The sequence below is a fragment of the Pithys albifrons genome, chromosome 5, assembly GCF_047495875.1.
Source record: "Pithys albifrons albifrons isolate INPA30051 chromosome 5, PitAlb_v1, whole genome shotgun sequence".
Lineage (NCBI taxonomy): Eukaryota > Metazoa > Chordata > Aves > Passeriformes > Thamnophilidae > Pithys > Pithys albifrons.
This window is the reverse complement of record NC_092462.1, coordinates 23,907,085-24,051,263: the sequence shown is the minus strand read 5'-3', so window position 1 is coordinate 24,051,263 and position 144,179 is coordinate 23,907,085. Positions and strand designations below refer to the sequence as shown.

The window sequence follows — 144,179 nt, the reverse complement described above, 5'->3', positions numbered from 1 at the left end:
GCTCTAAGGAGGCAAAGAGAACAGATCTTCTTTCCTTTTTTCCTCTTTAGTGCTTATACATGAGCAAATAAAATTATAGGCTGATTTTGATGTTTTCTTGTCTGCAAAACTGACCTATGAAAAGATTGAATTGATGTGCCAATATCCCCTTTTAGTTAAATTCCGAATAAATATGAACCCTAGCCCTAATTGTTTGGAGGAACTTGAGAAAGTTATAAAATGAGCAAATGTCATCTGCTGCACATAGTGTAGCTGTCCTTCAGCATGTGTTCAGGGAATTCGAGCTCCTGGTTTGTGGTTTCAAGACAAGTACCTGTTTGGTGCAATGCCTGCCTTGCAATGTATCTTACATCTTTCTGTGTTCCCATCATGTATTGGCTGCTCCTGTTGAATCTCTGGATCACACTCAGGTGGAGGAAAGGTATTACAGCCTGGGGTTAATTGCAAGTGCAGAAGGATGGTGCAGTTGGTGTGGAACTTATGATGTACACAATGTCACTCAGTGCAGCGTATCCCTGGGTCTTAGTGCAGTACCAAAAATAAATTAAACCAATTTTTCTAGTTCCCATTCTCAAGAACAACTGGAAGCTGGAAGGTTATGGGTAAATTTTAGGAATATTACACATTACGATAGTGTAACTTGGTTAGAGAGCGTACTGTTTTACAAGCTCTTATGTTACTAATTTTCACAAAAGCTTTCTAGCACATCCAAAGAGCTACTCATACCTTTTCAGGAAGAACTTTACCTGTCTTGTTTTCATCGTTGTAAAAAAAAAAAAAAAAAAAAAAAAAAAAAAAAGAAGAAGAAGACATAAAAGCTGGATAAATTGTATTTTCATAACATTTGTTTCCCTCATTTTGCATATGCCCTCTGGAGAATTTTCTGCAGTCCAGAAATAAACATACCAGCAGGGCTAAAACCAAGCAATGTGCGAGACTTACATGGCAAATGGCTTTGACACTTTTAGGCTTAGCCCATTGCTATGGCTGGTTTTCCACACAGCACCTGCTGGGCTCGGTGGTCTTTGTTTTGGGTTTGTACTACAATCATATGGGGAAGAGCCTGGAGCTGGCCCATGAAGTGCAGTGATTGCCCCAAATATTCCACCAGATGGGGAAAATGGGTGCTGCGAGAGGTGTCCTGCAGGGAGCAGTGGCCAGGCAGGCAGTGCCTCTCTGTTCCTCCGCTCCAGCTGCAGCTGAGGTAATTCATAAACCCCATTTCCTTCTTTCCACCCTCTTTACTGGTGTTTTGTTTTGTTGTGGGGTTTTTTTTTCCCTTTGAGGGATTGAAAGTGGCAAAGCTTTCACTGATACATTAGTGCTGCTTCAGGTGAGCGGTTGGCAGGCTAAAAAAAACTAAGGCAGGGGAGGCACCTGGAATGCAGGTTGTGCTCTCAGCACAAAGACAGGTAATGGAAGAATGGAGGGAAAAGATCATTACCACCTTCCAACCATCAGGCTTGGAGTGGAGGGAAAGGGCTGCTTCTCCTTTGCCTGCTCAGCTTCCTCCAGCTGAGCTTCCTTGGCATCTTCAGCAGGAGATCTTCAGCAGCCTGTGGAGGACACAACTCAGGTGGGTTTGCAGGAAGTTTATACCCTCCTACCTGCAGCTGTGGCACAGTGCTAGACCCACCCCCATCAATCATCACTGTCCAGCAAGGATAGGGAAGCAGGAAAGAGGAAATTTGGAAAACTCAAAAATTTCTACATTTTAACAGAAGTATCATTTTAAATATTGCATCTTTTTTAATCACTTCAAAAATCACAGCTCAGGAATGAACCATAAAATAAAATCCTGATCCAGAAAACAATTAGTTTCCCACATAAGCTCACTGGGACTATTACATGGGATGGGCTGATTTCAGGATAGCACTCTATGGAAATTAGAGTTTTATTCAGTCTCAAAAGGAAAGAATATAAAGATGTGGGAATGTTTTTTAAAAGTGCATCTTGTGATAAAATCTGGAAACTTTGGAGCAAGGCAATTCATTTTTCATGAGAAATTGGTCACTATTTTGGTGAGAGTAAGCTGAAATCAAGCAGAGGGCGCCGGATTTGGACAGCATGGATGAGGCTGCAGTGTGTCCTCCCTGGCCTGTGTTTCTTTCCCTGGCTGCTGTCAGCATGGCTGAGCTGACAGGTCATCTTCACTCAGGCTTTGGACAGATATTTTCATCTTTTGGAAGTTCTGGTTTTCTTATTCATCAAGATATGCAGAGGGGGAAGAGTTAAGTAAATCCTACCATCTTAGGGCAACATTTCTCTAAGCAACAAAGTTGTTTAGAAAGGAAAATGAAATAAGACCATGTTACAAATGATGCATTGAAATGCAAATAGCTGTTGACTCAAATGTTCGGGGATGAAATAAAAACTTTTACATCAGCAGGGTCAAAAAAATGTAGAAAAGAAAAGATTGGGCAGAAGCAAAGGCCATGGAAATGGTCAAAGAAGCTGTACCCTCCAAGTAAACAATCCTGGAAAACTGGTAACAACAGATCAGGAGAAGGCTGAAGTACTCCATACCGTTTTTGCTTCAGCCTTCAATGGCAACCTCTCTTCTAAAAATCTCAAGTGAATGGACAGCAGGATGGGGACTGGGGGACCACAATCCCTCCCAATGTAAGAGAAGATCAGGTTCGTGACCCATCTGAGGGACCTAAGTGCACATAAGTTTATGGGACCTGATGAGGTACATCCCAGAGTCCTGGGGAAGGTGGTGATGTAGTTGCCAAGCCACTTTCCATGATATTTGAGAAGTTACAGCAGTCAGGTGAAGTCCCAGGTGGCTGGAAAAGGGGAAGCATTGTACTCAGCTTTAAAGAAGGCAGAAAGGAGGAGCCTGGGAACTACTGGCCCACCAGCTTCATCTCTTTGCCTGGGAAGGTCATGGAACAGATCCTTCTAAAAGCTGTGCTAAGGCACATGGAGAAGAGGAAGGTGGTTTGGGACAGCCAGCACGGTTTCACCAAGGGCAAGTCTTGCCTGACCAAGCTTGTGATCTTCTATGATGATGTGACTACACCAGTGGACAAGGGAAGGGCTACAGATGTCATTTACCTGGACTTCCATAAAGCCTTCGACATGGTCCCCCACAACATGCTTCTCTCTAAACTGGAGAGAGATGGATTTGATGAGTGGACTGTGAGATGGATAAGAAATTGGCGGGACAGTGGCACTCAAAGGGTAACGGTCAATGGCTCAGAGTCTCAGTGGACATCAGTGACAAGTGGTGACCCTCAGTGGTCCGTATGGGGACCAGTGTTATTTAGTATCTTCATTTATGATATAGATGAAGGGATCAAATGCCCCACCATCAAAGCTGCAGATGACACCAAGCTGAGTGGAGCTGTTGACACTCCTTTAGGACAGGATGCCCATCCAGAGGGATCTGGACAAGCTTGAGAAGTGGGCCCTTGGGAATCTCATGAGGTTTAATAAGACCAAGTGCAAGGTGCTGCACCTGGACTGGGACAACCCTCAGTATCAGTACAGGCTGGGGAATTAACAGATCAAGAGCAGCCCTGCTGAGAAGGATCTGGGGGTGCTGGTGAATGAGAGGCTGGACATGCCCACAAGAAAGATGGAGAGGGACTTTTTACAAGAGCATATAGTAACAGATCAAGGGGAAATGGATTCAAACTAAGAGAGAGTAGATTTAGATTAGATATTATGAAGAAATTCCTTACTGTGAAGGTGGTCAGACACTGGAACAGGTTGCCCAAAGAAGCTGTGGATGCCCCCTCCCTGGAAGTGTTCAAGGTCAGGTTGTATGGGACACTAAGCAACCCAGACTACTGGAAGGTGTTTCTGCCTATGGCAGGGGAGTTGGAACTAGATGATCTTTAAGGTCCCTGACAACCCAAATCATTCTGATTATACATTTCTGTGAAAATAAGGCTTGACAACAGCCCTGTAGTAGGCATATATGAATGAGGATGATGGTAAACCAAGTTGGATTAATTAGAAATGTAGCTTTGCAGACAATTACGTTATTTCTTTGAAATGATGAATACATGCACTTAAGCTTATTTCAGTTGCCATAACAACCCGATACAAGCATCATATAATCTTTTATCACATTATCTTGGATATGATTACATTATTTTACAACTTTGGTTGCTAGGAGAACACAGTACCTTTCTGCATGCTCCAAACAATTCTCACTTTTCAGAGACATCAGCTTCTGGCAGCTGGCCTCTGAGATAGCTTATAGAATCATTAGCAAGGCAAGAAACCAAATTATACATGTAGGCATGAGTTACACTGGGAAAACTGAGAGAGGATGGCTGAGATTTTCTCCTGCCATGGGGTTTGCAGGGGGGGCTCTTTTTGGAGAACTGCAAACCGAGGAGCCAGCAGTCTGGGGGGCAGCCTTGGAGGGACCTTTATTTGAAAGGTAACTTAAGCTGATGAGCTTCTTGTGCTCTTATTTTGATGAGTTTGTACTATAGAGTACAAGTTGCATTTTATGCTATCAGATTCCTTTGATGAAAAGGCTAATAAATGTGCAGTTATACCTCTAAAGTTGTTTCTAGCATGAGAGCGTAAATCAATTCCCCAGCACTGAATGGCACATTTGCCCACAGAATAATCTGGTATACCCAGAGCACAGACAGCAGCAAAGCTGTGGGGCAGCTGCTGCCCTGTGCTGTCCAGCACCAGGCCACTGCAGAAAAGGAGTGCTTGCTATCTGAGGTGCAATGTCAGGCACTCCTTGTGGCACACACCCAGCAGAAAACAGTGGCAGGCAGGGTCTGTGGGATAACTCATGTACTGGGAGTGGGAGTGCATCACACCAAGGAGGCATTGCTCTGGCGTGTGGCCTTACAGATGGATTATGGGCCATTGTTGATGGCTTGCAATGTCAACTCTGGAGAGAGACAATACAGGGGAGAATGCGGTTTCCTGCAAATACAAAATGTTGAAGAAGGCAGTGCCAGCAGCAAGGCTGATGGGAGGAATTCCTCTGCCTGGAAAAAGGAGCAGCAATACTTCTCTGCCTCTGATATCTCTGAAGGCTTTAATGCTTTGCAGATTGTGAAGGAAAAGGCATTATGGGTCTGTGTGTGGATGGAGGTCTGAAATGAATAGGAAGATCAGAAGAACAGTGAATTATTTTTAAAATATCTTTAAAAGCCAGGAGTGTTAGAAGGAGCAGGACTTCTGTTTTCTTTTTCCTTTTAGATTTATTTATCATTACAGAACTTCTCTGGGAAGATTTTGTTCTTCAACCACACTTGATAGGAAGAAAGGGAAGAAAATTAGTTGGGGTTTTTGAGTATTTGTTTGTTTGGTTTTGGTTTTGGTTTTCCCCTCAATCTCCTTCCCTACTGTGCCTTAAATTGAGGTTGTAATTAAACTAAAAGCCCAGTTGCCCAAGAAACAAAAGAGAAATTCACAGGGCAGCCTAAATGCCAACCTCATCTTGTTTTCCTTTAGTCTTCTGCTTTGAGAGTTACAGCAACTGGGCAATACAGGCAGCAGTGCCAAGATGGGAACTTGAATAACAGCACACGTGTTAAAAGGAAAACATGGAAGCAACATGTTCGCTGGTCTTTGTGATGGCTACACCTCTCCTTGAAGGTGTGGAGGGATAGAGATTACGAGCATGAACCAGCAGGAAGAGGGATTTGAACTCCCAGACCACGGACTGCTTGACAAAGCTGCCAAACTAATGTGTCTCAGCAGTATACGACCCTCCTTCCTCTGCTATGAAATGTCAGGCTTTGGCACCTGCAGGGTACCTCACTGCTTTGAAATGACAGCGTAGCTCTCCAAAGTGTCACCAATGATCCAGTCCCCAATTAACAGCGTGGCTTTGTGAGTTTCTGACACTATTCTTAAAGCTCCTGTGGGCTGCTGCAGCCTACAAACCAGGGATCGCTTCTGCTTTGCAAGACTCAAAGGAGAGGAAAGGAAAAAGGCTGGGAGGGAAAAGCTACGGTTTCATTATTCCATGCTAGCAGGATAACAGAATACATTTCCTTTATTACTAAAATGTGTCATTTGAGAAAAGATCCTGCTGTCTGATCAAGGTCTGCATTAGTTATTTTTGCATGTGCATGCACAAATCCAGCAGCTAAGCCTACAGCACTGCTGTATATTGGAAAACAGAAAATGCTGCAGGGTGTTTCTAAAGAATAGCAATTTGGAGGTTGTGGGTGGTTTGTGGGTGTAATCAAAAAGGCTGCATACAGAGGCATCTGAATTAGGCTTCTCTTTAGGCTGCTTACAGTCTCTATCAAGATTTTTAAGAACCTCATTCTGCCACTCTTACTCTCACCTAGTAGAATTTTCCCCTGTGAGCAATTTTATTTGAGTGCCACCTGTGGTATGCAGGGCCCTGACAGAGAAGTTGAGCTCCCGTGTGGCTGAACACAAGTGGAAAAACACTGAGCTTTACTGTACCTACTGCTGCTGCCCATATTTTAGCAACTGCTGAAAGCTGAGAGCAGTTGGTGACCAAACCGTGGCGCATTGGCGACCCACTGTCTCTGTCACCCCTCCCTGTTGCTCACCATTCTGGAGGCTGCAAGACCACCATGGTCAGCACCAACGGAGTAAAAACCATGCAGTTGCTTTCTGTGCTATTGACTCGTGCCACCCCTTCCCACCATGCCAGAGCATTGACTCAATGCCCTGCTGCCTCTAAGGGCTTCCCCCCAGTCCCATCCATGGTGATCTGCCACAGCCACCACCATCTCAGTACTCTCAGCTCTTATCTTCCCGGATGATTTTTTGTTGTTCTTCTATTATGGGTGTTTTGTTTGTTGGGTTGGACAGAATGTTTTATAAAACTCCTTCCTCTCCCACCTGAGGATCTTTGTTCTTGCTTGTCTTGAGGGGACCCTGCAGAATGTGAGCTAAGTAACTTGCACCTCAGGAAGGCAGTCTGCTGCCAGGCTGCTGGCTCATGTCCTGTGGGCAGCCAGCCACTGCACAGGCAGCTGACTCCAGCCTTGCCTAATCTGGTTGATCGGTTACTGTGGAGGTAAAAAACCCTCAGTCTTCAGGCTCTCTTGAGCCAAAGTTTCTCCTGGGTTTCACCTGCAGTAATAGGATCTATTTTATAGCCTCTGCACTCTCACTATGCACCAGTGCCAGAGCAGCACAGAATCCAGCTCAACCCAAAACATTAGTTCAGGAGCACGTCTAACAAGTTCCCTTGGTCATTTATAGCCCTTATTTTGCTAATGGAAAGTTAATCATTGGTTTGAAACGGTGAAAAATGTTAAGAAAAAGAATCACAAGATCACAGGAAGAGTTCTAATGTGTTTCCTAGTATGTCCCTTTCATTTACCTCCACAGATTGCAGTTCTAAATACCTTGGGGAGAAATGTGCCTGAGCATTTCAACACCTAGCAAACATTAACTACCACAGAGAAGGCTCAAACAAGGAGGTCTAAGGGTTGCTGAGGTCTGTGGAAATAGCCACTTTCAAATTCAGCTCTTCTTTTCAGTAATTTTGTGAACAACCATCGCTGGACAAATAAAGCAACAAAAGCACTCACAATACTCAAGGATCCTCCAGACCTTGACAAATAATATTTCATTAAGCTTTTTGACATCCTTGCAAGGTAATTATGGCATTGTTATCCCTTCCTGCTTTTAGAAATGGAGAAATTAGGTATTCTCAGAGAGTAATAGTCAACTGACTTGAGATGTCCTGACGTGGTCTCTGCAGATCCTCTCACCGCCATCCAGCACTTCTGACCTGTGGAGCTCACCTGTGCCCTCTGGCTAAGAAAGCTAAAGACACTGATAGCTGAGCTGTAAAGTGAGGGGTGAGGGGGAGGAAGGAATGGGTGTGTTCAATAATGCTGGACACTTTTCTTTCCAAAATCTGCTTGTCCTGTTTAGAATTGATACTGCATTGACTGCCCATTGGAAGCAAACACAGCACCATGAACAGCAACCCCCACATGAGGAAGCTGAACAGGTAGGATATCTTATAGGTATTGTCTTTCTTACTTCCCTTATATCCTCCCCTAACATTCATTACTGTCCTTCCTGGGGCAATAGTGGATAGTGGGCTGCATGAACTTCATCAATATGTATCAACTTCAGTGACCTTCTTGGTCAAAGGAAATATGTAAACAAATCTGCAAAGGTTTGGAATGCCCTTCTTGGTGGATCGAGAATGTATTTCTCCATGAATACAAAGGAAAGTCTTTTTGCACCCTCTTTATTTTCCAAGTGATGTTTTCTAAGCAGAAATGATACACAGCTGGTTAAAAATGCATACGAAAGAAAGAAAAATAAAATTCTGGTGTTTATGCAGAACAAGCAAGTGAAGAATGTGGAAGTGCTTACATGCCTATTGGAAATTTATTTGTGATGTTAGGGTGATTTTGGGTGGTTTTCTTGAGAATATAATCTGGCCACCCATCTAGAACAAACTTGAACCCTGGCAGACGGGCTTGTTTGCCTCACAGCAATGCAGCTGTGCTCTTGAAGGAGCTGCATCCCATAGGAATATAGCAAAGCCAAGCAGGCTGGTCTTTTCCTTTCCCCAGATTTGAACCACTTGAACAATTAGGGGGAAAAACCTACAGAAAGAAGAAAATTTGCCAGAGACAGGATATGGCACACCTGGATCCACGAGTCAGTGTACATCTCATTTAGGTGGTGGTGCTCCTGCCCACAGCACCCCTGTGTGACGCTGCAACCCCTGTTTAAATTTGTATCCCTGCCCGCAGCTCCCCCTGTTACATGTCCAGTGAGATGTTTGTCAGCGAAACAGCACAGCTTTGATGGCCTTGCCAGTTGTCCCTCCCTCAAGCAACCAGTTTTCTGTCTGTGGCAACATGTGTTGTGGAAGAGTGGCTTCAGCATGGTTGCTTTTCATCTTGCTTGCTGTACTGATTTGGTATAAAGTACACTGATTTCTAGCAAACTCGAATGCTTCTAAAATTAATGAAGCAAGAGAAGAGCACTACAGGTAAATGCCAAGAAGTAACCTGCACTTCTGCCGTTTATGGTTGTATTTCACTGTATATTATGAATGCTCCCACTGAGGTACAAACTTCTCCGTGCTGTACAAGTTTTAAGACACTAATAAAAATGTGATTGAATACAATGGCTGAGAGCTAGACACCTAAACAACACTTAAGCCTGCTGAAACCAGGCACATACAAAAAAGTAATTGTCTTCTCTGTACCATTGTGTTCCTTTCTCTCTGTGAGTCACACAAGGTGGCGTGAGAGCAATCATCTTACTCTTTTGCTGGATTTCATGACAGGCTCCCAAGATGGGACTTCAAAGAAACAATTAATGGGAATCTTATCCCTGAGAGGGCTTAGTCTGCTTCTGAGCACTGCCCACTGTCACTGCTGTAGTTGATGGTGCCTGTCCCAGGGCATGAGGACGTGGTTAGGTGTGGACACACTGGACATTGCCCTTGTCCTGAGCCAGATGGAGTGGAGCCAACTGCAATTCAGAAACTGTAATAACTTGTGTCCCAGTCCTATACAGTACTTGGTTTGTTGGTCAGCTGTTTTTCAGGACCACAAGTAGCTTCCTTACATGTTCTGAGGGTTTGTGCTTTAGTGCTCTGTATACCTCGACAATGGATGTGCCTGAAGAACTTCAGTGTCTTTTCTGCAACTCATCCTCTGTTGTTCAGGCACTGCTGAAGGCAGATACCTATAATCCCACCTGCCTGTACGAAACACTGATAAACATGTTAAGTACCTGCTGGTTCATTCCTGTTGGTAGCAACACCCTCCTGCTAGGGACCAGTCTAACCAATACTGATTGCATAACATGCTCTTTCCATAAGTGACAAGTAATTTTGTCAAGGGAGCTTTTGCCTTAGACCTAAACAGTAAATCAATAGATACCTTTCTTCACTTTTAATATGAGCACAAAGTAACAATAAAGACTCCAGAAGCCATTTCTGTAAGACATGCCAAAATCTGGAAGTGGTACCAATGCATGGAACCATCTCATACAAAGTCCCTAAGGAGTAGCAGCCCACATGTGCTCTCCCTGGGCATGGCCAGCCACGAAGATACATCAGTGTGGGGAAATATCTCCTGGTTCATCACTTTCTCTCTTGGAGTTTTTCCAGCTGCTGCAGTGCTGGCTGAAGCTGCTGTTCCTCACATGCTGGGACTGCCACCCCCAACCTGCCAGTGGGGAGGATCAGGTAGGTCCTCTCAAACCCCTTTCCATCAAAAGGAACTGAGAAGAGGGATGCAGCTGGTTGTAACCAAAACATGGTGAGAGGCTGCTGCTCCAGGAGGACTGTAGGATCTGGCAGAGATCAGTGGATGAGAACAGCTGTTGTGGGAGATCCCAAACTATGAGGATGCATTAGATAAAATTCTGGTGTTTGTGGGACTATGGTTTGAAGCCAAGAAATGCACCTCACACAAGACAGCTCTTCATACTTTGCTCCAGTGTTGGCAAAACAACATCTTGGATCAAGAAGGTCTTGAGTCTAGAGAAACTTGGTTTTGACAAACCATAGCTACTATTTCATTACATCCTCCTCATCCTTACTTTCCAGAAATGTGTGTCTTTTATGGCAGAATGTCAATGTTACTGTGGAGCTGGTGCACCTACCTCTGAATTGAATTTGTTCTCATCTCATAATTGCATCCCAGAGGAGATTCCAAGTGTACTGTGGACAAACAGGAGTATAGTCACCCTTCCAGGTCTGCCGTGTGCTCTGGCAGGAAGAGGCATCCATGGGTGCGCAGTCACCCCCACAGCCCCAACTGTCTTGCTGATCCAATCACAGTTCCCAGCCCTTCTACCTGAACACTCCTAACTATATTTCTGGCCCAGGCAACAAGCCCAAGAAGGGACAGGTGCTTTAGATTAGGACTAGGTAGTTACACTACACATATATATGAGCTGCTCAAATACTGTCAGAGGTTTCCTGCAGACTTTTTGCTAATATAAGACCTTCTGACTGGATTTAGGCAGGATAAGTTGTTTGCCAGTGTGAGTGGTGGTTGTTGATTCAGGCCTCCTTGGATTTAGATGATGAGTGGAAATGTTCAGCCCTTCTAGCAGATCTGTGCCCAGGTGAAGGAGAGAACCATTAATTGCACAGCTGGTATTAATTGCTATGCTGATACAGCTACAGCTGATTATTTGAGGCTGTAAGCAAACAGTCCCATGGTACCTTCTGCTCTCAAGATGGTTCCTAGTATCCATGTGGATTGTTACAGCACCTATAGACGTGGTAGAAGATCCACCAAAGTTCAGGTAGGATAGAAGAGAAGTGAATGCCCTTACAGGTTTGCTGGATTTGCTTTGGCAAGAGGTGGTTTGGCCAGAAGGGAGGTGAGCTGCAGTGAAGCAAACTACATGGGTGCCTGCTGAGCCTCTGTAAACAGCCCAAAGGACACATCTCTTATCCTTCTCAGTTATTTTTCAGTATTGTAGCTTAAAGATGTGATCCTTCAAGTACTAAGCCTTGGGGGCCTCCATGCTGTTTGAAGGTTTTGCTCTCTTGTGAAGGCAACAGATTTGCTTTGGGGAGACAGGACTACAGCAGCATACAGGACTTGCTGGTCCCACAGCCCCAGCCATCCTCTAGCTGCAAAATAGCCTGCAAGTGCTGCCTTTGGTGTGTTTCCCTTTCCCTTCTGCTGTGCCACAGTGCAAAGCCATAACAATCAATGTGTATCTGAAGTGTTCACTTTGGCCTAATGATTTCTTAATCTTTAGCAGGCAGGGAGTAGGGGTGATGTGCTAACACTGTACCAGCAGCAGACAGCTCTGTCCTCGATACCTCAAGGTACTCTAAATTAATGCTGGTAAAGCTGGCAGCCTATGCTAATCCTCAAGTAAATGCATGAAAACTGATTAATAAAACAAAGCTTCAAGCCCCAGCAGCTCCTGCATTCAGGTCACTGACCCTATTTTAAGAAACAGGCTTTTGTGCTTGTGCATGGTTCCCATTTCCAGGATGGGAAGGCAGAAGTGACAACCCAGGGCCACACGCTGGTCTCTGGCGTGGCATGGCATGGCTTCTTCCAGGTGGTTCTTCCCTGGACAGAAAAAATTGCCATTACATATTCTTTTTTACTAAATCCTATGCTTTGTCCTATCAAATGTTTCCTGATGCTTTGTACTAATGTTCTCATTATTCAGCAGTGATAAAAGAATATATTGTGTTTCCAAGAGAGAAAAAAGTCTTATTTTCTAACTGTGTTTATCTCACTTGGGACTTTATTCTAAATGCAGTGCTATTAAGACTGCATGAATTTCAGCCAGGAGTGGTTTATGGCATGCTTAAAGTATATCTCTAATTTGTTTATACTGTTGAGTTGGGCAGGAGGTAAAGTGCATATTACTTCTGGACACAATCTGAGGGCTTAGCTGTATCTAATTCAAACGAAACTGGTGAAATATTTCAGTCCAGGAAGCAGAGGCCTCTGCCTTAAGGAACTTCTCTCAATGGGAGGGCAATGGGAGTCTTTCCACTAATGCTTTCAGGGTGTTGGATTTGAGAAGCAGAGTAGGCAATATCTTGCTGCTGCCACCATGGTCTCTTGCTCCCAGAACAGCCAGGAAATAATAAATAGCTGCAGGTTTGCTGTAGTTCAAGGCCAGCACATTTGTCCCATATCCCTTAGGAACTGCCCTCATGGTTGACCTCTTTCCTGTGGTTAAGCTGCAAGGAATTCAGAGATGCGACGAACCTCAGTACTGGGATTTGCCTTGATCCTTTGAAGAGGGATGTTGTTATTATCATGTTCTTTGCCAGGAAATGTTTGGTCAGAAGATTACAGGTTGCTGTCCCATCCCAAACTATTCAAGTCTGTAACCCATCATCATGGGCTCCCTCCATTGACCCTTTGGGACTCACTCAGAGCCAACTGGAGCTTGCAAGCAGAATTGCTGTGGGGGAACTCTCCAAGGGTTAAACACAGAAATTTGCTGGTCAGAGCTTGTATCACCTGAAGGCTGAGCCTGCTTTCCTGAAATGTTGCCTCTGCAGAGCTGCCCTACCCTTCTGAAATATTTGAAGGCACGCATTGCTCCCGAGCATGGGAATTCACAGCCATTTTCTGCAGCTTTTGCAGGGAATTTTAAGCTCCAACTTGGATTCTCTGCAAAGCCCTCTGAGTATAAATCCTTGCACCAGTGGGTAATGTTTGCTCCTGCTGCAGATCGAGGGGTGCATTTGCAGGCAGCAGAGGCACATAAAGCATTCATCTCCCATGAAGTTTATAGATGCATCCCAGGCTCTGTCATCCAAGCATATTCTTTTTTTCAGTACAAAACTTGTGACAGAAAATTGGATTTCACTGAAGTATAAGGTGCTCAAAACACTCATTGCTTCTGTCTCACTTGAAAAACAGCTCTCTCTCAGCCCCAAGGTATATTAATATCCTTCCCCTGTCACTTCCTCCAAGTTCAGCTACAATAGGAATGAAATTCAGTGGAAGTTGCAAGCACCAGATCATCTTTGTCCAGAAATGCCCCATGATGATTTGTTTCCAAGTTACATTTAATCAGTATTTTTCAGAGACCCACAGACTTGTCGTGTCCAGCCTCCCCCCCAATCCCCCCACCCTTCTCTCACTGAAGTAAAATTAAGTTAATTTCATAACTGGATGAACCTTTTGTGTTTTCTTAGTCTAGTTTTGACTGAGGAGCCTGAGTTAAAATAATGTTCTAGTCCTGAGCTTGAACAAAAGAAATTGAGAGGCCTATGGCAGTTGTGCAAGGGAGAGAGCACATCTCCATCTAATACTGCGTAGAGTTCATCCTGCACTCTCCCTAGGTGCTATGGATTTCACTCTCTGCTACTTCTCATGGGGACAAGCATGCAGGCCCTTGAGGAAGCTGTGGTGCACCTCATGTTGCTCTATTGGAAGTAAAATCTAAATTAAGCTGGTGGAGGTGTTGGGTTTCTATCTGAGGAGAGGAACATAACCAGCCAGGCTCTGTAGAAGGATTTTAGGACTTGCTAGACATTTCTTTTTTAAACCTACAAAATCTGAAAAGCAAATTAATAGGATCTTTGAGTCATTCTGTGAAACCCATAGCAAGCTGTGAAATTATGCTCAACAGCTGAACTTCTGTGTAAATTGTTTGGGCTATTTTTCCCCCCTAGAGAGGGATGAAGCAAGAGCAGGAAGCTACCAACTGTAAAGAACTAATGATGAAACAGAACCTGTGCCACAGTGGAATTCCATCCCTTTCTATCATCTTATAAAGCTGACACCTGGCACGAGGGGTACAATGAGAAGGACATATGCGTGTGTGTGCTGCATCCTCTGGGATGCCCTTGGAAACAAGGGCAGTAAGAAAAGATGCTATGTGTAAAGAAAAAATGAGTGGACCCATGAGTAGGCTGTCTGTGCTTTATGCTACTTTAGATCAAATCACCACTGTAATATTTTGGTTATTTTATTGGACCAAAATTGTGAGTGTTGTATATCACAAATCATTTTACTTATATGGCAAAACGTTTGCTGAAATGAGATAATAATGAGTCATGGTATTGACTCCTGGTGAAAGATGTCGTTGTATTCTCCTGGGAATATTGAAACACGATCACAGACTAGCCCCTGTTCCTCTGATGGTTGCTTACAGCCTCTCTGTCTCCATGCCCTTCTTCTTTGCTTTCAGAAACCCAGGATTACCTGAGGGTCACTCAGGCATTACCCAGGTAGAGCTCTCTCAACTGACAGGCCTCCCCATTTTGGCATTTTTTTCTTTTCTTCCACTTTAAATTCACTGCAGGATCAAAGAAAACTTGTGTTCTTCAGAAATACATTGTGTGGTTGTTTATGGGCAAAGCCTGATGGAAAGCCTGCACTCTTCAAAACCTCCCAAGGGGCCTGGATGCAATTGCATGGGAGATCTATATTACTCAGGCTCTGAAATATCCCTACCCCAGATCTCCACATTTTTTGAGGAAATGCAACTGTCTTCAGAAAGAAAAAAATTCTCTTTAACTGAAGAGACAAAGTAATATCTTCTGTGCTCAGGGCAAATTTCTCCTCTTGGATCAGCATGACAGATTGTATCTCGGGTTGGGAGCAGCTCAGACATATGGGGAATGGGATGGGAACCTGTTTTCCATGCAGTACACCTGTAACCCTACAATGTTGGTGTTAGCATGGCAAGCCAGTAGTCATCCCCTTGAAGTTTAAGCTGAATAAAAATTCAGCAACTCTAATGATTATTTGAAATGCTTGAACTGGAAAGATTCATCTGCTATTTCAACCTCCAAGCCCCAAAGTTCATGCATGGGATTTCTAGTACTCGTTATGTATATACTGACCAAACACAGCGAACAAAGCCAGCCATTCTGCTGTGACGAGGTCACAGCAAGCCAAGATGAAACAAGATCTGCTCCACACTTACATAAGTAAAATTCAAATTTAGTTAAAAAAAATAGCAAGGATTGGAGAATGCCGCTGTTCTTTTTCTCTCTCTTTTTTGTCCTATTATGTTCACTATTCTGCTTTCTTGTATGACATCTGTAGGAGTCCAGCTACTAACCCATGGGCACAGCAAATCTTTCCTGTCGTGATACAGACACATAGTGCTGGAGGATTCTTTAGGCCAGATGGAAATGGTTCAGTTTTACAGAAAGTCTGAGGAATAATGCTGTTCAGTTAACATACAAAGTTTTGTCCTTTGCCATCAATACCTTGGTCCCTTTCCTGTACATCATTATAGCATTTCTGTACTGTGTGCAAGGCTCGCCCTCAATTTTACACATGGAAAAAATTCTTCTAGTAAAAAATTTATTTTATTCCACTTGTATCCTTCAACTTACTCTAATAAGAAGTGTGAAAGTCATGAACATTATATACTGTGGCGTGTAAGCAGTCAGTACAAAATGCTACCCAAGTGTAGGTAATTGGGTCCAGCACACTGACAGCCATGTTGGTGGCTGCTAAGGACTCCTCTGAAGGTCCCTTCATGTCCCACGGGGACTGGAAAAGAGAGGGATTTCCCTGTTTAGTTTAATGAGAACCTGCACTTTGGGGCTTGTGCTTTCCACCTAAGTTTTACCAGAACCTGTGGCAGATTTCCCTTTACTACCTTCTGTTTCTCTGCCCCTGCTCTGCTCCTCTCCCACAGGTAGGAGAGAAAAACATACCTACATTTCAGGTACTGACAATATAGCATAAACCCACTGATCACTGCTTTGCATCACATTAAGGCTGTGCACCAGGTAGGCTAAAGGATGGTCATGTAGCTTGGTCTGCTGCCTTTCCTGCAAGAAAAATAATGTTTACTGGGATTGCAGCTGGGGGAGGGAATAAGTCTAAGCCTTACATCTAAATCGTTCAGACTTCAGCTTTAATCACTCCTCCAAGACACTGAGTAGGAAGTTAAAACAGCTGAAGCCACAATTTCAGTGGTATTCCTGAAGGTGATTAGTCTTTTGCAGTATTTTTTAAAGTGCCTAAGTATATCCTGTGATAATTCAAAAACTTTGCTGTAGTGTCCATTACAGACAAGGGAAAACACTTTTTTTCCAAAAGCCCAGCTGAGCCTTAAATCAGAGCAACCAATGTACCATGTCTACATTTTAGTGTGGGGGAAATCCCATAATTAATGTAAGAAAAGATTGTCTTGGCACCCATCTCTTCTGCTGGGAAAGTCAGCACCTGAAAGGCCCTGGAGCCACTTTTGTGCAGAGGAGATGCTGCCATACTGATGAGCTGTGACTTGTGGGGAGACAAGTCCAAGAGAGAAGTCTTCAAATCACCCTGAGTTTGAGACCAGTGTTGAGAAAAACAGAAGCAGCCTCAGGTATTTCTGCAAAAAAAGGATGAAAATGTAGTTATAGGGAAAGTGGGTGTTGGGGGAGGTGAGAGCTATGAAATGCATTTGTTTCAATCTTGTGAAGTACCACAGCATATCGAAGCACTTCAGTGAAAATCAGAAGAGATAGATTTTGACACAAATGTGTCTTCTGAATCAGCTAGATGCACATCTCTCTGCCAACATTATGCATAGGTGAACTTTGAAAAGTGCTAGCCTCATCAAAATGAAAAAACAGATCTCTTCTTCCCATCTCCAGACAAGCTAAGTTCTGAAGGAAAATATCTTGTTAGCTGCAGGAATATGAACTTGGATGAGAATATAGGGCTAGATGGACCTCTGGAGATCAGCTACTGATTTTTTTTTTTCCTGAGAGTATCTCTACAAGGAAAATGTAATTTTGTGTTACTGAAATAAAATCAATTTCTCATTTCTTCCTATTTCACACAGGCCCTAACTTTACCAGCTACTGTTGCAAAATAACTAGTGTTCATAACTGAGAATTTAAATGGAATACGAGGTGCTATAATCCATCAGCAAACTCAGCTTTTCTGGCATGCAGTGCAGGAGGCTTGACTGGAGTAGAGGCAGAACCTCTCTAACACCGCCAGGATCCATTGTGTTGTTGTAAACTAAATTATCTCAAACAAACAACGGGGGTTCTACTGGCGTCAGGCAAAACTTTCAGCTTGTTATTTTTTCTCCTCTAGTTTTCCAAATGGGTATTTTCTGGCTAGTTAGTGCCCAATGTAACTTACACCCACACTAGTCAAAATGCTATTGAGCTGCTCAAGTGGCCCAGAGAGCTGGGTTATGGTGTGGGAGAAGTGGGGGAGGTGGAGATTAAGTCATCAGAAGCTTGAACACCATCTACAGCTACTCTGGCCTGATGGAATTGCCACCAAGGTGAAAAGAAAACATGTTCTCTCTTTGCCTTTCTGAACTCTGGTGTGATGTTGGTGAGATTTTTGTCTGTTTCTCTGCACTTCCAACACTTACTTTTCACATGTTTCTGTGGAAGAATTGTAATAGAAAGAGAAAAATGAGGAAATACAGGATTTTCTTTTAAACTTAGTCCTCAGATCAATGAAAGAATATATTTGAAAATTATACTGGTAGATTTTTCAGCCTGTAAAGTACCTTATTTTGCCATAAAAAAGATGAGTAGCATTCCCTGAATACTTAAATTTGATTCAAAACTCACAAAATCATGCTCTGATGTGATGCAGAGGATGGTTTTTAAGATTATCTTCTCTGATGCTCATAAGTAGCTCATGTTTATATGAACAATCCAGCTTCCTGGCTAGCTGTTGCCCATTGGGCATGCTCTGGTCTCTAGTGCACACCCTCCCAGGCAAGCCTGTACCCTAAGTCTAAAATTTAGGAAACTTCAGGCTCTTTTGCTGAACCCAAAGAGAAGCCATGTTAATTCTCAGAACCAGTGATCCTCTGTTCCCTCAATATTGTGCCAGGAGCAATGTCCCATCGTTCCTGCCTGCTGATGCTCCTGGAAAAAAAGAAAAACATTTTTCTGTTGATTTCAGCAAGGCAAGGAGTGGGCCCTGTTTCATTCACACCCACACACTATGTTTAATTAGAAACTATTTTCCTCCAAGAGCAGGCATTTGAATTTCTCGAGATGTTGCAAAGAGCTTCAAGAAGGAGTTGGCGAGAGGTGGGAGTGTTTCAGGTAGGAGGAGGCAAATAACTGTTGGAGAAGAAAAAATAATTAGGGTCTTGGATCAAAGTAGTTTTGTAAGGATCCATAATTAAAGGCTGTTTGCGTGTTCTTCAAGCAACTGAAGAAGGGGTTTCCATCCCTTTCAGAATAAATCTGACCATGATCTGGCTAAATCTATTTTCTAACCAGAGTTAATGTGGGCAGGGTTGCCCTGCATCAGGGAATTACCACAGCCATGACGAGCAACCACCTTGCACCAAAACTCACTTTCCTTTAGATGTTCTTTTCGAGCCTCCCATGAACCTTTCCCACTGTGTGGCTTCAGTTCTGTTCCCAGGGCTAAGAGTGACTTGTGGTGTAAAGAGAAGATTTGTGTTTGACAGAGGTTGCTTGCTGGTTGCTCAACCATCAGGATTTAGGAAGGAGCCAATAACTGCTCGCCTTGTATGTGCATTTAGATGGAATTACGACAGATTACAGCCCATGTGTGACAATTTAATGGCAGTAGAAACACAGCTGAAGTCAGACATTTCACCAGAGTTGTCCTAATTCATGCCCTAAAGACATGCTTGGAAGTTTGTGTTTGTGAATACCCTCACAGCTTGCACAGTGTGCAAAACACAGAGCTGGGAACTGAAAATAATTCTCTGACCAGAGGGAGGTAATAAAACCCCCCTCCTTATTGCAGCCAACAGTACCTAATCCCTACAGAGAGGAAGGCTGCAACGGAGATGACCTTTGAGGCCAAAGCCTTTGAAAGCAGATAGTAATATTTTGCGAAGTGCAAACATGGAGTGAAGTGTCTCTGAGGATGCTCCTTTCCTTGGGATATATAAAACAGAAATTGCTTTGGCCTTCCAAAGAAACCTCTCAACCCACCATGTCCATCTCAGATGGTGGAACACAGGAGGGATCATGAGTGCTGACCAAGTGGAAGCACTGCTCTCAGTTAAAGGTGTGAGAGGGACTTGATGGGAGTTAATAACAATTTTAAGCCTTCTTACTAGACTTTCCAAAGCAGTTAAGACTGCAGGCATGTGTGCATAACCATACTGCGGAGATGAGCTGGACTGACAGCTGTTTCTGAGACCCAGTGATAGGTGTGGCAGGAGGTGCTGTTTTCCTGGTATCCTGGAGCTGTTCAGAGATGCTGTCTGATGGCAGTGGTGGGGAACTCGGGGGGATAACAATGAGAGGGAGATGTGCAGTGACTCTCCAAAGCACTTCAGTGCCCACTTCTTTATTGGATCCCGGCACAGTCCTTCCTTCTGCTGCTTAATTCGTTCTGATTACTCAATAGCTGACTAAAATTGAGTAAAAGTGTCACTACCATCAGGGAAAATTAAGATATGCTGTGCTACTTGTGTTTATTTTCCTTTCAGTTTGGAGGATAACATGGTGCTATGCCTGTACCGCAGCCCCCCTGCTTTGCTGGGGTGGTCCCTTGGCTCCGCTCAACCAAGAGAGGAGGAGGAACTGGTGGGGTGACACAAGAAGATACCCCTCTGAGCACCTCCATTCCGAGGGATGGGTGTTCAAACAAGCTGTTGTAGGCAAGGTACTGCGTGCAGCTCGTTAAGTGGAAAATTACTGTCTCAGACTGCAGGGTGGAGGCTACCTTAGAGAAGATGATGGTGTTATTTAGCCTCAGCATGCCAACTGTGACGTCTTTTGTTAGAGCAAGTGGGGAGTGGGATGTCACCAGGGATATCAAGAAGGGACTGAAGAAGTATGAATATTTCAAGGGAATGGGGCTCCCTTGAAGGCAAAGAAAATGAAATCTTTATTGGAGGGGCCGTGTAAGGGACTATGAGCCAGTGCCACCCTGCTCTGCTGTTTGCCATCTATTTAGCCCTCTTGTACTTGATATTACTGTTCCAGTTATGAAAGATTGTTAATCTGTTTCTGGATATTTTAAGAGCTGAGCAACACCTGTTAGGCTCATTGCAGTCCTGTCATTTGCTTGTAAATACTGTTCATTAGGAATTTCATGTTGAACTGTAGTTCTTCCATAATCTAACTTTTACTAAGGAAGAGTTCTGATTTTCCAAACAGGAAAACACAAATGAAATCTTTGATTTGTTGTAGGATTAACACTAACTAGAATCTTCATGTTTGTGGCACAGAAACAAAATACTGTGTTTTGAGTGAGTTCAGCATTGATCTGGACCACCCTGAATATGCTTTCTGGGTGATACGTGTTGCGTTCCCAGTCTTCCCCCTACTTCAGCTCCCCAAATTGTGCTGTCCCTGTTCAGCTTGAAAGAAAGTAGTGCATGTAGCAGGCTGGTTTAGCTGCATCCTGCAGTCTCACCTGTGCTCTCAGTTTTTGAGAGACTGGGCAGCCTCCTGGTGATAACGGGCCCACCACAGATTTCTTTATCCGAGGCGTAAGCTGGACCATAGGAAATATAATCTGCACAGGAAGCTTCACTGTGAGAGAGTACATGGATGTGCCATTCCTGGAATTGTCAGAGCCAAAGCAGCATATTTTGATTTGCCTCAACACACACAACTGAATAATTTTTGTTTCAGTCAAAAATTTGCATTTCAAAGTAATCTAATAAATTAATTGCAATTTATCAACTAATTGCAAAATTCCCTTTTGCATGGGCATTCAGATTTTTGCTCAGGTGCACTGTCATCATTGCTGATTAATTTGAGTCACTACATTCTGACGATTGCTGTTCTTCTGTATCAGTGGCTAAGTAAGGTATGTTTTACAAACAGTAGCAAACTCACTTTAGGGGACAAAACTTTTAAATGAGGAGAGGTTGTTTAGTGCTATTTTATGGCTGAAAACAGTGACCAGGGTACAAGTTAACTGGGGCCTTCTGACCTGCTCTAATGTTTTCTTCTGGCTTGATTCGGAATTGTTCTTTTCCTCCCAATGACTTATTGCACTGTATTTTTAATTGGTTTTATGTAATTACTACTTGAGAAAGGGCACTATCCCTCTATTATAGGGCTTCTGGCACAAGGGGAAGCTAAGCATGATTGCAGCTTGAATATATGATCATATTATAATAAGGTTTTTGTAATCAGGAATCCATTTTATGTAGGTGGTGTTTTTATCAAGATACAGTTAAAAATGTCCTGGTTTCAGAGAAGCTTAAAAGCAGTGTTAAGGTGATCTGCTAGAATTTTATTTTGGATAATAATAATTTCTGATATCCCACAGATCTACAGCTCTTTTCATTTTGGGGAACCAGGCAATGAAGCCTGTAGGAGCTCATATGCTGTAGTAGTGAGTTATGTGCCCTCTGCAGTGACAGGCTGTGATTAAGGGGAGTTAGATTTCCTCCTTGCACAACTGAGAGACCAGAAAAAAGCCATGCACCTCCATGGAGCAGTCTGATTGCTGGCTGTGCATCACATTCATGACTAAGTAACCACTGCTGCTGATGCTGCAGTCCCAGGGGCAACCCAAAATGAAACCCCAGCCAGCAATCAATGTAGCTAATTTTCTTTTTACTCTTTTTTTAAAAACTTTTTTTTCTTTCTTTTGTGCAATGAAAACAAATAATTGGATGCCACGGATAGCTGCTTGATCCAAGGGCTGTACTTTCTTCCTCCCAATAAAGATAACAATGATTCCTTCTCTTTTTTCTTTTTTTTTCTTTTTTTTTTTTTAATCTGTTATTGAGCTGCTCAGTGGGAAACTCTGAATCCTTCATGCAGTAGTGGGGAGTTTATTCTAGCGGAAAATTTACCATTCCTAAGGACAGCAAGTGTAACATTAAAAATCACTAAAGCAATGCTGTTTACTCAAGACAGTGAGTATAGTCAAGTTTTACCTTCTCTTGCTGATGAGCAAATTCATGCAGAGAAGATAAGGGGTCTGCCTAGGGAGTCTTCAGTGGGGAGCAAAGCTCCATGGACAATTCTTTTCCCAGAAATAATGTTGCTCTCTAAAGATATTAATAAACAGTGGGATGTTTCTCATTTTGTTGAGATTTACTTTGTTTTGTTACTGATACTTATTGTGGAAACCTTGATTTAAAAGTTTAGTGCTGTTCTAAATAGGGGAAAAAATTATGAATGCTTCTAAACTGACTCAAGATTTGGTTAAAGGCAACCTGTCAGTCTGATAAGTTATCATCAAGTGCTTCTTAAACTGATATATAGTCTTGGCTCCTCCAGTGCTTCAAGAACTGGAAAATTTGGAACCTGAAGCTGGCCTGCTGAGTTACTGAACTTGGAGGAAGATGGCAATGGAGACTGTGTTGTTTATCATCTTCTCACTTCAGGAGTTATGCAGGGGTTTTTATAACAGAAGTCAAAATTACAAGTAGGAGTTTAAAATTAGGCAAAAAATGCAAATAGATTATAAAAATGCAAAAATCAGAGATAATAACCTGAGTGTAGGTTGGACAGATTCTTCAATCAAAAAAAAAAAAAGACATTTTTAGACTGCTAAGAATTCTTCAAAATAATATTTCTGAAAAAATAATGGAAAGAACATGGATGAGTTAAGGAAGGAGGGTGGCAGTAAAGCTCACAGAAAAGGAACATTTAACAGCATTTACGATTTTATATCAGATAAGGTATAGAAGATTCATGTGAAGGAAATTACTCCTTTTATATAGTTTTTCCAGATTCAGAAAATAGAGATGAACAAAGTCCTTGCTCCATGCAAGCAGCAGAGAAGAGATGCCAGCCAACTGTCCCAGCTGAGGAACCCAGCAGTGCTGGTTCCAGACCAAAATGGAAATGAGAAAGGAACTCTGAGGCAAAGTTGTATCTGCTAATTAATTCTTTCAAATATGGCTCAAAAGTTGTTTTCCATAGGACAATATCTTAGACATGAGAATTTCAAATCTATTTTGATTTAAGAGGCCAGGAACAGTCTATTGTGAGGGTTTTGAAAATCTTCCATCTGTCAGAAGGTAGGTCTGATGAAAGAATATGAGAATAGTATTCATAAAGGATGTGGATAATTATAAGTTTAAATGGGAATAATCTTGCGTCTTGGGTGAGTGCCCTTCCAACTCGCAATTGCCAGCTCTGTGGTTTTCCTCTCCCCTTCTTGAATTTCCTATAATTTCTGTTCCAGATTTCAGCAGTGCTGCCAGTGAGAGTTTCATCAAAACCAATACATTACTGCAAAAAGGATCAGTTTTGACTTGTCACACTTTTTTTTATGAAAAAGTAGTCAGAAAATTTTCAAACCAGCTCATATCTCCAATGTCAACGTCATTCTTTCTGTAGAGGAAAAGCTTTTTGTAAGCAGTATTAAGCTTTTGTTTTATTTATTTCCTCCAAATAAGCATTTCCAGAGAGAGATCGCTTCTAATGAAAATGCTTATTCTGAGCCATCACAAGCTTTATCCTGAATTTTTGAGGCTGTCTTGATTTGGAAACATGCATTTTTTTGGCATAGCTGAACCTGGAGTTTACAGCCTCAACCACATACATGTAACTAAAAGGTAGAAGTGCTTGAGGACAAATCCCCTATATTCCTCAAGACACAGAGAAGGCAAGGAAGTAGCAACCCTGTACCCTATCCCAACTGGTATCCTAAAATACTTGTCATATGAAGGTGCTAGTTGTATTTTAGTAACAGCCTGGGAGAAATGCAAACCTGTTGTTTCAATCAGCATAAGTCTGTCAGTGGATGTTGAAGTTCTGCGTGACAAAACAGGGTTTTAGTCACATATCCTTCTTCTGCTCCATTCTCAGCAAAGAATCTGTCCTTAGGAGATGTGTTCAGTTTAGCTGCCACTGAATAGGGATTGATGAGTTTGGTTTTTTTAGAATTTGTAACGTGGAAAATGGAAATATAAAGCTTGGTAAATGTTAAGGGATATACTGAATAATGTTTAATTGCTTTGAATTATGACGTGTATCAGTCACCAGGGTATACAACCAGTTGTTCAAACTTACTTTTTACAAGGAGGCAGAAGTACAGACTGGAAGAGGAGGAGAAGAGATTAAAGAATATTTAGATAAGATGAATGTATTCCAGTCAGCAGGGCCTGATGGAATTCACCTCCGAGTACTTAAGGCCCTGTCTGAAGCAATCGCTGAGCCATTAGTGATTATCTTTAAGAACTCACAGAGGAGAGAGGAGGTCCCTGAAGACAAGAGAAGGGCAAACATGGTGTATTATATTTTAAAGAGGGGGAAAGGAGGACCCAGGGAATTACAGACCTGTCAATCTAACTTAAGTCCTTAAAAGATTCAGGAAGAAATCATTAAACAATCAATTTGCAAGTAGCCAGCTGATATGGTGATGGAATCAAATGAAAAAAAGGAAAATAAGCTTGTCAAGAACATTTGGTGTCAAATCAATCTAATTTCCATCTTTGTCACAATAGCATGTCTAGTGAACAAAGAGGAAGCAGCAAATGCACTAGCACTTGATTTTTAGTAACGCTTTTTGACATATGTGACAGACTAAAGAATATGGTATAGATAAAATTACAATGGGGTAGGTGCATAGCCTGTTGAAAAATAGCTTCACAGCAACAGCTAGTGCTGGATCACTGTCAGGGAGGATATTTTAAGAAGGTCATTTAGCAGTTTCCTTATACCCAGATCTATCAAATAGGTTTTTTTATTGACAACTGAGCAACAAGCAAACAAAGTGAGTCTGTGGATGACAAAATCAGGAGATGTTAGAAATCCTAGGAGGTCAGGATTTGAATTTGAAATTACCTTCACAGATTGGAAAAACTACTCCCAAATATTTAAAGGACATTCAGTCAGGAGGAGTCCAAGGTGCTATTCTGTGCCTGGGAAAGAGATGGAGATACTTTGGCAGTGCGGGGAGGGAGTGTGTAGAAATAACCAGGCAGCAGCATGTTTGTAGAAGACTTGAAGATTGCAGGGAATCATAAATTAAATGTTCTGAGTTACAGGAACAGGAGCATCATCTTTGAGATACAGCCCATGTTTATTTTCTTTTCTTGGCTTCACCCGTGGTGCTGCAACCAGTTGCAGGTGTTGTCTTTTTCTGCAGATGAGGAGAAGGTGGCAAAAATCCAGGGAAAGCAGACAGAACACAGGGCACAGAGAAGCACAAATTGTGAGGAAATGCAAAGGGAATTGAGTTTGTTCACTTTAGATAACAAAGGCTGACAGTAACATAGCAGCAGATGTCCAGTGTAGAGGTGGGGGCTGTGAAGGAGACAGTGAGCAATTGTTCTCTGCTTGTGGAGAGGATAAAAGCAGAAATTATCTTGATTTACCACTTAATGTCAGGGTGAGAAGAGCTGGTGCAGTCATGCAAGGATGCTCCTTGCTGATTTTTTTTCTTTTGCTTAGGACAAGTCAGACAGTGCCTGTTAGGAAGTCCTGGCTTTGTGTCAGTGTGGGGAACTCATGCTACGAGGTTTCTTCTGCAGCCGCCCATTTCTAGTCAGAGAAAAAAATATGTAAAAATGTTCTTATCTCTCAAGTTTCCATTTAAATGTTGCTTTGACTATATGCCAGAAATTGTTTGATTTGATGGTCTTGCATTGCTCACCATGAAAATGTCAACATTTATTCCTCATTACCATCCTCTGTATTGAAGATACTGCAGTATTTTAGTTCATAATAAGCCAGCTGGTCCATTACACATACTCTCTTTGTGAACATCAATTACTGCCTGCTTTAGACTCTCCTTCCTTCTCCATGGCAGCATCACTCCAAACCCTATTTCGTGGAAGATAAGAGACAAAACAGGCTTATATAAATATTAATTGAGAATGTTGTGAAAAGAGATTATCTGAGAATCTGTCTCTTGGAGAGAGCAGCAGAGCAGATTGCTGCATTAAAAACATCTTAATGCAGCTTTCCAGCAGAACAGACACCCCTAAATACTCTGAATAATCAGATTCGGACACAGGCAAAAACCCAAGGCTTTTTTGTTGTGTTGCTAGCAAGGGTGCAGCTCCTGATTGGCACAGTTGGGGTTGTGCTGACCCCCATGGAAGTCTGAGGAGTCTGCAGAACTGAGCCGAAACTGCTCCAGCAAAAGCATCTGGGACAGCCCCATGTCTCCCAGAGCCATCCTCTGCAGTTCATGGCACCCACACAGCCTGTCCCACACAAGCGCTCTCTCTGTGGTGAGGAACGTACAGGCTGTGCAAACCTCACCCCCAGCACCCAGCGGGTGCTCCCACCCCGCCAGGTCACCTCAGGCTGTGGGCAAAGCTGCACCGGTGTAAGAGAAGGTTGCTTGGGCATCTCCCTGGAATCAGCGCAGATTTGGGGCCCCAGAGCCTGCACTGAGCCATATTGCATGAACACTTACCTGCTGCCTGCTCAGGGACATGTGGCTCAACACAAAAGTCAGTGGCTGTTTTTCCCAATGCCACCACCTGTTGCAACCCAGGCAGTCCCTTCTTTAAATGATACATGGGCTACCCCATCACTGTGAAAGTCCTTGATTACCGGGTATGTTGGCAATAACCCCACAGTTACTGTCTACTGGTTTGTTAGACTGGTGAACACCCTTAGCTTTGTTTTCAGCTATTAATTAACCAACAAGTCATTAACTGTTGGTAACAATTGATTTACAGGGAATTATTGCTTAAATAGCAGGAGGTATTTAAGAAGAAAATAAATTAAAACAAAGAACTGCTGGATCCTTGGGCTCAAAAAGGACTCCTTGTAATATAAAGCATGGCTGCTACATCACTGTAATTACGGAGTGATAAACAGTGATTGGGAAGTATGTTCCTTTCCAGAGACAATGACATTATGTCTCCTGGAAAGAGTCCTTTTGTCTACACTAATTGAATGATCTGAAATGAATGATGTTATCAGAAACCTAACTGAGGCAACTAATGTTATATTTATGGGTTATCAAAAATGTTTAATCACAGCTGTGGTCTCTCTGAGATGTGTCATGGACACTGCAGCATCCAAAATTATGATTGAGGGCCAGTGTGGCACATTATCTTAATTAGAAAGGAGAATTACAAGTTCTTCCATTGGTTCTGCCTCCCTCCACACTGGTAGAACAAATGAGACCTATTAACCCAAGTGCAAGCAAACACCGTCTCCTAATGACATCTTTCCTCTCTGTGGACAGAAAGTGAATGAGTGGTTGCATAATTTTTTTCCTAGGAAATAGTGACCCAAATCAATTTACGGAGCTTGTGATATATGAAACCCCATTCACGGCTCCGCCTGTTGAGTCTGCCTGTGTTTTTGCAGTCGAGGTCAGTGTTTGGCCTGACTAAGCAGGCGTTGCTGTGCAGGTCAAGGTGCATTTGCCCTTTCCTGGCCAAGTTAAGCCGTGTTTCACTGCCCTCTCCTGGAGCAATAGGCTGCCTGCTCTGCTGTCTTTTAGACCTTTTTGGTACCCCAGCACCAACAAAAATGTATTTAGTATTGGGGATACAGGGAGAGGACTGCTGCTTTTTCAGACTTGAGGCTGTGATTTCTCTTGCTGTGAGACTCTGTGCAAGACAGATGAAGAAGAGCTGGGAACAATCACTGAAAAAACAGATGCAGTGCTTCATTTTCTGAGATTGCTTGCTTTCATTGGATATGTTTCCCTCTCACCTATATTTTGGGGTGTTGCTTTCTTGTAAATATGCTGGTAAAAGTGTGACCATCCCAGGTGGCAAGCAGTGCCCATGGTGGGACTCAGGAATAACTGCTGAAGGTGTTCTGCTTGAGGATTAGGATACTGAAGTAGACAGGAGCTAAGAAAACCATCTGACTTGCTATAGTAGGAAATGGCACATCTTTGGTCATTTTTAGAAAATAAATTGGCAAATCCCTGAGCAGAGTGCTGTTGTGCTGCTTCCTGCTAGAAGCTATGTCCTAACCTGTAGCCTTGCCTCTCTTGCTTTCATTTGCCTGGATGAATCAGTGGAAATTGTATACCTAAGCTATGGGGACACAGACTCCCACCCCCAGCTTCAAATCTTCAGTCAGAATCTCAGGCTTTGTATCCAAGGTTCATAAATGCTGCAAGAATTATTTCCTCAGTCCTGAAATTAATGCAGACATTTCTGAGCAAAACTCCCAAGATTTCTTGTGTTCAGCAGCAGCTGGTTTGATGAGTGTTTATCTGTTTTGGGTTTAGCTTTGTTATGGATATCCTGGAAAGGAAAATCCACAGTAACCTCTTGCCTTTGGCAGCTCACATGCCCTTTCATGTAATACATACAGCTACAAAAATATTTAATGTTTTGATTATCTGTAAAATAAATTATCTGTTTATAAAAGGCTGCAGAGAACAACAAAAACAGATCAGGAAGTGAGGATTGGGGATGTTTTGCATTTCTTCATCCTACAGTTCCTGAGTGGCTGGATCTCAGTATGTTCCTGTACCAGGAGGTGGCACTGATAATTGCAGGGATCTGCAGCAGACCTGAACAAAAACTGGCTGGTGAAACCTCTCAGTTGATATGAAGTATGACTACAATTGTGGAAAATCTTCAAATGGGTCTGCATCTCTGTTTTGCCTTTATTTCGCTGCCTGCAGAAGAATGGGAGACAGCCTGTCTCTAGCCAAAATTCTCAACTCAGTCTCAAAACAGCAGTGCAGGAGTTTTCTGGGTTATCATAGGATGTGTAAAAATGCTAGCAGGTGCTAGCAAGGAGAGTATCAGTAGTGTAATTCCCTAATGCATTTATACTATTTCAGAACATCATCAAACTGTTGTCCAGTTAGACATACCTAATTCACCCAAAATATGCCTGAGAAAGTTCTGGTGCTCCTGGAGGAGACAGAAGTAATATCAGCATGGGTTTTGGACTGAAAACTCTTTTGTGATAGTTGTAGAACTAGAGCAAAGAAATAGCTTAAAAGCCTTAAGGCACTGCAATGCATGACTCCTAGATGCCTGTGACAGGGTAAGTCCTTTGCATCTTGGGGTGAATGGACGGATATCAGAGTAGAGAATCCTATTCAAGGTGTTTCTTAGACTTTGGTCTATGGATGGTGGTATTCTGTAAGATATCAGAGGCCATCCTGCTTAAAAATTGCAAAATTACTTTAAAAATCTCATGCCTGCAAGCAAGGAAAGGAGTAAAATTGGAGAATTAAAATGAGAAGTGTACAATCAGATGTCAGCCTGCCTGAGTTTTGGTTCTGATGGAAAATATTACAGTAACACTGCAAAGAGGAGTTCTTGGGAAAAACAAATATTTGTTTGTTTGCTTGATTTTAATACCTGGTATCACTCATGCTTCCAGGATGTCTTCTCAGGGCTGTGAGAAAGGACAGCAGCTGCCTGCCTCTCCTGCAGATGGGCCTTTTTTCCCCTGGGTCTTTCAGGGAGCAGAGAGGGGATACAGTCTTGTCTTGAAAAACGTGAAAGGGGCTTGTGGTAACTGTTGCTTGAAGGCATTTTGGATATACTAGAAGTGTGTCACTCAAACCTCCTGTCAGCCTAAGAAATTCTAAAACCATGTTTGTGATTTCCAAATAATTTTGTAATTGCAAAGCTGTCAGCATGAAAAAGGGATGTCTTCCTCAAAGCTCATTCTAGAGCTTGCCTATCTAGTTTCTTAAGCCTGATGGAGTCATAAGCACAAGGTGTTGAATACAGCAGCTGTGCACATGCCCAGAGCTGGATCTCTCTCCTTGCACAAAACTTGCTTCCAGTTTTTGGCTCAGCTCAGGCAGAGTTAGCTGGGCCTCTCAAGCACAGCACTCTTTAGGCTTATCCTGGCATGCCTGAGGAGTGAGATGCAGCAGAAAAACAAAATAAATTGGGGGCTGTTGGAGATCTCAATATTTTTAGACAGGTGATGTGACTTATCTGGTGGGGCATAAAGCCCAGTCCCTGTCATGAGACACAGCCTATCCAACTTGAGGTGCAAACTTTCTCAGGCTGGGAAGCAAGCAGACTCTCAGTTTTCCTGTTCTAGCTTTATATGTGATATGAAGAAGCCAAAAAACTAATAAAAAACAATGACTGATTTAGTTTGTCTAGTGGTGGTTGTCTCTGATTGTATCACTAGCTCCTCTCAAAACTGTTACCATAGTAAATGAAAAACAGCTGTGAGGATTTAGGTTTTTATGGACAACAAATGCAAAATTCAGTCCAAGGAATACCCAAGAAAGAAGTGATTAGGAGATCATACTGGATTACTTCTCTGGATGGTATTTCTCTGTGCAGATGAGGACATAACCACAGGCCCTGTTCATTTGCACACCTGTTCTCTGCTCTTGTATTTGCATCTCCCAAGATCAATAGGGATTGTTTATTGAACAAATTTGCTTCCTTCTTTAACTAGGCTTTGACAAACTCAAAAGAAAGTGCTTTGCCTAACAGTCAGCCCAGTTCACTTTTTATGCTGTAGAAATCAACCTGCCATTTATTTAATGTCATCCTTTTTTTCCTCACATTTAATCAATGTTAATTGATCTCTAGTGTTCTTAGTTCAACTTAATGAAGTATTGCATGTTGGAAACAACCGTATAGCTGATGAGGTAGATATGATAATTACTTTGCTGTTTGTTTTTTTTCTGTTGTGACATAGTTAATGTGGGGGGATTTTTTTCTAATTTCAGCTTTCCTTTGGAATACAAATTCGATGGACTTGGTGCAGGGAGAACGATTCTTTTACTATGATGTTGAACAAAAATATTAGAAAAACTGCTAAAATCTATGCCAGAGCATTAGTAGCAACATTTGAAGTGAGGTTATTTTATGTTCTCTCTGGTCAAATGAGGATTTTTTAGTGACTATTACAGAATTTAGGTCAAGCTACAACAAAATAGGCTCTGAACAGAGCCTATGAGCAATTTTAAGACCCTGATTAGTTTAGGAGTTTCAGCTACTTGAGTGAGCTTTGTGTGCAGTGTTGCCTGCAGTCATGGATAATTCACTGGTCATTATATTAAACTTTTTATTTTCAATTTGAAAGGCAGAAAAGCATTTATTCACTCTCTCATTTTTTCCTATATGCTTGATGTGGCATTAAGTCCCTGTTTAAGAGTCCAAATAAAGGTTTCAAGGGTTGAGTGTGAGCAGGAAAGGTCTGCAGCAAAGACTGTGAACAGCTCCAAAAACATCTGCAAAGGTTTTCCTTGCTCCAAGCTGAGCAAAATACTTGAGCCAAGGAAAGAGGAGAGGGCTGACAAATGGATGAAGAATTGTTGAGCACTGAGTGTTTTTGAGACTGAAGGTCTGGCAGCAAATAAGGTGAACCGAAGTGTAGCTGATCTGTTTGGCTGGATTTCCAGGGCTAACAAGTCCCTCGTCCAGGAAGCAGATTGAATCCTGAGGGAGGAGTGGGGCTGACAGAATATTATTTCACTGAGGACACTTTCACAGGTGCTCCTGCCTTTTGATGATTACCCCCAAGCAGTTTTTTTCCTTCAGCTGTGTGCAAGGCTCACCCGTGTCTGTGTGCCAGAAATTTCCACTTGAAGGGCCATTTTTTTGAGGAAATATCAGAGCAGGGAGCTTCTCAATAGCCTTGAGATTAGTCTGTAGCTGTCTGGACTTTTTATCCAGTACTTCTCACCAGAAGTTAATTCTGTTTCACCCACTGGATTTTGTTCAAGATGATTTCATCCAGAACATTTAAGGTATTGACAAACAGTAAATAAATAAGAACAAAACACTATTTTAAAGCCTAGAAAAGAGAAGGCTCTGGGGTAACCTTATTGTGGCCTTTCAGGAATGAAACAGGGCCTACAGGACAGCTGGAGAGGGACTTCTTACAAGAGCATGTAGCGATAGGACAGGGGGGAACGGCTTCAAACTGAGAGGGTGGGCTTTGTTTAGATATTGGGGAAAAATTCTTTTTTCAGGGGTAGTGAGACACTGACACAGGTTGCCTAGAACAGTTGTAGGTGCCCCAACCGTGGAAGTGTTCAAGGCCAGGTTGGATGGGCCTTCAGCAACCTGGTCTAGTGGAAGGCATCCCTGCCCATGACAGGGGAGTTGGAACCAGATGGTCTTTAAAGTCCCTTCCAACTCAAACCATTCTATGAAAGAGGAAATCTTTCCCTCACCTGGTTTTATTTGAAACATCTGATGTTATTTCTGCATAAGTGGAGTGCTTAAGGAAGAAAACATTTCTTAAAGAAACATAAATGTTGCATGGTGTGAGGAGGAGCTTGCATTTGTCATCCACGCTGGAAGGAGGGCATAGATGCAAAATACTCGCCTCTCTGAATTCTTTAATTTCCTGGGAATGGAATGGAAGACAGAGAGAAATTCAGCTAGAGAGGATTTAATAGACTCCAAAAATCTTGTAGGAATGTTTTCAACCATCTTATGGTGTTCAGTTATTATGGTCTGATATTTAATTTCTGTATGCAAAAAATACCTTTCTTGGGAATGATCATTTGATTTCTATAACTTATTTCCACAAGGGCTGAGCAGGTTTGTCATATGACCAATCCAGCCACACCAAGTCAGCTTGATATTTCACCTTAAAAGACCTCAAGACTAATAGAGGTATGAGGAGGAACACCCCTTACATCTTGCTTTTCATCTGAAACCTGATTTTATATACACGAGTGACTCCTTGGAAAATTAACACTTGCTGTTAAATACATGGACGGAAGGGAGACCTTTTAAATACAGTATTCACATCTTTGTGCACATTCTTTTCCCAAGATAAAGATCTTTTGGCCTTAGGTGCAGGAAGCTTCTCCTGTCACCTCAGGAGCAAGCTTGAAGTCCACATAAATGCAAATGTGCCCAAGGAATTAAATAAAAAGTAAAAATATGCAAATGACAAGATCTTGATTCAGGACAGGATCCAGGTACCTGCACTCGGGCTTGCCTGGCATTGCTTTGCTTTGTTCTAAGACACTATCCAGGGTTTATGGATGGACCCAGGGAAACTTGAAAGGTATAGTTTTGAAGGGTTGCTGACTTTTCCTACAGTTCATTGCAGATCTTGTTAGGAAATGAAGGAGAGGAAACTGGGCAGCCTCTCTGCTCTGCTGCAAGGAAATACACAATGTGTGTGATGAAGCCACGGCAGCTGCAGGACAATGGGAACAGCCTGGGGCTATTTTCGTTAGATGTGAACAATCAGTTGAACGTGAGACCTTATCATGTTCCCTCCTTGTCTTCTCCCTGCTTTCTTCCACACTAGAAATTTTCCCAAAGAGAAACAGCTTTCCTTTTCTCTTAGCAAAGTTGATGACCGTAATAATTTTCTCTTTCATCTCAGAGTAGGTTTCTTTGGCAAGTCTTAGATGGCTTCCTCTGAGAACAGTTATTGTCTTGCTGTGGCTCAGTGACTTGCAGCTGGGTCATAGTAGGCATTGTGAATCCTAGAACAGCATTTATTGGTATTTACAAGTGGGTACGGGTCCCCTCACCTCTCCCTTGCTGGATGTGGAGGCTGAAAGCATTTGTCCCAGAGTTATCCTCAGGGCAGAAATCTGAATTTGAACAGGGCATAGCTTTCACAGATGGAAAATAAGCAAGTGTTTCCATACTATTAGACGTAATGAGAAGAAATACTTAATTAAGATGGTAATCAGTGCTCCAATAGCTGAATTCCCTGTTATCTTTATGACTCTTTTCTCAGAACAGTCCTTTTAAATGTCACTGCAATATTAGCTCCAGCTTACAAATGGAAAAATGGGGGGACATAAACACATGATTCATGGTGATAAGTGTAGAAGGAAAGAAAAAACTAATTTTGTGCTCTCTAAACAGAATTACATTCTTACTTTATGTTCAGATGTAAGTGTATAACCCTCCCGATATAGTTATGTCTAATTGATATAATTTCAATGTTTTATGTACCATTACCAGATATAGTACCCTATATTCTCATAATTCATAAATATGAAAGGAATATTAATTTGTAAATGAGCTTTTCCAACACCTTGTGATATTTCAAGTATGCACTGAAGCAGCACTTCAGGTTTGCTATTAGTTTATTTTAATACTCAGTTCTTCACTGTGTAAGTCTTTCTCCCTTTATTAAGCAGCCTATTTGTCACATAAAATCAATACTTTTTGAGCTTCTATTATCTTAGTATCACTGAGGTCACTTTGTACCACAGTTCTTGCTACTGCTTTAATTTCATTGTAATTATATGTTTATATGTTTACATTGGTAACAGTTATATCAAAATGGGATGTGTTTATAACGCCCCAGTTTAGATTAACAGCTTATGTCTACTTTACTACAAGGAAACCACTACACTGACTGTAATTCCTAGTCAATATAGGTATGATTCTTAGAATTTAAATAGGCTTTTAAGTCTTGCCTGTGCTGCTACAGGTGACATGGCTGTCCTGTAATTTGTCATCCAGCTACCGCAGAATCCATTTCCAAACAGTCAATTGTTTCATTCTAATTCCAGTTACCAAACCCAGCAAAATTTAATTGCAAGCTGGGGATTTTTCCATCTCCTCCTGCCTTTTCTTCACCTAGACTTGGTTTAATGAGCAGTGATGCTATCTCATGAAAGCAAATCTCAAAACATGTAATGACTCTGTCCGTCATCTTAACACATACATGCCTATCACAGGGGTGATGATGCTGGTGTGTGGAGCTGGGGGGAGGCATCTTCCTTTGACCCCTGAGGATCATAAACTTTCTCTTAACATCCCATCTTATCATCCCATTTGAGTGCTAACTCAGGATGATAACACCTCTTCACTACAGTGTCCAAATATGCTTCTCTGTTCCAGATTTGTGTCTACCAGTTCACCATCATTTTTCTCAAAATCAAGCTCAGCTTCATTGGGAAGAGCTTCAGCTCAAACTCAGCTCAGCACTTAGAATGAAGACCACAGATTTCTCAGAGTGGTGAAGTGGATCGTCTGCACCTTGAATAATCATTTCTGTCAGTGTTTTGGCTCTATTTCAGCTGAGGACCTAAGTGTGTTCTTGAGAATGTCTCAGGTCCACACTGCTTCTGTACCACAGGGTACCTGACCCTACTCAATACATGCCTCTTTCCCTTCTGTGGGAAGAAAACCCACGTGCACAGTATCAGGACATTTTTTTGGATGGGTTTCTCATCTAAACTACCAGGCACTTTCTGAGCGTACCATGGCACTTGGCCACAGCTCAGCTCAAATGTGCCCCCAGAGAGATATGACCAACTTCTTTCCCTCTCATTAAACCTCCCTGTTGCTTTCACAACCATCACTTGAGAGGGAGTTTTGGAGTTGTATTCTTGAGCAAAACTTCGGATCAGATGTGTTATGGCATCCTGATGTAGACCAGCGCTTTGTAGGCTCGGCAAAAACTCATTGCAAATAGATGCCTAATTCCTGTTAATTTCTATAACTTCTCAGATCCATAGTGACAGAAGGTTTAAAGAAGGTGTTTGGTCAGACCCTACCAGAGATATTTTCCCTTTGGATGTTGCTCCATTGGACCAAACTGCTAAAGATTAGGGAATAAGAGATTTCAGATAAGTAACCCACATCTAACTATTATAGCACTATGCTTGTTTTTTACTTATCTTTTTTAATCCCCTGATTCTTTTTGAATAGAATAAGATTCAGAAAAGCCTTTCAACAGTCCACATATTTCCATAACTTGGTTTCCCAGGTTTCCTAACACAAAAAGGAGCTTCAAAACCTCTTCTCTGAAACAGCTGAAACTTATTCTTGCCCCTGTGACCCTTCCCTGGAAAGATTGCTGCCCTCTGACTTTGGCTCTGAATTGCAGAGTGAAATGCTCAGACACTGGAGCCATGTTTTGACGGTACTTCTGAGTGCTTAAGAGCTCTATCATCAAGGAAAGAGGACAGCTTTCTTTTCAAATCAGCTCAGAGGGGGAGAAAAAAAAAACTAGAGGAAAGGTAAAGCTCACACAACACAGATCTTATTTTTGAGGTTGTTGGAGATGGACAATATTTTTAATGTATTTCTCACAAGTGGGTCTGAGCTCAGTAAACCTGGGATGCCTTTCTGCTGTCTCAGAGGTAGTGAATCAAAAGCAGATTGCCAGCAAGTCCTGAATATACTGGTCTCTCCATCTTACCGGATTAGGCAAGGCTGATGGGACCTCAGCTACCTGACTCAGTAATGCTGAACCTGCTTCAGGAACTCCAGCATGAGCAGATGGGTCCCTTAAAAAGCACCCAGCTCTCTCTGCTGCTCACTGCTTTCTTAAGCACTGACTACGTAAGTGTAAATGGTGCTTTAACTGGGCCAACGGGATCCTGTCCCATCTTCTAAGCAGCTTTTCTGGTTCTAACAATGGAAAAAAATCCCATTTTCAGTCCCTGTGCCTGAGATTGTAAATATGAGTCTTTTCCCCATGAAGAAGCTTGACAGGTTACCAGTGGCAGGTTGTTAATACTTATGATGTCTTCAAGTATGATACCAGATTTGTTGCCTGGCTTGGGGTTTGTCTAGATGAGTCGTTTTATTAGATAGCAGATGGTTTGGAAATTGTTTGCAGTGACAGGGCTGAGAATTGGAATTCTCTGCTCCCAGATCAAAAAGGAGTGGAGTAGGGAAAAAGGAGAGCCAAACTCCAATGTTTCCCATTCAGACTGAAAAATACATATATATGTATTGTATGTGTGTACTATGGAGAAAAGTGAGGTTCACTGTGCTGGTCATGGATCTTTCACTCTGATTGATCACAGGATGAATTTCCTTAGTACACCCTTACTGCCAATATTAGAGAAGTGAATTTATGATCTTTGTGTTCTTCATTTTGAATTGTTCTTCACTCCTCTCCTATGCCCTTCTCTGCCTTTCTCTGTCCACTTTTCACCCCTCTCTGCCCCTCTGTCTCTGCCCACCTCTCCCTCTCTCCTATGCCCTTCCTTCTCCTCTGCTCTTATTCTCTCCCTTTCTCACTTGCTTTTCTTCCTCCTCCTCTGCCTGGCTCCTCCTGTCTCATTTACCTTTCTTGTCCTCCCATCTTCTCTCCCATCCCACCCTCTCTGCCTGCCTGTCCCTGCCCTTCTTTAGCTATTTCTGACCTTCATTGCTCTTCTGCTTCACCCTTCTTTTTTTACTCTTCTTCTCTGCCCATCTTCTCCACTGTTCTCTGCCCTTATCTACCCTTCTTGCTGCCTATCTGTGTTTGCCCACCCATGTCTTCTCTGACCTTCTCTTTTTCCCTGCTCCTTTGCCCTTCTTCCTCATTCATCTTTGCCGATCTTCTCTGATGCTGTCCTGTCCACTCAGCTCTCTGACTTTCTCTGCCCTTTCATTCTTTTCTCTTCTTTGCCTTTCTTTTTCTTTGCTTGCTTTCTTTTTCACTCTTCTTTACCCATTTTTTTGACCTTCTTTACTCTTTTCTGCCATACTCACCCCTGCTCTGCTCTGCCTTTTTTTTTTTTTTACATTCTTTGAGCTTCCCTGCCATTCATTGTCCCTTTTCTGCCTCTTTTGGTCCCTGCCCAGTCATCTCTATCCCAGTCTCAGCCCTTTTCTACCCTTCTCTGTCCTTCTTCACCCTCTCTGTCCTGCTCCTTCACTGGGTTATGAAACTAACTATAGGCCCAACATCCCACTCCCTTTCCCTTCTTTTCTGCCTATCTTCTCTGCTGTTCTCTGCCTTTCTCTGCCCCTCTTCACCTCTTTCTTCCCCTTTTCAGCTGTCTGTGGCATCAGAACACCTGGATTTAGCACTGCTAAGTTATTTAGAGCTTTTCCAAGGATTAATAAATGCATTTTTTCTGTACACTTAAAGTTAACACTTGATGATAGCTGGACATCACCACAGAAACTGGGACAGGTTTTCCTATAAGTCAAAGGTTAAGTTACCATTATTTTTAAAATCATCTCACTCAGATGCATCAGTTTAGACAGGACTTGTCTAAAACCTTATTCCTTACCAAATAATCTATCATTCTATTCTAGCTCTTCCAAAAATATATTAACACAGCTCCTGCTTGCTTAAGGCAGATTCTCCATAAGGTGTTATACAAGAAAACTGTCTGGTTTTGAGTGTTTGTAGCTATGTTTGCAAATGACAGAGTTACTGACAGCACAAGCTCTCTGTGGGATGGCTGTGGACTAGAGCACAGATGACTCATTGTGTATGATGTTGTTTCACACCAAAGTGTTTGCTCTGTATACTGAACATGTGTGCGAGTCAATAGCAAAAAGTTCAAGAGCAAACACAGTTTAGATGGAAATAAATTCACAGTGACTGAAATCATTATGCTAAAGTCAGAAACAACCATTTAAACGCCTTTTTAAAGGAGAAGTTTTACTTAGGATGGTTCTTGTGTCCTCTGCTGATGTTTGAGGGTCAGGCAGTGTGAACAGACTCTTGGTATTTCCTTGCAGCAAAAGTTTTTCATTCCAGAGATGGGCAGAAGTGGTTTCGGGTCACTCTCAGATTTCCCCCATACAGCAGCAATATCCACTAATAGGGTGCTGGATTTCCCTTGGAAGCACTGTCTTTTGCCAAAACTGGTTTCCTCCCCTACATGTCTACCCAGCCACCTTTTCAGAGTTCAGCAGAGATCTGAATAGCTGGTTTTGTATTGGGAGCTATTTATTTACTTTGTTGCAAATTAACCCTCCCTTACAGCCCTTGCACATTTATAAGACATAATTAAAACCAAATTCCTTTTGATCTGGTGGTGCTGTTAATGTCCTTCTAGGAACAGCCTCAGTCTCAGACTGGCTCAGTGGTGTGGAGGTGCCCCCTTAGCTGCCTCCTGTCCCCACAGCTGAAGCAATAAGGATCTCTGAGAACCACACAACATTACCCCAATCCCTCAGGGATGCCTGATGGGGCCTGTGGGCCACATCTTTCAGTATAAAAACCCCTCTACAATGTATGTTGGAAGATTTCCAAAACAGGCAAAGGCAATTTCTCTTGCTTTAGTGTCCCTTCTGTGAGCATGTGGTAAAGTGACATAGAAGTAATGTTCTTACCCGGCTGGCAAATAACAAATTTCTTTTCTGTAGAAGTTACTTTTAAAACCGAGTTTCTCATGGGGTATGGGTATTAGTCCACAAAGACACCAGGAATCTTTACTGAGCATTGAATTGTGTCCTAAAGAACCTGTTGTAGGTTCAGACAGTGCTGTTTCACAGAGACCCCTGGGGTGAATAACCCTTAATGTATACAGAGGCTTCTGTGTGTTGTAATGTGCACAGGGAGCAGGGGAGATCCTCTAACTCGTTCCCCCAGTGTATCTAGCAGTGTCCCCTCTGTAAGGCCTGTTTCCACATCTTAGACCTGTTCTTGCAGCCTGTGTGTTTCTGGAGCCATGTAGCCAATGAAGACAGGACATCCATACCCTCAAGGAGTGTCCCCGGACATAGCTCAGCTTTGTCAGGTGCCTGGCCCCAGCTATGGCCAGGATGGGGCAGAGAGGGAGTTTCTATTTCCTTCTCCCACAGACAAGCCACAGGGCTACAGTTGCAGTACCATCCCTTTCTTTTCTGTGCTTGCAGAGGCTGAGCTGCAGCACTGGCAGTTTTACCCCAGGCAAGCCACCTCCTGGGACCAGCCTGAGGGACAAATTCAACCTTGAAAAATAGCCAGCAGGATGTCATGCAGATCAAAGGGATATTGCAGAGCTCAACTGCAAGGATCCCTTAGAGACTTTTAAAGCATTTTAGCTCACCCTTAACTTCTTAAAAATGGAGCACAGGTTCCCTCTGAAAGAAAAATAAAAGCAGAGATTGCTACATGCCTTGAAAAACACAGGCACCTGAGGAGTATTGTCTCCTGTCTGCTCAGTGACCATGTTGCTTACAGCATGTTTATTATTGCTGTTGTACCTTTAGAAAAATTACACTGCGAATCTCTGAGGCTGAAAGACTGTGTTTTGATGACATTTAAACATTTTGAATGTCATCACAAAAATTTTAAATGTGTTGTGTACATATCCAGTGTCCCACAAGGTGTGGGCAATGTGTACAGGTGTGAAAGAATCTTCTCAAGAGCAAGAGGTAGAGCAGTTATTTCAGTATTTCATGTGCCTTGGTCAATTTATTTTTAATGAGAAGGAGAGCATTCTTTTGGGGGGTTTTTCTTTTCTTTTTTTTTTTCCATTTTCTATCCTCCAGTTCAATTTATCAGTCCGTCAGTGGACATAAACACTGTAAGTTCATGAAAGTATCTGCATGTCAGTGCAGGTTTCCAAAAGTGTGCAAGCTACAGTGAGCCATCCTATTTTGCAGTTAAATTCCATGTCTCTGATGGATTTCCCCACACTGTTGCTAGGAGATGAAGGTAATGCCCAACAAAGGATATATTGACAAAAATTTTCCAGAACAGATCTGTCTTGTTATGGTAAATAGAGCCTCACATAAAATGGATATTACAGGATTTATTTCCCTAGTGGTGGCGTTGGCAAAATTGCATGTATCAAGTTAAGGTGAAATTTCCCTATCACAAATGTGGTTTTGTTGTGTTTTGTTGACATAAGGAGTTTTAGTGTGTTTAATGCCGAAAGCACTGTTGCCTTCCAGTGTGTTTTGTTGCTAGGTTAATAGGATGAACACATTCTACATCAGCGTTTTTCTCTCTTCCCTTCTCTGCTAATTCTCTCCTTCAGGAAGAAATGTGGTTTATTATAGTGGTTTCCCTGTTTTTTCATGACTCTTCTGGGAAGCATGGATTCCTTCTTTTAAAGCAGAGAAGTGTGCGTGACTCAGGCCATGCTGAGATTTGGTATAGAAGCAGCCAAATGCAATAGAAAAGCAGATCGGCCTCTTGCTTTATAACTCTAGGCACATGTACATTAAAACAAAACAAAAGACAAAGTTAAATGGAAATCTAATAAAGAGAGGAACTTCAGGAATTCTTCTCATGGAAAGATTAAATTTCTAGAGAAGACAAATTTTCTCCCTTTCAAGTGGTGACATAATGAACTCAGAGCAAAGAGGTTTGAACACCAAAAGCCAACATGGCTTAAGTCATATAAAATAAAAATCTTTGTGGAAGAATAAGTTCAGTTCTGGTGAGGCAATTATATTCACTCATCCATTGCCATCCCAGCAGTTCCTGTGCCACCATAGGAGTCTCTGGCCCTAAACACACATAACAGCTTACATCCAGAAAAATGGGAAGGCTGAAAATGAGATTGCCTCTTACCTTTCAGGATAGGAAAGGAGTTAGGAGAAAACACAGTCCCCTTCGTTTTCCTACATGCATCATAGCATAGAGAAAACAATTTGAGCTTTTTTTGAGTTAAAACTACTGTGTCCCTTACTCCACAACTGTGCAAATATTGTTCTGGTTTCATCTTGTGTGTGAATCTGCTCACTCAGGTGGGCCATCTGCACAGACCAGTGGCAGATGTGGTCCCCTCCTCTGTTCACAAATGAATGATGTGGAAGAGAATTAAGGCAGAAATTGTCACTTCTTATCATCTCACTCCTTGACTGGTCCCCTCTTGGGATGCAGGTTTACCTTCTGCCTTGCAGGGCACAGTGAAGGTGAGCGCAACAGCTGGGCAGAAATATGAAGGTGACGAAAGGTGTGACACGTTAAGCCTGGAGTCACTTGATTGCTCACAGCCATTCCCTATTTTAAGCAGGTAGAGGTAAATGCTAGTTTTGTGGTGTTGATGTGAATGCCTTTGAGTAGTACTCTTTCCACCTGAGTTCTGCATGTCTGTGTCAACTTCTGCAGCACTTGTAATCACAAGCAAAATTTGCCAGAAGTCAGAAATCTGCATTTAATTTGTCTATACACTTGCAAAGGGTTTTAACTAGACAAAGAGTGTATTGAGATGCTATCTCTACTTGTTTTGATGGGTGGGGAAGAAGGGACAACTGGGAGGGGCCTTGCAGCTCCTACTGTTACTGCACTTATCCGGATTTCTGCTGTAATATCCTGTTTTTAGGTGCTTGCAGTTTAGCCAAGCATTAACCATTTAGGATGAGACTGACTATACTGGGATGGCGCAGACCTGCATTTGTGAAATATAAATTAAAAAAAAGTGATGGTGTTTTTTTCCAGATCAAAGCCAAGCTGGGGGTGGGGTGGGGAGGTGGAGTAATATTTTATTCTATATTAAGAGATCGCTGCAATTTCTTTGCTTTGAGATTTGGCATGGTGGTAGCTGTTAGGGCATAAAGCTGTTTGCTGAACATATGGCAAACCAAGCACGTTTAGCCAAAAAAAAACCAACCAAAACCCACCACCTAACATTACACCCTTAAAGCACAAGCAGAGTACACTTTTACTCAGCAGAGACTTGGTTCGCATGACTGCATTGCTTAAGGATTTGCTCCTGCCAGATGTGTCCTGAGGGTTGCCCACAACTTGCAGCTCTCCAGAGTATGGATCTGCTCCCATGGACCTGTCCACTGAGCCTCGAGCACGGTGTAGGAAGCACCTCTCGATTATACCCAGAGATACAGCTAGAGAGTGGGTAATAGAACAGAGCTGGAAGCTCTGGCACCCTCCAAGGGAGCTAAAATAAAACTCTGTTCCCTGCTATGTAGGACTGTCTTCTCTGGGCCAGGGGCCACCTGCAATGGGATGACATAATGCAAACAAAGTGTAGCACCACAGCCAGTATATTACACTCTGCTGTTTGCACATTACACCCGGCAACATGGAGTGGGAGGTTTGGGAAACAATCTGATGGGAAAAGATGGAGAAGTGATAGCAAAGATGATCTTGCGAGGAGAGGGAATTTGAGTATATCTGAAGGCAGATGGTAAAAACCAGGAGTTCTGAGGAAGGCCAACAAGCTGCATAGTAGAAGAGGGGCCATGCCACAGGCACAGACTTACCAGGTCATAGTGAAATAATAACATAAAGAGATTAAAAAAAGGAAAACCAGAGAAGAGAGAGTTCTCCCTTCTTCTTTTACATTTATGCCAAGTGCTTATATTTATTCAGCTCAGTGTAGTTCATATCCAAGGGTCATTTATGTGGATGGCTAAAAATCAGAGTAAAGTTTTCTTCAGAGCTTTCCATCTTTAGGTTGAGCACAGGAGTCACTCTCTTTGAAAGACACACTGGCCTCTGCAATCTTTGTGAAACTGGTGACTTCTTTTTGGAAACATCAACAGAGAGGTTGTTGTAAAGCTCCCATTTTTTACTGCCTGTCGTAGAAAGGCAACTTGCAGCTGCTCCCAAAAGCCAAACTCACACCACTGCTCAGCTTCAGAGAGCTCCCAGTGTTGTGAAGGGCAGCACTCTCCATGACTTTTGAGTGTCAGACAAAAGCTGAACATGAATTTTCAAAGCACTCAAGTCTCTATTAGTTTATATAGAGTTTAGAGCATCAGATGCAATGGCTACATGTGTGAAAATGTTGGTGACCAGGGTGCATTCACAATGGAAAATTTTTGCTTATCAAAGAATTTTTCTGAAAGATGCTCACATATAGTAGTGACTCTGCATCACTGTCCTTTATCAGGTATTTACTGAACTACAACAAATTGTATTCAGCAGGCTTAAATCAGAATTCACTAAGTTGTTCACATGTGACTGAACTTTGTGGCCCTTAACTGTGAGTTAAATAAACTTTGTTCCACTGAGTGTTTTTTGAACAAACATTTTCTAGCATGCTCTCTGTAGGATGGGGACTGCCATTGCCCACATATTTAGTTAGCTCATACACTGATAAATTAAACCTTTTCACAGAAGCTGCAAATAGGAGAAAATCCTACCAGTGTGTAAAATTCCATTTCTTCTGTGATACTGCCCTTACAAGGACCAACCATGATTCTTTTCCTTCCATCCAAACTATATACCTTTCAATGCTTGAGTATAATATTCATCTGCCTTAAGTGGCTCCTGACTTTGTGAAGAACAGATGGCCTGTGATAGCAGTGGGCTGCTGCACTGAGCAGCTCAAAGCTCACTACAGAGTGATTTTGACTGTGTTAGTTTCTCCTACATCCCTAACACTGCTCTTCCAACATCTTCTTTATTAAGTGTGCCTTGGACTATATTTTCTCTTCTATTTCCTTCTCAGCTCACCTGTAAGTGTTACTAATTAAAATTGCATTTCAGATACCTCTGTTCACTGAAACCAGTTTATAGGGCTCTTTACAGAAATGGTTGGGACTGACTTCAGGTTTCCACTCTGCTCTCACAGAGTTGGTATTAAGACATTTTCTGTGATTTGTTCAGGTATGCAGACATAAAAAAAGATTGCTTAAATTGTATAAGGCGGGAAAACTCTGGAAACATAAATCATAGTATATAGTTATCTGTAAACAACTATATACCAGATCATTTCCTGTTTCAAGTAAGAGCATGTACATATTGTATGATAGTCTTTGTACAAAAGATACTGAACACTTGAAAAGCATTACAATGTCCCACAAAATAGTTTTTGGGAAAAAAACATGTCTCTATTAAGGTAACTTTGCTTTCCCTAACTCAACAGTAGGTGTTAATTACGCTGCAACAAAAATCCTTTCTGGTGTTTCTGGTTAACTATGATATGAGTCTTTTTCAAAGAAAACTTTATTTATGAGGAAGTAATTAGTGCTTAATTCTTCATTGCAATTACTTCAGTCAATTTATAAGCATATATGCAACAAGTTTGCCCTGTTTTTCAAAGTACACACTATGAAATTCTTAAAGTTCCTTTTGAAACAAATACTGGTTGTGTTAAGCCACTAAAAATTTACTTTATTGTTTCCTTTTCTGCATTCTGAATTTCTCAGAAACTGCAATTTCATAATCTTTATTTAGCATAAAAAATAAATTCTAACAGCAGGACCAGAATGAATACCCTCCAAGAGAAGGATGAAAATTTAATTAGGTAAACAGAAAGGGATGTCAAATGTAGTTCCAGAATTTCTTTGACAAGTAAGGAAAAATATTCAGAACCTTAGCAGAATATCCTGAACCCTTAGTGGGACATGATTGTGATAGCAGTGTTGTGGTCTTATTCCAAAAGGGACATTAAGATTAATTACAAATTCATGACATTTGCAATATTTATTATTATTAGACTGTATTTCTCCTTATCCTTCTAATTTTTATGCTATTTTGATCTTTCTTTTGTGTCCTAGTGATGTGGTTTTCCTTCCATACAAATGCTGTTCAACTCATAAAATATACAGGATAAAATCATGTTTGGATACTAGGGTGGCATGCAGAGCAATCTACATGCAGTGCTTTTAATTAGATTAGAGCTGTTTTGCATCTCAAATATATCTGTTTGAATTTCAGCAGGAGGTGATGTAATTTAGATACAAAGACTGTAAAGACATGTGGAACCCTTTGTGTGCAAAGATACTGCTTAAACGTAAACCACTGCTCTTTGATAGGAAGTACACAAGGTTTGATCAACAAAGGGATCTGGGGAACACCAATAGCTTTCAATGGAGATCAAGCCACTTGGATCCTCACTGAGGGAAAACATCTCTTCTTTCCTCCCCAGGACCCTGCTCAAGGGGCCAGGCTCAGGTTCCTCAAATCTGTGAGCAGCCTGGTAGAAAGACCTAAGGGAGGACCAAGTAGTTTTTTTAATTGAATTTTCCACCTCTGTTCCTCTCTTTTCTGTAATAGAAAGCAAGTTGGCTTTCCAGCACACTTCCAAGTTCAGCCCTGGACATGGCACAGATTGGGCCCTGCACAAAACCCCTGCTTGCTGCAGCTGTGTGGCAAACATTTGCTGTTTCCATAAGCATTAACCATGAGGGGGTTTTATTTCTCACTTGCCATTTCCTTGCCATGTTTTCAAGTGCAAAGACACAAGATTTGGAGAACGCACTGTTTTTAATCCTGCAAAAACTCAGAGGAGGAAGACACATCCATGAATCCATGTGTATACTTCAGTAGAGCAACACAAAGGGAGGAGCTTTTTCTTTCTCATTTGCTTTCAATTTCTTTAATTTTTCCAAATAGTTTAATTAGTCCAAGTGATTTAATTAACAATTACATTGCTTGTTTTTGCTCTGAAAGATTTGAGTGAATCAAGTCTTCCCCTTCCTTTTGCATCAAACTGACAATCTAAGGATGTCTCATTAAAACAAGAGGGAACTGATCAATCGAAGGAACATTCACAGAAAATGAAGCCTGAAATCAGAGTTTGGTCCCCAAAACTAGCTGCTGGCATTGGTTCACTGCACATTGCAAGGGCGAAGGCAACATGCAGCATAAAAAACAGAGGTGTTTTTCAGGTATTGGCAAAGAATTTGTTATAGGGGGGGTTTTACGCTTTGTTCACTTCAGCGGAAAGGCTCGGGGCACAGGTCCTGCTGCCTGCTGAGGGGCCCTGCTGTGTTCTTGCCTGGATGCTGTGCATTTTTGGAAGTTTACTGGTATATCTAGATATTACAGATTTTTGTTTGTTTGTTCTTATGAATTCTTTTTATCATCCAGACAATTTGGGATGTACTAGGAAGGCAGTTGCTGCATTGCTTTTACTTTGCTGACAGTTGTCATGATGGGTGGTGACAGCAGAGTTTCCATCCACTGTGTAGATGGGTTAATTATTTGAATGTGACACGACCTTCAGATTAGGTAATCATAGGCGGTTGTTTTTATCAGATCCGCCAAGAAAAAAATATTACTTCCTTGAAAACCAAATTAGAATTCATTATTTTTCCCAAGGAAATGGCATACTTTTTGGGTTATATTAAGCAGATGTTTTTGTGACCAAATCCTTCTTCTCTTATGTATATGAATGAAGTAGAATAAAATATAGCCTTGGCATTTCTAGAGATGCTGTGCACATGTGATGCTGTACAAGACAATGGTTCCTGGGATCCTGGAGCTTTAGATAATGTAGACACAAGCTTGTACTTCATTTGCTTTTTAATCCACTGGGCAATATTATACTAGGAAAATATTTATTCCACAAAATAACCAAAGACTTGCCTTTACACAGGAATTATTCTGTTTCATTCATATGCAATGAACATATTCCAATAGTTGCTGTCAGTGTTTTGAGGACAACAGTAACATGCAGTCTTCTTGGGCTGTGTACCTAAGCCTTCTCTCTTCTGTATTGAACTTTTTGGTGTGGGATTTTTCAAAAAAATAAGAGCTTAGACAGTGTTTCTGAACATTGAAGACCCTCAACATTGGGTTCAAACTGTGGCAGGCTTTTCTTCGGGCAGTATATTTTAATTGCTGCCAAATATTTTATTTACATCAGGAAGCAAGCTTTCCGCCACTGGAAACATGTACTGCCAAGTACAGCATTCCTAAGTAAATATGGAAGCAGAGATCATTGTTTGTGGTCCACCTATTCACCCATCTGAAAGCCAAAGGATCTAATGTCTGAAAGAAAAAGGAGTTTCAAAACACGCAAGACCACTTTTCTCCTCATTTGACTTAGGTCGTGATCAGATTCCTCGTGAAATTAATGGGCAGAGATGTTACTCCTCTGAAGCAGGACCCATTCTAGAAATTTCATTCCTCTTTTGGAAGCATGATGCAATTTAAAAACCATCTCAGGATGATTGACCTGAATAAGAGGCAATTTTCAGCATTATCCTAACTGTGATTCCACCAATTTGAGGCAAACCAGGGCTGACTACCACGAAATTCCCCCTGTCATACTTTTTGTGATAATTAGTCTGTTTTTCATGAAAGATGAACTGTGACAAAATGACTTGCAATTTTTGCATACATATGTGTGTACAGTGTAGTACATTATTAATATACATTTGATATAACATGTCTCTTAAAATGAGCACTACTTGGAACAAAGTCATATTTAATTACTTAGCTCAGTTCCTGCCCCAGGAGAAACTCTCACTAGGTTTGCCTGAGTAAAGAAAGGGGAAAGAAAAAAAAAGTTGTGGAATGTAAGGTACCTCTAGTTAAACAAGTAACAGCTTCACTGGACTTAGTCTCCTCTGAGGCTGTGTATTCTAGATTTATTTAGGCTTTGGTCTGCCTGCCTCAATTGCCCTAAACACTTCCATTTAAATACAGGAGGTTAGTATAAAGAAACCTATTGTTTATATGCAGTGTAATGATCACACCCGTCTGGATGGTGTGAGATGCATTCACTTTATTGGTTCAAATGGACCTGATCCTGTCTATAGCAGCCAAAGAGTCCTGTATTAGCATCTGGTGAAGACAAAGAGGTTTTTTAGATGGTTTCTTATTGCAGTTCTGGACCCACAAGGGAAGTGAACATTCTGTATGGTGCAGGGTAATGTCAGAACCACTCTGGCTACTACCAGCCAGTCCTAAAAGACGGAAACTGGGTTACTGCCAGATTTGCTTGCTTTTCATACTGTGATATGCACCCAGCACAGCTCAACCAGTCTAGAAGATCTGGGACATTATTTCAGTTTCTATCAGGCTCCTACAATTGCTATCTAACATAATTTGTTTATTTGAGGAGATAGAGCATTATGACTGCTATGTTGTTTATATCCTATTTGGGGACGTTGCAGAATGCCTTTAAACAAAAAGCTGTGACTTCTATTTTTTTAAAGTCTTTATGTAAAATAATCTGCTGTACGTTTATATCTTGTGCTTATTCCTATTGCTCTTGCATCCATGTACTCATTTATGTTTCTGTAAAAAGTGTTTTTCATCCTATGCTTATTTAATGTGTTTAAAAAGCAATGTTTCTATTATATATTTAATACCCATATATGCATAAGTATAATGAAGCTATTAAACCCCTTCTCCTCTGGGGGCTGTTACAGACTGCCTTTCAATAGACATTTAATACATTTTAAAGGTCCAATTAACCAGCTTTAACAGTCCTGGAACTTCAAAATGCACTTATGCCATACTTCCTATACAAAGATTTGTGAGGGTAGCTATTACTGAAATCTATGACTTTTAAAGTGTAGTTGAATGCAGTGGGAGCCAGGGAGGCTGCATTTTGATCATTACATTTTAATAGTGTCTGCTTATTTTTTTGTGGAACTCACATATTTGCAGTCCCTTCTACTATTCATCATGTACCACTGTAGCTTGAGCTTTGGCTTAACAAGCTTAAATCTGCGGTCTGTGTTTCATGACAGGATGAAGAATGATGTTCTTCTGTCTCTCCTAGGAGGAAAGCGTATCCAAGGTATTACTTGTGGTGGCAGCATGCTTACTATAGACGCTATCTTAGAAATGACTTGAGATAATTATTATCTGTGATTTATACTCATATGACTGAAAAGAAAGAAAATCAATTAGTGCTGGCCATTACATAGCCCTGAGCTAGTAATATATAGGCAACAGATCCTACCAGTTCTTCAGGGATTGCCAATTATCCAGCTTGGACCATACTAATATTATTAGTATTTGGAATACAATCCTGTTAAGAAAACTCCTTTGGGACAACTTGTCATCTCGGATTTTGGAACGGAAGGGTTGCAAGAAAAAAAGAAAAGTGAGTGAAAAAGAATGAAGCTTAACCACCATTTTAACTAAAAAATTGCCTTTGAAACTGAAAATAAACCCAGTATTTTGTACTTAAATATTAGTTTAATTTAAAGGATATTAACCTATGCATTAACACAATGATGATGCATGTCCTCTATATGTGTATTATAGCATTCTGAACCACTTGCAGTGAGGGAAGTCAGTTGGATTTGAAAATGAGTAAGAACTCAAGTGTGACTCAGGACTTGCAGTTGTAGGGATAGAAATGTTGCTAGCAGTTCCTTGAACAAGTTTTTGGAGAGTGGTATGAAACAGACAACTTCTTTAAATGAGAAACATCTCACTGCATTTAGGAGAATAAGTAGCGAAATTTCTCCTCCTTACAGAAAAGCTAGGTGATGGAACTGGAGCAGACAGAAATTCTTCTATGTAATTTAATTCAAATTGTGTCAGTCTGAAATAAGAATAGAGCAAGGCATTCCTTCCCAGAAGCGAGGAACTGCAATATGCAAAGACATGCAGTTATGGTGTGCAGCTGGGTCTCTATGTCCCCTTCAACAGCTCCAGTAGTATTCTCTTAAACCCTGATGCTCTGCTGGACCTTTGATGAGCAACAAGTCAGTTGTGCATCTAAAGAGTAGCTCCAATGTCCTGTGACAGTTGTGCAAAATCCAGGGATACATGTGTCTTCTTTGTGTCCTACCCTTCTATTTAGGACCAGGGCTATAACTACTCTTAAATTTCAGTGTCATAAAAAAAAAAATCTTGTACATACCTAATTCCAGTATCTGAACTACTGCTTTGGAGGAAAATATGGGGAAATAATGCTTGACTATTAGGTGTGATCTGTAATACACAGAATTACAGAGGACCAGAAGTTCCACTTGCCTATCCTGGTTTAGCAGTTTCTGTCTTACTCACAACATTACTCCTGACACCTCTGTTTACAGAACATTATGCCAAATATTTTTTTTTGCATTCACTGTTTGATTGCTCAGTGTAAAGAACCTTGAACAGCTGCAGAGAGAAAATAATTTTATCAGTTTTGTTTTGAAAGTTTTGGAAGAAAAAGCAGAGCGAGTTCCTGAGAACCTGCAGGAACTAAAGGCTAAAGAGCAAAGGAGCCATGGAGGAAAGCTTAGAGTTATGAACCTGTGTCTGATTCAGCTTGCAGGGATCTCAATGAAAATGATTTTACTGATTTTGCTGGGAACTGAGCCAAGTCCTTTTAAAGATAGGGTGGCATTATGCTGCTGCAAACTGGGTGATAAGACTCTGAAATTGAATATACAGAACTTTGGATGCTGGGAAAAGTCTGGACTAAAACAGGTGATGAAATCCTTTCCAAAAGAGGAAAAATATAACAGGGCAGTTGAAACATTCTTGCCATGCAAATAAAGGATGTAGGAACCTAAGGGCCAGTCTAGGTTCCATTAAACTCCACAGTGGTTTTGTCATGGCTCTTAATGGGGGAGGTGTTACAGCCATTAGAGGCCAGATTTTGCCCCTTTTCACCCAACTGAGAAAACTTCAGTGGACTTTAGATAGTGGGGAATTATGGAATGTGTGGAATGGTATTGAGTTTATTTGTTTTGTGTAAAAGCTGCTACAAAAGAAGAGTCAAGATGTGCAAGGAAGGACAAGTTGAAACAGCAATTCAGTGAAAATGTGGAGCTGCTTTTAGCATTTATGTTAAAACTTCCTTTTGAAATAGTCTCACTGATCTTACATGTGTTGTTTGAAGATAAAAATAAGACTAAGGGTGGCATTTTCAACAGGGATTTCCTTTTCAGGTCAATTGGATTTCCACACTGGCAGGTCAAGGAAAAGCTTTATAGAGAGAGCATAATCTAAATCAAAGCCCACTTACAGCCCCTAGTCCAGTGGAAGTCCTTTCCCAATGTCAACTTCTTCAGAAAAAAAACTTAAAACAGGTCACCTTTTCTACAAATTTTCTATGGCTGACTGCAGTGACACATTTAATTACTGATATTAGTCTGACCAGTAATTAAAACACACTGCTAGTTAGAGCTTAGTGCACAAGAAGCTTGATAAAAGTTATTCCGGCCATCTTGAAAGGTTCCTGATCTTGTTGGTTAAAATGATCCTGTAAATAATCAAGGAATTCCAAAGACACAGGTAAAACCACAGTTCAATTCCATGCACAAAGTTGGATTATCAGGTGACTATTCAGCTGAACATGAGGATCCTGGTGTGTTTGATGATAATGAAATATGTGGACACAACCTTGTCTTATGGTTGTTTTTGTTTAAGCAAGCACTGGGGTACCGTTGAAGACTACAGATGGAGAAAGCAGTTTATTCCAGGACCTTTCCATTACAGTTTGGAATGCTGTTTCATTGATGCCCTTGCAGACATCACAAACTCCTTTAAGCCAAATTTGAGATACCCTAGATTAAACTATTTAATTTTTTTATTTTTTTAAAGGAGAGATCAGGACTCAAGGTGCTTGGAAGATGAACTTGTACATAATAACACCCTAAGAGGTATCTCTGATCTCACTGAAATAACCAGGTCTCAGTGGGAGGGTTTTCCTGAGTTTATTTGAACTAGTGCAGCTGAGAGATGCTTTGGAGAAATCCTGTATGATGAGAACACCTTCACATTTATTTAAAACTTACGTTTTTTTTGTTTTATTGCTTGCCCTTTTAGGAGGTAATCTGAGATGGTAATCCATCAACTTGTTTCTCAGGAACACAGAACAGAGAGATTTGTCAGGCCCTGAAAGCAAGACAAGGCTGGTGGTCACATGTTTGTGATGTGATTGTCTGCTGCAGGATTCTTTGAAGGGAAGTGCAGTGGATCAATTAAAATGAGAGGTGTTCTTCAGAGAGCTCTGTGGTTCACCAGGAGGCACAGGGGGTGTTTGGGGAACTGTGCTGGTGTTGCCCCTGCTCTCCCATGGAATGTGGATAAGGAGCCGATGGGTTTCTCTTGCACTGGACATCACTTACTGCAACACTACACCTTACTGTGCAGATCTGTCCAGTAAAGCAGTAGCTGGTGATGGAAGGAAGGAACTCAGTCAATCACCAAGAATCTGTGCACAGCCTTTCCTGATTTCTTTTGAGAGGCTTCGTTAAGCCTCTGACCAATGAAAGAGCTGAAAACACAGAAGTCCTTAGTAATTACTGTGGGGCTCTGCTTGAAGCAAATCATAGGTGGGGTGTTTCATAAATGTAATAATGTTTGTTTTTATAGCTTCCTTTGGTACAATATTGAACCACTCTTCAATTTCAACCAAATCACACACGTTACTGAAGAACAAGCTCAGTTCTGCACTTCCTAGATATCTTCCTCTAGCTGTTCTTATGAGTTTACAAACTTTGTTTTACCAACAAGCATGATGAAAATAGACAGGATTTGGCCATCCCTGAATTAATGATCTGAGTCTTCCTTGTATGGCAATGTTCCAAAGAGAAGCTCCAAGGGGAAGCCCTTGAACATTGATCTGCAGTTTCTTAATATACTTTTGCACAAGTGTGCACTGAAATCCGTGGAGCAACTCTGTGAGTGAGCTCTTGAAACAGTGCACTGCAATTGTTTACTTAATATTATCTTCCCCTGTCATATAATCCTAGAATGGTTTGGGTTGGAAATGATCTCAAAGATCATCCAGCTCCAATACCCTCCCCTGCCTAGGCAGAGGCACCTTCCACTAGGCCAAGTTGCTCAGAGGCCCATCCAGCCTGGCATTGAACACTTCCAGGGCTGGGGCATCCATGACTATTCTGGGCAACCTCTTCCAGTGCCTCACCACTCTCACTGTAAAGAACTTCTTCCTAATATCGAATCTAAACCTACCCTTTTTCGGTTTAAAGCCACCCCCCTCTGTCCTATCAATCCTCGTATTGTTTTTCACTCTGCTTGCTGCAGTGGATTTCAGAGGATAACCAATTCCAGAAGATAATCCCAAAGCCATTCTATAAAACTTGAGATTCACCTTCCTGTGGAAATGTTTTCTCCTTTTATCTAAGGAATATTTAAGGGTTTAAACTTAGATGAATTGCATTTTTGAGCTTTGTTTTCTCAATCTTGTCAGTAAAAGTGTTTGCCACCGTGCTCTACTCACTGATTAAGGTGGCTATGGTCTTAACAAAGCTTCTTCCTTGTGCTATTTTGGTGTCCCTTTGGATTAATTCCCTACCTCTATATGATCAGTCAACACTATTATCCTACAGTCTCCCCTGCAGTCCTACGGAGAATAACTTTCATGAATTCATTTAGACATACAAGCCTTACACTAAATTCAGTTAAGGAATTCAGAAAAAAATTTACTCTTTGTAAAATTATTCAAATGTAGTGACTAAAAAAAATCCAGACAGAAAATATATAATATGTGTGCTCTGAGGACTTCAAAGACAGACTGTCCTGGTCTGCAGGGAGTGAATTAAGACAAATCAGTGCAAGGTGTTCTGAAAATAACAGAAAAGGACTTAAAAGGGCTGTACTAATTAAAATAAAAATCAGCTTCTAGAAAGGGTTAGTAAAATGGTTACAGCTTTTGTGCATAGGAGAATACTGAGAAATAAGAGCTTAATTTCATTTGTATTTGAAAAGAGGACTTCTAGGAACAGAGTAACACATTTGGTTTTGATTTGAGCTTCTGGTTTGGCTTGGGCTTCAGCTTAAGATTTGGCCTAGGTTTTGGTTTCAAGCATAGCTGTACTCTGGAGTTGTGCTTTCTGTGTTCTCGAGGGTCTGGACAAGAAAAACAGAACCCCTTTAAAAGTAGCCAATAAAATTAGCTTTTTTTTATTTTTGTCTTCCAGTTCCTTGTAGGCCATCCTGTTACTGGTTACATAGCAGAGACAAATCCACTTCTTCAGCAGAAAAAGGCAGGTAGTTTCAGCTGCTGGAGTGTATGAGGTCCCTGGGACCTCAGGCGTCCCTTGTCTTGCAAAAGTTGGGAGTGGTGCCACTGTATGGGCTGGAAGCTCCAGGAGAGCCTGTGTAGCCCTACTGGAGGCTTGACAGAAAGGCCAGGAGTGGCTTTCACACTGATAACGAGAGGAAAGGAAGGAAGCAGCTGTGGCAAAAGCAGCAAGATCTGAGACCACTTCACAAGAAGCTGGAGGGAGGGAAGGAAGCAAGGCTGTGGCCCCAGAGTTGTTCTGTTGCCCAGTGTTCTTCCACAGGCCCTGCCATCCTTCCTCTCTACTGCCTACAGAATACTATGGCAATGGTGACATTTGGGATTGTGACTAAAGTGGAACTGGAAAATGAGAGCCCTTCTGATTTGTGTTTACCTGGAAGTAAATCTCTTAATAGTAGCTGGAAATCCTGGTGCTCTTACTTTAGAAGCCTAAATTAGGCTTCTAAACATCACATTTAAGTGCCTAAAAAGGCTACTTTCCCATAGCCTACTGGACAATTACCAGTAGCAAAGATCAGGCTACTAATCTTGGTGGCTACAAAGGATTTAGGAGCCTAACATTAGACGTCCACTTTTGGAGCATGCTGATGTTGAATTTTAGCCCATTCCTGAGATATATACTTTAATTTTTGTGAAGTTTTTTTCCAAATGCAAGAGACTCCTCCAATGTCCTGTGTTAAGAAATAGTGTTTGCAATATATTTGCCCTAACCAATCCCAAAGCCCATCATCAAACATTACAGGAGTTCTGGCAGATTGGCAGAAGGCTGCCTGCAGACCAAGGAAATAAATGCATTTGGCAAAAAGTGATAACTGCAGTCAACTGAAGGAGGATGTTAACAGTAAAAGAGCCCTAGCTTTTTGACATCTGAAATAATTTTCCTTAGTAACTTGAGGAGGAATATCAGCCAGCTAAAGAAGTGTGAGTGCTTTCTTCATTTTTCTCTCCTGGCCAATTATTTCTCATATTTTTATGATCTCCAAGAGAATAATTTGGCTACTGAGACCTTAGATTTGTAGGTCTGCCAGGCAGTCATATGGTCAGAACCCACTCCAGCTGAGTACGTATTGCATTGCCTGTTGTATAAATGAGGAAAAACATTACTTGTTTTCAGTTGCAAGTACAAGGGGGAGAAGTGAAGTTAGAGTGTATGAAGATGCAACATGGGGGTGGGGAAACAAACAGAAGTAGTGTTTGTTATGGGAAAGTGGAAAGCATGTCAAAACTGTTGGAAACTGGGAAACAAAATGTTAAAACCCTGGCAAGAGTGAATGCAAGATAAAAAGAAGTGTTCGGCCAAGCTTTTAGCTCCATGTTGTTATGGGAGGTGAGGAAACCAGGGAGAAGTGGCTACATTAGGTTGCTTCCTCTGTTCATTACCATGACAAGTCTATATGCACACAGTACTCTTTGGTTACTGTAGGAGTTGGACACTCAGGTGTCTGCAGGTCACATTAGCAAGGTCCTGTGTGGTTGTGAGCAACAGCTGATTGCTGTATAAGGAGCAGCTGAGTTGCACAGTGGCAGTATAAGTTGCTTTATCGATATATAGGCCACATCTGTCTTACCCTTCAAAGTGAACATGATGTGTGCTTCTTGTTCCATGCCCTGCTACTTAGAATTTTCTATACTCTCTTGTTTTCATACACAATGAATGTCCCAGGCCAAAGGTTCATCAAGTTCGCAAGTAACTCAATCCTAGATCTGATGTGGTGGAAAATTCCTGTTATAGAAAATTCCTGTTGTTGCTGGTATTGCAAGTTCCCTTCTGTCACATAAACTGGGCTAATAAAGATTAACCCTATTCCATATAGTTCCCACTCTGAATGAGACCAACATACTAAGATGTATGGGAAAGCAATATGAGACTGTGAGACTGGAGTAGGATACAGGAGGTTTGCAGAAAATTGAAATACAGGACTGCTATTCACATGTCACCGTTCCTTCTCTAGAGCCTGTTTCTATGAACATTTCAACATATAGCTTTCTATGTTAGGATGTCCAGCTGAATTTTTTAGGAATAATAATTATGCACTCAAAGTATAGATTTGTTAACCTGTCATTAAAGCAAATAGTAAATAGATATGACCAAAATTTTCCAAAGTAATCAGACCTAACTCTGCTCACCAAAATAGGTGAAAGGTTTGTTCTGGATTTTTCCATTGACTTCACTGGGAGCACAGTTAAACCAGTCTAGAAAGATCTGAAGAATCTGCCCAGTAACTTTGTCTAGAGAGCAGACTTGGCCTGACTTGAGCACAGATTTGGTCTGGCTGAACACCAGAAAACATTACTTTCACTTAAATTTCTCAACAAATATTGCTATTTACTCTCCAAAACATTCATTGAAAGGATATAACTCACCAGATCTGGAGGGGATAAAATGTTTTTAAAAGTCTTTATCAAACAGATCTTTCAACAACATGTAGAAAAACTCTTTAAATTGTAAACTTGTTAAAACAGTAGTCTATTGGCTCTAGTGTTTGAAAGATTTTGTGAAAAAATCCATTTTAGAAGAGGAAATAAAATAAAAAATATGGCCCGAAGGAAGCATATTTCTAATGCAATTGCAAATGTTGTCAGCAATCTAGCCTGGTTGAAGACACATCCCAGTCATTGTTATTCTTGAAGGATTTTGTGACTCTTCCTGTTGTTTTGCAGCGGGTGACTGAGTGACTCACCCCAGGGCCTCCCAGCCAAGGAACAGAATCACAGGGCAATGAAAGTATTTCTAATGCCAGTTGCTACCAAAGGATTGAAATGCAGGAGCTCTCCCTGCCCAGAAAGGTGAGGAGTGATTGCTATAAAGAAGTAGGGAGACGGCAGAGGAGGGGCTGGCTGTGGATTGCAGTCACACGGTGCTCCTTTTGCCTGTCAGTGTCCTGCTGGAGCAGCATGAGTGTCTAGATGTTATTTCTTGAAACACACGTTCTTTCCAATGCCTTTTTCTTTCAACTACTGAGCTGATCCAGTTTTAGCTGTAAGGGGATCCATGAGTCAGGCTAAAGAGTGATTTCTAGCAACCATAAGCTATGGTGAAACTGTGTCTTCTTGTAGAGTTCTGTTGTGCAATGGAGATGACAGAAAACAGTCATACCAACTAAATGAAACAAAAATCTTAGGTTTTCTCGATGAGTACTGTCCAATGAGCAACAGCTTACATTTCTCCTAATGCAGTTGAAGCTATTTGGCAAAACTGAGCTTTCTGTCAGTACAGGAATCCCCCTGCAAATGAGAGTTTAGTGCTGTTATTACATCTACTTCAGTAAATGTGTTGATGCAGCATGTCACAGCACAGGTTTTGGCTATTTCTACCTATCTTTTGTTAACACATGGATTTGATAGACCATGCATGAGGAATTGACACCTAAAGTAGCCCTTGGCAGATTTTTCATCTCATCTTGTTACTCTGTTGAACTCCCCAGGCTCCCCACATGTGTTCTGCATTCTGCACGTGCAGGTTGAAAATGGGTCTCCATATCTGTGGGAGATGGCAGAAGTTAGATAAGTGGTGGATTAATAAATACATAAATGATACATTTTCCAAACTGGAATTCTACCTCAAGACTCCTAGGATAGCAAGAGCTCTATAGAAATGAGTCAGATCTCTGCCTGAAACCACAGTGCATTACCTCTGACTGTTACCTAAGCTGTCTTTACATGCTCCCAGTGATGGCAGTGGTCCCTGACTTCAGACAAATTATTCACACAGTAGAATCAGATGAAAACAATATTCCATAGTTTTATTGAGTGCTTACTTCCTTCATTAATGTGATTAGTGTACTCAGCCTGAACTGATAGTTGTGTGAATAGCATTGTCTCAGCCTTGACACTGTTCCTTCTTTATTTGCCCATCCCTCAAGAAACAAAAAAACTTGTCTCTAGAAGCAATTGATGTCCACCTGCTATTCCCAGCACTGAACCAAACTGGAAGTCAAGTATTGACCTCAGTGGCTGAAGTGCTGAACTTCTGAGTGTAACTTCTCTTGATTTACCAGAGCTCACTGGGATTTTGCTTTTCAGCTGAGCTACGAGGATTAACAGTCTCCTAACCCAATCCACCTGTAAAGAAAAATAAATTTCCTTAACCTGTTGGAGCATAATGTGTAGGTTGTATGTGGCCCTGTTCTTCATGAAAAGATGTAGGAAAGGAGCAAATTTTTTTTAAACTGTTCTTTGCTTAGCCATTTTCTCATGGTACCCCCAAATTTTTGCATAGGTCTTGAATATCAAGCAGCACTTTTTAATGTTAATTTGAGATGTAGTGTTGTTGCTGCAAAGATCAGTGGTGCTAGTCCCCCTGAACATAGTTTTGTAACTCCAAATATATGACAGTAATTAATAAAGTTGATTTAAAATAGTGATTGGCATAATGCATAGCGGTTTATGAGCAGCTTTTTGTTACTACAAGTGGTTTTTATTGTTAGTGAACAGCCCTAAATGCAGTACGTGGCAGTACAGAATGCCAGTAGTCCATTTTATCTGTTGTTTTGTGTGAGTTTTTCCCCTTAAAAACTTTTAGTCTTATATAAACTGGTTGGAACAAAAGTTTAGATGAGCGTAAGTGAAGATGAAAATGAATCAGTGCGTTCCTGATGACAAATGGCCCGGCATTATAACAGATTACCAAAAGCATGTATGTGTGAAATACTTTTTGTGCATTTTCCAGCTGCCTGTGGATGATCTGAAATACCCACTTTTAGCAGGTGCCCAAGAAACTTTTCTTTTCAGTTGGCTACTTACTGCCTAACTATTATATGTTGTGGAAAGCATTTATTCCCATCTGGATTGCTGAATAAATTGGAAAGTAGAAATGCAGAGAACAGGAAAATGTTTATGCTATCTGTGAAGGGGCAGATATGCAGGTTTCTAGGAAGCCGGAATACCGGGGGTATATTTTGGCACAGGGATTTTACCTACTTTTCTTGGCGACGTTGTTTCCTTATCAGAACAGACATGCATTGTATTTTGCATGTGTCAAAAAGTGCTTGCCAGCAGGACTCATTCTGATAGCGACAACAGGAAGTCTGAAATACACCACAGGAATGAAGGCTTGGGAAGCCAGACACTGAGGAGCAGCAGTAATAGCTAATCTGGATAAGGAGGTTAAGCCACAAATAGTTCAAGCCTATGAGTGCTGGAAGTTGGATTGGAGGAGATGGTAGATAGCTGCAAATAAACAAATAAAAAAGGTACAAGGAAAAATGCAAAGCAGAAAATAGTTGTCTTAAGTTTAAGAGCTGATCTGTTCAATAGAATGTCTGCTAGATGTTGTCTTGGGGCGTAATTTACTCCTAGATATGTGGATTCTGGCTTCTTATCATGAGTTCCAGAAGAAGCTGTTCATAATGAATCGTCTCTTTACCTCACTTTCTTGACAGAATAAGAGATGCAGGAAATGAGTGTGCTGGCCCAGCAGTTCTTGCATGCTCTCTATCTGCCCAACATTAAATTCCATGCAGCTGTCAGATCTCCTGTACTCTTCCTTTTTCCAGCCCCATGTTCTGCAGCTCAGAAGCTCCCAGGGTCTTCTAAGAAGTAGCCCAAGCCTCTCAGATCTCACAACAGTGACAAACAGAAACAAAACTGAGCAATGAGGGCTCTGGAGACATTTTTCAGTGACTTCTGCAATAAGTGGATGAAAACTTGGGGGTTTAATAGATGTTGGGATACTAGTATAGCCACAGTGTTGGCTGCTAGGAAGGCTATAATATTTGTATTTAAGTACAATAGGCTCTTCATAATTAGGTATTATATAATGTTGTAAGATTTTTCTGGCACTAGTGGTCTCAAAACAAAGCAGACACTGTTAAAACCTATAGCTTAGACCAACCAACACACAGTATCCCCTCAAAAGACTGATGAGAAATCTGATACATTTTTCCATGGCTTGTGCAGAGGAAACCAAGTGGAAAAGAGAAACCACAGAAACTCAGCTCTCAGCAGCCTAATGTCCAACAATATCTTGCACAGGAAAAATGACAAGTACAATTGGAAGAGAAAGCACATCTTGCTTTTCAGTTCTGAGGTCCACTGTGGTCTCACATTGCTGCCTATTTTTTAACCAGGCCCAAGCAGAATGAGATCATTGCAGTTTGCCATAATAAAGACAAGATATATGTCTGGATAGATAGCTGTTGGATTTACTCATCCTTTTGGAAAATTAAGACGTGGTTCAAACACATACTTCTGTTTTGTTTCTTCTGATACAGCCAACTGTATAATCATTCCATGCACTTTGAATAACATGAGAAGCTGAGACTGACTCACTGTTTCCCGTTTCATTAGCTCAGGACAGGATGCAGATCCTATAAACACATTCCTTGAGTCTTTCTGTGACATGAAGTTCCTTGCTCCAAGTTTGCAAACCCATGGTTTTTTTATCCCTGGAATAACTGTTTATGGTCTCTCTGTTCCAGCGCTTCTGATTGCCCATATATACGCACGGAATATGGCTTCGGAGAGCAGCACCTTTGCCTCCATAACTTTCTTCTTTGGGCTACTGTAGTTATGCTTAAGCTTCTTTCAGACTAATGAACAAAATATCTATAGATCAGTAACTCACCAAGAGAGAAAGAATGGACCTAGAGTAGTGCCCTTAGAAAGACCTTGGCTGTTTAACTAGCACATTGCAACTCCAAGTGAGAAGTTCACAAAGTCAAGGGGTAAACCACATGGTGACTAGTCAACAAAAACAGCTTTTCAAGTACATAACTCTTGAGTAACTGTGTAACTCCTGAAGCCCATGAACCAAGTCAGAAGGTGTAGAGTAAATTTGTCCCTTCCATTAAAATATGTTGTCTACTAGATTAGGATTTAAGGACTGAGCACAAAAATGAGATGGTCTTTATTGATAGCCACGATTGATGAGGTGGTGAAATAAACTGCAGCTCAGGATGGAAATACAGTTTCTGGAACAGACACATGATGCATATAAGTGCAGAGCCCTCCTTCTGTCTAGTGTTTTGCTTGCAGCAGCAATGGGAGTGTACAGGGAGAGATGGACAGGAGTGTAAGGCAGCTGCACCCTTTCAACAATGATGTGCATCTTCCAAATTCCTCATACATACAACCATCCTTCAAAATCTGGCACTCCAGTTGAGTGGCAACTACATTTCTACAAATACGGTCCTGACTTCTATCAATTGCAAATGAATAAACAGTTGAGTCAGATCCTTCAAACATGTTTTCAGTCTCTGTAGGATATCAGTAAAATTCCAGGTAAGAGTAGGAAAAACATGCTCTGCAGTAGTGGATGTTGTTACAATCTGTTGGTAATGCATATAAACAGTAATACTATTGGCCTTGAAAATATCTTTCAGGAAACTAAACCAAACCAAAACCAAAACCCCCAAACTAAATGCATTTTTGTCTTTAGTGCCTACATAAAGGTATCTAGGCACTTAGAGATTCAGTGGAATTTTTCACATTAGCAGCTGGCTCTGAATCAAATCAATGAGATTTAAGCAGTTCCATCCTTCAAAGTAAAGGTCCCTGTCTTGGGTTTTTTAAGCAATTAAATACATTTAAAAGCCTGATCTTTCATATTTTTAATATTATTTCATGCAGAGGAATTTGGACACTGGCAATTATAGTCTATGAGATGTTCCAATCGTTCCATAAAAAATTCAGAACAAAATATCTACATTTTAATATGTCCCACGGCATGAATTTTTTGAGTAACTTCTATACATAAGCATCAAAATATCTTAGTTTTATACAGCTAAATTTAAGTTCTTTGGAGTTATACTTTATATTAAAATTTTAATATATGTGATAGACTAAAACTCAAGTACTTTTAAAAACAATTTTAAAAAGAACAGAAAGTGTAACTAGACAATGTATTTCTGCACTGTTACAACTGCATTTTTTAATGCAAACTTACCCTGCTTTTGGAAATATAATTGAATGTACAGGTCATAAGTGATTTCTGATAAAATATTACCTTAAAGGTATTTGCTGAAATACAAATGGAGTGAAACAATCGAGTTTGAGATTAGCTTGCTCTTTTTCTATCATTGTGTTCTAAGAGTTAAAGTAACTATCAGTGGAAAGGATAGGAAGCATCAATGGGAAAGGCTGGAAAGTTTAGTCAGTGTGTTTGTTTCTTCACTTTAGTAAAACACCAAAGACGGTGCATTTTTCGTATCTTTTTATTTCTGCTTTTGTAAAGACTTTGACAAATTGACTCTTCACACCCATGTTGGAAATTGTCAGCAGCCCACAGCAAGGTAGCACAGCTATCCATGTATTACCTGTTTTATGCAGTGGTGCTTCAAGAATATTGAACAATATGTAAAACTTTTACATTCTCCAAATCTGAAGGGGATTATTTGAACCTCATAGGAGAACTGTGCATAAAAAGGCAATGTTTTGCTCCAAGCAATGTGAACCAAGAAAGAATATATAAATACAGCCTGAGACCAATAAAGCTGTAACTGCAAATCCACTGTGGCAGTAAATGGATTCCCTTTAATAATGAAATACCACACTGGCAAAAATAAATACATAACTCAAGCTACCCCAACTCTTACTGGACTACAAAATAATGGTGTTTTAAAACAGAGAGTCCTTTCATTCTTTAGAGGTCTCTTTTCTTCTGCAACTAGGAGGGCTAAATTCTTAACTTCAAAAAAATGTGGAAACACAGACTGTCACACAGTCACTTGTTCTGGGGCTTGAAGTGAAACTCCAGATATTCCAGCACTGGCAGCAATACCACAGTTGGCAGCAGTACCAATGACCAAATTTCTCTTTATAAAACAAAGCACACGTTGGCACTGAAGCCAAGTTTCTTGGTTTGAGGAAAGAAAGAAAAACATTTATTCAATAAAGAAAACTTATTTGCCAGTAGGGAGGAAAAGAGAAGATTTCCGTTCAGTGAACAAATAGAAGGATATTCTTTGGCTGCAAAGACCTCCGCAAGTTATTAAAATCATAAATGATTTATTTTTAAAGGGAAAAAACTGTTTCCATTGACAAGAGTTGTGAGAATCTCTTCTGCAGCTCAGGTAATCTAAGAAGCTACAGCTCAGCTTTAGCCAGAGTTTTTCTTTTAGTGAATTATTTGAACTCTTCTATTCCTATTATTTCTTACCATGCATGCTGCTGCTCCCAAAGTCTGATCTAGCAAAAGTTAGTTTCCTTTGAAGCTGATGTTACTGAGTATCTCAGAGGGACATAGTTCTCTTCATGGTTCAGAGAGGCAGTAAGTCTCCTTAGGACTCACTTGAGATAGAACCTGAGTTGCATAATGTGGTGTAAGGCAAAGACACTTATCCCTTTCTCTTTCTTTCCCTCCCAACCCCTTCCATGAGTTTGGGGAGCCTTTTCCACACTTGTACCTACAATATAGGTAGCTGCTGCAGGGCTGCAACACTCTGTGCCCTTTCTGCCTTCAGTGAGTTGCAGGTAACCACCACAGCCACCATCTTCAGCAGCAGCAACAGTATGCTGAGGAATTCTTGGGATGCTGCTACTCAGATGAACAGCACTGAGCCAAATCAATATGCTCTTAGGCATTCAGATGGTTGGATCTCAAGACCCAAGGTAGGGATCCTGTCCTCATGCCTTCATATCTCTTAGATTTGGCAGAGATTTCATGTCAGTCAAGAAAATAATTCTCTTTAGGTCCTATGTCAGCACAAAACTAGCATAAAAACAGCACTGGCACAAACTCCCTGCCATATACTCCAATCAACTTGACAACAGCGTCCTTTTGTGACCCACCACTTTCTGAGTCAAGTTTGTATTAATGTGTGATCCTTTTCAGTAATGGTGAAGGCACAGTCTTGCTAAGAAGAACTTACATTTTTGCCTCCCTCATGGATGCAAATATCTAAGCTTGTCCAAATGAAGTTCCAGAAATTCATTGTCTACCATCAGATTTCTGTTGAACACCAGCCTCTGTCACTTGCAATAGGCAGAGGATGTATCATAGTCTTAAGATGTAGCAATGTAATTTCTATAAACAAAAGTTGTGACACTTAAGTTCTCCCTCTTAATAAACCATAGAACAAGAGGAAGTGGCCTCAAGTTGCTCCAAGGGAAGCTGAGGTTAAACATTGGGGAAAATTTCTTCACAGAGAGGATTGTCAAGCACTGGAATGAATTGCCCAGGGAAGGGATTGATTCTCCATCCCTGGAGCTATTTTTAGAGGTGTAGATGTGGCACTTAGGGACACGGTTTAGTGGGGGACTTGGCAGTGTGAAGTTAGCAATTGGACTCAGTGACCTTCTTAAAGGTATTTTCCAACCTAAACAGTTACAAATCCATACATGATGCTAAGATGCTACTCTTTTCCTCATCCCATGAATAAAACTGCTCTGTGGCTGGAAGCACCATGGTGTAGCTCCTGGGAGTTCCTGCATGTGAAGCCATTCCAAAACTTCCCCTTAGAGTGAGAAACAGTCATGAAGAAAAAAAATCTTGATTACTGAAACAAGTAGAGCTGACTAATGAGTCAGGCTGTTTGTCAGTTTTTCCACTGATTTTTCCCAAGAGATCACAGCGAGGGAGAAGAGCAAATACACTGCACTGCATTCTCATTGTGGCTGAAGCTTTGCCATTAGCTGCCTTGAATCGTTAAGGCACAGAGCACAAGAGTAGTACAAGAACAGGCTTTGATAGTCTTTATCTCTAGAACTCTGCTCAGGTTTCCTCCACAGAAACTGGAGGCAGGCTGTGAGAAGGAGGGATAACAAAGTTTCCCAGATCAGTGGGTCCTGAGGAGAAGAGAGCAATTCCGTGATGGCTGATTAGACAGCTCAGGTAAGAAGCTTGCTTTGAGGACTGCATTCCCAACCCATGGTACAGCAAGTACCTATACAGAAGAATCAAATAACCTTTCCATAGTTTCAACTTCTAAAATTAAAAAAAAAAAAGGAAAAAAGGAAAAAAAAAAAGAGGGCTCATTTCCATTTAAAGGGTAAAACCCCACACCCCAGCTCTAACTCTGAGGAGCCCAGAGCCTGTCACTTCTGGGGCACCTTGCTGAAGTCATTTCCTTGCCCTATTCTGGTGGCCCCTTGCATCCTGTTGGTTGCATGATGGCAGCTCTCTCAGGGAGGCACTCTCTCTCTACCTTTAACATGAAGCAGCTGTGATTTTCACCAAGGCCACTTTACTCAACCCAAAAAAGAGCCAGATGAGGTCTCTTATTGTTTGTTTTGCTCTTCTGTTCCTCTTTTGTGTTATCCACTACTACCTGGGTTCCCTTGCTGCTCATAAATGTCCTTTTTAAAAGTATCCCAAGCTTACAGTATGAAAGCTGGTGATGTATAGCATATTCTAAAGAAAGATTGCCTCTGTTCAAAAACCCTCCTGACCTCGTGACCAAAGAAGAACAAAATAACGTATTAACAAAAACACAGTTCACTGCCAAAGAAAAGGAGTTCCTGTAAGGACTGAAACAATAAATCTCCTCTGCACTGAACTCCCAGAGGGAGTATGTTGTGTTTCCTCCTGTTCTTTATCAAAGTCCCCAAAATAAGCAGGAATGGGCAGTGACTAGGCACAGTCTCTACACACCTTTTTCCATGGAGTAATTAAGGCCTGCCCCAGAGTGAGAGCACACTCCCCGCCCAGCTGTGTAAGGGAGAGCTGGCAGCATAACCACCACTACCACCAAGCATGAAGCTCCTGGGGATTGCCTTCTTTTTCTTAGCTGTACTCTGTGTTTGCACTGTGGGAGGTAAGTTCTTTGGCTTTCTTGGATAGACTTGTCACATCTGTGGGGTGTTTTGTGAGCAAAAGCTTAGCTGCCAGTAGCTGGATTTTTTTTTTTTGTTCCACTGCAGTGATTGAAAGACTGTGTTTTGGAGGAAAAGAAGGTACTAACTGGTAGTTGAGTTATATGTGTTCTGTAAAAAACCTTCCTGCCATTGTATTTTTGTGACAGCTTTATTTCTAGGTGTCATGAAGCTCCTAATTCTGAGAGGAATTAAAAGCAGAGGTATATCTACAAAAGTTTTCAGTTTTCTTTTTCTTCTGAGAAATGAAGAATCTTTTGTAGAGATGGTTGGGGGGGAGGGGGGAAAGGGGGGTGGATTTGAAATGCCTGCAAGATTTTGCAATTACTGCTCTTGCAAATCAGATTTATCCTGATGGATTTCCCTGGCACTATGCCAGCAATAACTTTAGCCAATGCTCTCTCTCAGAACTTATCTTAGTTTTGCTTCCAAAGATATAGGGGCTTACAACATTTATCAAGTGTCAAATAATGAGGGATGCAAGCCTAGAGGTGATATTAGTTACTAAGTGTAATGCTGTTTAAACATGAATCTCAAATGCACAGATTCCATCAAACTTTTTGATGTTCACGTGGTCACTGAACTGATGTTTTTATTATTCTTTGGCTTGAAATATGGTGCTTTTAAAGTGGAATTAACTAGTAAAGCCTGCAAGGGTGAGAGAAACTGTAACAAGGGCCAAAGTCTATCATCACCTTTGTCAAAAGATACATTTGAAATAAGATCTGCCTTTTGTCTGTACCTTCATTTGCTGGCCCTCAGGGCCAAAGCTTCCACAAATGCCTATAGATTGCCTGCAAGGGACCTATGAATCAGAACTTTAAAAATTGATAATGAATAGATATCTATCTAATAGATAGGTATCTAACAGAAAATAGATAATAGATTAACTGATCTAAGCAAAGTTAATCAACTTTTGCTCAGGTTATGTGTTAAAATCTAGTTTTTTGTGGTATATCTTATGCTATTGGTTGGGTTCATTGCTGTTAGGAAAACAGATCAAAAAAGGAGATTAAAAATAAGCTTGTGCCACAGAAAGAATTGCTTTTAAAACTATGTTAAGTAAGTACAAGCCCTGAAAGTCTGTGTTGAAGTACTATTTATTCTCTGTCTGCTACTCCTAGTAAAAATAGCCTTCCTGTCATTGTTGAAGCTCTAATTTCACAATTTCTGAAAAGCAAAGTGGAGTTGCATCAAAAAGAGCATATTTAACACAACAGTCCGTGTAGCTTACCAGAAAGCAACATGCAAAGGTGGGAGGAATTCTGTCAATTTTATACAATCCTTTCTTTAAAAAGGACTTTCCCTCCTCTGCATGATATGAATGTGCCAGAACTGATGACAGTGAATAAGCAAATTTTATATATGATACATTTGTTCTGAACAATTTTTTTTCTGTAAAAGTCTATTTTTTAATGCTTTATTGCAAGGTAGATAGGGTAGTGAAATTCTGCTGGTAAATTCACATTAGAAAATAAGAATATTTGTGGGGAAATTTGGAGTATGTCTCTACCTTGTGAAAGTAAAGGTACATGATTTGGTCAAGCTTCCTTCAGGCCACCCCATGCATCAGCCTGTTAAGACAGAAGTGGTTTTATTGTCTGCTTTATGAGGGTGGACCAAAGTCTTTGTGGTCTCTAAAGTGTCTTGGTCTGTAACAGCAGGATTTTGTAATTTGAAGAGGGGAACTGATGGTAAGGAGGCTAACACCAATCTCCCTCATGTTCTCTCCTTTTTTTGAGCACTTAAGACAGCAAGACTTTTCTCCAGTTGCTTAGAAACACCTTTAGTATTTTAAAATTATGCTCAGTAAAATTTAGAGAAGGTCAAATCACTCCCTACTGTTTTAATACTCCCTCCCCCAGGTTTTGGGGTAGGTTGTCTTCAAAGCTTACAAAGGCAAGTAATCTGTGGGCTTGCAACCTTTTCATGTAACACACACAAGTTGCTTGTCTTTGTAGCTTTTGTATATCATACAGATATGAACAAGGATGTTTCTACTGTGGTTAGTAAAGAACATACCGAGTCTCCTGTGGGGCTTCCGAATTTCTTGCTTTGTCTTCAGCCTGTATTCTGGCAGTGCTTTTCTTGGCAATTTTCTAATTCTTCTTGGGACTTTGCATGCTCAAAAGCCCCCAGTGTTTTGATGAGATCTCCCCTCTGTCAACACATTACTAGAGGCTCGGTTATGTACATATGTGGAGATTGATAGCCTCCTGACAACTTGGCCCTCCTCTCAAGCCTTTTCTCAACCCTTTGCAAGTAAAATGACATGCTTAAAATAAGCATGCTCATCTCAAGGTGTTCAGTCCTCCTGGCATATTGCCCTTTATTCTTACCTGTTCCAAAACAACTCAAGTAGAAATGGTTTCTGGGTTGATTCATAGCATTTCCAGCTTCAAACAGCACTGGAATGTGTCAAAATGCACAGTCAAATTATAGTAATCAAATATGAATGGTCTTGAGTTTGCATTAAGAGGTAATTACTTTCAAAGTGTGTAAAGGTGAAGTTTGTTCTTCTGAAAGATGAGGGCAGAGGACTTGGTATGTGCTTATAATGTAAATGCTGAGAGAGAACACCTTCCTGTGCCTTGGTCTTTCAATACAGCTTGGCTGTGGCTACCCAGCATAGCAGATGTCCTCCACAAAGTGCTTGTAGCACATCACAGCATCCTTTCCACTCAGGCACCCAGGCTGGTTTCTTGCAGAAATGACAGTAGAAAAGTGTGGGTTGTGCTCCCCTTAGCACCAGTCTGGGGGCATTCAGGTTATGCACTCAAATGTAGGAGCTGGAACTACTGGCTGGTGTTGAAGACTCACAGTGGGTGGGTTTATTAACGTCCGTTTACTACTGACCCCTGTTGACAGCTAACAGTAACTTTATCCGAGTGCTCTGTCAAAGTCGATGGCATTACAAAAAAACCAGAGTGATTTTCATTTTGGAAATACGGGAGCAAATCTTGGCATTGAGAACCTGGCTCAAACGCTGGTGAAATCATTTGGACCAATTCCATTACACTGTGGATCAGCCCTAAAGCGTTTTCCAGCCCCCATCCCCATTAAGGGAGTGCTGTGGAGCATCCCAATCCTACGATACAGATAATTAATCCTGACTCCCAGCCTGGCAGCTTGAGAAAAGTTTCACTAAACCAGGGCTCATATAGTGATTACATATATTTGCAGGTGCCTGAACTCTGCTCTTCTTGATGTAAACTAAAAGAGGATAGCCTTTTCCTTTTCCATCTTCTGTGCTCACAAGCCTTCAGGTCTTTTAAAAATTCATTTTAAAAATTAAATACTAACTAAACTGTTTTTAGCAGTTAGAGTTTTTGAGCAGTCTTCCCTCACTTTGGGTTATTATTCACATATTTTCTCTGGAAGACCAGCAAGGCACAGACTGTCACAGTTGGATCATTGTCTCATCTCCGAAAATTTGAGAATAGACTTTGCATAAGGCTTTCTTGCACCTTTAACTTGCTTGAGCCCAACTTTGAATGTCTTGAGAGTTTTTATGTTGTGAAAAAAACCATGGTTTGCATATTTGCTGTTCCTAGCATTTTGCAAAACTAGCTTTGTCAAAAATCAAGCCTTTAATATATTGAATTTTCATTCCTATGCAGTCTTATTTTGTTCTCTTTTTTTTTTCCCTGCTGCCACATTCCTTTCTTTCGTTAGATCTTTTACATATAGGTCCATGGATGGCCTATATGGATTTTAAAAGTGTTTTTATTACTGGACAGAAGAAAACTGCTTGTTCTATCTCCAGACCTGAAGAGAAGTTTACTGCATTTGCTGAGGGTAAAAGCAGATGGCTTGATACCTGCTTGAATGTGATTTATAGCCAAAATAAATGGAAACTGAACGTGAAGGGCAAGTTGCCTGCAGCATTCAGCTCCAACCCTGAGAATATATAAGGACATGTCCAACAAATGGTCTCTTCTGAAAATTTACCAGACTGTTTTCTTTTTTATTTAGCTGTCTCTTTTTATCTGTAGGTAAAGCCAGAGTTCTTATTAATATTTATTCCACTGTAAATTGGGGGTAAAAAAGATCAACCACAGCTTAGTTTTGTTTGGTTTTGCAGGTTTTTTTTCCTAACTAGAAAAAATACCTTGAATTTGGGCTCAAATTGTTAATACATCTGAGTCCTATGTGAAAAATCTGAAAAAGTAGAAATTAAAAATAATCTTCAAAAAACTCTTAACCTAGGGAAAGGAATATTGTTAGCTGATACTATTCAATAGCCACAATAACTTAAAAGTCTAAAGACAGTAAAATTGCATGGAAAGCTATCCTTGTTACTTGTGGCCCTCACAAAGTGGTGGTGGAGGGGCTGTTGTTTGTTTGTATTTTTTGCTGCAACAACTCAAGGAAGACCCTTTAATGTGTTGGGTTTTTTTCAAAAGACAGACAATGTTGTACTTGTGTGTAATAGCTGTTATTTCCAAATACAAGCTGAGAATTAAAAACTTGGCTCCCTTGGAAGACAAACATCTCCTTTTGGTTTCAGTTAGCACTCTAAAAGTAGGTGTCCTGGATTTAACTGAAGGGGTCAAACCTCTGAGTTGCACTGTGCCCTGCCATGGATGTCAGCATCTTTGTTCCAGGAGTTGAGATACTGGGTAGTGGTACTTTGGCAATCATCTGGTGAAAATTGGCCCTTGGATGCTCTAACAGTGGCATCCTGTATCAGCCAGACCTACCTGCAATAGAAAAAGTGGTTTTGACACAATTTAATACAGTGCTGTCTCTACACTGTGCCTTCTGACCCTACCCATGTGAGAAAACTGTGCTGATTATCATTTGCTGATATAATGGCTTGGGATAAAATTCAGCAAGTGTGATCTGCTGGGGTATTGTAGAATTGAGGTAGGAAGCCCCCTGCTGCCACATGCACCTGTACTAGGAGTTCGTCTGGAGGGATCCAAATTAATTCAGAAAGGTTTTGGGTTTTTTTCCTCAGCAGTCAGGGTAGACATCCCCTTTCAGGCCAGACTAGTAACAGGGCAAGGATTTTCTGACTGCTTTTATGTGAAAAGTGGGTGCTTTCCTGACTTTGATACAGGTGCAAATCCTATCCTATTTACCAATAGAACATTTTTACAACAATATCTATCTATCTATCTATCTATCTATCTATCTATCTATCTATCTATCTATCTATCTATCTATCTATTTATCTAATCTATCCATCCATCTATCTAGTCTGCCTATCTATCTGTCTATATCTATCTATCTATCTATTTATTTGGCACTAACATGTTCCTCAGTGTTAGCTGCATGTTGTAGAAAGCAATGCATCTCAGGTTTCCAAAACTCCAAAGGAAGTGGCATTTATTTTTACACCATATTTGTCTGCTGTAACCTTTCTGCCTTATCACTCTAACTAAATAATGTGTTTTGCTGGGATCGGAGCACTATCCCACATAGACAGCACCTTGCTGTCTGAAGATTTCTTCAAGATAAGAAATCGTTCCAAAAAACACATTCAGTTTGTCTTAATGGTGTTATTTCTCAGTGTGGTACTTGATTTGAGGAGTGACAATGTAATCAAAACTTTAGTGTTAAATTATTTCAATCCATGGTTATAGTAATGAGGTGTTTATATTTCCTGCAGATTTCTTCTTTCATGATCTTTAGAAGGAGATCAATGTTATTTTTGGGCTTGACTGATTTGTCTGTTGCGGTAACAACTGATAAGAATGGAAAAGCTTTAGATTTTAGTTGGTCTGAGGAAAACTGTGCCATGAGATTTACAAACCTCCCTGGCTGAATGTGTTTTTCATTACACAGTAATTACTTGAGGTGATCAGAACCTCATATTTCTTTGGGTTTTATTAGTTTTTCTACTTATTCTCAACATTGCGTCTTGGGCTTTATTTGAAATACAGGGTTGATAACCTTCTAAATCTTAGTACATGGGGTGATATCTTTCCCAGTGTGAGGACAGTCTGATGTCATCTTTCTAGACAGATGAATTATTCCTCTGCATCTCAGCATGGGTTATATATTACAGCAATATAGATGATGTAAATATCAGTGTTTGCAAACTCATTCAAAGGTTGTGAAAGCAAAAATGTCACCAAACATTGTTAGGTGAAATGGCAAAAGTAGGTGAGGATTATCCTCAAGAAATGTGAGATTCAAATAATTTCTCCCCAAATTCCTGGTCTCACGTCCAGTAGAGAAAGGCAACTTTGGATGTGATACATGGCTAATGCTTCCATGGCCATTCAAAGTCCCCAAAATCCAGAACTGGGCCTTTTTCTTTTCCTAGGAATTACAGACTCTCTGAAACTCTTGCCAAGTTGTCAAACCTCATTTGCTCTTGACTCCTACAGAGGGTCAAAAAGGCGGAAATTCATGGCAAGATGAAATGTTTGGGGCCAGTGTGCAATTCCTTTGTAGTTGCCCATTCCTGCACAGGACTGTTAAAATCTCTTTCTGAAAACTATTGAATTCTTTGAATAATGGAGGTTTCTGGTCATCCTACTTACTGTATTTTGACACAAAACACATAGCTCTTGGAAACTGCAGCTGCACCAAAAGCTGGCTGGTTAGAAAACCTCTTCCAGCAGAGCAATTTTAGGTTCTTTTTAGGAAGGTTTTTTCCTTAGATGAGTAGTGCATTAATATATTTACTGTAATCAGAAGACAACAAATGTATTTAACAAACTATCTGGCTTGCAACAACTCACTGGTTTCTCACATGTAACAAAAGAAAGAACTTAATAGACACCTATGCCAAATAACCCAACTCCCAAGATGTGCTAATGACAGAAAGGGAAGCACACCTACTAGAGGCAAAAATCCTCCCAGTGCAGGACTGGTTTTTGTTTGTTTGTTTGTTTGTTTTTAGCCTGTCTAGTTCAAGTGGCTCCAGAGGATTCTATTATTTCCCTGTTGCATGTCATTCCCTGTGCTACTGGAGTCATGTGGCTGGTATGTCTTAATGCTCTTGAATTTAGATGTACTAGTACACGATTTATCTTATTGGTTTAGAGATGTTTTCTTGTAGTGCCTTCTCTGCTTCCTCCCTAATTGCTTTCACCTTGCAATTCCAAGAGTTGGCAGAAAATGCTGCTTTCCAGATGCAAAATGGAAAATGGGGATTGACCATTTATGAAAGAAAAGGTTGAAGAAGAGCAGAAAGGTTTGTGTAGGAATGGAACAGCTTATTCACAATAGTAGTTTGTCATGGGGAATAAAATTACTTTATTGCCAGTAAAAGTACAAGCAATGTCTATAACTGTTCACCAGCATGACATGACTAGTTCCCAACTCACCATGACTTCCCAGGGCACTGACTGGGACCTTGCATTTTGACAAGCCTGAGCATCCTGAATGTGGACCACTAGGAAGCTGATTATCAGCATGGAGCTGGCATGGCTATTGCAGCAGTTCCCACTGCTCTTTGATAGGTCCTCAGTGCTAACACTCTGTTTCAAGTGCTCTCCAGTAAAAATTTTGTTTTTTTAATAGGACTATTTTGTACATAATGCATGTGAGAAAAGACTTTAAGTTATGCATCTGATCTTAGTGATTGTATGAGAGTGGTGGAAATTCAAAATAATAAGATAATCAGCTTGGCAAGATACTCAAAGACAAGGAGGTCTTCATTAGCTATATGTGCCAATTAGAGAAATGAGATATTGTTAAAGTGTGCCCTTTATCCTTGCACATAAAGTAACTCCAGTGAGACTATACTCCAGAGTACAGTCAGGCTTGCAAAACCCAGTGGGGGCCTTCTGTTTGGGATAGTCTGTACCATTTAAACTTTGTTCTAGGCAGTGTGGAAAAGATGAAGAGAGTCTCAGTGGACCATTGACCATGGAATTACATTAATTATAGAAGCAATTTACAGTGTTTCCATAGAGTTTTCTGGCAGGAACTGTTTTTTGATGCTCCAGAGTCTTTCAGGGCTTTGTCAGGAACAGAGTGGCATGGGTGGTTGTGGCTGAAATGGGTGTCTGGGCTGGTCCCGGATGTTCTAAAAATAAATACATCATAGCAGAGACTGCAGTGACCCTTTCCTGAATTATACAGTTAGTCATGTTGCTGGAGATGCATTTGGATCACAAACATAAAACGGAAGAACTATAGAAGACTTTACTAACTGCTGCAGCACATTGCAAAGGAGAGCTATCATTGACTTGGGCTCAGCTTCCCCTCTGGCTGTTTTATATCTGCCCTACCCTAACATGCTCTTTCCAGGGAAACAAAAATAGGCTTGCAAATAGCATGGTAAGGAAAAAGTATTGTAAGCATTACCCAGACAAGGACATAGTTTTCTCTCCGCCTTCTGGGTGGGGGTGACCAACACTCTTACTCCTTCCTGTTGCAGGGGAAGGGGCTCTCCTTTATTCGTTTTCTTGTTCTGCTCAGCAATGCACAATATTTAAAAAGCTTTTGATTATAAAATTGCACCCATTAAAGGCATTTTCCAAATTTATTTAGCATGACTAACACAAGGAGGGGGTGGCTGTTCGTTTTTCATACTATAAAATAGCCCTTAAAAACTCCTACCTTTTATCTTACACATGGACAAACAAATATATCACCATCAACAGGAGACAATCTGGCGGCTTAAATAGCTTTAAAGGGTTTAATTAAAACCTATTAAATAGGTTTAACAGGTTTAAATAAAGAGAAGTGCAGAGCTTGGAGCCTTCATTCGAGGCAGGCTGGAGTGCTGATGAGCATGCTGAGCACTTTTATTGTTTTATGGAGTGCAAGCGATGTACTCATCCCTCTGTAGTACACAGTAATAAAGATATCCACCAAGCTTCACACAGGAGCAGAAGGAGCACTGAGAAAGCTTGTGATTAAAAGCTTTTGATAGGGAGTTTGCATTTCTTCTGAGGCAATAAAAACCCCCATCAAGATGGCTAGTTAAGTGCCCAGATTTCTGTCCACACATGCAGAGAGGCAAATCGTGCAGTGCTTGGGTTGTTTAAAATTCTCAATAACACAGGAGTAATCATTCAACCCTTCTCATTAATGTTTTGATGAGGGGAGCCCCTAACAACCTACAGCTACATTAGCTGAGGTTGGTCCTTGGCAGCTGCTTTGTCAGTGTTTCTCTGTGCAGTGGGTCCCAATGCAGGAGCTGTTTGCTGGGTCCTTTGAGCAGGATTTGTGGAAACAGTGCTATTTGCTTGAGGAATTAGTTATTCCCAGCAGCTCTCTGCTAATGCCTGGTATTGGGTCATGGTAACCACATGCCTGGGGAAGCACCAGAGATGCATTTTCTGTCTTATCCCTGTTCCCTGCTGGAGAAATTTCTCTTCTCTTCCCCACCTCAGCTCTTGCTGTAGGCTGCCTCCAGCCCACCTACTTTATGTTTGCTGTGCAGAACCCAAGTCCCACATTGACCTAGTCACTGCTGCCCATTTCCATGCCATGTAGGAGGAGCCATGTCCCTGTGTCTTTTTCCAGCTATGGGGCTTTGCATCTATGCTCTTCCTTCCCTAATGTTCATCTCTGTTGCCTGTTTGCAGGTGCTTTTGCCTTCTGTGGGGAGAGTGTTATGCCTTTCTGGCCTAGGAACTTCTCCTTCCTGCCTTTGTGTCTTCCCCTATGCTCCTGCCTCTAAGTTTTCCCCACACTGTTATAGCAGGTTGTCTCTGTCATGTGACACCAGCCTGTAAACCAGGACCAGTAGCTACAGTGAAGAAGTAGTATGTTTTTGGTTTGGTTTGTTGCTGAAGAGAGATGTGACTGAAAGGAAGGTAACAGCTTGGCAAACGGGAGGTGGTTTCCCACCTCCCTAGGTAGCAGGAATCACAGGCTTCCAGCTGGATGGTATAGGCAGCAAAGGATGTGGCCTTTCTCCCTGCCTTATGGTTTTTAGCACTGCCTGTCGTATCTGACTATATCTCACAGACTTAAACGTGAACTGGTGTAACTTTGTTCAGGGTTCATACTGTCCATCCAGTTGGCATTATAAGACATTCACAGATGAGAAAATCCTGAGGTGGAAAATGGCTTTTGCCAAGGGAGGCTGCGTTAAGAGCATTTGCAGCAGTGCAAAACCACTGTGAGACCAGGCTGGAAAAACACTTTGCAGTTCTGACTTTTGATGATAGTGAATTGGCAGTGATCCAGCATGGGACTGTTACTAGGGACACAGCTTTCCTTCCACCAAGTGCTCTCACAGCATGAATTGTGTGCAGGTCCTCTTACAAACACCTCTGAATGTCTGTGTGAGGTATGCCATGCTTTGTGTATTGCTTTAGCATACTGAAGAAATATGAAGACATAAAGGTTTTATTTTTCTTTGAATTTGCTTCAAATTCATGACGTTTGCAAATGGCTCTGTTTAATTTAACATCCTTTACTACACACTGTTATCAGCTTCAGCCATTCACGGGATTACATCAGAACCTTGATTCCCATTTAAAATCTAGTTGATATGACTGTAGAGGAAAGATTTAAAGTAGGAGTCCTTAAGGATTAAATGTGCCAGCAAAAGTATTGCTTCTATAAACTTAATTCTTCAGAACAAAATATCTGCAGGTCTGGAGGAGGGGTTTTTGTTTGGTTTTGTTCTTTTTGTTTGTTTGTTTGTTTGTTTGGGGTTTTTTTGTTTGGTTTGTTTGTTTTTTTTCTGGAGTGTTTAATTTAAAGATTTTGTATTTGTGATCTTAGATGTTTTGAATAGAAAGAAAGGAGTTGATAGTTTCAAACAATACTCTTAAAATTGCACTTAAACCTCTTCTAACAGTACATTTCAAATGAAAGGTTTTGTGACTGGAAACATCTATGCTTCCTCTAAGATTTTTTTTGCAGTGCTTGATGGTTTTCTAAAAAATTTGCATCCTATCAGTTAGTCATTTTCAGCCCACCAGTGACTAACCTGTGACCACAGGGAGGCTGGACCAGATGACCTGCTGTGGTCCCTTCCAGCCTTTCCCATTCTATGATCTCTACTCCTCACTCATAGCCATTTATCTTATTTGTGAGGATATATCCAGGAGAGCTGTAAACCAGCAAGATAACACAGTATTTATGGCAGCACAGAACTGCAGTGTGGATGCCACAGGCAGGCAGGAAATCAGGTGGATCCTTGGAGAACTGTCCAGCACTGTATTGCTACAAACCAGCCTTAAACATCAGTGGCAGCTACTTTAAAGCGTTTCTACGTGTGTCTTGGCAGAATATTACCCTGAAGCTGTGCAGGAAGGTGAGCCTGGGTTTCCTGAGCACTGTAGCACTTTGCCTTCTCTCCCTAGGCTGAAATGGCAACCAGGGCCTCCACAAAACATTACTCATGGGGAAAGTCCAAGAGCACCTAAATGCTAAACCTCACCAGGTAGAAGGCCTGTGTAGTAGGAGTAGTTCTACATCAGAAATTTAAGTTTGATCCCTAAATTAATGTATCCAGGTGCACTTCAGTTCTGTTTGAAGGGCCTGAGTAGGGTTTGAGCAGCGCCTAAGACTTGGCTTTGCTGTTGGCACAGAGAAACAGTGTGCAATGACTGGCAGATGGGAAATCACCTGGGCAAATTGTTGGGTTTTTTTTAATTTGAAGAATGTATGAGCCTTTATATAAAATGCATTACAAAATAAAAAAGAAATTTATCCCAAGGTCGAGGGTACAAGATCATGCTCTGGGAATGAAAGACGAATGAGTACTGAAAACAGAAATAAGAGAAGTCTAAGAACTACCCTGAGTCTGGGCAAAGATCAGATAGGAGAATGAAGAGATGAAGCAGCAATAAATGAAAAGGAAAGAGAAAACATAGTAGACAACAGAGCTCCAAGGTAAGAGCAAACAGGTTGTGTACATTGTCAGGCAGCAGCTATTTCTTGGGAACTCTGAGGATATTAATACCAGGTTTTCTTAACAAGGACAGCTATAACTTTCTCCAAAAGGGGCAAAATCTTCAATGAATTGTAGAGTTTTTACATGGGTGCTGCTGGAGCAGCTGTTACAGGAGGCTCTATCATGGTCTTGGGTTCTGGCAGAATTATCAGTTGCTGGAAAGAGATCATTATTTATTTCTGATGGCATGGAAAGGGAAAGCAAAAACACAACTTTGACTTCTCCTTTACTTGTATGTCATTGCAAAAGCCCAGGGTCACACAAACAACCATAATACAACACCCTGAAAGGGAGTAGGTTTAAATTAGATCTAAAGAAGAAATTCTTTACTGCGAGGGGAATGAGGCACTGTATGAGGCTGCCCAGAGAAGTTGTGGATGCCCCATCCCTGGAAGTGCTCAAGGCCAGACTGGATGGAGCTCTGAGCAAACTGTTCTAGTGGAAGATGTCAACATCAGGGAAGCTGGAACTAGATGGTCTTTAAGGTCTCTTCCAACACAAACCATTCTACACTTCTATGATAATATACAATAAACAAACATAATCTAACAACACCAACTGTAAATTCTGCTCTATAGCCTTGAAGCAGGGAATTAACATGTACAGGTTTCTTCAGGAAATTTCCTCTTTGGTAACTGCTCCTAGCTAGAGCCTATTGGGCAGTGGTCTGGTTTTGAGTAGGAATATATTACACCCTCATCAGGAAAATGGTTAAAACACCCAACTTCTGGCTGATATGCCAACAGCTTGACATAGACACCGAAAAACCTGCAGAGTTTATAGTCCAAATTTCCCTTGTCCATTGCCTTTCATCTTCAGTAGACATAATAATAAGTTTATTCCCTTGTGTTTGCTGCAGCCCCTCACCTGCTGTTGCTCTGCCTTCTATTAATCTTTCCCTCTCTAGACTAAACAAATGCAATTTTTGCAATCCTTTCTGAGCAGTTATTTTTCTCTAGACTCTTAATGATTTTATGGTTCTCCAATAATTCCCCACCTCCAGGAATCCACACCCTTCTCAACAGCCTTCTGAAACTGGAACAAGTACTTTATCTTTTTGGAAGGATTTTAATGATATGGTTTTGTTTACCTAGTGCAAGGTCAAGTGAAAAAACGTCAAACAGGCCATTTCATTTGCTATTTCTGTAATAACAGTGACTTTTCCATAAAAATAATTTCTTTTCAAAATCAGATACTGATGCGAAACTAGACAGCACTTAAATTTAGTAATTCATGTAATGAATATAATCAATATCTACTTTGAACATTCTATTAATCTTTGAAAATGTTTTTGCTTTGGCATTCAGCTTTGTATTATCTCTTTCATGTGGTACTTTAAACTGTGTGGTTTGTGCCCTTTAGTATCCTGTAGGGATAAACAGAACTACTGATATAATATCATGCAGTCATTTCTTCTTTTTTTCTGTCTTGATTATAGCAATAACAGGCACCTAATTAACACAAGGTCAGAACCCACTTATCTTAGTCTTCCCAGTGTGAAGGCAAAAATAATGAGACAGAGGTAAGGAATTATGAGACCTCCGGGCTCAGACCTTGGAGACAGAAGCCTGCATCAAAAGCTGCAGTTTGAGGACAACTGTGGCTATTGGTCAGCCCTGTCTAAATTCAAAGACTCCTTCTGAATTTAAAATAAGGAAGTAAGTTCAGTGTTTCAGTTTGGCCATTTTGAAATCTGAAGACCGGATACAAATGATTGCACTGTTGCTTTCATTTTAGAACAAATATAACCATTTAAATTCAAGCCAGAAAAGACAATAAAGGGGAATTCTGTGAACCTGGAAATAACAACCACAAAACAATAAAACCACAACAGTTACTCTCTTTTCAGTTTGGTTTTGTGGCCTTGTGTCAAATGTTCTTTGACCTTTTCTTAATTCCTTATCACTTTTCGCTCCCACGCTATCATACTATCTCTAGGCCTTTCTGCCTTCCCCTCTCATCTTTGTCCTGTCCTGTTATCTTTCTCCCAGATCTGATTTCTTCTTGACTTGTTATCTGCTTTAAGACCTGATTTTTTTTTCTTTTTGAATCTCAGCATCACCACCATTGCCCCCTTTATTCAGCCCAGTGTGGTATCTGAGTGCCTTTTAGCTCCATGCATGTTTTCCAGACACAGGGGTGCTGCATCACAGGTCACCTATGCCTTTTCAGACGGGTTTATTGCCAGCAAGAGCAGCAAATGGCACTGGTTTCTCTGTGAGGGCAATTGCTGCATAGATTTTGGCTACTCTCACATCAGAGTACATCAAGGTGCTCTCAATCAAAGGGATCATCAGATCTAAATTTGCAACAAAGCATGCAATTGTAACTTTACTTTGTTATCCATAACTTGAAGCTGCAGCGACCCTGACATGAGCAGGAGAATGAAGCTTTCTGTCTCTCTCTTTGTCTAGCAACAGTTTCTAATGGGTAAAAAAATCCTTTCTCAATAATTTTTGGTCTCTTGCTTTTATCCCCCATAGTATTCTCCTTGGTCACAATTTAACATTGCAAATACAAGCATAATAAGCCACCAGTTCTATCATTTCTTTTAATCAACCAGTGCCTCCCAAACAATCCATTCAAGCTTGTATGCATTTTTGCATGTTGTTTTCAACTTATTTTAAAAGTATACTTAATTATTCACCATTTTAAGAAAATAATTTATTCATAAAACTACTTTATTATATTCTGTTAATTGAATTTACCTTAGTTTATCTTTAACCTGTGATAAAATCAGTAAGTAATGAGTCATAACACAACTGTGCCTTAAATTCCCTTTTTTTATTTTTATTTTTGAGGAAAGCTTGGCCTATCAACATGGTTATTAAATGGAACACCTTTAGAGGATGAACAATCTAAGTTTTGCAATGGGCTTCCCAGAAAGTTGTGCTGAGTTAGGGAGCAGAATCTTGGGAAGGGTGGGCTCAGGAATGAGCTAATTGGCCAGCTAGTGCATTTAGCTGGCATTACAGACAGCGTAGCTACCAAGAGCTGTTAAAACAAACCCATATGAAATGTAGGCACTGTTGACAAAACATTCTGTTCTAGTGCTGTGGCCTTGTGGTGGGGGATTACAGGAGCTTTGTCAGCAGCACATAATGAGAATGAAGAGATGGAAAAATGCTTGCTGTTTAGGGAAACAAGATTGCCTTTAAGTCCCTTTGCATAAAATTTGTTTTCCAAGTATTTCAAGAGCATGTTATGAAGCATTATTCTAACTGGGTAACTGAATAACAGGAAAATCTGTATTATAAATGGAGTGTGCAAGAGTCTGTGCATAGTCTGACTGTATCGATGTGTTCCAGGGAGTAGAGCAGGGGCAGCAACAGGCCCATAGGGGGAACTCATTTTATTTTTTATAGGATATACCCATATTAAGCTGGGCCAGCATGTGCTGTGATGAGGCATTATGAAGTTAACAGCATACCTAGAAAAGATATCCAAGAAAGGGGCTCACTGGGAAGGGGCTGAGACCCATTAGAAACACACAAGGTGCCAAGAAGGCTGATAATACACTCCTGGAAAAGGAGTTATAAGGGCTCATCTGATTAGACCTTAATATATTCCTGCAGAGCCCCTGCAATTGTATTAAGGATTATTTTTTTCCAGGTTAGATCTATGACTGTGGCAGGCATCGGGTGGTGCTCATGAAATGTTAATCAGAGCACAGCACACTGAGCAAAGGGAACAAAACTCACTGTTCTGCCCTGTAGCCAAAAAAAAAGAGAGAATGCCAGCAGATATTACCATGAATGGAGTCACACAAGAATAGTGACATGCTGTCCTGACTCAGTTTTGTGATGTCTGTATTACAGGATGCTAATGCAGCATGACAGGATGTCATGCTTCAAACCTGAAAGAACTAGGGGATTAGTCTGTGCCATTTTCCTCTCCCATTCAGTTACAGAGTTGATCTAGTCCTCCCCAAATGTACCCACACTTGTATCACAGCAGTGTAAAATGGTTGAGAAATGCCACTGTTTCTGAGTCAATGTAGTTTTTTCACCCCCTTAATCACCCCCTAACTTCTTTTAGTAGAAAAATATGAACAGACCAGCAATAAGACTGAAAATCTTGTTTGAAGCTAACAACCTTTCAGTACAGTCAGAAGATACAGAAATTATTTTGCTTTTTGTTTGTTTGCGTTTCTTTTCTGGAAGGTTTGCTTGTTTTTTAATATTGAAGACTCACCTACTAACTTGACCTAGAATTTTTAAGACTGATATTTACTGCAGTAAAATCCCAATAGCTGTAGCACTGCCTTGAGGGCAGAGGGGAAAGTCAGTCATTACTCATCCTGGTGCTTCTCAAGCCATGTTCTCTGAATTCTCCTTTTTCTGTTACCTACAGGGATCAAGGTGATGTTGAAAACCCTTCCTGAAGTGCTTGTACTAGCCAGGGAACTGTTATCACTTCAAGGCAGGAGAATGGATGCTTACTCCTGTGACTAGTTATTTTAGTTAGTCCTTCAACCTGAGGACTCAGAGCAGACGTGGTTGTACTCAAGGAGAGGAGGAGATAGACAAAAACCTTTAGCAGCTCCATTTTCTCCCCCAAACTAGTCTTGGAGACAGCTGTTGGAAAACAGCACACTGTCCAAAGTGGGAGGCAGTAGCAGATGCTCCACACTATAGAGGTGAGGGCAAAATGAAGAGATTAAGGATACAGCTTGAAAAGATTGTTAGCAGAGTTAAATGATATGGTTGCTTCTGCTAATAAGCTTCTGAACTTGATTTTCCAGGAAGGTTCTTACTGCTCTCTGCTAATAAGACTATGTCGTGCTAAATAGATCTGGAAGGTGGCAGAAGTAATATGATTCTTTCTGTGCTTATTTCAGAAGATGGAATCCCAACCACTACTGTCAGTACAACCACCTCTGCATCAGGATCAAAAGCCGGTAAGAGTTCAAATTCACTGTTATCTGGTGTTCTGAAGCCCCTGTTGTCTTTTTAGTTTTCAGCTTTTCTGACCTCAGGGAGAAATCATGTGAATTATTTCATGTAGGGCGATTATGAAACTCTTGAAAAGAAAGGATTGATGTATCTTATATGAGACTGTTGATTTGAGCAGACTACATTTTTTGTTTCAGGTGAAAAGGTTGAAATTCTGTGAGTTCCTATATTCTCAAGGAATGGTTCGAGATTGATTATTAATAAATTACTGAAGACTGACAGTTCAAGAAGTCAGATTGAGAATAATTTGGGAAACAGTATCAGTTAAGATATATGGCAGCAGAAATTAGTTGATTTGATGGGTGTAGAATGATGGGAGAGGAATATGGACTTTGATAGTAAAGAACTACACAATATATGCCAATATTTGGCCTCAGCTGATAGGAGCAAATACATGTGCGTACACCTGCCATTTGCAGAAATGCTACCAATAACTTCTTGAAACTACTGGCATCAAGATTTACACTTTGGAGGAAAGAGTTCTAGTGCAAACATTGCATTTAGAAGTGTTTAAGTCATATGAGAAAAAATTGCATGGCATGTAATGATTTGTTCCTATTCTTTCATGTATCCCATCCATTAAAAGTGCTAGAAGAGATAGTAGGTAGGTAGAGGTAGTAGGTAGGTAGTGTTTGTAGGTATTTAAATGAGCCTCTGTATCTGACAGTAGCACTTTCTGTTTGCATTAGATCACAAAATTGAAAGCTGGACTCTTAAATTATTAATTACGGGGTTTTTTTAGTTTAGATTCCCTGGCAGTAATTTGGCCAGTCTGTTCACTTGAGCAAATGCCTGGTATCATTTGCAAGGATACCATACTTGACCTGCAGTATGGTATCCTTGCACACCAAGACACACTGATTTAAACCTTGCTATTGTCTTAGTGACATTTGAAGAACTCTGTCCCTGTATTTTCATACCAGCTGCAGCTGGGAATGGATCTCTGCTGTCTGCAGGAGCCCTTTCCCCTCGCCTTAGCCTCCAAGTCTCGCTCCTCTGGAGAACAGAACTAGGACTCACTGTGCAAAGGGCACCAAGTTCATCCTACGGAATATCACTTACCACAAAATACTATTGTCATCCACAGTCTCCTAAGCTTTGCTGCACTCCAAAGAGGAAGGCCCGCTGGGTGCAGTGCAAGAGAGTCTGTGAAAGCTGGCCAATGAAGAAGATTCCAGGTGGACAAGCAGAGGGAAGAGGGGAAAATTGCTCAAAGACTAGTAGAGTCTCTTCCCCTTTGGCTCTTTACCTGTGATCTTTAAGCTGTGTTGCCGTGTGTCACTCACAATTCTTTATGGGGTTTTTACATCCCTCCTTCTATTAAACAAGTATGCAGCCAAGTGCTGGTCAGAAGTGTGGTCCAGCAGCACAGTGAACCCATCCACCCACACCAGGCTCCTTTCCCCTCACCTCTTCCCTTGGAAGTCATGCCAGGCACCTCTGTATAGTGCCCAAGGAGCATGAGCCTCTCCTTTCAGGGGCTGGCTGGAAGGGGCAGTGGCTGGCTACCTTCCAGTAGGCAACACACAGACTGTTCACAGGCCAAACCTCCCCTGTGAAAACAACCATATGCCCTTTGAATCCTCTTCAAAAACGTGTGGGTAAGAGAGCTTTGTAAGGGCCAGACTTAAAGTGGAAATTCACTGCCTTGGAGAGAGAATGCAGCTATAGGTATGTGGTGTTTGTTTATATATGATAAAATAAATCAATAAAGATGTGAATGCCTTTCTTGCAGTAACAGAATCTGTGCATGCAACAACTTCACAAGTAACACCATCACAAACATCAGTGTTGGTAACAGCTACAACTGGAGCTACAAATGAACCCATCATAAACAGTAAGTGAAAATTTCTCTCAGTTAATTGTTGATGCTGTTCCAGTGGTCATTCAGGAAATTAAGCAGCAGTGCCCCTTGGTTTGGGAATTTGTTTTAGAGATAGTGAACTCTTTGTTGAAACCTTTCAGGAGAGTGCAGGAACTTCCTCCCAGTGAGCCTCAAGGCAGCTCCAAGCTAGGCCTTCTAACTGGATTATCCCAGGCTTCTCTTCAGTGGGATGACCCACCTGTGGGACACGGGGTGGCTTCCTCTACAGTAGAAGGAGCCCTGTCCCTGTTGACCTTCAATTTAAATTAAATATTCTTTTGTTAATTTAAAATTAGACTGTAAGCAGGGCAATAGGCTAGGTGTGTTTTGTGTATGTGCATATGAGTGTATGCAAAATGGAGGAAATAAATTGAATGTGTTTCCTTTGTTAGCATCCACGTCTTCTTTGCCTAATGCTACACAAGGTATAACACAAGATACAACAACACAACTACTGTTAAATGGGACAACTACAACAACAGGTGAAAGTTTCAGCACAATAAACAGTAAGTGATGATTTCATTGAGCCATTTCTGATTCATTCTATGCTACATTTCTGTAAAACAGTGTGAAGCAGTTGAAGGAGGTAAAAACCAGATTAGTTTGGGGTTTGCATTTGGTGGTCTGGGGAAGCAGAGTTATTCATCTTACCATATAACCTATCTTCAATGAATTTTGCCCTAGAATCTTACACAAAGAATATTGCACCTTAAATTTGCAGTGGAGGTGATCTGAAGCCATTGCAAAGGATTTTAATCTCCCTGTAAGTGGGAGAGATCTATTTAGAAAGGGCTTAGCTTTTTATTTCTTGGGATTTTTATAAGTATTTAATAAAAAATAAATTATTCCATGTGATTAGAATGGTGTCAGAATAGCTCCCCTTTGTTTTTTATTTTCATATATGTTACTAATACTACAGTTAATTATGTTCTATATTATTATGAGTCACAGTGCCACAAGCAGAGAGGTGGTACTAAATAGTGTGCATCATTCTTAGGAAATACTTTAGCTCCCCATAAATCTTCCAAATAATGTGTGTATTGGCTAGAACATCAGACTGGATTTTAGAAAAATAAAATAGAATAGAATAAAAAAGAAACCCATGTATGCAGCAAGTAGTTGGATTAATTTAAAAAAGTGTATTAACATCCAAAAGGAGGTCAATAAACTTAAGATGAAATTCAGTCTCAGTTTTTCTGTCCAGGAACTGCAGTGTAATTATTTGCTTCAGTCTTTTGATGAACCATAGCTTTGAAATACTCCATTTTTTATATTTAATTGACTAAAAAAATTCAAAATAAGTGCTCCAACTATTTACCTTGGTATACCAATGCTCTCAGAATTGATGTTTGCAGCATACTGAACTGTGACAAATTATTAGAATGTGACTTCTCTTCCCTTGGTGTACTTGCCTAAAAAGGGACTCCTGTGAAGCAGCCTGCATGCTTTCCTTGTGCAAATTTTCCTTTAAAGCCATTCCTGGTGGACCCAAGCCTGCTAAGCTGCCTGGAGAGCTATCTGCCTTTCACTCAGTGGTTTCATCTTCTACTGGTGCAGCTTTCCTACTGGTGCTTACTGTGCTTTGTGTAAGGAGTAGTCTGATTGTCAGCCCAAGATCCTTTGGTTTTTGTCTTGGCTTTTAAGTGGCAGTATCAATGAGTCACAGAATACATCCAGCCTGGCCAATGCACTAGGTGCTGAAAGGGATACCCAAGGCCACAAAGAATCTTTCAAGACTTGCATTTGTGACCTGTAGGCCTGTCAAAAGCCCAAGGCACGGCACATTGCATTATGGATAGGATTCCTAGTCCTTTCCATTTGGCAGAAGTTCTTGGCTTGTGGGTACCAGAGTAGCACAGCCACCTGGAACTAAACCTTGGTGACAGGTAGAGCTCCCGGCAGTGGAAGGGAAGCTAATGAGGAAAGGCATGCCTGCCAGTGCAGCTTAGCTCCAGACACTGCTCTGCACTGAAAAACTGGTGCTGGGGGGTACAATGGTGCTGGAGGTATGATGGGCTTGGGCAAGAAGCTTTCACCAGTGTGCTTCCTTTCCATTCTTCTTGCATTATTTTCCCACCATCTAGAGTTCAGTCTCTAGTTGCTTGTGTTATGATTTGTTTTTAGAACTCCTCATTTAAGTTAAAAATTCCCCTAAAACTAGTGATAAAGAAAATGGTTGATAAATTAACCTAAAAACAGGGCTTGCCTGCCTGCCAATAGCCTTTGTAAAATGGAAAACTGGGACAGTGTGTCCAGGACACTGGGGACTGCCCTGCACTAGAGAGGTTTGTATTTTCTTTTAATACTAAAGTAGTAATTGGAAATATGTGTATGTGAAAACCTATTTTATTGGGGGTTTAAGATATAATTCTGGTCTACATATCAAGAAAGTCAGCACAAAGGAGTGGGATGGGGCACAAGGTATTGGTTTTGGGGCAGGGCATAGCACAAGGGCTATGCAGATTCGTGACCTTGCAGAAAATCCACAGACCCTTCGGCCACCATGTGGCATCTCTCTGTTTCCTGCCCACACATTGGCACAGCAAGGTGTGCCCCTGGCTTCACTGCATCCTCCCAGCCCCTGCCAGCACCCCCATCAGCAACACAGGGCTGAGGGAGTTGTGGTCCCTGAAACAAGCACAGGCATGGCAAGACTTCTGCTCTCAAAATGGACAGGAGGTGAAAGCTGACAACCCTCTCTTTTCTTTTTTGCTAGCACTCACTTCTCCCTCTTTCTGCACTGGCTGTATGAGACTGACCCAGAAACTGGTGATGCCTTCATGACACTTCAAAATTTACTTTTACTGTACCTGATTTTAAATAAAAAGCAGGCACCTCTGATTTTTTGTAATGGAAGTCATCACTTTCTCTGCGTCAATTCCTGCTAAAAGCTTCAGCAAATGATCACATTCACACACCAAAGATGTGACAGGGCTTTCTGTCTCTGCTACAATTTCTGTGGCTGCTGTCACCTTTTATTATACATCCAGGAAAAGCCCCCAGTGCTCCATACACCGTGAAATCATGCGAAAGTCTTTGTCTTTTTTTTTTTTTTTGAAGACTCCAGTGTTCTTTTCCTCTGCAGACCATAAGTGCAATCTCTGCTTCTTAGCCCTCCTGCCTGTTTATCATATTGGAAGCCAACATTAGACTGGTGTCCTTAGCCTGTTTATTTATGAGTATGTCAAATCAAAGAGTTCACATTTAGTCACAGTGACCTTACTTGTGCAATTCAGGCCCCAAAACAAGAATTTATATGGTGTAACACCACAGAAAGTTGCATCTGCAGTCAGGATTTCATATCCTGGGCCACTTGAAGTTTTCAAAGAGAATACAAAATGAAATGCAACAAAAGTTTCTATTCCTCCTCCCTTGGATATGGACCAAACATCTTGTGCAAGGGCAGTGCTCAAGTTAAGTCGCAAGTAAGAGTGGGGTTTTGACTGTTGTGTTTCTGAGTTATCTCATGCCACTCTGCTGGATGAGGATATGTCAGGGTGCAATTAGATATTAAATATTTAAAAGTGAGGAAAGCAAAGAGTGGAGGAGATCCTTTTTCTCTCTTTATCAAACCACCAGTAAATAAAAAGGGAGGTTTACTTCAGTAACACTACCAGAATAGTTATACTAACACATATTGCTCAGTTTTCCTCAGGTTGTTACCACATACTATAGGTAAACACTGAGAATACTTGGCTGCTGAGACATTTTAGGCAGAAAGAAGTTTTAAAATGTGTCTTTTTAAATACTTGGGTATTTTACTTACCAGAAAATGTAAAGCTGCAGACAGCAGATGCCATCAGCTGTGGGTGTAAACATTAAAACTGAGATCTGCTTGGTTACCTCCCTAGCCAATTTTCATTCCTCTGAATGGGCAAAAATGTAATTGGGTTTGCCACAATTGGATTTTTCAAAACTTTCATTAATGTGTTTATTAATTCCAATGGTTTTTCAGGCTATTGATTACAAGGGCGAAGCCTATGAGTGTTTATGCTAAAAAATATGAGCTCAAGGGAGAAGCTTTAGTCTCCCATCTAATAAAGCCCTCAAGATGACATTTTAACATGGTTTGGGTGTAGTTCCTTTTTCTCTGTAAATGTTTCCTTGATTCATTTATGGGTCAAGTAATGTTTAACACACATATAGATGTCTATATTCTTTGCAGTGCACAGAGTACTTCTACTTACTTGAAGCATATTACAATGTCAAAGCTAGTTAGGTAACAGCTTGCTGTAAAGAAAATTTAAAGTACTGTTGGGAAATGCCAAAACATATGTGTGGATTATACATAGGTTAAGTAGAAAATCATGCTAAGATCAAGTGAGGATATGTGTCGAATTTCAGCTGGTTAGAGAAAATGAAGGGTTTTCAGAGCAGAAAGAGCAAGGAAATATCTGAAGCTTAGACAGCAGCTTTGCAAAGCAACTTCAGGTTCCCTGTTGTTGATTATCCCTTTGCCAAATATGTGTTAACACACTGTCATTTATCTTATCAAAATATCAGCAGGGAGAGCTTCATCACCACCAGAGAGTTCTGCTGGTGCAGCAATCATCCGTTTTGGACAGTTATTTTAAAGTCTTTACTGCTTCACCATTTTTATTCACAATCAGCTGTTGACAACAAACCCATTAACCCATGAGGCAAGTGCCTTTGCCGCAGCAGCTGCAGCAGCCGCCCTTCTGCGCTGTGCTGCTGCTGTGCAAGCCCAGGCCTCCCCCTGGCAGCAGGCAGAGCTCTGCGCTGCAGCTGGCGGAGCCGGAGCGTGATGAATGACTGCAGCGCTGTGTCGGTGGGGATGGCAGGGCTGAGTCACTGCGCGCCCGCACAGTCCCCCGCCTGCTCCCGCGCACAGCACGGGCACCGCAGGGAGGGCTTGCGCTGTCTCCTGCAGTTGGGATCAAATTAAACCCTGCATAGATATCAGTTACTGGATTTACCAGAAAGGCAGATTTCTAGCAGGCGTACTGTGCTGTCAGTGCTGTCGTTGCGTACACGAGCAGTGGCTGGATACGGATGCTCCTGTTCCCACAGGCTTTTGGTGCAGAAGCTGTCTGATCTGCCAAGTGTGTTGGTGGTAGAGCCTATGCTATGTATTAGGCGTAAGGCTTGAATGCTGCTTAAATGCTGCTTCGAAGCCACAAGGCAGCAGAGAATTGGGTTGCTAGGATTTCATCTTACACTAGTACAGTGGAATTAAGGGAACCTCACTCGCCAGGTTGCATTTTTCTCGTCAGGAAAGTGAAAACTGGCATGCAGATTTTTGCCCTGTAGCACATCTACTTCACCCCTTGACACCAGGGGCACTGAGCCTGTTCTGCAGTCTGAAGAAATAAATGCAAAAAACTTCATGCCAAGCTCTAGGTAAAAGTGTGAGTCATACCTGGTGTTACCTGAGTCACTGGAAGAATCTCACTCAAGCTGAATTGAAAAAAATAAAATGGAAATGTTGTCATTCCTTCTCTCCCAATCCACTGCCAAGGCTTAAACCACGACACCATTGCACAGTCTGTGTTCCTGAGAACAATCTGTTTCTGCAACTCCCAAACACAAGAGGAGCACCCAGGGCTGCACTGCTGCCAGGACTGATAGGATGCCTGGAATGAGTGATCCCCATGGGAAAACAGCCCTCTACAGGATTACAGGGCAACTGGCTGCCTCCCTCCTCATCTTTCCCACACACCTGATTGTTTTGCTTTGTTGTTCACAAAGCGTATTTGTGTTTGAATGTCTCTGCATGTGAAGGCTTAATGTTGTTCTGACTTACTTTTCATTCTCCCATGCAAATTTTAACTAACTTATGATAAGAGAGCCACAAAATGGTTGCTGTTACTGTTACAAGCCTGTGCATCTTAAAAGGAGCAGGATGTACTTTGAGTTTTTTGCTTTATTTAAAATTGATCTCAGATTAAAATTCAACATATAAAATTTGAGTCTGAAGCAACCACAGTAAGAATCAAAAGTGGAAAGAGTTTGCTCTTAAAGATTCATTCAAGGCTTCTACAACAAGAATGCAGGAATTAAAGTTTTCAGATCCTTGCATTATACTACACTAAAAAGGAGCTAGAAGGGCTTTTTACACTCTACTGCAAGTCAGGCTTGCATATTGAAATGGTACAATGCTGAGGTTTCTGAAGAGAGCTGACATGAAGTTACGCTTCTTGTCGCTAGAATCCCAGTGAAAGTTTTAAGCTTAAGGTTGTTTTGCATAATTTTCATGCCTCAACCTTGAAAGATACCATCCCTGGCTGCCTAGCTTCTCAGTTTCCAAAGTTATATGACTCCCCTGAGCTTTAGCTCATTCTTTCTTAGCTCGTTGATTTTTGAAGCTTCCCTTTCCAAGGTATTGCACTTAATAAGCAAAAGGGGAAGGGAAGGGCCAAGTTAAAGATGTGTAGTGGTAGAACAGGGAGCTTTGCATGTTGGAATTATTTTCCCCAAAAAAAAGGTAAACTGGTGATCAGTTTTTGAATAAAGTGTCTGATGAAGCATTCCTCAAGATTTACATGTTGCTCTGTACATGATGTTGCTTTCTGACTAAAACACATCCCAAAGTCATTTTAATTTGAGTGTTTGAAATTCATATGAAGAGACACTGAGAACAGTTTATAGCTCAGTTGTATCTCTGATTTGTATCAGAAAGGAAGTATAAGGTTACTCTTGAGCCCCCCTATGTTTTATTCAGTAGGCACTGTCTTGCTTGTTTTTATGCTGAGGTCTGAGTGTAGATGTATGAATTATCAGCAGTGCCGGAACAGCTTAAATTATTTCTTGTCATTCAGTGACCTTCAGTTCCATGGGCTCAGACAGTGCCCTGCACCATCATCTTGGACTCACCTTAGGCTGCAAATCCTGTGAGACAGATAGTCTTGGTCTTCTGTTGACTGAGTGGGAGCAGAAACAAGACACTTTAATTTTTCATACATTAATTTTCAGGGATATATTATTTCCTGGGCCCTAACAGCAATTAATTAAATAATTAACTCTGTGGTTAATTGCAATCTCTAAAACTTTATGCGGTATCACATTATGTCACAATTGTGGCTGAAGTTTGATTTATCTATTTTCCATTATCTGGTTTCAAATTAAAAAAATACAGAGGGCAGTAAGTTGAGGTTCTCTCTTCTGCTAATGTTGCGCTTGGTCTGAGACTGCCTAGCTAGTCTGAGCTCCCAAGTCAGTGCCCTGGGATGTCTTCTGGCATAGATATGAGGCTGTTTCTGTTGCTAGGATGTGCTTGAAGGGTGCCTCAACTATGTCAGTAGTAGCAGTTCCATAGGGACAGTTCATTGCTTGACAAGCAGTTAACAGAACTTGTAGTGCTAAGTCATTTCAATGACAGTGGGAGCACTTGTCTGAGGGATGGTCCAGGATCTCAGACAGTGCTTATGCAAGTGTATCTTACCTGAATATCTGTCTCATTTCCAGCTACACAAGCAAGTGGAACACAGTTACCACAAAATGAGAGTTTGGATGCTTCATCTGCTAAAGGATCATTTTATACTTCTACAGTCTTGACAGCAAGAGTCACTCCTACTTCTAGAACCTCAGGTAAGTCTTGAAAACATACACTCTCTTTTCCTACATAAATAATGCAAATAATTTTTAATCTTTTCTTCAATTATGGGCATTGTTCTTGAATGAGTGCCACATCTCCTTATTCATGCTGGGTACACTGTGTCCATGTCATCTTGCAATGAACTTGTGTCCAGTGATGGGTAAAGTAAACTAAAAATAAACAATGGAGGAACTGGACTTCACACAATCTATGAGATTCATAGTGAAGACATTTTATTACACATAGCACACAGTTTATATAGGGTTAGGACTACAGCTTATTGGCTAAAAGAGTTACACACCGCCACGCTAGAAACTTCAATTGGTTAAAACCTATCTCTCACAAGTCCCATGTTTATATTATTTCATCCTGACTGTTTTCATGCACCTGCAGAGTCTTGTGAATTTTTACTGTGTGAAATCTCAGGGAGTAAACCTCCTCCCTATCAGCCAGCAGCAGTTGAGCTCTTTGCTGCTTCTGGCTGATAACTAAGTCTCACAGGGCTTTCTATAGATCTGAATTGCTCACTTTTGATTTTACTCTAACAACAGATGGGTGAACTTCAAAACATTCAGTTGATACTCAATGTCATTATAGGAGGATATAAATTACAAGCGATAGTAGTACTTTTTATATATGCTATATGTGGTCATTGTAACATTGACTATCAGAGGAGGTCATCAAGATAAATTCTCCGTCGGCAAAGCAGAGAAGGCAAAGGAGAAAACAGCTATAATTTTTATATTTGTTAATTAATCTGGAGAGCAAGTTAATGCATATTACCAATTAAATGATGTTGTTTAAAGTACAACATGGTTACATGCAAGGTCAATAATGTATTGGTTCTTCCCAACTCCAGCCTAGTTGTATTGTTTTTCTGGGTGTGTTTTGGTATATGTAGTCACTAAGAAACATTGCGGTGAATGCAGATGCCAGGTCATACGAGTGATCATTTATTATGCTTCTAGCTGGCTTAACTTTCCTGTGGTTTGTAAACCACTTATTCAGGTTTTCTTAAGGTCCCTTGAACCTTCACTTCATTCAGTACTTACCCTTAGCCACATGTGTGTAAATCCAACAAGGATTAGAAGTATACAAAAAGACAACATAGGAAGCATTTTAAGGAAGTGGGGAATTTTTAATTTTTAACACAAGGCCACTGATTTAGAGAAGATTCTTTGCAATTATTTCAATAAGCCCATTGCCCATAATGCATATACTGTGACCTGTAGTTGCTTTACTATCCTGTTAGGCTTTGTGTCTTTTACTAGATATGTGCATGTTATGAAAATCCCACCATTGGTATACTGAAATAAAACAGTAAATTATAACACTTTTAATTAAACAGTCTCTCACACAGGTAAATTCTTCAGATTAAAATTAAATTGTAATACATATGTGACTATGGATCATGTGTATTGAACTACCTCATACATTGTTTTTGCAATTATATTTTAAAGGTAAAATTTGTCAAGAAAGTTTTACAACCCTCCTTGGGTCTGTTTGCAAAAGTCATCATCTTACTCAGCTCACTTTGCTGTAAAACCAATAAATCTTCTTGAGCTCAGGTACTACCCAAGATGCCAGAACTATAATTGCCTGGCTGAGACTGAAAGGACCTGTCTATCCAGGGGGAGTCAGCTGAAGTGCTTGGCATAGCCAGTGTTCTGAGTGCCCATAAAACTGCCATTTCAAAATCACTTCTCCCACACCAGGACTTTCACCGTATCACCTTTTCTGTCTCCTCACAGCACCAGGTCCTTGCTTCTTTCTTGCAGCTTATATATCCAAGCAATCCCCCTACTCACCCTGACTTGTTAGGTAGCTTGTCTCAAATGGTTACACCTTAGAACCACCCTTGCTCCCTTATTCTCTGTATACATTAAAGACTTTAAGAAGAAGTGTTTTGGTCTCTTCTAAACAGATTTCTTCTCTTATGTGCAATTGCTCAGGACCAAGGGAAGCCATAGGCTGCACCTAAATAACTTTAAAGCAATGCAAGTGTGGAGCCAGTTATTTCATTCTGTGCTGAGACTAGAAGTGCTGACTCTCTCACTGCCATCAGATTACTTATCTGAGGATTTTGAAATTTCACGTTCAGGAGCTTATATAGAGCCTGGACATCTTTTGTTTACCAGAGCAGAGGCTGGTATGCACAAAGGCACTGGGACTGCAGCCCATAGGCAATAGCACAGCTTGCAAGCCAAAAGTACCTGAGCCACAGCTTCTGTGTGGGAGCTCAGGGCAAGACAAATTAATGTGAAATTGATCCATAACAGAATGTTTCTATTTGGTATGATCAGCCAAAATAATTCAGCTGACTAAATATATTTAGTTTGAGACCATTTTCCATTTTTAAAGAAATGCCATTTTGGTGAAAATTTCCTTTCTTGATGCAGAAAAAGAAGAAAGCATATTTTGCAGAGAAATTTCCAATCAGCCATATCAAAAGATCAGGGTGTGGGAGGAGTGTTACAGAGTGCTGGAGAGTGACTGAAATGAGTGGGGGAGCCTAGGAAAGAACTTGGAGAAACATCAGAGAACAGTGTTGATGTATTAGAGAAGATCAAAACCAGCAGCCACAGAGGAGGAGTTGCACAGTGTTCACCCAGGCTAGAGAAGGCAGTAAGGACTGTTTTTAGCAAAGAGAGCAACCTGCATGTGTGCCATTGACACATACACTTCTCTAACTTTGGCAGTCATGTATAATATAGCTCCGACTCATTCTTCACTTACACAGAGGATTGCTTGCTAATATTTAATTTTCTCCTTTTGTTTAATTAATGAAAAATTGGAGATTTAATGGATCAGTTAGAGTCTAAATACACCTGAGAAACTGCAAGTACTGTGGCTTTTTATTCTGTGATCTAAACAACAACAAAAAAAATCCATAAAGCAGTATGAGCTTAAGTTCACTCAGCAGGGTGGTAAAATTAAATGATCTATTATAATAAACTGTCAGATGAATCAACTTGCTACATCTATTGATATCTTTATTGCACTCCTCCAATTATAAATCCTACTTGGTTCACAGTAGGCATCTCTCTAAGAAAAAATTTTATGAGTAAGACTAGGAGGGTTTGTCTCTTTCTGTACACAAACCGTGAAGGAACTCTGGATAGTGATATTAGGTAAAAATTACCCACCATATCTTCAGCTCCTTCACAAAGAGAGAGACACAAAAATAGAAGTTCCTAGGAGATGGAGAACATAGCAAAGGCTCAGTTAACACTATTCCAGATCTACAATATGGTCAGGGCAAGAAGGCTTTCTTCAAGTTTTTAATTTTGTTTTGATTTATATTGTGGTATCCCCTCTGAGTAATCAGCCAAATTTATTCGTTTGCTTTGCCAGTGAACACAGTTGCACATGGCTGCACTCCAAAAAACAGAAGTAGCACACTGCAGGGTATCTAGGCTGCTTAGGTAGCAGTTGTTGGAGAATTTAGTTACTGGTCTCCTCCATCTGTCAAGCTTCTCACCAACACTGAACTGACTCAGGCAGGTAATTTCAAATCAAACCATGGTCATGTGCCAGATTTTTTTTATCCTTGTCCTCTTTACTGCACGGTAATGAGCCCAACTCATCCAGTGTTGCACATCTCACTTTTCATGATGAATCTGGAAATCTTCACAGATTATTTATGCAGAGCATCTAACTTGGAGCCCCAAAGAACGTGGTAAGCTCTGGACAGGCAGCTAAAGCAAGTACAGTAACTATGTTAGCAAATTAACTGCTGCTTTTCCTCTGTCCTTTCTTTTGGTGAGCTTTCACCAAAAAGGGCACTGGATGGTTATTTAAAACATGCAAACTGGAAGCACCTGTTTAATCACTCCAAGAAGCGCAGCTTTTTTTGTGTGGCAGGATCAAGCAATCTCTGCACAGGAGGTGAACTGGAGCCTTGCTTGCATACTGGAGACTTGGGGAGAGAGAGAGAGAAAGGCATGAGAGCTTCCCTATTTAATTTTTCATGGTCTAGCAGAACCAGGGGGAGATATCATTGGGAAAGATGCTTGTAGTTTTATTGTGTGTAGATGTGTGCAGTTGCTAAAAAATAACAGAGGCTCAGAAAAAGAGGGCAAGGGGCTGCTGTCATGTTTGCTACCTGGAGTAATTTCTGCTGTCTGGGTTTATTGAAGTGGCAAGGTCTGGCCAGGACAACAGCATGGCTTTTGCTTGTGCCAGTGGGTACATTGTCACCCATCTCTTCCTGAACACAGAGCCTTATGTCACCTGCATTCAACTTTGACAAGCCATTAAGTCTTTGAGGTGAACTTGGATATCAGTCTTGGGCTTGATGTGCTTTTTCTATGTATGTATTTGTTTTAATTTCAGCCAACACAGTTCACCATGTTTCTAAGAGTGAAGCTAAGGAGAAATGTGTAATTATGTTACAATCTTGGGGTTGTTTCATAGGAAAGCTCTACACACTTGGAAGAGAAGTTTTGAAGTTTTACAGAGAAGTGACCTATTTGTGAGACTTGACAAGGTCTTCTGCCCTTCTCCCAGAATATGCACACACAGAGCCTTACAGTTTGCTTGTTTGACCACTCCTGTGCGATCTCATGGTATTTTTTCCATGGGACCCCACTCCTTATAGGCTGAAGGAAAGGCAATAGTCTGGTGACAAGCAGTCATGTCATATTTGGATGTTTCCTTAATCCAGATACATGTCCTGCTGTGCTCTGTACTGTGTGTTTCTCCAAACCTCCTTTGACATATGATTTATTAACTTCCTGAGAGCTTTTCCTTGGTCTTGTTGGTAATGTATAAACATTGCCTAATGAATCAGCACAGAGATCCTCTCCAAGCAGGGTGACATTGCTTTTGGCAGACAGATTGATGAGATGCCAAAAAGCTTAGGGGAAAGTCTCCTCTGCATTCTAGGAAGCCAGGGTGAGATAACTGTATACCTTCAGGATACTTAGCATTACAAATATTTAGTATGTTCAAGAAGAGCTCTTAGTGCTTACTTTTATCTACTTGGCTTTTCAACCTAAACATGCTTTTCATGAATGTTTGTGATTAAAATGCAGTTAGAGTTCTGTCACATATATCATTAGCAAAAGCAGTTATTTACACCCCAGTGGCTGAAGTGATCCATGTTTTTAATTGGGGGTAGGAAGGAACCAAAACAAGAGCAGCATTCTGGTCTTCAAAGAATACGTTCACAGAAGTAGAATAACGTGTGTTACAGCTATGGTGGTAGGAGCTATCTTTGTGCAAACCATCAGCCCATGCACAGAAAGTGCAGCGAGGGCATAAGAATAGATGGGTACTCCCTGGGGACCCTGGTTTGGAGAAGGAGCATTGAAGCCCAGGGCACTTGGGGGAGAGTCTTTAACCTGCCTAGAGTTACAGCTGCCTTTGTGATGCTCCCTCTGTCCTCCCCCAGCCTGGCAGAGCTGGGACATGCTGGTGGGTCACACCCTTCTATGGAGCTCTCAGGAGAGGATCAGATTCACTACATTCCCCACAGATTCACTGGCAGCAGTGAACTGTGAACAGACCTAGCTAGGGGGACTTTTATAGTGTCCTCTAGCCTGGAGAAAAGGTGACCAAATGCTATGATTTCGTGCTGGTTGACAGCAGCTTAACATGAGCCAGCAGAGTGCCCAGGTGGCCCAAAAGGCCAATGGCTTCCTGGCTTGTATCAAAAATAGCGTGGCCAGAAGGACCAGGAAAGTGATTGTCCCTCTGTGCTGATCACTGGTGAGGCCACGCCATGAATCCTGTGTGCAGTTTCATGCTTCTCACTACAGGAAAGACTTTGAGGTAGTGGAAGGTGTCCAGAGAAAGCATCAGAGCTGATGAGGAGTCTGGAGACTGAGGCATATGAAGAGGGGCTGAGGGACCTGTAGCTGTTCAGCCTGCAGAAAAGGAGGATCAGGGAGATATTGTTCTCTACAAGTACCTGAAAGGAGACTGTAGCAAGGTGGGGGCAGCCTTCTCTCCCAGGCAGCTAGTGACAGGACATGATGACATAGCCTCAGGCTGTGCCAGGGGAGGTTCGATTGGACATTAGGAAGAATTTCTTCATTGAAAGGTTTGTCAGGCATTGGCATGGGCTGCCCAGAGAAGTGGTGGAATCACCATCCCGGAGGTGTCCAAGAAAGGACTCGACATGGTACTTAGTGCTATGCCCTAGTTGACAAAGTGCACATTAGTCAAAGGTTGGACTCAGTGATCTTGAAGGTCTTTTCCAGCCTAAATGATTCTGTGATTTATAGTTCAAAGTAATGAGTGGCTGCTGAGGATATACAGTGCCTGAGGTATTTTTTCCCCTGGTAGCCCCAGTAGTCCAGTGTAAAATGTCTCACCAGATGGAAGAGAGTCAGTCCCTGGCAAAACACAGTTTGTCTTGTACAAGTAGACTAATGTTTTGCTGCTAGTTCACACAGGTGAACATTCTCATAGACACAGATGAGTTAGGTGCTCATCTCTCTTTGACATGAAGAGGTTCAATGCAATGTAACAAATATCACAATGGTTGTTTATGTCTAGCCTACAAATGTGAGGCCTTCCCAGCCGCCCTAATTTCCAAGCCACTACAGTCTAGACACACAAAAACAGCAGCATGCTAACAAAAAGCTGCCAAAGAATGAGAGTTGTGCAGCAAAAACTTGTGAAGTGGCTGTGGAAAGCTGACAGTGAGGGGCCAGTGAGCTTTGTGCCCAGTGTTCTGCAAGGTCAAGTTCTTCCTCATTACCAATGCCTCTTAGCCCTGCTGCCCAGCAATCTGCTAGCCAAAAGGACCAAGATAATAAATGAATATTTATTTTTGAAGGGTTTTGTGACACTTGAAGGTGTGTCTCAATTAGGAATTTGAGTTTCTTTTATTTAATTATTATTTATTTATTCAGTTAAATGCCAGCTATTTACTCCCAGGCACTTATTTGGTTTTGGCAGAATGAGTTTTTAGGAACGTATTAATTAATTCAGAATTTTCTTCTCTTGAGCAGAATAACAACCTAGCATAGACTGGGCTTTGGAGTCTGCTCCCTTCTATAAGAAATGTCTGCAGGTTTACAGCTCAGATTTTCTGGGCTTGGGAACAGTGTTAGCATGTTAGTTCTGGGACATTATTTTTGGTGGGGTTACCAAGCATGTTGCTAGAGTCTGCCAGTTTGCACGATGTGAAGACTCTGGACACCTAAGGCAGACACTAACAACCTAATCCTTCTGTTTTATTGCAGGCCTTCCCATGAGCTCTCCAACAAAATCAACGGGTAAGAATGATAGAAGAGTTTCCTCTATGCACACCGATGAAAATACTGGTGTGGTGTGGGAGAGGGACAGCCTGTGAAAAGGAAATGTTCACAGAATAAGGAAGCTCTAGGGGAAGAACTGGAAGCATAGTATAGTACAGAGAAGCAGAGGAGTGGTGTTGAGCTTGTAGCATCGAGTAACTTTGTGGTGATTTTGACAATACCATTTTGGATTAGCAGATACTGGAAAGAAAACCTGGTGGGAGCATGAAAATATTCAGGCCTGGTGTACTGAGTGATGCAAGGGGAAGCTGCTATAAATAGAGTGTTTACCCAGGAGCTTGTTCTTGTCAGTGGTTCTCATTCCTCATCCTGTAGTTAGAACCAGCAGGTCCCAAAGACAAGTTTCCTGTGCTAATGAGTCTGTATTGTCCTATTTTCCTTTCTCTGGGCTTATCAGGAAACAGCCTCTTCTGTACTGAGCCCTGCTGTTCTTGCTGCTGCCAGCAAAATCTTGTCCCTCCTGTTACCATGATGGATGTACTTCTCCAATTAATTGTTATTCTGATCCCAGATCATTCTATAACTGTAAAATACCTTCCAGATCAGAGAAATTAGATAGAATGGACTGGCTTGTGAGAATCTCTGGTGAAAGAAGTGGTGAAGGTTTTAGTTCATTAATCTTTCTTTTTAGCTGTTGTATTTCTTATTGATGGTTGCAAGTAGTTAAAATGCTAAGCTATGGATTTTTCTTTCCTGAATTACTCACACGTTGGTCAAGTGACAGATAACCAGGAAGATAACCAGTGGATAACGAGTCCTCAGTTTTTCTCCTAAGGAGATCCACAAGTCTCCTGCACAAATACAGGGATATACATTCTTGTTTTTCAGCATAATTTGTTTCTATTGACATTTTCAGTCAGTATCCAGGGTAGCTCACTGCTGTAATAATTGCCTGCTTGCCCTATATATCATGTAGTACACCGGATAAGGTAGCATAAAGGACAGTAGTATTTCCATGGGAAATCTAAAGCAGTCACATGGAATCAAGAATTCATAGGAATTATTTTAGTCACTTGATGATGGCTTAGTTTCCATCCTTACATTATCACCCCTCAGCAGATAGGCACCACAGGAAAAAGAACTTCAGCTTTAAAGAAACCAAGATAAAGGTCTTGGACAATGATTATTTCCTACACTATAGCATCAGAATGTTTCAGCTGTGGCTGTTTTGTTTAGGCACCACACAAGCACCTAGTTAAGTGATCATTTTTCCCCAGGAGGTTTCGGTCTCTTGCCAGACAAACGAAGGGAAGAGAATGGGGGGAAAAAAGACCAAAAAAAAGTCACCACAAAGACGTTTTTTAATAGTGCAACTGAGTTTAAAATCAGTGCAGAAAGGAAGAAGAAGTCCTAAGTGGCTACGACAAACAAATCTGATTTGCTACTGCAATTCTGCGGACTAGAGTTGTAAGTACTGCCTATATAGAAGCTTTTGTAAAAACAGGGACAAGTCTTTCAAACCCTTAGTAGAACAAAATCATATTCTAGACCTCAAAATGGACATGGGAAATTGGTTTTAATGACTCAATAATTTCATAACTTCCAGCCAACAATTCAAGCCCTCTTCTGTTCTTTGGGAGGGGAACTGTGCATCCCTGCAGGTGAGGATTGTCTGTTGGTACCTGAGCCGTGGATCAGAGCCTGTAACAAAACCTCAGTGGCTGCTACCATGTACTCACTTCTTCTATATGGAGCTGAAATCTCTACTAGCATCACTTCTTAAGAGACCACCTTCTGCACCTTTGTTTGAGAGCCATTTCTCATATTTAAACAGGCAATGGAAATGCTTAGCCTTGCATTACATTTGTCCAGCTGATTGGCTTCTTCAGTGGCAGGGAGCACATGTCTACTCAAGCCTCCATCCAATGTAGAATACAATCCCATGTGTTATGTAATGGGGATGTTTGCATTTTCTATTTTCTCTCAGGAAGTTCAGTGATTTTTCTTTCATAGGCTATATGCAACACGGTAATACGTATTTTGGGTTGTTGATACCTGACTGAAATTCAGATTAGCAGCTGAAGGTAGAAATGCATTCCTTTAAACCTAGCCTTAAAAAATGTCCCAGGGTCTCAAAGCAGTCATTGCTCCATCCAAATGTGGCAGAGAGAGCATGCACATCCCTCTTTAACAACTCTTGAGAAACTTAATATCTAATAATATTGCACTTCTTTGTACTTTTTTATCTACTATTAGCACTTTTTAAAAAACTTCCATTTTTTAATTAACCGTGTAATATTTTGGTCTTTCTTCTTCTGGAGACAGGTGTAATTTTCACTCTCTTTCTGGTTTTTTACTTGTTGAGAGGTGTCTTCTAATATTGAACAGTACCATAATCTCATAAAAGTGAAAAAGCTCGTAGCTCAGAACCTGTGAGTGGACAAGCAGATGATCCTAGGGAGTACTGCACCTGTGTAAAGTGCATGTTTCTTCCAGACCCCACTAGATAAATTTTTCCACCCCACTTGTCAAGTTATCCAAGTGTTATTGAGAAGAAATATAGAAGCACCAAGTGGCTCCAGAACTGGGGACACAAAAATTGTTTTGGGAGAGTAATTTATTAGGGTGAGTTGTTTGAGAGTTCTCATGATACATGTTTACCTGAAAGACAATATTTCTTGCACATCTAGCTGTTGTCAGTCGTGGAAGCAGCCCTGGAGGAGATAAGGATGGGACAGGGAGTGATGACCGCTATTCTAGTGAGTATTCCTACATTATTGTCCAGCTTTTGAGTTTTCAGTTGATCAGTTTTGCTTTCGATGAGTGATTGGAATAACAGACAAATGAAGCTGGCAGTTTTATTTCTAGCTTTACCAGATATAAGCCCTTTTACAAATCAAATTTAAATGCCTGTTATAAAATTCCTCTCAAAGAGAAACAGAGCTTAACAAGTTGACATTGCTCTCACTGTAGAGCAGCACAATTATTCCCAAGGAGTGATTCAAAGTAGTAAAATTGGAAAAAAAAAAAAGTTAGCAGAGTCATCCCCTGTGAGAGAAGACATAAGGAAACACACGAAGAAGTTGCACATATACATGTTGTACATAATATGTGAATGTATGGGTATGAATGTATTATATGAATATATTTTTCACATTGTCATGGGAGGAAGGTCTAGGAGGCAGTCTTCTGCAGAGTCCTTAAGCACTTGTTGTTTGCATGCTGTGTGTTACTTAATCTTTTATTTTAATATAATGCATCGCTGGAGCATGAGTGTAGCTGCAGATCTCCTATTTCCTACCCAGAGTATTGGCTTAGCAAAACATGTTTGATGTTTGTCCACTGTAAACTTGTCCCTGCATTCTCCCTGTAGTTCCAGAGATGCAGGCACACATCTGTATTAATATTAAATATTAACTGCTTCAGGAGACATGAGAAATGCTGTCTCTAAACATGGAGCAGCATGATGGCTGATGCTGTGGAAGGCTGTGGAATGCAGCCTCCCCCCAGCATAGGCCTTAGGCTGGCAGGAGGGAGAGCACCTGCTAAATCTGAGTGTGGCTGATCACTGCCAGAAAAAAAAGATAAATGGGGAGAAGCTGGGCTCATATATTTCCCCAGGAAAGCTTCTCTTCATTACATAATTCTCCCATTTTTTTTTCTTGGCTGGGAAACACCTGTCAGGAAATGGCAGATGGTGGGAAATAATAAAAGGAAAGAAATGTCCTCATTTTAAGAGGAGACCTTGCATTTTCTATCCCTGGGTATAAGTGCTGTGGAGACTGTTACTGAATTATGTAACTCCTTGGTGTCTTTCTGGATGTACAATGTTAAAAGCTAAATTATTGATCTGTTGCTGCATTTCAGACAAATTTTATTTTCAAAAAAGAGGAAAAAATAAAATATGAAATTTTTTTTTCTGCCACATAACTGTTTCACGAAACCTTTGGGGGGCATCAACACTAGGGGTGACTCATGAATATTTTGATCAAGTTTATGGTGGTCCCAGTGGAACAGGTGCTGCAGCCTCACTCTCCTACTGGAAAACAGTGGAAACAATTCCGCAGAGCAGCAAGAGTACCAGGGAAGGAGTAAGGGCAGGAGAAGGAAGGTGCCTAGACGCTCCCTCCACATAGCCTCCGAGCCTGGGGCTCAGTGGTTGTGGGAAGAATAAGAGGGGCAGCAGGTTACCTTGCTCCTGAGAAATTGGTTACATCTGGTGAAGTGGAACTGGAGATGCCTCTCACCTTTGTGTTTGCAAGTGCCTGTACACAGAGCCAATGCAAGCCAGAGGCAGGAGCCAAAAATATGTTCTTCCTCTTTTGCAGGTGTTATCCTGCCAATTGTCATCACCCTGGTAGTCATTACCCTCTCTGTCTTCTCACTGGTGGCTTTGTACAAAATGTGCCAGAAGAAAACTCCAGGTATTTGTTTTGCTTTCTCTGAAGGGGGGAAAATCAGTGTGCTTTTTGTTGTTAAAAATCTCTTTTAGATTACCTTAACCATAGCTGTTGTGGTAGTCTGATGAGAAAGCATTTCAAAGTGTTCTGCCTAAAGTGGGAAACTAACACTTCATTTTCAAGATCAGTAGCAAGAACAGAGTGAGCAAAAATGTCTCTGATTTTTGGAGAATGTGAATAATACTGTAAAGCTTTATGTTCAGGTTTTTGCAGCTACCAAGAACTAACAAGCACCTGTGCTAACACAATCAGTCAATCAGGTAGAAATAGACAGTGCAAACTAAGTTTGAAGATATTGTTTAACAAAAGCGCTATATTTCTTTTATCTCTCTTCTGGATACAGCCAAAGAAATAGCATTGCTTTCTTTTGGGATATATCTGATACACATACACACACATTATATGTGAATAAAATTTTCCAGTTACAGTATAGTATGCACGGAAACAAAATCCCCAAGTAAACAGTGTTTTCAGAAAGTCATTTTGACAGAGCAGCTAAGGTCAGTATCTGCTTCACTGCTATCCATTAAATACTTTAGATAATGGAGTACAGTTTCATCAAATTCCATTTGCCAAGTATTTCAGAGTTGCCCTAGTGGGCTACAGGCAAGTGTGGTTCTCCATTAAGTGAAAACCTAGATCTGAATCCAGACTTTTTTCCTTCCCTGTGAGCTGGCATGAGTTAGGAGACCTGTGCAGAGTTTCAGCTGTGAAATCACTGGGCCTTGGAAATACAAAATCACAACAGGGTGTTGAAACTGTAAACCAGGGCAAACAGTGTGTCACAACCAATTTAGCCAGTGACATGGAAAAACAGACCCAGATAAACAGAGGCAGTTGTGATCCTTGCTTAGGAAATTATTAAATATTTGGAGTCCAGACATAAAGATATGAGATGAAGAACATTTCCCCACCAGCCTGTCCTATGCACAAATGCCATGAGGCACTGTAATAGCAAATTCATTTGGAAGATAGAGGAAGATAACTGTGGTGCTTCCTGTAAGATTTGCCCAAACCTATCCAGTGTGCTTCCCCAGTGGATGGAAACCCCTGTGCTTAGTGCCATGGAGACAGAGTTGGCTCTGTGTCTCTGATGTAACCCTCTGGCCCCATCCATCTGCCCACACTTGCACATAAGCATAAAATACATTCAGTGTATGATTCATTTTGGGGAGAAACCTATTCCTCATATGTGGGGATGACAAGCTCTGCTCTCAGATGTCATGCCAGGTTAAACCCCCTGGAGTGCACAGCCTGGCAGCCTGTTCCCTCACTCCTCTCACCCTGTGTCTGTTAGCTCAGTTTTTATGTACTCAAGAACCATTGCATGCTCACTTCCTCTGTGCCAGATAGCCAAGGATTTGGGAGCTGCAGGGAAAAATGTGCTTCTGTTGTGCTCTTGGGCAAGTTGCACATCATTCTCCCTTATTTCCAGAAGCATCAGTATGAGGAGTATCAGCTCACTTTCACAGATGACTAGAAAAATAACAATTACCATTCAAGCTGGCTGATTGTGTTAATGTACTTAATGCAATACTGTAAAATTACAATTGTCTGCCAGAAACTGCAACAGATATGTCTAAATGTTTATTTAAGCGAGTTCCAGCAGTCAAAATGAAATTAACTTTGTTTCTTCTTCCAGAGAGACAAGAGAATGGCACTGAACAGTAGGTTGAATCCTTTTCATTGCTTTGAGATCTATCATGGGCACTTGTAAATGCAGCAGATTTTGCATAGGATTTTCTTTGATCTTTCTCTGTTTAAGCATAATAAGCAGTTACCACCCCAAAGAGGAATATCCTGCTGCAAGTGTTGCACTTGCAGTTATTGTACACCTGTATGCATGATGAGCAGCTGTTCCAGCATGGACAGAAATGGGATGACTCTCAGCAGGGGATCCTTTCGAAATGGATAAACAGCTTATGCTGTGCCACAGGACACGCTGGCCCAGTATTTTTTTTAATTTTCTGCTCAGTTGACTTTCCTCTCATCCTTTCCCATCCCCTTCTTTTCTCAATGTTTTTTTTTCTTTTTAATGTTTTGTTTACAATTCAACAAGGCTAAAAGCCTTACATTAAGAGCAAAAAGGATGACTCGCTGTTTTCCCCCAGAGGTGCTACTTCTGTAAACAGTAGATTAAACCTGGAATCACGAAACTTGATTTATTACATATTTTCAGAGATGTTGGTATATGGTGTTTTCCACTGCCAAGACTTGCACATGATCCCATGCACAGTCCATTTCAAGCCTGCCAGTGTAGACTGGCATAGGTGCTGCCTCCTCTGGATCAGAATCTTAGAGTTTTATTTGGCTGACCAACATACATGCCGACTACCTGCTGAAATGTTTTTTGACTTCAACAGGGCCCAGTCAGACAAAGATGGAGTCAAACTTCTTTCTGTGAAGACAACTTCTCCTGAGACTGGTGAGTATTTCCTCTCTGTTTATATCTGTCTCCCTCTCTGAGTTCAGAGAACAGCAGTTTTTGGGATGTCATTTCTAATAGCAAAACCATCTTCAGTTCCTGTCAGGTCAAAGTCACTGCAAACAATTCCTGTACATGAAAATCCCCCGAGTCGGATCCTGGAGAGCTGTAGTTTAGCTGCACAGTGTGTGCTGTTGGTATTTCAGAGTGAGAAGTATGACTGGTTTAGGGTAATTTTTTTTTTTAATCATTGATGGTACATGACCTACAGCTAGGCATGTTCATGTGTAACCATATCAAGGTATTTATCAACTAGATCTGGCTGTACAAGAAAGTTTGAAGATTGGTAATGTCATAGTGGCCAAGAGTTTTGGGAGTCAGTGTTGTGAGTAAACAAGGCTTTGTTGGAGTTGGAGTAAGCAACCTGTAGTCAGTCAGCCCTGTACTCAGCCATCCTTCATGTTGAAAGTCCTACTCTCATTGCAGATCCCTCTGTCCTGTTCTTCAGTTTCTCACAAAATATGTGGTAATAAAGCCTCAGAACAAAATTCTGACTAATCTGATTCCCAGATATTCAACAAATAAATAAAATCAAAACCTCTAAACCTGTCATAGTAGAGGTAGTGGTGAAACTCTACACATTTACCCAATGCCTCCTCAGCCAGGTAGGTCCCACCTCATCTGCAGAAGTCCTTCCAGGAAAACAGCCTCTTACCTTCTGTGTTTTAGATATAAAGCTCTTTTTTGTTTTTTAAGGTTTTTGGCCATTTGTTTCTCCTGCTGACATTTCCGAGATTGACTAGTAGCTGTTCTCTGCTTTTGTCTGAATCCTTGGGAAGTCCTCTGAAATACCGTGCTTGATCTGAACTATCCTCTACTTGCTGGAGAGGCACATTTTGGACTCTTCAGCCTTCTCTGCAACTCCCAAAACTCCCAAAAGACCCACAGGGCATCTCTAGCAGGCCTTGAAAAAATCAGAGTAATGCAAGGTCCCTACAGCCTTGCCAACACCAAGCAGCATGGTAGGAAGCTAGGGGGGCAGAAGGGCCTGTTCCATCACAGGGTGCACCATTCTGCCCCACTGCTGCTGGGCAAATGCAAACTACACTTTGGCACTTACAGAACTGTGCTTTGACACTCAAGTGACTGCACTTCAGAGCTTCATGATTTGGGAAATTTTTGTTGTCTTTTTTGTTTTGGTTTGGTTGTTTGTTGTTTTTTTTAGTATTTGTCTTTGGGAATGGACTTTTAGCTTTATTTTAAGTATGGACTTGAGGATATGTTTTCGTAAAATCATCTTTTTTTTTTTATTCTGAATGAAGCTAGAAACTAATTCCTAGACATCTTTTGATTGCTTATGGCATCATGCCAATTCAACAATAAAATAACTTCATTAGCAGCAGCAGAATTGTTAGAGTTTTACACTAGGTTAAATGAGAAATGTTACAGACTCTTTTGTTTCCACAAGATGAACTCTGGTGCCTGCTAATCAGCCACTGGTTCACCAACTATCTGAATCTCTTCCATCCAGAGGATGTTTGATATTCTTTTTTACTGAAGTATGATGTGTGCATGCTATAATTAGAAAGTATGAGTCATAACCACTTAGAAGGCAAGATTCTTGCCCTCTCCTCATTAATATAATTCATATTTAAACTAGCTGCCATTTTCTCTTGAATTCTTACATTGTTATATATTTCAAAATTAAACATTCTTTCACAGAAATTGACATCCTGGTTTTGCCCAGATTTTTAGAGTCCCTTTACATCTTAAATTAAAAGCATTCTGACAGAAGGACCTATTTCTTACAGAAGTATTTGTCACTCATACGGGTATTTTCAAATATGTTATAGTGCCTGTCCATTTGAATCTGATTTACTTACAAGGTTGGGCATAAAGGCAAAGTGTTTCTTATGGTATAGGTAGACATGAGAACCGTCTGACTTGTGGTTCTTCTTATTAATGACAACAATTGCACTGTGTAAAAGGTGTTCTTCTTTTTCCTTCATCCAGCTGTTTAGAGTGTGTGTTGTGACTGTCTCTGATTATGTGTACCAACAAAACAACAAAAGGTTGTGACTAGAAAGACTAAAGCCAGAAAGTTCTTAAGAGCAGCCTTAGACTCCAGGTAGATCTACATCATCTCACTATCAACATGCTGCTCAGGTGCCTAAGCTCAAGCAATATACAATGAAGTTCTGCTTGGACATGTGTTCAAATTAAGCTCCATTATAAGTATACATTATAATTTTTTAGTTTTTACTTTTTATTCCAAACAGAAGATTTTGAGATTATGTAATTGTGTTTAAAAAGTGTAAAGAAACCCCATATATACAGAACAAATAAGGATATGACCTACAAATTGTTCAAGCAGGCAACCTAGAAAAAACTGTTTTCAGTGTTGTGCATGATATACCTTGATCAAAGCTTATGGTGAGTTTAATCTTGCCTTACTTTATCTATCTAAAAACCATGCCAGCTGGACATAGTTGGAAGAGATTTATGTGTCCAGAGGGCTATTTGTGCTGTCTGCCTTGGATATGTATCTTGAGCTGGAAGGAGCTGACCTATGGCAGTCCATTGACTACTGAAGGATCCTATTTTAGGACTTCTAAAATTACGCTCTGAATATAAAATGAAAGAAATAGAAAAGACTCCTTTTTCAGAAGCATCAATGACTTAAATTTAGTCAAGAATATTATTTCAAATACCTATATTTAATATGAAAGAAAACAAGAAAATAGCTATCAATTAAGTCTGGACTAAATCAATGGTTTTTAATGGAGCAGTATCATGAAGAACACTTGGTAAAATGAAGCTTTAATATTCTCATTTTCTAAAACTCTTCTCAGAAAGATGGAATTACTGATGTCTTTGAGCTCTAAGGCACAACTGGTTGAGTATTTGTGTAAAGTAAAAGAACAGAGAAAACTGAACATTTTGAATTTTTCATGCACATTTTTCAGTGAACTGCAACATCTAAAGCAGGATAAGTGCCTGTACTTGCATCTTATTTGAAAACTCAGTTTGTATAAAAGAGCTCAGGACACTGAATCATCTCAAAAGTTTTACACTAATGTACAAATGCAGGACTTATGGCAGCCATTTCATGTTGACTGTACAGGTAAATTTAGGGCGACACTCTCTAGGGAGAACAAGTGGTCTTCTACAATACAGAGTTCTAGAAAATCTACCTGCAAAAATATCTCTTACTTGAGATTCAACACAGCCCATAGAACTTTTTAGCAATAGATTTATTTCCAGATAGTATCAGATGAAGGGTTTTAATTGATGACTAAAAGATCAATATTGTCATCCATGAAATTAAAGTATTGGCTGTCTTGAAGACCTAACTTTTCCTGTAAGGGTTCTTGTGAAAAAACAACAAAGGTATTGATCACCTTTTCAGAAGTCAGGAAAAAGGTCGAGGGATGGAAATTCCTCACTTACAGAAAGGTTGATGAATAGAAATTGGGGTAAGGCGACTCCATACAGGTGAATAAGTTGTGGTAGAAATATTGATACCTGAGCAATGACTTGACAATTTTCTTTTATGGCCCTTGCCTGGGAGTACCCATTCTAGAGCAGGTAAAATATATGAAAGGTCTTTATAGTAGCAGCACACCAGTTCCATATTCAATATAAAGTCTCATAGGACTGTGCAGGTGACATAATATTTCAAAGTTGTTATGTATAATCCTGGCACCTAAGCATAAGCTGATTCATTAGGGCATGATTTCTAACCATAATGAGCTCTTTTGAGATAAGAGGGTAGGAGATGTCTTACTTGGCTTGTAGGGGTGTTGCACTGAATTTCCTCAAAGGATATTAAATGTGTCAAAGCTGATGTAGCTCAGAATTTGGTGACGCAACTCAAATGGAAGGTGACTGGAGAAGTATCCACGGTATAAGTCTGTATTATGGCTTCCCAAGATACCCAGTGTGGACAAAAATGAAAATTCAAGTGTTGCCACTAAACAGAGCTGGGAAAATGTACCAGAAAAACATGGAGATTTGAGGAGACACCTAACCTGTCACATGCAAAACACCTTTAACTTGTTGTAATCACACTGGAGAAAGGAATTAGTTGATACCTAGAGACGTTCTCATATGGCAATGCAGTACAAAATAGCATGAACCTAGGATGCAGAAAAATGTGCATTCCCCATATGCTCCACATTTCTTCCAAAAGCTGCTGTTGTTCAACAGTAATAATGACCTTAGAGCTGTTATCTGCTCCTGCAACTGCCTGGGCCTCCTGCCTGCTCTTCATAACACATCTGAGGTGCATCCCTTGCTCAAGATGAGCTGCCTGCCTTGAAGATATGTGGTATTTCATGGCATAGATAAGTCAGAGCCTACCATTTCAGGTAATTTGAGATGACCATTGTTTGTGCCTCTATCATTCCTCTGGACTTTCCGCTTTTCAAAAGTCTTCTCTGTGAAGGTTTTGAGGATTCCTAACCTTCCACATCAGAGCTGTGGCTGTATTATACATAGTGACCAAGTGCTATACTCATCCCAGAGCCCCTTGCTCTCGTTCAGCAAAAAAAACTTTCCTCAGTCACTGGAATACCAATGAAGTTCAGCATTCCTCAAGACAACCCGCTCTGGTGCTAGGGTTTGGACATGAAAAATCCTGTGGCCTTCTAAAACAATGTGGCTGAATGACAGTATCTTCATCACCACTTTCCATGATGCTGGGACTGTTAACTGTCCTGCCTCCCATATCAAACCACAGATGTGGCTTTGGTACAGAGGGACAAATCAGGGGCTGGTGCAGGCCTCCTTGGTTCTTGCTGTGCTGACTATATCTGAGCACGGGTCACAGCATTTGAGGTAAGAAACCTTTGGATTTTACCTCATTAAGGGCCCAACCCAGGGAAATTTATGCCTGCTGGGGGCATGGTTCCGTAGTGGGCCATGGGGTTTCTCAGCATGCATTGGAACTTTCATCTCTGTCTTATTATGTCTAGGATCCAGGTGGATGCCTCTAGAAGCAGGTGAAGAAGCTGAGTCCTAGGTAAGGCACTCTATCACTGAAAGTTCCCTTCCCTTTTCCTCTCACTTGGAAGATGATGTAGGTCAGCGAAGAGCATTCTCCTGGTATGTTGCATGCTTAGAAAGAGTAAGAGCAGTGTTTCTTACTAATATGAGGATATGATATTGATAATTTGTTTTTCCTGTTATGAGATGTAGCTTCAGTGCCTTACTTTTTTTTCCCTGCAGGTAAAAAGCCTAGAAGCTGCTTCATAGAAAAGGGTCCCCTTGCAAGAGAGAGAGATATCAAGCACCTTGTCTTTCCTTCTCTTTCTCATTTTCTGACACTCTATCTTTTTCACCTTGTATAATACCTTGAAGTTGTGTTTTCTATCTTCACAGAAACTGAAGAATAAACTTTCTCAGCTTTTGGCAACATGTGGTTGGACTCTGTTTACTCCCACTGCAAAGATCTGACTGCACACTTTTAGACAAAACTGTAGTCAAAAACATTAAATAGCTTATGCTTCCTTCTGTGTTTCTCATTAGGTTTGTGAGCTGTGAATATTTTCAAGGGTTTTTTAACTTGTCACTTACAATCTGATTGCTGAGGGTCAAGTGATGTTTTCATCTGTGAAGCATTTGCTAACTTTCCAGCCTGCAGTTTTCTGAGATGTTCGAGGGAGCCACTGCCTGCTCTTTGCTGCTCCTTCTGCAGCAATTGCCTTCCTGTCCTTTACCTGGATGTTTCTGCACACTCGCTCTCTGCCATGGTGAACTGTGCAGATCCTTCTGTTCTTCTGGCAGTGGTGAGGAGCAGTTTGCAGGGCTATGGGAGACGTGTGTGGCAGGAGAGCACTGCAGCACGTTGCAGGTGCTGGACCCACTGGGGCACACCAGATCCAGCCACTGCATCCTGGTGCTGGTTCCTGCTTAAGGCTATTCTCCAGCATCTGTAATGCACCCCTCTTTCTTTTAGTTCAGCATGGTAAAAATGTAGACATTTTGATTCTTGTGTCTGCAGAGGTCGTTTTATGCTTTTATAAAAGATAGGCTTCTGCAATCAGATTTTATGAAAAGCTTGTTTTAATTCTTTGACCTGAACCTGATTGCCACTCATGAGCAATTTCTCAGCAGCAGATATTACAAGAAAAGAAGAGCACAACTCATTTTTTTTTAAAGACAATGTAATCTGAGATGCACTACAACCTATTTTTTATGTCAAAGACTGTTTTTATATCCTTTTTCTTCCAGCTTTCCCAATAATGTCAAGGGTTTTGCCCAGGTCAGACTTTCTGTACTCACAGTACTCATTCTCTACTCTCTCTTTTTGTTGTGATGTTCTGCAGTGTATATGTATTCTAAATAATTCAGATTCTGAATCAAGCAAGGTGAGTGGGGGGTAAGTTACAGTGAGATTAATACAAGAGCCTTCCACAACAGTGAGACAAAGAAATGTTTGTTTCAGAGCTTCAAAACTGATTTTATACAATCTGTAATTTCAGCTGATTGTGCCCATTACTTATTCACATACACTGGCATCAAGATGCAAGATTAATAGTTGGAAATGAGTATATTTGTGTGTGGAAAATAGAAACAAATACTGCACTAGTGAAATTTTAATTAGAAAGAAACCTCTGAATTTTCACTGCGGTACTTTCTTTCCTGGTTATCATTTAATTTTGCAGTAACCTCAGAATCTGTGCATTCAGTCTACTTTCCATGCACTTTGAAACAAATATGTTGAAGGATGAGGAGTTACGAATACATTTTTTTCCTATTACATCTTTCTTATCTTTACCCTTTTACACCATGACCACATTTTAGAGGAGCATGTATGCAATGTGTGGAATCGGGCCCAGGGCCTGGACTGCTAATTCACTGGGGTGAACCGGTGACCAAGTCTCCAGCAGGAGTGTTTGAGAGGTGCCAGTGGGAGGCTGTGCATATGAAAGACTAGTACTGTTTTGCTGCTAGACCACTGTCTCCTGTAATACTGAAGCTGAGAAATCATGATCTAAGCCAGCCGTACCTGTTCAGATCCTGGATCAATGTAGCCCCAAATCCTGTCACTGAGGGTGGCTAGCATGAGGTGTGCAGGGAATGGTAACAAATAGGAAGGGACTAGAGTCATGTGTCCTCCCACCACAGCCTTCCAGCAGCCTGTGGCTTGGAGACATCCTGAATCAGATGTTATATCTTTGGTGTTTCATATTTTTAAGTGGCTTTTAATTCCATAGATTCATCTTGTCCACTGGAATATCTGCAGCCTCCTGTGGCAATAAGCTGAACAGTGTAACTACAGATCTGTATGTTATGTGACAGTTCTGCTTAGAGACTTCATGGTGCCTATGACTTCATGTTTGCAATCCAATTTCAGACAAAAATCAACTAACACGTGCAACTTTGGAGAATAAGAGGAGGAATAAAAGGTGTAATGAAAGGGTTTGCTTGTCAGCTAAAACTTCCATATTAGTATCAATCTGATTTCATTTTCCAAATATTCTGCCGAAGGTCTCTTTCTCAACCTATGAATAATTTCTTTCAGTTTTTGTAGAAACACGTGATATATGTGAGGTTGGCTTCTCACTGCCCTCTGCCAATCTATCTGAGCCCACAAGTCCTCCTCCATCAGGAGAGGTGTCACAAGGCAGGACCACAGGTAAAGGGCATCACATTGCACTTGCAGCTGTGCAGTTGATAGCACTTTAACTGCACCAGATACTGTTTTTCAGTTCCCTTCATTTCCCATTTTTCTGAGTTCACTCATTTACTTATCGAAGTAGACAAATTCACAATGAATTTTCAACCTGTTATCAGAAAGTTATTGCCATAGAACCTTTTCAACTGGATCAACCACCATCTTCATGGAAGATGCTGAATAAACTATATAGTGAGAAGCTGATGGTTCCTTCCATCTCCTAGTGTATAGCACTAGAGTTTGTGTGTCGTCCTTCCCTAAATGCATAATTCAGAATAAATAAAAGCCTGTTTTCCCTGATGATGATGTGCAGCAATTTTGCTCTTGTTGGTATATTTTGCATAACTATACCCTTTCTCTTTCAATGATGGCCTCAAGTTCCACCAGGGGAGGTTTAGACTGGAAGTTACGGAAAACTTCTTCACAGAAAGGGCTGCAAAACATTGGAACAACAACCAGGCTGTCCAGGGCAGTGGTGAAGGCACCATTTTTGGAACAGTTCAAAAAACATGTGAATGATGTGGCACTTGAGGACATGGTTTGATGATAACCGTCGTGGTGTTGCTGGGTTGATGATGGGACTTGATGATACTAAAGGTCTTTTCAAACCTTAACAGTTCTATGATTCTGTGACAGCCTTCAAAGGATCCATCTAGATTGATTGAACACCTTCACTGCACCATGAATTTTCTCAATCAGCAAACGATTGACTGTGAAACAATTTCTTCAGTCTACTAAAAATATCATCTATTGTAACAAAATAGTGGACACAAGTATTTGGCTTTGTTTCTCTTAGGGAAAGCAAAGTTTAATCCATTTATTTTTGTAAATGATGGCTTAGGGGCAAAGTTGGTATTTTTCAGTCTTGGAATGTATTTCTGTCCATTAAATCTGTTTTGAGACCAACAAAGATGCCTTGCAGCTAATCTGAATGTTCTCCTTGGTTTGCCCTCTGAGTTGCAACTGGATATTTAGCACAATATCAAACTACTAAGTCATTGGACTCAGAACTGTTCTGGAGACTGCTCTGTGCAGTCTCCAGGCACACTGCAGCCCTGTATCTAAATCTGTGCACTACCTTTTTTCCTCTTGAACAGAGAGCATTTGTGTGACTGCTCCTCCAATATATATAATCATTGGCACTGATGGTTACAGACCTTACGATGCAAATATCTTCAGACACATTTGCAACCATGGAGCAGTGATAACTCAGTTTCGTTTCACAAGTATTGCAGGCTCCTGCTGTCTTGGAATTGCAGTGGCAAAGCAACACAGAACATCCCTGCCCGCATCGAATCCTCATCGGACAGCCTTATCGTGGTCCCCCTGTAGAGGAACATTGACCCCAACAATAGTTTGTGGTCATTCACTGTTGCAGGGATAACATGTATCGCACCAGGAAATCCAGACAGGAAGTGTGAGTGTCCATGTGCTGCAGTCTCAGGGTCTGCAGTAAGAGACATTCACCGCTTCTGGTCCGGCACCGCTGTCAGCAGGTACCACTCCAGCAGTCTGACTTCGGCAGCCAGCACTGCCTCACCCATTCCATACTCGAATCCAAAGTCTATTGACACGAATAGGATGTTATCCAGGGAGCTACGTTGACTCTGGAGCCTCCCCTTAGATGTGTTATTTTCCTCTGCTGCAAAGTATCAATTTTTCATGTAATTCTGGCTGCAGAACATCCAGCTGAGAGTGGAACTGATAGCAAAGTACAGATATGTATTATATTTTTTATCACTATTGAACATTATCTTCCCAGTGGTAATATGTTTCTCAATTAATTTCTCTACACCTTCTTTTTAAAACAGTCTTGCCGATTTCTCCCTTTTATGCCCTATTAAGTCTTCTATTTCTGTATATTCAAGGAAAGTAAAAACATGTAGAATGAAAAATAAATAAAAATAAAACATAAATGAGAGTTTCTGAAAATGTGATTTCTTTGTTGGTATAAAACTCTACACTCTTTGAACTGGTAAACTTTATTTTAGCTTTTCAAAACAAGATTTTTATCAAAAACATTTCACCTACCTAAAATACGTCTTGTTAAAATGTTTCTCTTTTTTTTTTTTTACACGTGTGCTTTCCTTTACCTGAAATTTAACATCATCAGAACTTCTGAAGCTCTAACTGAGCAACACTTTAAAATGAATTAAAAATAATTTTGTCCAAAATTGAACACTTAGGAAGAAAATGTTATTCCAGTATGTTATTCTTGAACAATTTTTCACAGATACCAGATTTTCTACTCATCCTCAGAAGGCTACACTAAATTAGAGAGCTGTCCAAAAACTATTGATGAGTGTTTTCCTTTTTCTTCAGGAGTGCAACTATTTAATTTGGCTGCTAATTATTTACATGCCTAATCAGTTAATTTTTTAGAATCCTAATTTGCAACCCCAGGCTATAGATCATATGAATCTTTTTAATACATGCTCACTTATCCTAGAACGTAATACATCACTTTCTTGACTCTTATGTGTGTGAGAGGTATTAAATTGTCTCCTGCAGGCAAGCAGGAAGACAGAATGCAGTTTCCTGGAGGCATTTGGGCTTTCCCACCCTTGTACTTGTTTCCATGGAGCTCTGTCCATTCTGGGAATGCCATTCCCTGGACATCTCCATGTACAAATCTCTGACAAAAATTTCAGTGCCATTCCCAGAATGCCCGTTTGGAAATAGGATGTCTGTAAGCACATACATATCTGGAGTCATATTTGTCTGCCTGTAACTTCTGGTAGTGGCTCTGCTTTTCCAGGGAAGAAGGAGTGAGAACTGTGTGTAATCCCTGACTGAAGTTCATAAAGGTTCATTTTCCTGCTTTGGAGGAACTGAGCTGATATCAGCGTTGTCAGCAAAAATTATTTTTATAATTGTATCTTATTTTTATAATTTAATGTTCTAATCATAGTTGCAAATTAATTAAAGTCTTATTCCTCTTCAAACCACTTGAGAACTGCCTTGGAAATACCTTGTGGTTGTAGGGGAAATGAGCTGTAAAACAGAGTGACAAAAATCTATTGCGTGGACAGTTTTTGCTGCTTAAGTAAATCTGACAAGGAGACTGGCTAGTGGTCAGTGATGTGTTCCTGCTACATTCATTGGTCCTTTCATCTTTACATGTTTAACTAATGCAAAAATATATTTTCTGTTTCTCAGGAGAGCACTCATCTCAGGGGAAGAGTAAAACTCGGCAACTCTTCACCTCTCAGCAATAAATACGTAAGTTTGTAGCCATTGTCTTACATCCTGTAACATTACTGTTTGTTAGTCTCTCTGAAACTTTTTTAGTCTCAGTATTGTGCCACATAACTAAACAAAAGGGTTAAAACCACAAAATAAAAAGAGCAATGTCTTCAGTTGGCAGCGGCCTCAAGGAAGAACAGCTTAAACAGAGCTCATCTTGAGCACACTGTCATGACCAGAGGCATAGGCAAATGGGGGTACTGAGGAAGGTGCCACTTTGCAGACGTAGACCTTTATAGGCATAGCATGTGACTTTACCTGTTCAGCATTTCCTGGATGTGATCCCCTGCCTGAATTTTCTTTCAGTTTGTGTGAGAAGTAAGTGATTTTTAAAGGCAGTTACCTATAAAAAAGTGAAATTTGGTAGCCAGAAAATTTTCATTCCTTGTTTTCCATAAAAAACCTGTGTCTTTTTCATGGAAAAAAAAGCCAGCACTTTCATTGAGGTGGTTTATTAGGGCTTGAAATCCCCAGTGATTAACATGCACAGCAGGTGTTGGATGGTATTCTTATACGTGAGAGGGCAGAGACCATCAGAGCACCCCTGAAACCCACTGCTTGTGATGCACTGCATTTTCCTTCATGCATGAAACCTTCTCAGGCACCACAATATCCACATTCCATGCAGTTACTTCTGCCAGTTGTGGTGAAATGGGGTCCTTTGCTGAGGGTGGGAGAAGGAAGCAGCTATGGGAAGGGCCCTGGGTGACCAGGGTAGCGCAGGGAGGTAGAGAAGGATGGCCTGAGGAAGTGGGTGTCACAGCATATGTGGGATGAACCAGACAGAGGCAGCTATGCTGGGCTCAGACAAGGCCCAGCCTGCCACCATCACTGTAGAATGAAGCCCCTCTAGAATGGGTCCCATCAACCTCCACTGAGAAATATCTGGTGGACCAGAAATGTGAAGAACATCTTTGATGCTTTTGACCTATTCTCATTTCCCAGGATGAAGAAACTGAGCTTTCCTGGTGCCAGCAGTAAGGACAAAATAACCTCCTTTTTTTATTCAATTAGAGGAACAAAAGGAAATTTTGCCTACATTGCTGAAAATTCAGAGATGATTCTGTTTGTGTGGAGGCAGGACAGTGGCCTGGACAATGGATTTAATCCTTATTGTCTACCCAAACTGGATTTATTCTGTGCCTTCCATTTTAATCCTTGTTGTCTACCCAACCTGGCTTTATTCTATGCCTTCCATTTTAGCTTACTCTTATGTTCCTGAACAACCTTACCTGGAATAATAATCTATAGATATTGGTGTCATTTCAGATGTGAAGCAGCCTGTTTTATCACAGTATGCAGGAACATTCTAGCAAAACTGCCATTCTGTGGGAAGCATGGAGCAGCTGAAGCCTTTCACTAGACAGGACACTTGTGTTAATGACCAGCTCTTGACTTCTCAAGTGTCTCTTGTCTCTTCTGGAATATGTAATTTTTTTGATGACTTAATAACTGGTATATCATATGTATTTATTATTTTCATATACAGTAAAGGCATGGCAACAAGGTTAAAGAGAATGTAAAAATCAGATGATGTTTTCATAGTACTCACTAAAGATGTTTTCTGCACGTACAGAAAGGAATATGTCAGCATACTTTGTTGAACTTATAGTAGCAAGAGTTCTTTTAATTGTATGTAGCAAAATGCAAACAGGGCCTGACCCTTGAAACAGTACTGGGCAAAAAGCCACTATGAAAACTAATTCAGTGATTTCCATGAGACTCCTCACTGTAGCACATGCTTTGCTTGTCATAAAATGTTTACAGGGTGGGATGCCTGGGTGAAATGCTGGAGTGTGCTTTTTCCTGTGAGGGGGGGGGAATATGCCTTGCACTGAGGCTCCTTGAAGTTCTGTAAATTACTGAATATGATCCTTGTAATGTAACAGGCAATATAGCTTATTTTCACCTGTTATTTGACTAATTGCATTACACATACTACAAATATGACTCCTATGTAGCCTGGGGCACTCAGTGGGAATCAGCAAGATAAGCAGTTTTACAGATGAACCTCCTTCCCTGTGTTCTGAGTAATGTGTGGGATTCCTGTAGGTTATTGAATAACTCTGGAAGTTTAAGGAGTGTTTCAAGTGCTAATTAAAGACACTTAATTTGTACAGAACTGGCAATTCCAAGATATCAAGTATTGCTTATACCTGCATATATCTTACTTTTCTAGAACTATAAATGTTTGAAAATTATATTACTGTGAGCATCTGCTCAGTCTCAATCCACTGGCTCTGTTAGTGTTCCAAGAACCCCCATTGTTTTATTGGGAAATGGAAAGAAGACAACTGGTGGCCTAAGGGCAGGACCAAAGTTCATAATAATGATCTAAGTTTTGATATCTATTGATACAATGCTTTTGAGGAATTTCTCTCTCCAATTTCCTTTTCTGAAATGTTAAAACTTAGCAGTATGGTAAGAGATTGAGCAGATTTATTAATTCATGTTTAAATACAAATCTGAAAAGTGTTCCTTTCCCTGTGCTTGTCCATTGATTTAACTTATACTGTGGTGGGTCTAATAATCCTCTGTCTTAGTGGAATCATGAGAAACATTTAATGAAGCTCTGTAAAAGATGGGAAACAAACAAGTGTCCTCCATGCTGCAGCTGAACTTACATGGTTCATTCAGGTATTTCTGGAGCACTTGGGTTCCTCAGTAGCAGAGAAGTCTTGCATATCTACTTTGGAAAGGTCAGGCCTCCTAAAATATGCTAGTTGGCATCTGCAGCTATTCAGGTTCCTGACTGCTGAAGTTTCCTTCAAAAAAAGCAATCATTGCGGATTGGCTTTCAGATTGATTAAAAAAATGTATTTTGTAGCATGTTGCATCATAGTGAAAGGACAGTAGAAAAAGCAGAGAAAGATTGTGAAATATGTATTTGTGTGCGTGCAATTTGTTTAGAAACTACCATGGTGTGTAAAAAAAAACAACAACAAAAAACCGCAACTACCTATTAAAAGTTACTATCTTTATTAAGTGGCTATTCTTTCTGTCTTTGCAGAAATGCAATCCATTACCCATACCTAGTGCAACTATCGTCCATTACTGTGCACTCCTGAAGCACAGAGTGAGCTGAACTCTTTGCAATGAGCCTAGAGAACAGACATTAGATATTCTGGGCATTGTGCTGGCAGGGGCACCATGAAACCTTGCAGAAAGCATGCTGGTGAGTGGAAACTCATCCTCATTATGATCAGTGATAGGCACAGAGCAGGGCTCTCTTCTGATCTTGGTACTGGAAAAGTGAAAACTACCAAAACAGAGGAAGGTGTTTGGGCTTTTTATGATAAGGGGCATGGCAGACAACCAAGGTCTCATAAGAAGGATGAGAAACATCACTCAAAGCAACTGGCTTGTGTGAGTGGATATGAAGTAAAAGAGGTGAGTTTGGTGGAGAGCAGAAGTGAAGCAGACCTGAGGTCCTCTTAACATCTGAAATGACAGAATTTGTGATAAAGGGAAACATATGACCTTCCTTTCTTGTTAAGAATCAGGAGGAAGCTCATGTTTGTATGCAGGAGAGAAGCATATCTGTAAAGCTCAGAAAGGATTTGGAAGAATATTTGGGGCTCTTTTTTCTTCAAACCTGGAGATGCTGAAATTGGCCTTAATGGGAGGTGATGAACTGACTGTGGAAAGAACTCAGTATTTTAAAAAGTTGTGTGCAATGGCTCAGGTAAACAAAAAGGAATTAAAAATCAATTCAGGTTGTCTGGCTCAACAATTCTCTGTAATACATGTCTAAAAGAACCACTAGAGTTTTTCTAGTCACTAGCATCTCCAGAAAAATCCCCTGAAGTTAAAGCTGGTCCTCCACTGCAAGGTTTGTCTATATGGGGGTACTGGGAAAGTGAATCTACATTTGTAAAGGGCTTTTCACTAAAGTTTGACTAAATCTTCTGTGGACAGTCCCATGTAAATTTAATGTCCTTCAGCCTCTGTGCCATAATTTACTAAAGAAATGAATGACATCTACTTCACTGTGGAATCAGCATGCCCACACAAGTGTAATTGAACCAGATTTGCTTTCAAGTTTGTTCAGCTCATGAGTTACTAGTTTGTCAAGCTGTTAAGTCAAGTATATGATTCTGTTCTGCATGTTCAAGACTAAAGAATTAATTGGCTGGCAAAGACTTTGTTTGGGCTCTTGTTAGTCACTGCCAGTAATGCATTTAAGGCTCAGATTTGCCAGGAGAAAGGTGTTTTCAGCACTGTTCATCTAAGGCTCAACCTGGGCAGGTGAGTCACTATCTTCAAGTATAAAAAAGTTTCCCTGAGCTCTTCCCAGAGTCTAACCCTGTTCAGTAAAAAGACTTGCAATATTTTAGGAGTGACCAATTGCAGCATTCTGGAATTTTGGACCCAGTCCTAAATAAGACAATTGGTCACTAAATCAAAAAAAACTCGACCAAACAAACAAAAGTATGTGGTACAGTGTATTGACTACTGGTTTTCTACTCTACAGTGCTGTATCAAGCAACTTATTTGACTCACATAAGAGAATAAATACCAGAAAGAAAAATACTTTGATTATTATTTACAGGGAAAAGGCCCGGAAATGAGAAAACCACACAGAAAAATGAAAATAATTGTTTCTAAAAAGGTAGATGATGAAGAGGTAAGCAGTAGGTGCTTTTTAAGCACAAGCAGCTTATTAGCCTTCTGAGTACTTAAATATTTATTCTCGCACATTTAGCCAAGAGCTTCAGGTTGGCTATTCATGAACAGGACAGTCTTTGGGTTTTGTTCTCATTGGATCCCAGGAATCATTCTGGCCCTTGACACCCCAAAGTTTGTGGACAGAACTATTTTACATGCTGCTTATGGCACTACTCAGAAAGCTGTTTAAAGGAAAACTATTCCTTGGTGGCTGTCTGTTTGGTGTGGGAAAGGTGTACCCCCAGCCTGCAAGGCTGCTGCAAGGGGAAGCAGCAGCACCATCAGGACACTTCCCCTTCCAAACCCCCCAAAGATTCTTGTGGTTTTGGAGTGATTCCATCCCACAGAAGAGGGGTGAACCATTTAACTTCATACCAGTAGAGTTAGAAAAAGGCTTAAACCACATCAGTCTTGCTGACTCAGGATGGGGACGCTGTTCGCAGCATCTCTGATACTCCTCAGGTGCCAGCTGCCCTCTGCTGACCCCAGGATCTGGCTTTCCTGCTGTGCCCTGTGCTGACAACACTGCCATTCACAGTCTTCCCTTCAATTTTTTGGCAAGGGATAAGTGCAGAGTGCTGGCTGTTGAAATGCTGTTGGATTTCTGCAGCACCAGAGCACTCCTAAGAACTTGCTCACCAGAGCATCTCCAGCCTCAACACTGCGCATGGTTGTGATGAGCATCTCCAGCACACTGCCTACAGCCAAAGCACACTCCTCAGGAAGTTTTAAACTTACATCTCAGGACCTCTGCAGCACCATTAATTATGGCTTCTCAAGTTATTCAAATTAGGACTCTATATCTAATAAAATAAAAGAGCTTAAAGATTCTTTTATTGATTTCCAGTTGAGGCAGCTTTTCCGTTTATGGCCAAGGGCAATCTATAAAACACATGCTTTAATTAACCCTGGTGAATGCAGCTGATATGAAATGTCAATACCCTCAAAATATTCAGCATAGACTTTTGAAGGATCTTCTCAGTTCCCCACGTCCACCCTGTCCACATTCCTCTGGATGGAGAGCCACAGCAGAGGCACTTCCCTCCTGGGCTATACTGGGACAGGGCCAGAAACCTCTCGACTACCACAAGTGCCTTTATTGCTGGCAGTGTTGGCTATGCTTGTTGACATGCCTGTCTGTTTGCCTTCATCTCAGGGGTTGGACTAGACCTTTAAAGGCCCCTTCCAAGCCAAGTCATTTGATGATGTTGTCCACCCATGGCTTTGCAGGTAGGCAGGACAAAGACCCACAAGTAGCCTGCTGGTGGCCTGCAAGGGCTGGATTGTGGGGAGCTGGTGCCACAGTGGGCAGCTCTGTGGCAGCTTTTCAGGCATCTACAGGTAATGTTTCATTCTGTGGCTGTCACGTCATCGTGCTGGGCCCGTTCCCTGGAACAGGGCCGTGCTGCATAGAGTTGAGTCAGTTACTTGAGGACAAAGGCTGCTGAGGTGCCCAAGCAGGGCAGCCCCATCACAAGCTCCTGATGCACTTCAGCACTCTCATAGGTGGCAAAATTCATTTTTTTTCATCAATAGCACATGATCCAGACTTTTTATCCACTCCTTTTTGTCCCCACAGGAAGACCTTCCAGAGGAAGAAAAAAAATAACCACTTTCTTCACAACTTGTGCAAGTCTGGGGGGCTGCATCACACCCATCCCACTCCTCTGGTTTCTGCTTTGCCCCATCATGGCTGGTTGTTCCCTGTGTTGTGGGACAGGCAGCAAATGGCCCTTTCCTTCAAAACCTGCCCTAGGGATTTGAACCTTCAGCATCTTTTGAGGACAAGAAAGGATCAGTGATCAAGACCTCTAGCTGGACAAAGGCGAAACACAAACCTGCCTGTGGGAATGTGTCTCTCACTGCCTCACACAGCAGAGCTTTTGTAGCAGAGGCTGTTACAGTGCTGTATTTTAGATTTGGAAGGAGAATGGTGCTGATAACACACTGATGTTTTGGGTTTTGCTAAGTTGTGCTTATTTTAAGTCAAGGACAATTTTTTTCCCTTGTCTCATGGCCTGGCAGTGGGAGGGAGCACAGCTGGGACAGGCCACCCAAACTGACCAAAGAGATATTCCACATCATACAACATCAAACCTGGTATATAAACTGGGGGGAGTTACCCAAAAGGGGACCAATCTGTATTTGGAAAGGGGACTCTGGTGTCAGTCAGCAGGTGATGAGCAATTGCATTGTAAATCACTTGTTTGTTTCTTCTTATCAACACTATTATTTACCATTATTATTGTATTTTTCTTTGTTTTCAATTATTAAACTGTTCTTATCTCAACATACAAGTTTTACTTCAGCTCTCTGTTCCATTTTACCAGGGGCTGGGGGAAGAGGAGAGGGATTGAGGAAGCAGCTGTATGATGCATAATTTCCATCTGGGCTTAAACCATGGCAGGGCCACATCACAGCATGCAAGGGAACAGCACTAAAGACTGCAACTACAGAACTCACACCCCCACCCCCCCCACTCCCACCCCCCCCCCAAAAAAAGAAACCCAAACCAAAAGCGACTAAATAAAACTGGTGGGGAAGAAAGGGATGTGTGGCCAAAGAGAATTTTGCTGGTTTTCATCTTTGCTTTCCGTGGTGCATTTATTTTCTGTAGATTTGTTGCTTGCTAATAGCAAGGCAACCATGTTGTCATGTTCTTTATTATTATTAACAACTTTCACCTTTCTCATTACACCAGTAGGACACTTCCTCCGTCAGGGGTCCTGCTTTTCTAATCAGCGTGGCTCAATTGTCTCTCTCCCTCCCCCTCCACTCTGCTTTTTGTCTGCTTGCTCTTTGGGTAGTAATTTGATGTGTTGAGCTCTCACCACCTCTGCTGCCCCCGGGGCTGAAGTTCTGACGCTGCTAAATAGTTAAAATGCAATGCAATTACAGGCAGTACAGAACAGCAGAGAACAAGCCGGCAAAATATAAGCCATGCCTAATGCTGCAGAGACTGTGTGGCTGTCAGTCTCCAACTCCAGGAGATAATTTGGGCTTTTTAAGGAGCAATAATTGAGCCTTTTGCATATGCCACAGTTATGAACTAGTCAAAAACCTGTTTGCTCTGTACCCAGAAGCACCAGATGGATTGGATAGTCACTGCAGTTCTTTAGGGGCTGCCAACTTTACACTTCAAGACTTTTCTAGCTCCTGTACTTGGAAGTTATTCTTTTGACAGCTTTTATGCATACAAGTGCCTTGTCTGAATTTAGCTGGTGAAATGAGGAGGAAGGGTGAGGTAGAGTTTGCCAAATGAAGCCAAGATAGCTGAGGGGAATTCAGAACCAGAGCTGAATTCTGTTGCTCACATCACCTCAAGAAAAACCCATGTAAGAGAAAATTATCTTTAATAACCAAAATGATTTTGAGCTGTGAGTAGACAAACAACAGGACTCCATGAGGCAGCAGAGGTCCAGTGACCAGCCCAGACCATCAGCCCCACCACCATGGCCGTGGCTGCCCAGGGCAGGGCAGGGCAGTTTCTCTGCCAGGAGCACTCCATGGAAAGAGGCTGCACTGTCCTCGTGCGCTACCCTGCCAGGGATGTGTGGTGGGTTATCAGTGCAGAGAGTGAGACAGTTGGCTCCCAACATGGCTTGGCATAGGGACAGGGCTGCACTCCCAAGAGCAACCCCACAGACCAGTCCCTCTAAATCCACCATAGGGATGCAGGGAAATAGACAAGGATCACCAAAAGAAGCCCCCAAAACATGTTATTGGTGACAAAAAATACTAATCTCACTGAGGATTGCGTTTCATTTCATGTGTTAATATGTGCCTTTGTTTGACTCCAGCAAAGATTATGACTTCAGATATGTTTCCCAAAATCTTCACAGGGAAGTGCAGGTCTGTTAGAGAAATACATGTTAAGACTGTTCAGAGTAAGTAAAACATATTTTAACCTCCCTGATGGTTGGCAGTAGTGGGTGGCTTGTTCTGCAGAACAAAAACCCGGGTATGTTTTTTATTGGTGGGGCTGCTTTGCTTTGTCTGATTTGGAACTTTAGGTGTCACTTAGCCCTGCAGGCATGGGGGAAAAAGACGATTTTTGTCCCCAAAATATGGGCAGGTTCATGCCATCAGCACTCACTGGTCGTGTTCTGTGTATCTATCTGCCTGTGATGGATGGGGACACTTGCTGCCACTCATGTCAGTACCCTGGGTCTAGGAGGTGCTGCTAGCTCCTCATTCCCTCTGGAGACAATTTGTTTTTGCGGTGCGAAAGGTGGTGATGATAGTGATGGTAATGGTCATGGTGGTGTTGCGCTCCCCAGCGGTTGCTTTATGTCTCTACCTCACTACTTGCTCACTACTCTCTTCTGATTTGCAGGCCAAATGCTGGACACAGCAGTTCACACTGCTACATTCTTGTGATAGGCCTTAAGCTTACAGGGTTTTCAGAAGGGGAAGACCTTCACAGAAGCTGGCAGTGCTCCTGTCATCAGCTGACAGTCATCAGTAGAACATTATAACAATTATAACCATATTTAAACATAGCAAGGACCAGCTTAGTCCGTAAAAAAGCTCTCTAGATGCATACCACTTTTGGACAAAGAAAATAGTTTTCTTTGGCTGTGTGCACAACCTGCTGCTCTTTCAGTCTTCAGAGCATTTAAATTATGACATTTCCACCAAAACCACCTCCTGAGTCCAGCCTGACAAATAGAAGGCCTCTCACCCCAAGGAGCGTCTGTTTCTTTTCCCCCATACAACACATGCTGTCCACAAGAACTACAAAGCTTTTGTCTTTAGCACTTTTTCCCCAAAATCAAGGACTACATTGTGGCAAAAAGAACAAGCACTTCTGAGTGGTCAAACCAAGAGTTTTATTTCCACCTGCTAAAAGGTGTCTCTGTCTACCAGCAGAGTCCAACATAGATCAGCAGACAGTTGACTATATTTAAAATAATTAAAACTTTATTTATAATTAAATTCAGGAAAAATTGAACTATATACAGGAATAACTATATACATGAAGGAAGAAGTCTTTACATGGGCTACCCCCCAAGATCCATTGGAGACTATCTTAAGAAATATAAATATATATATAAATAAACTTATATCTAATATAAACTTATATATAAATAGGATGATATTGTGAGTGGGTGAGTTCTGTCCTGCAGGTTGGGCAGGTGTTGGCAATCTCAAGGGCAACAGGGAGGCAGTGGCTGCAGAAGACATGGCCACATAGGGTTGACAAAATCAGTCGTTCACTTTGCACAATCTGAAAGAAAAAAAACACGATATGTATTGGGAGGAAAGAATTTGAATTTGTTGCTCTGTTGGGACCAGGCAAATAGGACTTGTAGTATCTGGAATCAGTAGATTACTGCTAGAATGGTGAGGGACCCACAGATCTGCCACTGTCACCTTGGCAGAGTTTATTCCCTCTATGTATGCCACTAAGAAGTGACTTGTGGAGCTCACAGTAAGGTCTGTGCTTCAAGCCAGTTGCCTGTAGCATCACACATAAGACAACTGTGTTGCACAGCTCACCCTTTGCCCCTCCCCTTTCCCACAAAGCAGAAAGGATGACAACATATGGATGCTTACCTCTGAGTAAAAGTCCATGCAAATTGGACACCTAATAGTACCTGCTGGCCGTGCCCTAGAGAGAACAGAACAAGAAAGAACGTGTAGCCATCAGTATCAGTGCACATCAAGGGTTTCTGATCATAAAATGTCATGTAATTATCCAAAAACACTGACTGCACTGACTGCCCATGATGCATTTCTTTTGAAGAACCCTGTAAACCTCTAACTCTCTCAGTTTGCTGCATGTAATGAGGAGTTCAGGTCTCCCTGTCCCAAAGGAAACAGCACCTTGGTTTTCATTAGAAGAAAGGTACAGTCAGTTCCCCTGCTCTAGGATTTGAAATAACAGGAGTCTCTAGCACTGAGCAGTCTATGTATGGCAACTTTGATCTCTAACAGGTCATCAATAACAGCTTTGTGACTGAAGCATCGAGCTGGCCTCTGGGAACTATTCATTCCTGAAGGGAAGGAGGTCTGATGCTACAGAGTAACTCTGCAGACAGCTCTAACAAGCTCCAGCCCCAGGAAGGAAACCATGGTCAATGTTAAATGCAGCAGCACTGAGCTCTTTCAGCCTGACCTAAACAGAGTAGGAAAGTGCACTCAGCAACAGAGAAGCTTGAGACTCAAGGAACTTAATATTCTCTTTTTTATATTAATCAAGTGGTAGGATTTGTTCACTGCCATACTTAACAACCAACATTGAAACATCTACAAATTCACTGGCAAAATGGTCTAGGATAGGAGAAGTCTTTTAGGTCACTTATTTAAGACCTGACATCCAAAAGTACCATACTCAAGTTCTCTCCTATGCTGCCTTTCAGCAAAACAAAAGCTTCAAAGCACACCAGCTTTGTTAAAACCTGCATGGAATTTGTCTGGCTGCTGCCTGCCAGTCTCATAATACCAAGCCTCATTGAGACCAGTGAGAGTATTTCCATATCTAACTTAACTACTAGAGCTTGGCAGGAAAAGTAAATGCAATACATTCTGAGCTATGGCCTGTCACTAATCCCCTTCCCTGCCATACCCCCATACTTGTCTTTAAGTTTCTGTGCAAAGTTGTGCATCTGCCTCAGGCTGCCTTTTTCTCCTGAAGTGCAAATGGTATTATTTGATCATCAGGGAATGTGGAAGAAGGAAAGAAATAAGTAGAGTAAGTGAAGGCTTCAAAGATAAGCCTGGCCATGGAAGTACAACTTAGTCCTCTCTCTATAACAAAAAGAATTAAAAAAACAAAAAGGCAAAAAATTCAGTCACATACTCATCATTATCTGTTGCTTCATCTTCATCACTGCTACTCAGTACAGAGTTGTCTGACTGCTGCTGGCTTCCTAGTGTAACATTTCTTCTTTGTTGTTCATATTCTGTAATTTAATTTTGATTAGTTAAAACTATTATTCTCTTTTCCTGGAACTATCCTTGAAATGCATTATTATAAATAAACTGTAATGGTTCCTATTTTTAACTTATCATTTTCATCTGGGTTAAAAGCAATCTTAAACAAACTAATTTCCTAAAACTAAGGCTGAACCCTTCCAGATATTGTGAGTCTTCTGTTACAGACTGTCACAAAACATTTCCTCTATTCACCCTACAAACAGCTAAAAATGTGACCTGAGAGACTCTCAGTGTCATCAGTTCCATAGAGTTGCACTACCTGTGAATAAATCTGCCCCATAAAGGGAAACTCCCTCACCCAATTCTTCCTAACAGGGTCTCCTACAATCCCATGGCGAGGAAGGGCAACAACTGCTGTGTGATAAGGGAGAAGGAGGACTGCAGTCAAGTTTCCAAGGAGCACAACAACTTAGCACATAAACAATAAAATGGCCTGGTAAAACACAGAGTGCTTTGTTCAGAAAGTTTCAGAAGAGATGGAAGAGATGCTTAAATCTAAAACTGTTCTTTCCAGAGCTGCTGTGCTTCTTTGTTGCTGCATGATACTAAACTGATGCACTCTTTTAGTCCGTGTTAAACCAGACCTCCACACTGAAAGGCAGTTTCTATCCAATGAGTCTTGCGAAGCACAGTCCTTGGAAATTACAAAAAGACTTGAAGCAGTGTCTGCTTAGAAATTGTCATCATCTGCTTCTTGACTTAAAGTAACTCGGAAATGGAGTTATATTGCCCAGTTTCAAAGGAGATCACTTTTTAATGGCTTGGTCTCTAACGTTCAAGGGGTCAGGAAGTGCTGGTTGCTTTTTAACTCTCGGAAATCGCAGGCAACAATGATCTCTACAACTCCAGTGTCCAAGTAACACTAATCAAGCACTAACCAATTAAAGAAAGCATCACTAAATTAAAGTTCCCTCCCGCATAAGTATCCAGCTACAACTTTCATTGTAGGGATTTTCCACTTTGTCTGGTAGTGGCTATCAGACACAGATTGGATCCATTCTCTAAGACACTGGCCAGAGCCTTTAGAACTGTTCTTTGCCTTCTGCTAAACACTTTCAATCCATGCCACTCAAGTTTCTTAGTAAAGACAAACAAAAAATAATGACTAAATTTAGGACAATTCCATGATCAACTGTAAAACATCTACTCACCTTCAAGAAGCTTCATCAATGCATAATGGAAAAGAGAGAGAAAACACAATTAGACTTTGGTGTGCACCCCTGGTGTTGCATGCAAACAGCAGATCAACAATGCAGTTACAAGGAGGAATGGGTGGTTATTGCACTCTTGTTTTGCTTAAGAACATTCAAAGCAGGAGTCAATTAGCTGCTGGCTGAAAACAAATAATTGGGTGTTGATGGCTCCGCTGCCACTGCTGCAGTGGGGTAGAAACAGACCCACCTCAACACCCTCCTCCTCACTTTCAGTTCTCTAATGGCATTTGGGGCTGGACATGTTTCTTCCCCCTTTTTCCCCAAAATGGGCAAATTCAGCTGTGATTGCCATAAACACTGTGTGAAAGATGAGCAGCTGCTGAAAAAAGGAAACCACAACAGCGACTGGGAGAAAACAATTCCAGTTTGCTGCTCCATTCACACCAGACATCTACAACTTGAAGTATCTGCAATTGGTCTGTCAGCGTAAGAACTATAAGGAATCCACAGCTTTTCCAGGGCCATGGTGGAAAGGGTTTCTCCCTCTACATACACCATAAAAAAGTGACTTAGGGAGCCACGGCAGTACGAGCTCCAAAGCAAAGTCTGTGCTGCAAGCCAGCTGACTGTAGCACCCCACAGAAGACAACTGAGTTGTGCAGCTCCCCCTCTGCCCTGTTCCCTCTGCCTCAGCACAGACAGGATGACAACACGCAGATCCTTACCTCTGAGTTCTCATCCTCCCAAATCAGAGAGCTAAATACACTTGCTGGCCGTGTGCTGGAGAGAAGAGAACCAGAAAGAACATGCAGCCATTGATTTCACTGTCTATTGAGGGTTACTGATAGATAAAATGTCAGAAATTTAAACATTCCCAGTTCCAATTTAGAAACATCTCAGCCCAGCAACCCAATCATTCCTAGAATTTTTATATACTGCAGGGTAACTCCAGCCATTCTGTAAGAAACTTTCAGTAATGACTTAATGAACAGAAAAGAAAGGTTTCTGATGGATTTTGCTGGTTGGTTTGTTTGGGTTTTTTTTTACTTAGTTGCATTCCAAACCGACAGCTATATTTCAAGTCAAATTTTTCCACACAGGATCAAGCAGGTCCTCAAAGCTTGGCAAAACCAGGTTTCTACCATAGAGCAGAAATTAGACTTCAGAAAGAGACTTTATCTCCCACATACTCATCATAATCTCCTTGTTCCTCTTCATTGTCACTCATCAGGAGCACTGCTGAATTATCTCCTGCTCTATAAACTTGTAGGCGTTGCTGGTTCTGCTGCCACTGCTGCTTTGGGGTAGAAACAGAGGCAACTTAGGACCCACCTCAACACACTCCTCAATACACCTCTCTTTCAGTTCTCTAATGGCATTTGGAGCTGGACATGTTTCTTCCCCCTTTTTCCCCAAAATGGGCAAATTCAGCTGTGATTGCCATAAACTCTGTGTGAAAGATGAGCAGCTGCTGAAAAAAGGAAACCACAATAGGGACTGGGAGTAAACAATTCCAGTTTGCTGCTCCATTCACACCAGACATCTACAACTTGCAGTATCTGCAATTTGTCAATAATCACAAGAACTATAAGTAACCCACAGATTTTCCAGGGCCATGGTGGAAAGGGTTTCTCCCTCTACATACATCACAATAAAGTGACTTAGGGGAGCCACAGTAGTATGAGCTCCAAAGCAAAGTCTGTGCTGCAAGCCAGCTGACTGTAGCACCCCACAGAAGACAACTGAGTTGTGCAGCTCCCCCTCTGCCCTGTTCCCTCTGCCTCAGCACAGACAGGATGACAACACGCAGATCCTTACCTCTGAGTTCTCATCCTCCCAAATCAGAGAGCTAAATACACTTGCTGGCCGTGTGCTGGAGAGAAGAGAACCAGAAAGAACATGCAGCCATTGATTTCACTGTCCATTGAGGGTTACTGATAGATAAAATGTCAGAAATTTAAACATTCCCAGTTCCAATTTAGAAACATCTCAGCCCAGCAACCCAATCATTCCTAGAATTTTTATATACTGCAGGGTAACTCCAGCCATTCTGTAAGAAACTTTCAGTAATGACTTAATGAACAGAAAAGAAAGGTTTCTGATGGATTTTGCTGGTTGGTTTGTTTGGTTTTTTTTTTACTTAGTTGCATTCCAAACCGACAGCTATATTTCAAGTCAAATTTTTCCACACAGGATCAAGCAGGTCCTCAAAGCTTGGCAAAACCAGGTTTCTACTACAGAGTAGAAATTAGACTTCAGAGAGAGACTTTATCTCTCACGTACTCATCATAATCTCCTTGTTCCTCTTCATTGTCACTCATCAGGAGCACTGCTGAATTATCTGCTGCTCTATAAAAACGTGGGTGTTGCTGGTTCTGTCGCAACTGCTGCAGTGGGGTAGAAACAGAGGCAGCTTAGGAACCACCTGAATACCCTCCTCCTCTCTTTCAGTTCTCTAATGACATTTGGGGCTGACATGTTTCTTCCCCACTTTTTACCCCAAAACAGGCAAATTCATCTGTTATAACCATAAACACTGTGTGAAAGATGAGCAGCTGCTGAAAAAAGGAAACTACAACAGGAATTTGGAAGAAAGAATTCCAGTTTGCTGCTCTGTTGCCACCTGAAATCTACACTTGCAGTATCTGCAATCAGTCTGTCAGAGTAAGAACTATAAGTAACCCACAGATTTTCCAGGGCCATGGTGGAAAGGGTTTCTCCCTCTACATACAATAAAAAAAAGTGACTTGGGGAGCCATGGCAGTATGATCTCCAAAGCAAGGTCTGTACTTCAAGCCGGCTTGACTGTAGCACCCCATAGAAGACAACTGAGTTGTGCAGCTCCCCCTCTGCCCTGTTCCCTCTGCCTCAGCGCAACAGGATGACAACACGCAGATCCTTACCTCTGAGTTCTCATCCTCCCAAGTCAGAGAGCTAAATACACTTGCTGGCCGTGTGCTGGAGAGAAGAGAACCAGAAAGAACATGCAGCCATTAATTTCACTGTCCATTGAGGGTTACTGATAGATAAAATGTCAGAAATTTAAACATTCCCAGTTCCAATTTAGAAACATCTCAGCCCAGCAACCCAATCATTCCTAGAATTTTTATATACTGCAGGGTAACTCCAGCCATTCTGTAAGAAACTTTCAGTAATGACTTAATGAACAGAAAAGAAAGGTTTCTGATGGATTTTGCTGGTTGGGTTTTGTTTGGGGGTTTTTTTAGTTAGTTGCATTCCAAACAGACAGCTATATTTCAAGTCAAATTTTTCCACACAGGATCAAGCAGGTCCTCAAAGCTTGGCAAAACCAGGTTTCTACTACAGAGTAGAAATTAGACTTCAGAGAGAGACTTTATCTCCCACATACTCATCATAATCTCCTTGTTCCTCTTCATTGTCACTCATCAGGAGCACTGCTGAATTATCTCCTGCTCTATAAACTTGTAGGCGTTGCTGGTTCTGCTGCCACTGCTGCTTTGGGGTAGAAACAGAGGCAACTTAGGACCCACCTCAACACACTCCTCAATACACCTCTCTTTCAGTTCTCTAATGGCATTTGGAGCTGGACATGTTTCTTTCCCCCTTTTTCCCCAAAATGGGCAAATTCAGCTGTGATTGCCATAAACTCTGTGTGAAAGATGAGCAGCTGCTGAAAAAAGGAAACCACAATAGGGACTGGGAGTAAACAATTCCAGTTTGCTGCTCCATTCACACCAGACATCTACAACTTGCAGTATCTGCAATTTGTCAATAATCACAAGAACTATAAGTAACCCACAGATTTTCCAGGGCCATGGTGGAAAGGGTTTCTCCCTCTACATACATCACAATAAAGTGACTTAGGGGAGCCACAGTAGTATGAGCTCCAAAGCAAAGTCTGTGCTGCAAGCCAGCTGACTGTAGCACCCCACAGAAGACAACTGAGTTGTGCAGCTCCCCCTCTGCCCTGTTCCCTCTGCCTCAGCACAGACAGGATGACAACACACACATCCTTACCTGTGAGCTCTCATTCTCCCAAATCAGGGAACTAAATACACTTGCTGGCCATGTGCTGGAGAGAAGAGAACCAGAAAGAACATGCAGCCATTAATTTCACTGTCCATTGAGGGTTACTGATAGATAAAATGTCAGAAATTTAAACATTCCCAGTTCCAATTTAGAAACATCTCAGCCCAGCAACCCACTCATTTCCAGATTTTTTATGTACTGCAAGCATTTCAGCATATGGGAAGCCATTCTGTAAGAAACAATGATGTCATAAACAGAGAAGGAACCTTTCTGCCGGATTTTGCAGGTTGTTTGGATTTTTAATTACATCTCTTGCAGACATCCTATTATATTCTAGATACCAAAAGCTTGGCAAATACATGCTTCTACTGTATATCAAAAATTATACTTTAGAGAGACATTTTATCTCCAAATACCCATCAAAATCTCTTGGTTCCTCTTCATCATCACTTGGAAGTAGCACTATTGAATTATCTGCTTCTCTGGAAAGAAGTGGGTGCTGCTGGCTCTGCTCCTGATGCTGCAATGGGGTAGAAATGGAGGCAGCTTAGGAATCACCTGAACACCCTGCTCCCCTGTTTCAATTCCCTAGCTGGATTTTGGCTGGAGGTTTTTGTTTCCCTCTTTATCTCCCAAAATGGCAAAATCAGCTGTGGTAGCCATAAACACTTTGTGTTAGATTAAAAGTTGCTGAAGAAAGGAAATCCAAAACCCACTTTTGGTAGAACTGGAGTTAGGTCATGCAGATTCTGTCAAAGAGTTTGAGGCCTTTGCTTTGCAAAGGCTCAGGAATAGCCCTCTCAGCAGATACCCTCATGCTATGCCTGTTGCATGTTTGCGTGGCAGCAGTGGCATCTCAAAACTGAGGGGATAAACTACACTTTGGGCTGGATAAAAGACTGTTCTTTCAAACTGCAGGGAAAATCGAAAAGTTTAAAAAAAGTAATTTATTTAAAGACTTCATAAAGCAATAAACAGTTTGTACCCCAGTCATCTGCAGTTGCATTTGGCACCTCAGTGCCTTAAGCTGATGTTGCAGCTAAACGTTTCTTATTTGGGAAGTCAAAGACTTCCTGTACTCTCCTTTGCTTTCTCTTTAAATCACTGGAGCAATAAGCTGTTTTAGGTTACTCTTCCACTCTCTGCAAGTGATACTCAGAGAGATACCTAGTTAGATGCCAAAAGACAAGCCTAGGAGCACAAGAGAAATCTGAGTTCAAGATGGAGGGGAGTGTGCCATTCACTACTTACCACAATCAAATCATCATCAGTTAGGTCTCTGACTTCAGGCTCAGAAGATTCATCTGTGAGGTCTATGACTTCAAAACCTGAAAAATAGAAGGTTAGAATCAAGATCAGACATTTCAGAGGAATTAAATGAACCGCCACTATGGAACAGGCCAAGGTTGGATTCAACCGCGCCCTGGGTCTCTTCTCTTGAGGAACACATCCAGCATTTCACTCAAGGTTTGCCCTCAACAGTCCACAGAGAGCATTACCAGCCCTCTTTCCTGCAAGGGGCAGTTCAAGAGGAACAACAGCTGAGCTCCTCACACAGTTCTGTTGGATGACAACAGCTCACGGGAGGTACATAGCAAAAAAGGATCCATCTAACACAGGGGTATGTTTAGCACACAGAATAAAAGACTCACATCAAAACCATAATCATAGAGAGTACCCTAATTTTACAGTACCATGCTGTACATATCCCCTTCAGGGATGACAAGCTTTTCCTTACCTTGGTTAAGATCCCAAACTTAGTTTGCCACCCTCTGTAGTGGCAGCTGCAGTAACTGTCAGCTCAGCAGAGCAGACATTCAGATTTTGAGCAGCACTTGAGGACCTTTCCAACACAGCTCATCTCTCATTAGTGACTGGCAAATGTATCACAGCTCAATAATAAACTAAAACAGTTGTAAGGCTTGTTGATTAGAGATGCCATACTGAGTGCTTCCTAAAATTCAAGGTTTCCCTTCTTCCCCAGTAAAGAGCCTAGAAAGTGGCAAAAGTACATGTTCAACCGGATCCCAACCCTCCAGAAGCTTCCTACCAAGCTCAAAAGAAAACATACCGCTTTCTCTGGGGTCTATTGGCTCTGCTTCTGAAGATTCACCTGCACTAGAAGCCAGCAGTCTCCTTCGTTTTTGAGATTGTCTGGAATCAACTGTTCCTCCTCAGCGCTTTCGCTGCCTCTGAGAGAGAACAAAGCCGTAGCATTTTCTATGGGAATGATATTAACATGGCCCTCATTTTTGCAACACCAATGAGGATACAGAAAACATTCCCACAAGGGCTGGAATATGCACCAAATGGTGCTATAGGCCATTCCTACCAGAGCCCATTGCATCAAGGAAAAGACATCACCCCTGATCTCCCGTCAGTTTCCTCACCAAGAAAAAGCTTGTCCCAAAGGCTTGCAAATGAGGAGTTCACAATTCTATCAAGTTGTTGCTTACACTGTAAGCACTTCTGAACTATTGCAAGCAGCCAGAGAGATTAAAAAAATCTTCCATATCCCAGAACATGAAGATACATGAAGTTTTAAAAGGCTTCTGTTCCTGTGCACTTGATACAAACTCTCGAAATCCCTTCCAGAAGTACCCCAGAAAACATGTTTCAAGAATCAGATTTGCATTGAGTAGTAAAGTACTTACTGTGCTCATAGTGTTTTGTGATCTAAAACCACTGGAAAAGTAAGCAGGACAAACACCAAAATAGGAATGTCAGGGAAGCTACTGTGGTCAATCCCTTAGACTCCTTTTGGAAGCACACTGCTACTGAGCTCTGATTTCTTGGGCTCAGAGAATGCTGTTCATCCAAACCTATCAGAAAAATAGAGTAGAGATTATGTATCTGGAAAGCCTGTTCTCTTAAACATCCCCCCACTCCAAGATTCCCACTTCTGAGTCACTACTTTCTGCCCAGAACTAGAGGGGAAGTCCCTGAGTTCTGTACTCAATCCCACCTGCAGCCGGACCTGGAGTCCAGAGCAGCCCCTCAGCCTCAGAAGCCTCTTCAAAAATCACCTGCATTCACCTGCACAGACAGTCTGGAGTTTTTCACACAAATGTCAGCAAATCACCTTCTGTTCTCACGTGAGATGGAGAAGACAGATACTCCACGTCTGCTGCGCAGCAGAGAATCCGTCAACTGACCTAACTGACTCCTGGTCGCCGGAGCCCTTGGAACTGCACTCCCCATGGCAACCGTTTGGTAACATTCCATGGCCAGGTAGCGGGAGTCCACTTTGCACCCTCATGGAGTTTCAGAATTCCTTGTCTTGGAAGGCACCTTGAAGATCACCTGGTTCCAGTGCCCTGCCATGGGCAGAGATGCCACCCACGTGATCCGGGTGCTCAGGGCCCTGTCCAGTCTGGCCTGGAATGGGACCTACCAGGGACGGGGCATCCACACCTCTCTGGGCAGCCTGCTCCAGTGCCTCTCCACCCTCACAGCTCTTCCTGACATCTGATTCAAATGTCTCCTCTTCTAGTCGAAACCTGTTTGACTTTCTCCGATGACTCTCTGCCTCCTTTGGGCCCTGGAAGGCTGCAGTGAGTCCTCCCCAGGGCCTGCTGCTCTCCAGAGTGGACAGCCCTGGCTTTCCCAGCCTGGCCACAGAGGAGAGCTGCTCCAGTCCCCTGAGCATGTCCGTGGCTCCTCCAGCCCCACTGGAACAGGCAGATCCTGCGTGTGCCGGACACAGCACTCCGGGTGGGGCCTGGCCAGGGCAGAGCACAGGGAGATACCCACCTCCCTCCCCTGCAGCCTGGGTAACACTGCAGACTTTCCACAGCTAAAGAACCCCCATGACTGAAAATCTAGCAATTTAGATCCTTATTTCAACTCTCTGAAGTTTTGACATTTAAGGCATTCAACTACTCCTCTCTCAGCATTTCACAGCAGAGCCATGAGGAGGTTTGCTCTGCCCCCAAAGGCAGCACCTTCCTTCCAAGGCCCGGCTCTGCTACGAAAGGTGATACAGCAAAAAAAGTTAAAATTAAAATTCAGTTTGCCTTCTAACCAGTCTGCCACTGGAGCTGCATTCAGCGGGGTCAGCTGGGGCTCCTGAGGGAGGCAGAGCCCCTGTCTCAGCCCTATCTCAGCCAGTTGCAGGGATGCTCCTCAGCCTCTGGTCCCATGGGCCCTCTCGGGTGTGGGGAGGATGGTGGGAATTCATCCAGTGCTGTGGGTTGTGTAAGTATATTTTTATCTCATGTTCTACATGAGGAGGATAATTTTTTAACAAAAATGTCTTTTTTATTCAACTGTTGCTTTTAGGTAATTGTCAAAGTGTTGAGTGTTTAAGGATGGGAGAAGGCGACTTTCCCATTTTTCTCAATCCTGTGTCTGGTAACCAAAGCAAAGGCTTATTTTGGTTATTGTATCGGCATCCTTCATTTTTCATATTCAGTGCCTGGAGACTGGCACAATGTACTTAATTATTCAACTATAAAACGTATATTTGGAATTGCTCTAGCACTCTAGCATTTTTATATCAAGTGTTAAATCCCATTTATGATTTTTCTTGTCTAAACCTCTGCCCTTTGGGCTCAACATTTTTGGAAAGCGAAAGTATTTAAGCTGAGATAAAGCACAAGTGGATTTACTGGTGTATGAAACATCCCACATGTTAAAGCAAGGGACCCTGTCCACTCATGCTCCAGGTACAGTCGAAGTTGGCTGAGTGGACTTGGCACCACTTGTATTTTGGGGCAGGACTGGATGGCTTCTGGCAGGAATGTGTCTTCAGGGGCAAGGGAGGAGGGAACACTGAGAAAAGGAAAGGCAGCTCTTGGTAAGTTAACATTTGAGAGCTATGGGGCTTGATCTCACCACTGCTAGACAATCACAGCAAGGGGCTGGGAGACCTTTACTATAAGGCCCAACACTTTTTAATTAAAGTTGCTATTGAATATATTCATCACTCAGTGGTGGGATGAAGAGAAAATTCCTGCCCCACCTCTACACATCCCAGAAAAGCTGTAAAGGCCACATGCCTGTTTTATCTTCTCCCATGTGGGCCAGCTTTGAAGAAAGGTGTAAGGCCTCTGAAACGTTGCCTGCCTTTCCCTTTTGGGAAGGAAGAAGTTGGCATCAATTAACTTTCAAAAATAAAAGGTTAATTATAGCCAACAGCTCAAATTAAGCTCACACTGAGCTGGCTTGGTATATTAATCACCTGGAGGTACCGTATCGGCATTTCCACATGATTGGCTATGGTTTGCCAGGAATGTTTGGCAAGAAAAGACACCTCAGGAAGTGCACAGTTTACTGGTCAGGGGTTGTCAGCTCTGTAGTCTCCCAAATCAGGGCTACCATGGGCATCAGAGCAAGGGCCATAAAGTGATTTAAGAAGCGTGAATGTATAGTATGTCTTATACCAAAGTAGCCAGCTGCAGAGCAATCAGAAGAAACTGCACAATAACATGAGAAAACCCACTTGTCTCCTCATCTGGGTCTGTGCTGCCTCTCTCTCTCTGAGTTACTGTCTTTAACAAGCAAAATGATTTCGAGTAGTGGGTAAACAAACAACAGGACTCCATGAGGCAGCAGAGGTGCAGTGACCAGCCTAGTCCATCAGCCCCACCACCATGGCTGTGGCTGCTCACAGGGCTCCTGCCCATGGGCAGTCAGTTTCTCTGCCAGGGGCACTCCATGGAAAGAGGCTGCATTGTCCTCGTGCGCTACCCTGCCAGGGATGTGTGGTGGGTTATCAGTGCAGAGAGTGAGACACTTGACTTCCCACATGGCTTGGCACAAGGACAGGGCTGCAGTCCCCAGAGCAACCCCACAGACCAGTCCCTCTAAATCCACCATAGGGATGCAGGGAAATAGACAAGGATCACCAAAAGAAGCCCCCAAAACATGTTATTGGTGACAAATAATACTAATCTCACTGAGGATTGCGTTTCATTTCATGTGTTAATATGTGCCTTTGTTTGATTCCAGCAAAGATTATGACTTCAGATATGTTTCCCAAAATCTTCACAGGGAAGTGCAGGTCTATTAGAGAAATACATGTTAAGACTGTTCAGAGTAAGTAAAAACATTTTTTTACCTCCCTGATGGTAGGCAATGGGTGGCTTGTTCTGCAGAATAAACATGTATCTGATTTCCTTCTCTCAGTTTTTTCTTATTCTCCACAGAGGTTTGAAATCCTTCTGCAGAGTCTACATGGGCTTGAAAGCTGAGCAAGATTTGTACCTTGCTCTGAAAATGAAACAACATCTATGAGTGTGCTTGTAGGGAAATGTGCACATAAGGTTCTTCAGGCAGTAACCGAATGGGTAGTGTTTTTCCATACAGCCTCTGTTGCTTTTTCATACTCAAGGCCTAACACCTGGAAAATGCATCTTCATAAATTGCTTTCTGTGAAGGCAGGTATTATACAACAGTTTTTACAGTGTTAGGCAAAAATTATCTTTAAGGATCAGGTCACTATGGTAACCATTCTTGTCTCAGAATCAAATAGCCCTTGTGGTCATAATTAAACAATATATGATTTTTATGAAGAATCATTCTGAATTATAATTCATTTTCTCTTTCATGTTGGAGTTTTTTTATTGTCCACAAAAGTATCAGAATTCGTTATAATTCAGCAATGAAAATTTCATAGAGAAGGAGAGATTTTAACCTGCTTTGAATCTACTGTCAGAAATCGTGGTCAGTGACTTTTGACTTCTGTCTCTTAAATAGTCCAACAGACTCCAACAAAATACCAGTAACTTCTTTTGGGGAAAGCAGAAGATAAAAATGCCTCCTGAAACATGCATTTCATTGCAGCTAGCCACATGTCCCGAGCCCAGTGGTTCACATGGAAGGGCCCAGGTTTGCTGCTGTAAGCACATGGATGGGCAACAAAATAAAATTTTCCTTTTATTTAAAACAAAAACAAAAACAAACAAAAAGCCCCACAACAAAACAAAAAAAAAAACAAGCCTCTCAGCTTTTCCTTCCCTGGGCATTTTTTCCCATCACTTCTGTTCCCAGGACCAAGGTCACACATGGAAACCTTGATAGACTGCTGGGACATGGTGGGCCTTTGCAGGTAAATCACTGACTGCCTTTAAAACCTATAAGGTAAGTAACAGGAGCATAGTGCTCCACATGGCCTCAGCTGAGCCACTGGCAAAGCCAATTTTCAAATCAAGGGTAGCAAACCCAGACTTGTGATTAGGTGAACTGCACCAGCTGGCTCTACGGGAATTGTCCACAGAGATAAGAGAAGCTCCCACTGCTAAGAGGAATCATTTCCAAAAGAGTTACAGCAGGGTGGTCCCATCTCCTTCTTATTGTCCAGGGTCTGCACCAGGTCAGAAGATTTCTGGCAGGATTTTTTGGCACTCATTTCTGATAATTCTTTTTTGGGGGAACTCCAGTCTGTTTGTTCTTTTTGGAGCAAATATTCACCTGTGTTCTATGTAGATAGGAAGAGAATTTTTTGCCTAAATGTTTATCTTTTTCCCTCTCCAAGAAGCAGGCAGAACAAACATTTATTTTCCTAAGAACCTGTAAATTTTTGAGGCACTTGTTTGTCCATAATGTTGTGAATCTCTATGGACTCTTGAGGGTTTTCTCCTGGAAGAGGATTTACTGCTCAGTGACTGCAGTTATTTCATCAGGAGAAAATGGAAAGACATTTTGGTGCCTAAAATTAGGAGTTTGCTCTTCCTGGTCTGGAAGAGCAGAGTCCTGTGCTCCAGATAAGCAATAATGTTAGCTTACTGAGCATGGATTAATAATTTTTATTCTTTCAGAGCTGTTCCACCCACCCATCCACCCCAACAGCTCTCAATGAGGACGATTTGCATACCATCAAGTTGCCTGAAGACTTTTGGGAAAAGACCCTGAATAAAAATCTGGTCTCCCAGAAGAGCCCAAATACACCTGTGGAACCTGAGCACTGCACCCAGGACTGTGCCCTGCTGGGAGGGGCACAGTCACTGCCCATGTTTTGGGTCTGGCACAGGGATGCTCTCAGCATCTCAGCCTTCCTAGCACAAAGGCTAACACTGTGGCCTTTCCAGGTGAACCTCTTGTCACCTTGATAAGGTAAATACTTAATAATGGCTATTAATTAAACTGAGTGGTGAATGACTTCATTAAGCCTGAACTAATAAGTAGCTTAATTAGCTGAAGCACAGCTCAGCAAAGTGCAGTTCAGGGGTGAGTCAGCTCCAGGGTGCCGTGCTGAGGGCAAGAGAGGGTGCTGGCAATGGGAGGGCTCCATGGACTCGGTCTGTGGTGCTTTCCGGGTATGGAGGGTCATGGTGCTGGAGAGGCAGCATCAGAGGAATGCCCTCAGAGAGTGAAGGGTTCCTGACTCTGCAGCTTGCCCTGGCACAGCTTAGGGACAGGACTAAGAGAAAGGCAGCTCCTGTAGCAGGGGAACTAAATCTTCTGGCCTTGAGGTATGTCTGTGGCTTTGGTCTGGGCATCCATCCCTTAACTTCCCCAGGCAGCAGCAGTAATTTGGTTTTTCTTCTCTGAGCTTTTCCCAGAGAACCCTTTCTGGTTTTGCTGTTCTTCTTTGGCAGCTCACACTATTGGTTTTGTCTCCTGGTGGATGCTTTTTTTCCTCTCTTCAGTTTTTTAAGTATCTGGCAATTCTTTTTTTTTTTTTTTTTTGAGTTGCTGAGAAAGAATCACAGCTGAGCTGTGGTTCAAGCTATGGGAAAATATCCTATTCCCAGACCCCCATCCCCCACTGCAAGCAAGTTTTGAATTCATAATGGTTTTAATGTCAAACAGTGTCTTCAAGTGGGATGTCACTTGCAGAAGCTGGATCTCATGCACTGCCAAGAATTAGTCTCCTCTGCCACCTTTACCTTTCTAGTTTCATGAAGGCAGTTTCTTGGTGGCATAACCTTACCCTTAGATTCAAGAAATGACCTTGTCTGTGTCGAGACTCAGGACTACAGTTTTGATTTTCAACACAGGGTGTTTGCACTGTGAAACCTGCTTACCACCAAGGATATGCTTTGTAGTCTCAGCCAGTGGGGACCACCACTCCTCCCTTAACAAGCTGCTCCATGGACAGTGGAGTTGAGATGTGCTGTGATGAGCAGGACAAAATGGTGTGTTAGTGCTGCAGCCTCAAAACAGAAAAAAGGAGGCCAAAGCTCTTTAATTTTCTATCTTATTGTGAGCCAACCACCTCTTCCCCACTCTCCCACCAGTACTTGGGGTCAGAAACACAAGAGCCCATGAGAAAGAGTTTTGGTGGAGGAGGACTGCTCTGTAGCACTGCAGCTTCTGCAGTCCTCGTGCTGAATTCTGAGGAGCCCTTGGCAATGATAATTACTCAAGATTGCGGAGGTTATGCAATCAGAGCCATGCTAAGCTTGGAGGAGCCTACTTCAGTTTGAAGTACATTAGCATGCCCAGTACTGGAGAGCAGAAACCAGCATGATGTACCCTCATGTTGTGAAGTGAGAAATAAACCCTGCTGTTTGAGCTGGCTACCAGGATGAGGCAGCCCTCCATCTACATCCTCAGCCTGAACTCATTTCCTCACCCTCTGCAGAGAGTAGGACATGACAGTTCTTGCCCATGGGATATCAGAAAGAAGGAAAACAGAGAGATTTGCTCACAAGACAGAAATAGCACATTGCCAAGGCAGAACCAACCTGTCATCTCTCTTCCAGCAAACAAAACATCAAGCAGAGGAAAACCCTCCTGAAAGTCTAACATTCACTGCATTTATCCTCTATTTATTGCTCTAAAGCTGGGATAATGTTTTTAAAGGACTTCCCTGTGCAGGAGCCCCTACTTTACAACTTGCTGGTAAGCAGCTCAAGGGACCGTCTCCTCAAAGTGACATCATGCTGTGGTCTGACTATTCAAAGACTTGCTAGTGGGCAGGTTAATGGGGTTGCAGGAGAAGAAAATCAGGCTGAAAGAGGTGACTAGGAGATGAAAGTACAACATTAGGGAGGTCTCTGCCTCCCAGCAGAAGTCCTCCAACCAGATGTACTCACATG

The 144,179-nt window shown here is 41.4% G+C and overlaps 1 protein-coding gene and 1 pseudogene across 5 annotated transcripts; one reads left to right on the top strand and one right to left on the bottom strand.

Annotated features, from left to right (window-relative positions):
* Positions 1-65,965: 65,965 nt before the first annotated feature.
* On the top strand, positions 65,966-124,376 carry EMCN (endomucin). 5 transcript variants are annotated; one of them, XR_011697886.1, is made up of 13 exons: positions 65,968-66,136; positions 82,862-82,921; positions 84,712-84,813; positions 85,233-85,346; positions 92,266-92,388; positions 99,592-99,624; positions 102,297-102,365; positions 103,935-104,030; positions 105,709-105,733; positions 106,430-106,491; positions 117,332-117,394; positions 118,688-120,593; positions 123,666-124,376. XR_011697886.1 is itself a non-coding variant. In XM_071555917.1 (12 exons), exons 1-11 carry the CDS (start codon positions 66,076-66,078, stop codon positions 111,512-111,514), a joined length of 792 nt encoding a protein of 263 aa, XP_071412018.1. In that variant the 5' UTR covers positions 65,967-66,075; the 3' UTR covers positions 117,332-117,390. The 5 variants fall into 5 exon arrangements, 4 of the variants coding, with proteins under 4 accessions (XP_071412019.1, XP_071412018.1, XP_071412017.1 ...); XM_071555917.1 differs by lacking the exons at positions 118,688-120,593; positions 123,666-124,376 and adding an exon at positions 111,468-111,514 and having other exon boundaries at positions 65,967-66,136; positions 117,332-117,390; XM_071555916.1 differs by lacking the exons at positions 117,332-117,394; positions 118,688-120,593; positions 123,666-124,376 and adding exons at positions 111,468-111,514; positions 111,721-111,907 and having other exon boundaries at positions 65,967-66,136.
* A 4,478-nt stretch (positions 124,377-128,854) lies between these two features.
* On the bottom strand, positions 128,855-137,394 carry LOC139672650 (E3 ubiquitin-protein ligase RNF4-like; annotated as a pseudogene).
* Between the last annotated feature and the right edge of the window lie 6,785 nt (positions 137,395-144,179).

Bases quoted from the DNA above. Each gene is read 5' to 3' on its own strand.
- EMCN (XM_071555915.1), top strand. From the start codon at position 66,076: ATGAAGCTCCTGGGGATTGCCTTCTTTTTCTTAGCTGTACTCTGTGTT. The intron at 92,389-99,591 runs GTAAGTCTTGAA...GTTTTATTGCAG, and splicing joins TCCTACTTCTAGAACCTCAG to GCCTTCCCATGAGCTCTCCA. The intron at 105,734-106,429 runs GTAGGTTGAATC...TGACTTCAACAG, and splicing joins CAAGAGAATGGCACTGAACA to GGCCCAGTCAGACAAAGATG.